Source organism: Anser brachyrhynchus (genome assembly GCF_964034855.1).
Source record: "Anser brachyrhynchus genome assembly, chromosome: 1".
Taxonomy (NCBI): domain Eukaryota; kingdom Metazoa; phylum Chordata; class Aves; order Anseriformes; family Anatidae; genus Anser; species Anser brachyrhynchus.
The window spans coordinates 120,081,074-120,225,252 of record NC_137694.1 but is presented as its reverse complement, the minus strand read 5'-3'; the positions used below and the strand labels follow the sequence as shown (position 1 = coordinate 120,225,252).

Below are 144,179 nucleotides of genomic sequence, written 5' to 3'. Positions count from 1 at the left end.
GCAAAAACAGCAATCTGTGCTTCCCCACCATTAAAGCGATCGGCGCGGCGCCCCAGATCAGCCCGTGTCAGTGCCTGTCGCCTGATTCATGTATGATGTGGAAGGATGCACTTCTAGGAAACCGCTTCTTTTCTTCAGGGCAGACAGGATGATGTGAGATAAAAGGAAGGTTTACTAGGCAGCATTGATTTAATGATGTTAATAAACCACAGCTATTAGTTCAATTACATAAGAGCAGGTTACCCTGCCAGCCCTAATACCAGAAGATGATAAATGCAGATTAATTTCAGCTTCTTTACCTTATTCAGTTCTCCAGATAGGGAATGAAATGCCTGAGTTTATCTTTTTGTAAATAGCTCATAGTTTAATTCTGACTTATAAATCCTTTTGGCTGGCAAAGGAAATTCTTTGCTCTCCTCTTAAGTAGGGCTGAAATTGCCCTCAGCTTGCTGTTATTTGTTGGTTAAGAAGTAAGACAGATTGAGAGGTGTTACATTCTGTTTTGTTCTGTTTTGGAGCAGCCAGCTGGGAAGGCAACCAGCTAACTGGGTACCACTCTATTGGTGCAGGGCAGGGTGTGGGGGATCCAGGTGACTTTGTGCCATCGTGGCATCAAGGCACCAAACAGGCAGGACAGTGTCACCAAAACTAATGTCATGAGTAGTAGCAGAGGCACCAAACAGGACCTGAGCCTCCAAGCCATGTGCTGCACAGAACCAAACATACATAGCCATGCAGAGCTGGCATGGTCCCCCAGGTGTCACCTCGTCATCACATAGTGGGAGCTGCCTGACCCCACAGCCCCACTTTCGAAGCCACATTTATGTGCTCCCAGCAATGAGCGAGGCGAGACAGCAGTGTGTTAGCTCCAGCACAAGGGGATACTCTGGGGCCATGCTCTGCCCCTGCCGTGCTGTCTCATGGCTGTGAAGACATGCCTCTAATTAGCTGCTTAGAGATAGCATCGAGCTGAGGGCAAGAGAGGAGAGGGCATCCCATTCTGCATTGGGTTTCGCTTAATTTCCTGCAGGTATACTTTGCCCCTTGATCCTGTACCTCAGTTGTTAAATAAAGGTCTAAACAACAGTAGCCACCCCAAATTATGGTGCTGGAAGTAACAGAAGCCCATGTATTGAAAGTGTAGTACTTCTAGGCTAGGAATAGACAGGCCATATAAAATGTATTTAAAATACTCTTTCAGAGTTATTATAATTATCCTATTATAAAGCATATTGCAAAAATAACACCCCTCGATAAGGGTCTTTCAGGCCAAGTTTCATCTCAGAATGAACTCTCACAGCACTTAATATCACTGTGAGTCTGTTAATTATATCTTGGCAGAAACGGGACCCGTATAATTAGGCTGATGTGTTTGACAAGCTATTTTTCACAAAAAAAAAAAAAAAGTTGACCACAAATACTTCTTGATCAACCTAACAACTTTCCTGTTTGAAAACCCATATGAAAATGTGAAAGATACAGTCCATCGTGCCTCTCTTGTGGTCTTGGTATGATTTGGCAGGACTTACTGAGTAGTTTGAAGCCAATTTGTTAGAATGAGCTGAGAGGTGGTGAAAGAGCATTAGGTCTTGAGCTGTGAGAAGGCAGTTGACCACGCAGTTTTCCTATACATTTTTCTCTTCTCACTCTTCCTCTTCCCCATGACAAGCTCTCCACTGTGGTGGCTGTGCTCTGGCATTTCAGAATCCCGGATGCCCCTCTAACAGCAGCAGTGGCCCCTGGCCGTTATATCACAATTAAAATTCCCAGCATTTCAACCACCTTTAGGTGATGAGAGCTTATATGAGAAGAAGGGTGGTTAGAGACCATCTCCACCCCTCCATGAATGCTCTGTCTCACATCCCAGTGCTCCTTTGCAACATCCTCACTCAAAGCAGATATAAGAAACATGGCTAAGTCCCACAGCAGCCATAGACCATGGAAGGTCTTGTATTTTGGAGAACTCAGGTATGGCCTCTGTAGGCAGACAGGAAGGACTGTTCGATCACAAGCAAAACAGTGTTTGTTTTAAGGGTATCCCATGGTGGCACCGAGTTATGTGACCTCTTCAGCCCATCAATAGCTATACTGGGTCTGGCTGGGATGATGTTAGCTTTCTTTATAGCAGCCCATGTAGTGCTCTTTTTTGGTAGTCACTAAAACAAACAACATTGATAACACACCAGTGTTTTGGCCATGACTGAACAGCACTTGCACAGCATCAAGGCTTTCCCACTCTGGCCCCAGCAAGTTCTCTGGAGGTAGACAGGAGATCAGGAAGGGGCAGAGGCAGGACAGCTGACCCTAACTGGCCAAAGCAATACTCCGTAACATATAGCTCCATGCTCAGCAATAAAAGCTTAGTAGAGGAAAATGAGGTTCAGTTCTTTGGCTTCCAGGATGGATGTTACTTGGAGCTTGGCTAGGCATTGATCTGCTTGTGAGAGGTGATGAACGATTGTCTTTGTTTTTCCTTTGTTGTTGTTGTTGTTTTCTTCACCTATTAAACTGTCATAATCTCAAACCATGAGTTTTCTTGCTTTTGCTCTTCCTATTCTCATCCCTTCCCACTGGGAGTGGGGGAGTGGGCAAGCAGTTGTGTAGGTGCTTGGTTGTTGGTTTGGGTCAACCCACATCAAGAGCAGAAGGTTAAAACACCGGTAGCTTGAGACTCAGCTGCTCCAAAACAAAACAGTTTCCTTTCTGCCCATCTGTCGTTGAACTCCCTCCACCAAGAAGGGCTGTTCATGGCCTGCAATAGTAGGTATTTGGGGGAAAATGAGCAGGAAAGTGGACCGTGCTTTTGTAAAGCTCAATTTAGAAAATCTTAAATAAAGGATGGAATTGGATAGAATGGTAAATATTCCCAAATGTATCAAGCACCCTTGCTCACCTTTACTTTCAAAGTGTGAGGACAGCCAAACACCCCTCAGATTCAGGGTTTCATTTCAAAATTCATTGCATTCAGCTTGCAAAAGTTACTTAAGAGAATATCACATATTTCATAAGTTTTTAAGGAAACAAGACAGTAAACATGGGGTGGCTGACCCACTTTACTCCCAGCAGCTGAGTAGCCGAGTGGAGCTTGATTTTTATGTGCCCAAATTACAGCAATATGCCTTGGCTTAAACTCTGCTTATTGAGGTTTAAGCTAAGGACTGATACTGCACAGCAGAGAGAAGATAAGGTCCTACATGGGGATATTTAGAGGGGTTGAGCTGAAGGAAGTTGACTCAATGAGCACAGTCACATGCTTGCATTTGGTCAAGAATATTCATCTCTCATGCCCTGTGCTCGGCAGAGTGCTCTGGTATGAAGCAAACCTTGTCTTCTCCCCAGTGTGGAGCCCAGGTACTCTCTTTTTGGCACAGAGGGTTATTTGCTGAATTGCTGAAAGGTTTCAGAGGTTTGGTGTTCTTAATGAAAGTTTTAGTTTAGATTATTATATTAAAATAGCATTGGTGGCAGAAAGTATTTCAATTGGAAAGATCCGGTAGACTTTGTTTTCTGCAGAATTACGTCCATTCTATACCTGACACTACAGGAGGTCATATTCTTTTAAGAAAACAACCTGAAATAAAAAGTTAAATTCTTGAAGTGCAGGAAATGCCCTAGAATCATGTTCCAAGGACAATACTTCTGTTTAGTGCAAAATCACTAATACTTTCAAAAGCGGTTACTAACCATCTGCCTCAACAACACTGTAGGTTGAAATGAAGCCTGAGATTCAAAGCCCCTTTCTCTCATTTCATTTGATTTGTCAAATAAATGTGGTAAATTGTTTGATAAATGGCTTCTGAAATTTAAACCTGTGGAGTAGATTGTGCCCTTTTGGCTAAGAGGAAAAAGAAAAGTTGGACTGTATAGAGACTGAGGAAGAAGGTCTGGGACATAGTATCCATGGAGAAGCACACAAGCAGACTTTTTCTCTTTTTCTGAAAACAAGGCTAGCAATGCTTTTTTTTGTTTGTTTGATTTTTGTTTTAAGATTTATATACCCATAACTACTGTCACTAATAAGCATGTATGTTGGTGCAATGCCCAATCATTTCAACTTGATGAGAATTGCTCCAAGGTTCCTCTACAAAATTATGATAGTCTGTGGTTCCTATTATCCTGCAATACTTGGCATATTTTTATTACACTGGAAACCTTGGCACAAGTGATTTTTCTGTGGCTGCATTTACAGCCAACCATTCTTGTTTTCAAGGAGTTGAACATTAAGATGTTTGTTAAGTAGGATGAATTTCCTTATACCTCAATGATATTCAAAATAATCCTTTGGATCATTCGTGCAGTTTCTCCTCCAATTGAAATGGATTCCCTAAGCCTTGTGAAACTGTGGGCTGATTTATTTCAGACTCATTTCTTCCAGAAACCTTTCTACTTCTCAAAAATATTTTTACTGTAATACCTACACTAGTATTCTTCACTTGAGCACTCAAAGAGAGTGAAGTGTCATTATCTTCGGCTTTCCAAGCAGACACAAACTAATACAGAAAAGGAATTCATCTCACTTAACTTCAGCCATGTAGAAGTTAAGCATCTGGTCTAAGCCTGCTTCATGTAGGCTCCTTATGTAGTTCTCCTAGAGAAACATCCCTTCAGAATTGATTAATCCCGCCTCCACAAGGCGGGATTGATTAATTGATTAATCCCTCTTAGAGGGGGACAGTTTACCCTCTGGAGATGCTTTGGCTGGGATGACATCAGAAGGACATGAAAGGGCAACAAATAGCATTTAGGTAGCCCGATTTCTTAGTGCAGCACCTCTAACTCCCTCTACAAGTACACAAACAAATGAGAACATAAATTGTTCATTCTAATACTGTGGGTTTTATGCAAAGAAGTTTTGTGATTTTATGCTGCTTATTTCATTTTATATATGTTTATTTACATATGGATGTATTTAATTTTATTGTATTAAGTTTTAAATAGTAGCAACAGCACTCAGCAGACTTCACTGCAGTGTTTTCAGGGAGTGACCAAGGTGGGCATGGGTTGAGAATCTAATATTTTTGCTAGAACTGTTGTGTGATCAGAGGCCACTCTACAGCTTACGGATCAATTCTTATTTCGTTCTCTGCATGTGCATATTATAATTTATACAAGTATCATGCCCTGGTAAAAGATAAGTGCCTGAGCTGTTTTAGCTCTTGTCTCAATATGCTGTGACTATGTGCACATTTACCTGCACAATAATGTATGCATGATGACTATGAGACCTCTTGATTACCGTCACTGTCTGGATGCTGGAAGCATTTCTTGTGCTCTTATGTTTGTAATTCTGTGTCTTCAAGGTATGTAGTAATTGCATGCTAACATCTGTTTCTCTATCTGTTGGTAGTTAAGGAAAGTTGAGTCTTAAAGCAGTCGTGTGCCCAAACTTCCTTCTTTTCTGAAGGAGAAAATTGTATAAGGAGAGATATTTTTAGATTCATGTCCTTGGTGGACTTACAGACATGGAAGACATCTAAGGTGTGGGAAAAGGCTTACAAAATAACATGTTACTGCTACTCATCCACTGTTTTATAAATGCCTGTCTTTCTGAAACCCATACTCAAGTGCAAACTTTTTCTCTTCATGTTAGTGAGTTAATAGAAATGAAATTAGAATTTGCCATGGACATCATTGTCCTGTTAGCATTGGCATTGGAACTTTCCATCCATATTTTCATATTTCTGTTTATATATCAGGAAAGCAGTGACCTGTGAAGGCCAGAGAATCAAACTTGTAAGCAGGAGGGAAAAAGGACTCTTCACAGATCCTGATCTGAGCAGGGGTATTTTCCAAAGATGGAACTGCCTTCAGAAACAATGTCACTGAAATGGCAGGATCAGCCAACTACACCAGCCAGTGAGTCCACCCTTCCTAGCTTCAAACCCTGAGCACCACAGAGACCAGGGTTGTGCACCTTTGGATTAGTAGAGGAGCTGAAATCATGAAGGACAAGCCCAGCTACGCAATGCAATTAATGGATAAACTCTTATCCTTCACTTGCACTGAGTGACCCCTTACTGAAAGCAGTGGGGCTGCTTGGGAAGAGAGGTAATTGGGCTAAGTGAGTGAAAGGAAAAGCAACTGCTGCAATTTCCAACCCTTTTTACAGTGCAAAAATAACCCTGACTGTACAGTTACGTAAATGGATTGCCAGGGGTAAAGGGATTCATCAGCAAGGATCTGGTGCTGCAGTAGGACGCTGGAGGACCGAAAGATATAGCCGCATACGCTCCTTAGCACCAGTTCCTGTTAAGTAAAACGAGTCCCATGTGTAAGGGCTGTGCTCTGACAAATGGCCTCAATTCCCTACCCCGGGTCCCACCCTGTGAATAATGGGAGAGTTATAGCAGATATTCCGAGAGCAGCCGAGCAAAGCATGTTTGCTTTCAAAACAGTGTTCCCTATGGATAAGCACTGAGCCTACTTGGCAGCTGTGTGAGGAAGTTTGCTCTGATTATGATCTGACTAAACAAAATAATTTGGGGCTCAATGTATGCAAGGCAGAGAGCCTTTTCCTAGTGCTTGTGCAAACTGAAAGGAGAACTGGGTGGTTTCAGGTAAGGTGTGACCACAGCAAGCCCTTAGTGGAACCAACACGTGATTGATTGCTGTCATTTTAAGGAGGCTGAGTGCTGGTTATCGAAAGTACAGCTTGCAGGGCTGAGAAGGCAACATATTTTCACTCTGCCATGTTCAGATAAATGAATGTTGCCAGAATTCAATGGGAGGTGGCTGATACTGGACCTGTAACCAGCTTGTCCAGGAGCAGAGAGAGCCATGAACGTAATAGTGCATACAGATCTGTACAGACAGGAGGTGGAAAGCAAATGGCACGTTGTGGACAGCCAGTGTAATGCCTTTCCTGACCAAGTGAAAAGCAAGAAAGGGAATACATAATTTTCTTCAGTATCTTTAAGTGAAACCCTACTATAAGGAAGACTTCCAAGTAAGAACTGAATTTGAAGACCAAGTCTAGCACACATTAATTTGCAAGTAATCGCTTTAACCACTAGAGCACTTGGTTTAAGAATAAGAGAATCACATGCAATAAGAGAATAAGACATGCAATAAGAGAATGCAATCACATGCAATAAGAGAATAAGAGAATCACATGCAATACATGTCTGCTAGTATCTGTATAGTGGTAATGTGGGCTGCCTTTGATTATTACAGCAAGATTTTTCTGCTCATCTGTGTAACTAACCCTTTAAAACTCCCAGATCTGAAGACAGTCAGAGAAACGCTTTCTAACAGCATTCACATAAACATTTTTCTGGAGGAGGACACTATTTTTAATAAGCAGCTGCTAAATGGATCAGTGCTCCTGCCAAAATTGAGGCTACACATGTGGGTGTCCTGCAGAAGCACAGGGAAAAAGTCAAAGTTGAATTCCACAAAATAAAATAAAATAAAATAAATAAAATATGCAGGGAAAAGCCTAGGTTCCAGGTTAAGATACAGGAGGTGGAGGTTAAGTCCTAGCTCTGCCAGATTTGAAGGACAGCTTTTCATTGCTGAGTGATCTGAATCATGCCGAGTAAAACTTGAGAACTTGGCCGAGACAAAGCATTATCTCACAGCTGGGCAGAGAGCCGCTCTCTTAGGAAGTGTAGCAATACAATTCTGAAAAATTTTCCTTTCCTTAAAGTGTTACAACTAGCTCTAGTTTACATTTAAAATGCAACTATGTGTGTCAAGCTACCCAGCTGACGTGCTGTGTCCCAATAGGCTTCTGTGTTAAACTGCTTCTAGCAATGTGTCTGAGGAGTCTGAATCCATAAAGTCACTGAAGCCACCCTAGCCCACAAAGAAAAAGAGGGGAAGTCCCCCATGACCTGTATCAGTATCACAAAGACAAGATATCTGTGGTTTAAGTTTGTAAAACTCATGATCCTTTAATAACCACAATATTTTTTATTTTTCTTTACAGCAGAAAAAGAAACTACAGAGGGACAAGATGCAGTGGAGTTCTTCTTCACTTATTAGAGAGGAGAGTGGAAGCAGAGGCCCAGGTGTCCAACAAAAAAAAAAAACACCATTAGAGAAGTTGTAGGCTTCAGAGCAACAAGGCTGTGTCACTGATTAAAGCATCAGAGCTGCCAAAGGAGACTCAACAGCTGTCAGCAAAAGAAGTCAGAAGCAGAGCAGCAGGTGACAATGAAATAGCTGGGGGTGCCCAAGGCCTTGGTTGAAGGCTTTGAAGGTTGAATCTTGGTTGATCTTGGTTGAAGATCCAGCACTGTTCATGAACTCCAAAAAAGCCAGAGAGGCATGAGATGAAGATGCAGAGATCATTGATGACAAAATCTAAAGAAGACGAGAAGAGGGATGGTCAGGCAGCAAGGCAGGAGGAATTAGGCTGAGCAGCTGGAGAAGGAGCGGATGGCAACCAAGAGAAACCAGAATGGAGGGCAGGTCAAATGAAATCTTGTTGGCAGATGAAAAGCAGGACACAATCAATACAGCACTGAGCTGGTTCACCAGAGTACTGCAAACCAAAAGGGTTGTTTCAAGACAGGACTCTTGATGGGTAGTGCTGTAATTCCAGTTAGTCAACCACCCCAGCTGCTGGCAAGTGGCTGCCAGGCACAACATCAGGGTGTACAGCAACGTGCTGAGTTTATGTTACTGAAATCAAATACAATTTGATTTTATTACAGGGGCTGAATCATTATAATACTTTTTTTCATGAAACAGCAAATATTCTATGTCAGTTCTTTGGCATTTATAATCATAAGAAGTGGAGCCTGAAGAAACATAAGAGGCAGGCAAGGAAAGCAAGGTTTTACTGGCTGGAAAAGTGGCTACAGCCAGGTGGATCATGCCAATTGTCCCATGTAAGCACTAGAAGTCTTTTATCACATCTCATTTTAAAAGTAGCTGTAGAGAGAAATTAAATGACATGTATACTGCCTTTCTATCTCAACACTTCTGTAGCCAGCCTTTCTTAGGAGTATGATCTTAGACAGAAAGAAAAATAAGAACTTCTTTTTAAAAAAAAAAAACAACAAACAAACCTATAACTGACATCAGTGTTGGTTGGTGTTTGTTTGATTGCTAGATTTTTAACAGAAATCCATTATTTTTGTAATGGTAGGAGACTCTGGATGGCTCTATAATTGCTGGACCTTAAACCCTACTTTGGAGAGCTTTAGCAATATCAGACTGTGTAATTTTAGTAGAATATATACACATGGATGGGAAATGAAGAGATTTGTTCTTAGGTAGTTGAAAAGTGAGGTATAATCCAACAGCAGAGTAGAACTGACATAATCAAAGGTATTTCAAATTATGAAATATATATGTAGTCTGCCACAGCTATTCTACAGTGTACTGTATATCAGTGCAATTTTCTTGGGAAACTTTTGAGACTTTCTACGGTTTAATTAAATAGTTTTGCTTTCTGTTAAATCCTGCTCCCCAGAACTCTAGCGGAATTTGAGTTAATTCCATGGTCTTTTGTTAGGGGACTGCAGACTCCACATCAATGTAACACATCGACTGTGTGTTAATGGTGGCAGCAGAGCTGATCTTTCATAAGAAATATCGCAAAAATGACATACAACATCAAGGACAAAAAAAAAAAAAAAAAAAGCAAGGAGCTATGCCAGAAGGCTTTGGTATTCACATTATGAGGACTTTCACTGTGTAACAGCTTTCCTTCACTGCTGGCTTTCATATTTTGATGAAGTAGCACTTCGTCCTTATTATCCGTGAGATTAGGTTTGTGAGACATTCATAGCTGAAGTCTGCAGACCAGATCATTCAAGATTTTCTGTAGGACTGATTCTGCACCAGGAAAATTGATGTGAATTTTATTGCTGGCTTCTCAGGACATCTGATGCTTTTATCTTAGAAAATGTTCATATAAAGCAAAGTTTAAAGTACTTTTGATATTACGCTTTATTGTCCTAATATACTAAAAGAAATGAAATGTGCCGGTGTTAGGATAGGCTTAGATGTATATTAGACTGTCTAAAATTGTAGCCTTTGAACAGTAGCCTGCAAGTTTGCAGGAAAGAGTAGCAACAAGTGGCATGAAAAACTAATCTTTAAAAACACATTTATATTTATTGAAAGAGAGGCTATTTGTGCTGGTAACATATCAGACACTTTTAGAATATGAGAAGAAAACTAGTGAAACATTCTCTGAATACTATTGAAATACAAAAGGCCTGGCCCAACTCCTTCCTTCCTCCTTCCCTGAGCAATAGCAATAAATAACAACGAAAGTTTCTTTACTCTCCTAGTCAGAATATAGCTTTCCGGAGGTATTTTGAAGTGGTATATACATTTGAAACAGAAAATATTCGTCTCTTAATATTGATTGAATAGTAACAGTACAAAAAGATATTTCCTCTAATTTTAGACACATTGTTCCCTGTTGTCAGCTGGTGCTATTCTGCTGATTTCTGGGGAGATGGGTTGAGAAACCATTCCCTGGGCTATGCAAAATGGGCCAGGGTATTGCTATGTTTTCAGAGATCGTTCTTTTATTCCTGTCACTGCTTGTATTGTATTGTATTATATTATCTTTATTACATTTATGATATTATCTTTATTATCTTTATTATATTTCTGGTGTTGCACCTATTAGAGTGTTACGGGCCAACTGAACAAGCACCTATAATACCAGTGTTTGTGACAATGATTCAATGATTAAAACCACAAATCTCTGTTTTGCTCTGAATTGCATTTAAAGGGCTCCTGCTGTGCATTAAAAAAAAAAAAAAAAAAAAGAGAGAGACTTGTCATGGTAACACAGAGCCACAGAACAGACCTTGCAATAGGTCCTTGCTGCAGCACTGAGTATGGGAAGGGCTGCAAGAGAGGAGCAAGCAGGGCATCTGGAGCAGCAGCCCAGGGCTCCAGGGTTCCCTCAGGCACTGTCTGCCTGACTGTGCCTTGGCAGAGTTTCCCTAGGCCCTGCTCAGCTCCAGCAGCCCTGACCTCCCTGGTCAGACACCATGGAAGAAAAGTGAAGTGTCAGCAGTCAGCTGGCTCTGGTCACTGTTAAGAAGTCCCTCTGTAGGCCATGGAGTTGGGTTTTATTTGCTGTGAGCGTCCACCGGTCATACACCAGAAACCCCCTTAAAAGCCTTGATAAATATAAAATTTTGAGCACCACTACAGAAATGCTGGCAAGTCATATTGAGACTGACTGTGTTTCAATGTGGAAAAATAAATGTTTGGAGATACTTATTCTTTACATGGAGAGCTTTGTTTTGAACCAGATGCCCCTGAGATTCATTTCACATCCCAGGGTTTCCCACAGCCAATGCTCAGTCTCCTGATGAAGGCAGTACATCATTAAGGGTCTCTTAAAATAAAAGAGGTTACAGGTATCACTCTTCATCTTTAGCATGCCCACATCTCTTGGGATACAGCTTCATGAAGATGATCTGAAGAGCAATCAGGTCCTTATAGAGCAAAAGGCTTTAAGCATGAAAAACTGAATCTGACTATTTTGACATTGTCCCTAGATACCTGCAATTTGCCAGAAACTCCCTAGATACAGTTATAATGGCCTCCAAAATGGATGCCATTATCAATCCCTGACAGGTTTCCAGTACTGAGCATGTTTAATTTTTCTCACATAAATTATGTATGTCATTAAAGGAGCTCATGCCATTTTGTGATTGACAACGATATAGGACAAACCAGCACGCTTCACAAGAGCTCTGCCATGCTGTTGAGGACCAGAGTTCCAGCAATAACAACCATTTATTTTTCAGACTAAAAAAAAAAATTAAAAAATAAAATAAAATAATCCAATTGCAATTAAAAAGAATGACATCAAGCAGTAAAATCCTTGTAAAACCAGCATTAGGGAATTGCAGTGACAATGACAGGGTATTTTAGTCTGGGAAGGTAGCGTGGGCAGTATTGATAATGCTCCTTGCTAATGTAAGCAAAGCCCAAGTGACAAAACCAGACTGAATTCACCCAAATTAGAAGCAGGTGCCACTCTGTGGACTTCATTCTCTAAACCAGACTACATCTGTCTCGGCTCATCTCTCACAATAAGGCTGGATATTGCTGACAGATCATTTTATTCCCCAATCTTTCTACGTGCAGAAGACCCCCCTCTTTCTGTATGCATAAACATCCTTATAAAAGTCAAGAGAATTATCCTGGCCAAGGTCTCTGGTAGGTTTGACTTTATTTCCCTGAATCACAGTACAGCATCAGAATTAACTCCTAGGTTTACTGAACCCAGAATTGCATGCTGGGCTCGACATCAACCCAAACCATCCCAGCAGCCACCAGTCAGAGTATCACCTCCTCCTGTGTTGCTCTATTATCTTCAGTTCTCTAAGGCAGGTGTTTCCGTCTAAGTGTTTGTGATCTGTGGAGAGGTTAAAGCAAGCTAATGCAATCTGGTTCCAGTTCAACAGAGCTTGTAAGCACATAGCTTAATTTGATTGGAGTCCCTGGAACTATTACACCATGTGTTATTAACCATGTGCTTACGTGCTTTGCTACGCTGAGAAAGGACTTCCCAATTTTGTATACTGCTAGTAGACAGTAGCACTGTCTAGACAATGCCCAAAGCAACCACTGCTTCTCAGTAGCTGTTTGGTGGGAGACTTGCTCCCTCCATATGTTTTGTGACGAGACTTTCCCTGAATGTTGCAGTGAGCCCAAGAGCCCAGAATGCACAGGATTTGCACAAATTGTATCACTGGATCCTGCAGTCCCAAGCCCTCTGCTTTGCCATTTCTGATGGAAGAAATTTCAGAGGAGGCTAATTATATAGCAATTTCAACCAGCCAGCTAAGCTGAATACCTTTTTCTGTTCTGTATTGCACAGCACAACTGAGCTGAGTTAGCACAAGTCTGTGTTGCCTAGATGTTCTTATCAGCTGGGTCAGTTTCTTACTTTTCTCTGCCTCACAATGCCAAAACTAAAGATGGTGAATCCTCTAGTCCACTGATCTGCCCAAGGACTGCTCTACCCTTTTATCTTGTTTTCAGTTTTCAATTATTCCATGCACAAAAGATGATTGGGAAATAGCAGCAGTGGAAGAGCTGTTCTTGTATCATTACAGGACATTCCTTCATGCTGAGCCCTGATGGGCCTTGTTACACACTTAGTAGGTGTTCTTCATCATGGGTGCCTTGACAGCATCATTAATGCCTCCTCATGAATGCCTACAATGAGGCAAGCAGGTGTTACTGTGACATATGCACCTCTGATGAACGTTCAGATTAACAAAGCATAAAAATTACAAAAGTTCCTTGAAACATGCCACAGGCTTTTACACTATTAAACCCTAATACTGGAGTCTTTCCATGGAAATCTGTTTTTTTTTTTTCCAAGAGAGTAGATATTAACGTTACAGATTAAAACATAACAAAGTCATACATCTCCATCAGAAAACTGATTGAGCTTTGATCATAGAGCTGTTGTGCTAGAACACTGTCCTGTAAACTGGAAGAGAGAGCGATATAGTTTTCAAAAGCAATAGTTATAGCATTTGGGAAAAGCAGTGTATTTTTTCTCTTCAATGTACCAGAAAGTGAACATTTCAGTGTGCATTTCTTGGTTGCTTGTGCCATTTCAAAAGAGCAATTAAAATTAAAGGAACATATGACTTTATTTTGTCCTCGAATGAAATTCCTGTAGTCCTCTGGTGTAATGCAGCAGGGCATAACAAACAAAATCTTGTAAGCCATTTATCTAAGAATGGTGTTATATGAAATCAAAGAAAGTTTATTCTAGCCATGTGTGCTGGTGCCGGACATAGGGTGCATATGAAAATGTCCAATACCCATAATTAAACTCACATGGTTCAGCACAAACATGGAAAGTGTAGAAAAACTCTGGATATTTTGCTACCCTTTGGATGTTGTTTCTGATTCAGATTTGTCCCTGACATTGACCCACCTAGATTCTTGATGAATGTGTCACTCATTTTCAGTAGAAACAAAAGCCTATAAAGCTTTACTCTTATGTCAGCACAACAGTTGCCTCCCAAAGCAGGTGAAATATAGCACATAAAAATGAACCAGGGTGTGTCAATGTGTGTGCACTTTTGCATGTGTGTGTACACAGAGGTGCACTACAGACTGCTAAGTGATTCTTTGCAGGAGGATCACACAGTTCACTTGGAAGGGCAAGCTCTTTTTTATGCCTGATTTGGGAGGATAAGGCTAGGAGAAAAATGAAGGAAACAATGCTGGAATATATGAATTTCAGAATTATAGAAAGTCAGGTAATCAAAATTAAATTACACACCTTTGAATTGATGCAGATAGGCTCCATTTCCAAGAGGCTTTTTGCAGATGCTGCAAACCTATGGGAGTAGAACTGGAGCAGACACAGGAAGAAAAAAAAAAAAAGGCAAATGGGCCTCTGTGTCAGGTGCACAACATTTAGATTCCGGCAACCCCTTTGCAAGAGATCTTGCACCAACAGAAAAGTGTAACATAGGAGAGTGGGAGGGTTTCTCCTATTTAAAAAGCGAATCCTGAAGTGGTTTGGTTCCAGTCTGAGTCAGCCAGATCAAGGTAACATAGTACACAGGGCAATCAGGAGTAATCAATGTATCATAGATTGTTTAGGTTGGAAAAGACCCCTATGATCACCTAGTCCAAACTTTACCCTAGCACTGCCAAGTCCACCATTAAACCATGTTACTAAGCTCCACATCGACACATTTTTTGAAAAACTCCAGGGATGGTGATTCAGCTGCTTATCTGGACAGCCTCTTCCAATACCTCACAATCCTTTCAGTGAAGATATTTTCCTAATATCCATCCTAAACCTCCCCTGTTGCAACTTAAGGCTGTTTCCTCTAGAAGAAAAAGGCCAATGGGATTTTGGCTATAGTTTGCTCTTTTAAAATTGGAGAAAAATGTGAACTGCCTTTTCTTCAGTGTGTTTTCTGCTGGAAGTAGCTGAGACTGGGAGGAGTCTCAGGAGGGGAGATGTCTTCAGGAAAAGCAAATGGTTCCCATTGTATGTCTTGAAGGAACAATGAAATGAGAATAGTTCCTTTCCAATTTCCTTGCCACAAGAGAAAGACGAAACAAAACCAAAACACAATAGAACCAACAACAAACCAACAAAAACAACGCTAGGGTCAGCGAAAAGGGTACAGAGGAAACATCGTTTGGCTTTCTCATGGCAAATTTTGCATCTTTGAATTTGCAATCGGCTCACGCTGCAGCTGGAGCGGCCCCGGGCGCGGGGCGGTGCGGGGCGGTGCGGGGCGGGATCCGGAGGCTTTCCCGAGCCGATGCCTCCCCCTAGCGGGCTGCGCCGCCCTGGGGCCCGCGGCCGGTGCTTCCCAAGGCGCAGCTGGAATACATTAAAAAATAATAATAATAATTAATTAATTTTAAAAATACATTAAATTTAAAAAGAGGGGGGGGGGGGGGAAGGGGGATGCTACGCCCTGATCTCCAGGCAAACTCTCAGAGGTTTACGCGTGCAGACTTAGCAGAAGCAGCACTTTTCTTTCTTTCTTTCTCTTTTCCTCTGCCTTGTGCATTCTTGCATGCATTTGTGGATCTATTCGATTGTGCCTGCCGCTGCTGGGATATGCCGGTGTCATAACAACTGCTGGCACAAGCAAAGAGCTCTTGTCAGAGGCAAGCAGTGTGGGATATCCAACTGTAGGGCAGCTGTAGTGTCTAATTAGAGGTCTCTCTAAACAAACACGCTCTCCCTTCAAACCTAACACCCACCAGGCACTGGCTGTCCCACGTAGCTTGCTGAAGAAAGATCCATGTGTAAGATGTAAGAGCTTTCCCATGAGATCATGTTGTCATTGGTTTCAGACACTAAAAAGCCCTGCAAAAGCTGTCCTGCAGACCCATCTTGGTGTTATCTTGAGTAGTTCTTACGATAAAGAAATTCTCCCTTTGGTAGAAAGGTGTAAGAAGGAAAGCAGCCTGGAGCTGGTCTGAGATCTCAAACACAGGTTTAAATCATGGGACCTCATTTGGTCAAAGCTACAAAAGCAGATCATATCCACACCCTGCCAAAGATATTTCTTGTGTGTGTGTTGATTTGGGCAATGTCCTCGTTGCTGGGACATTACCTGGGTGCCCAGACACCTCTGAGATGCTGAGCTGGGGTCTCGTGTCCTCACCTGGAGAACAGGTAGGATTGTACCTCCCTGCTCTGCTTGCGTGTATGGGAAGAGTGAGAGGACTCAGCTGGTGTGAGATTGGAGCTGTGAAAATTGCTGTGACAAAACCTTGAACATCACAGACTGAAGTATCTCCATAAGCAAATGCACTCCCTGCCCCAGCCCTGGCTGCCTCCTCCCTCTCCCAGAGACCACAATAGGTGAGTTTGCACTACTATGGAGGGTTTACGTTTTCCTAATTCACCTGAGCAAAGATGATCCATGCCCATTATCTGAGAACCTAGACTAAGCACAAACTCTGCTCAGCTACTATTTGTATATAAGTTGGATGTACCTATTCCAGCATCTGGCAGTGCTGCCCATTTCTGTGAAGACATCTGCTTTATCCCCTTGCTCAGCTGGTTCATCTCTCTTTCATCTGTCAGGGTAATGACAAAGCAGAGACTGCACAACAAGCACCAACAGAAGGATGTGCACCATGAAAAGCCTCCAGTGATGATGCTACGGTCCTTAACTCTTAATATCTTCTAGTGGTCAGTTCATTGTGCACAGTACCCAGCCTGAACCAGTGATCCAAAACCCATCTGTTTATAACAGAAATTTTCCTAGTGGTCCTACACACATCCTCCTTGCCTCTCAAAATCCAAGAAAAGAGAAACAACCTGTTCTTCACTCACTCACCCTGTGCTGCCTTAGGTTCATGGCCACCAAATTCAGTACAGGGGCACTGGTGCCACCTGGTCAAATGAGCATATGGTGAGATTTGGAACCTCTAAGGACTTCTCCTGCGTATCAGTCACATGTCAGAGTTTTGCTGACCCACTGCTAGTGTTGCAACAAGGGTATTTATAGTACACCTTCACAAAGGGCACTCTCTAGGGCCCCTCCTAACAGATCATGTGTGCGCTCTTAGAGTTTGACCCTAATGGGCTCTTGATGACCACTCACCCCTCAATTAAACTTTCCATGTAAAGGTAGTGCAGGAGCTCCTGAGGCTTCATCTCAAGAGCAAGACCTATCTGTAAGGTTCTTCACAATCTCCCTGGAGCAACAGCACCCAGCTTTCCGTTTCTAGCTCCTAGCAGGTTGCTGGCCTTGGACAGCACAATGTGGCAGGGTGATAGCAAACAAATGAGTGTTAGTACAAATAGTCTGGAGGATATAGCCATGGGCACTAGAAAGACCTGTTAGCATTTTACACTGTGTTATTTTTCCCCAGGAGTAAATTTAGCCCAAATGTAATATAAGAAGGGTAAGAAGGCAGCACAGAAATAACTCCAGAGCAAACAAACTCCTGCTTGCCAGTGCTGAAAATGCTCCAGGAGTGTGGAGGCTCTTCTCAGAGAGTTTATTGCTTAGCATAGGCAATAACGATTTATTTCAGTGTCTTCACGGTTAGGTATAATAGCCAAACAGAGGTATGGAAGACCCAAGCTGACACTCTGGTTGAAATCTATTGCTCTACCTAATCATTGTATAACCAGTCATGGCTAAACAAGAATTCACCAGTGTGGCTATAAATTATGTATTTGCATAAATAAATAAACAGGCAATCTTACACATTCAGCTTTCCCATTGCGTTATGTAGTTTCCGTGAGATGCTTTTTGGGGCTTCTGAATATTGTTTCTCAAGCTCCCAAATCTTCAGTGACATCAGGATTGTTAGCTTTCCAGCAGGTTAAAAAGCACCAACATTTTGTTTTTCTGAGTCCAGAGAATATTTGTGTGCAGTTGGGCTAGATCAGTTTTAGAGAAAGGGATCCAAACTACACGGAAGAGGAAAGATTTTGGATGAAAGACAGAAGAGATGCCCTGGACATCTGTGGTCATGAAATAACCAAGTATCCTCCTTTACAGATAGGAGGACTCACCACAGTGTTCTGGGCACTGCCCAGTACTGTCTCCCAAACCAAAAGCTTTCCTGTGGCTTTATTGCAGTGCATGGTTAAAAAGAACCTGCTTTCCAACCCACGGTGGACATAATTATTGCCATATATTCTCCTTTGTAACATGCTTTGATATCTTTGGAGAACAAAAGAAAAAATAAATGTATACAAAATATGATGTTTATCCATAGATTTCATATTTTCTGGATGAACGGAGGGAACAGCAGATAACATGAAGCTTTGCTATATGAACCTTTACATTTTGTTTCCTCCATCTCAGTCTCTTTGGTGTTTGTGGTGCTTTCCATTTCTTCTGTTGCTTCACAGAGTGGACAAAGCAGACTGACAATTTGTGATTCCTTTTACAGGTTCATTGCAGCAAAGTGCTTTCAGCTCAGGCATGCCTCTCTTGATTTCAGGGAAGGATAAGCAAAGGTAAGGGCATCTGCACTAGGGACTGACTCACTCCTTCCAATTTTGCTCTGAATACTTGTAAGAGTTCATTTACTTACATTGAATGTGGGCCTGTAACCATCTCCTCACCTTGGAAATGGCCCTTTGCCACAATTTATACCTACAGAGTGGAGCATATGGCTGTTTTTCCCATCTTCTTTCAAATTCGTTGTATGAGAGTGCCAGGACCTGCACTTTAAGTGGAAACACAAAACAGCAGGAGAGAAAGGGAGGCTGGAGAGATCAACATTAAAAAGATATAGCGAAAGAATGAAAGACTTGGCAAATCTGTCCAGTTCACAGATGCTTTTTCTGGCTTCAGGATCAGGAGCTTCAGGACCAAGCACAAATGTTTTAGTTTCTCTTCAGTGCAATCAGCTGCAAGTTTTCTAATGTCCTTATGCCAGACATTTTCCTTTTCCCCTCCTTCCCCCTAAGCACACTAACATAGCCTGTGATCAATGATAAATTCTGCAGAGGACAGGGCCCGGTTGCCCATCACACAAGTTCAATCTGAATGTCTAGCTCCTGCTGCCTCACATCCACCTCAGTCCAGGAGACAGCCAACACCTTCCACAAGTGTTGTATCACCACTTTCTGCCTATCCTCTTGAATTCTGTCATCTTATGCCAAAAGAGCATTCAATGGCCAATCAATGGCAAAAACTAAAAGAAGGCCTCAGGTCAGCTTTTCAGCTTCATCACATCATATCTTCCTGATGAACCTCCCCAGGGCCAGCCATTTACTTTACAGATTACTTTAGCTCTCACCTGTCTTAACTTCTTTCACAGCTCCTTCCAGTTGGGGCTGATCATCAGATGAGACTGATTAACCTTCAGCCGGTGGAGTAGACCATCTGCAATAAACATTACCATGTTCATATGGCCAACACAAAGCACCTCTACACTTACTGTGTCAGATGCCACTACTTGTCGGGGTTCTTGGTCACTACCTTGCACTCAACTGACTAAGCAAGGAACTTCAGTTGTTAGTACTTCTGCTGGTACCTTGAGCCCCAGCTTGGCTACAGTCTCTGACTGGAACCACTTACATGACATGACTTATATACCCCGCTGAAATAGAGAATTTGATATAAATGAAAAGCACAAAACCATAAAACAACAGAAAGCACATATCACATTTATCAGTCTGATAGAAACCAGTCTTAAGTGATAAACATTTCATTTAATACTGTCTCCCATAAGATCTTCCTAGAGAAGCTGATGAAGTGTGGGATGGATGAGCAGATAGTGAGGTGGTCTGGCTAAACTGATTGCTCTAGAGTGTGGTGATCAGTGAAACAAAGTCTAGTCAGAGCCAGTTAAATGTTGCACACCTCAGGTATTTATACCAGGTCCCATCTTATTCGACACCTTCATTAATATTCTGGATGAAATATGCCCTCAACAAGTTGGTTGATGATACAGAACTGGGGGTAGTGGTTGATACATCAGATTGGTCATGCTTCTATCCACGGGGACGTGGACAGGCTGGAGAAATGGTCGGGCAGGAACCTCCTGAAGTTCAGTAAGGGAAAGTGTAAAGTCCTGGAGGTGGAAAGGAACAACCCCAGGCACCAGCACCTGCTGGGGGCCACCCAGCTGGAAGGCAGATTGGCAGAATAGTCTCTGGCTGAACATGAGCCAGCAATGTGCCCTTGTGGCAAAGAAGGCTAATGGTATCCTGGGGTGCTTGAGCAGGGGTTGGAGCAGGTGACTTCCAGAGCTCCCTTCCAGCTCCAACCATCCTGTGATCCTATGAAACCTGGCTCCTCTTTGTAAGAGTGTAATCCTAAAATGACTTCTTCAAAGGAATAATTTATAACCCTGAGAGCAGACATAATGGAAGTTTCTCACACACCTGCCATGTTAAATTCTTGCAGGTTCAGGACCATAGTCTCAGCTAGTACCAGTCAGTATCACACCTCTATAGGCAAGCCTAGTCAATGTCACCTAGATCTGGTCCAGTGACTCTTCTCAGGTGGGTACTCTATTTTTTCCCACTAACTCCCCATTCCTTTGTGTTCATACAGTTTTCTTCTTAACAGCATTTGAGAAGGGACAGGGTGAATTCCTCACCTCTGGTTCCTCATACATTGGTTACTCCTTCCAGATTGTCCTGTCAGGTAGATTTAAATAAGATGCACCAAAGAGAAAGCTATATTTTATAGTTTCATTTTATATTTTATTGATCCACGTGTTCAGTGACTATGTAAACATTTGGGCAAAGTCAGTCAGAGATTTTTTTTTCTATTTTAGTTCCTTTTCTTAGTAATCCAAGTCATGCATGTGAAATAAGGGTTAGGAATGTAATTTCATTCCTAATGAAGCTTGAAATTATTGGTGGTGTCCATTGAAGAATTAATAGTGGACATCGATCCAATTCACGAAGTTTAGACATTTTTAGTTCAGCAATTCATTAGCAAAAATTAGCATACAACATGTGGGACATCAGGCATTCTTCATTAAAGCAACCAGTTAACTTTCTGTATAGCCTGCCTAACAAACCATCTTAGCGTGCAGTTCTGACAGCACATGTGGGGAATGGCCTGAGTCTAAATACAAACCAACAGAGCTGAGGAGGAGAGAGCATGCACAACAACCTGACCCTGCATTAATTAGAGCATTGCTACGTAACTGCCACATTACTCGTTGATGAGGACAACGTCTAATCCAGGTCATCCAGGGCATGTCCTTCCCTGTCCTGTTCTTCTTCATGTTTGACTCTCATGAGGCATTAAGTAACCCCAGAGACATCCTGAGACTTAATGAGTGGGGACTCCTGGCTGTGCCTTGACCTTCAGCAGGGACATTTCTCAAACTCTCAGGTCAGCACAGCCCAATTTTTATGCCCTATCCTGAAACTAAGAATACAACAGGACTCAGAACATCTTCAGTTCAACAGCTATTTGCAGAAGTCTTTCAACAGCGCTGAAGCATCTGAGATGGGTGCACAGGCTTATGTACCCATGCTTTTTCTAAATTCTTCCCCAGCAGGGTCTGTTTCTTCACCCAGGCCCTACACTTTGCTGTCCTCTTGCATGAACAACTTACAGCTGGAAGCATAGAAATGAATTTTGTTTCATAGCATATTTATTCTCAGGTACCTAGTATATTGATTTAGCATAGCCTAGCCTACTTAGCTGACCACCACTGTGCAGTGAAGTGACCATGAAATATATATTAGAAAAATGCCCATTTTTTATGCTTACTCCTCATAACCCCAAATAGAGCTCTTCACACAAAACAAACACTGCTGAAAACCTTAAAACGTGAGGTTAGACCGCACAGATAACACCACACACTAAACACAGAATTCTGTGGGAAAATTTTCCCTGTTCCCTCCCCAAGGGAGCCACTAACCTCTCACAGCAATGAAAGCTAAACAGGCAGAAGTGGCCAAGGAGCTTCCAGTGCATGACCACAGTTTTTTTCTCCAGACCTTTCTCCATCCCCTTGCCTCCCTCCACTCACATCTCACATCCCTCCCTGGGCTACCCAGCACTGCCACAGCTGGAGTTTGGCCGTGTCTGTCCCCCTGCCCAGACCCCTGGTGAGAACCTTCACTCCAGCTAGACATGGTTAACAGCTTTTTCTCTGCAGCATCTATGCTCCTGGGGGATCAACTAGTGGGAGTGTACATCATGACATCAGCCTAAACTATCCCTAGACATTCTCTATCAACATTAAACATGCTGTACAGGGTTTTTCTTGGAGCACACCAAAGTGGTAAAATAATATCCAAAGTGGAAGCGATCTGTCACCTGCTATTCAAGTTTTGTTGTTGTTGTTGTTGTTGTTGTTGTTTGTTTGTTTGTTTAAATCTGTGGGAATTAAATGTTCAATTACAATAGAGTGGGGCTGTGTCAATGATATCGGAGGTTGGTCACGCACAGTGTTTGAGAAAATATTCTGAGGCAGGGTCCCCCTGGCAATGGTCTACACGGTATGCAGGACTAAGAAATGCCATCTGAGTGGCTTTTGATGTCTCTAAAGAGCACTGTCCAGGACGATCCACAAGAACACAGGTTCCCATAGACTTCCCAAGGAAAAAAAAAATCATCAAATTTTTAAAGTTATAAAAACTGTGAAGTTTTTGTGGTATTACATGTTAAGATAAGTTTTGAAAGAGATTATGGCATTTTGTGTTTAACTATTGTTTATCTGATGTGGTTCTGTGCAAGAACTCACTTGGGAAAGGAGTTTGATTATGTTAACAGTATTATTTTTTTTTAGGAAAAAAGCAAACAAACAACAACAACAAACAACGTTTTATGTCCATTAATGTCTAAAATCTCAATTTGAGTTTAAATATCCTCAGTGTTGTTAAAGATATGGTACAGCTCTGGAGTTCTGCTTTTCAGGCAGGCAGCCATGTGTGACAAATTATGCCATTGCCTTTACAGAACTATTTCTGAAGCTTTCAAAGAATCACACTCTATCTCCTGAAAACTTGCAATAAAAGATGCGGGACAGCAAAGTATATTCCAGCAGCAGAAAGTTGCAGGATGTTTAAAAGCCTCATTATACAACCCCGTTCCTCATCCATCAGCCATGGGGCCGAGTGCTGGAGCATGCCTTTCACAGTTGAGAAGTGACCCATCAGGAAAGCAAATGCCTCACCTTTTCCAGCCAGTTGGTCAGGAGCAGCATGGGACCCTGCAGCAGCCCGCTCAGCATCTGGGTACCGCAGGATGCAGCTCCCCAAAACCCAGCTTGGCTGCTTTCCCACGTGGCATGGAGGCAGAGCACCCAGGGCATCCCACAAGCTGCCCTCCTATATGGGATGGTGCCATCCTTGCTCCCAGCTTACTCAGCTAATTGCATCCCTAAGGCCATTTAAAGGAGTCTGCTCAGCAGAAGTGGAGATGGCATAATCTGTCCCTGGTCCAGGTTGCAAACACAAACTATGACCACATCTGTGTTGTCCTGGGGAGCCCAGAACTGGACCCGGCACTCCAGGGGTGGTCTCACCAGGGCTGAGCAGAGGGGAAGGATCATTTCCCTCCACCCGCTGGCAACACTTTGCCCAATGCAGCCCAGGGTACCGTTAGCCTTCTTTGTCACAAGGGCACATTGCTGGCTCATGCTCAGCTTGGTGTCCACCAGGAACACCAGCTCCTTTTCTGCCAATCTGCTTTCCAAATGGATGGCCCCCAGCATATTCCCAGAGAGTGAGAATCAAAATCAAGTTGAGACCAAAATCTCGATCCTTTGCTTTCCTGGAGTGCATATTTTTTTTTTTTCAATTTACTGCTTTTAGAAAGAAGCAAGCTGACTCTGAAAAAGAAAAAAAAAAAAAGAATAAATAAATAAAAAGCACAGGAGTTACAGTTTACTTCTTTGGAGGCATCAGACTAAACAAAGGAGGCATTTGCTTTGCATGTCTGCCCCTAGACAAGTGGGGGAATCCCCCTTTGTGGAACATGACTGATCACCCACCAAACGCAAGTTACAGCACACAGACTGATAGGTCAAGGACCAAGACAAGGAGAGAACGAGGTGGTGAGTGACAGCCCATGACTGGATAACTCTTTATTTTCACTGCTTTGGCTTAGATAGCTTCCTTGCTCCTATTTAGTAGCAATGGTCTAACCACCAAGCAATGGTCTAACCACCAACGTCATACACTGGACATTGAACAGCTGATTCAGGATGACCACAGGAATGTTATTCTTAGCCTGTGAGGTATCTGTCATCTGCTATTTAAGGTTTGTTACAAGGAGCAGCTACAGCCCCTGATATTAGTTCTATAGGTTAAACTGAACCAGCTTATGGTTTTATCTTTGGTTAGCTACATATAAGTCACCAGTGTCTCAGCTGAGATGGTGGCTGTCACACAAGCACATATTCTATTGTATTTCTCTCTCCAGATACAACTGAGATTGAAAATTCCCTCAGAAAGGCCATGATGCTGGCTAAATCTTTATAAAGACAACTCCTTTCTGGTATGTTTAACAGTATGAAGTCTGTCACATTCCTGCTCACTCCTGTATTTTCAAAATGTCTCAGCTGCATGACACTGAAGCCAAGGAGATGAGCATCATTATTTCAATTAAAAACTTATGTGGAAGACCAGTAATGTCCTCTGCTGCTGCTGGTGAAATCTGCAACCTCAGAAAGCTTGTTCCATGCCTGTGAATCTTAGCACTCACTGGATTTAAATAGAAACAAACGTGAAGCTCCACCGCCTGCTCACTTCTCCCAGCAGCACTTCTGCTACACCTGTGTTACAGCCCACACCCTAAGCCCAGGAGCACCCCGAGGAAGGGCGCCTGGTGGCTGTGAGAGCTGCCCCCCAGGTTTACACAAGGCTTCTGAGGCTTTGGGACAGGAGTCCCCTGGTACCATGGGGTTCAAACCAGTGCAACAGCCCTTCCGTGAGCAGTGTCTGTGGGCTGGGGGTGTACAGCCTGGAGAAGAGAAGGCTTTGGGGAGACCTCATTGCAGCTTTTCAAAGCTTAAAGGGGGCTTATAAAAAAGATGGAGAGCAACTTTTTGCTCAGTCAGATAGTGATAGGACAAGGAGGAATGGTTTTGAACTAAAAGAGGGGAGATTTAGAACAGGTGTTAGGAGAAAATTCTTCACTGTGAGGGAGGTGAGGTGCTGGCACAGGTTGCCCAGAGAAGCTGTGGATGCCCCATCCCTGGAGGTGTTCAAGGCCAGGCTGGATGGGGCTTTGGGCAGCCTGGTTTGGGGGGATGTGTCCCTGCCCATGGCAGGGGTTTGGAAACAGGTGGTCTTTAAGGTCCCTTCCAACCCACACCAGTCTGTGATTCTGTGATTCTATTAATGTCAGCACTGGTTTGTCTACTACCCAGCCCCATGGCCTTATATTCCCACACACCCACACCACATCTTGGCCTCCACCGCCATGGCGGTGCCCAGGGGAAGAAGCATGGGACGTTGCAGGACTGGCTTTGGCAGGATCCGTCTATCCAGGATACACAAGAAGTAGATAAAGGACAAGGAGATAAGTGAACACAGTAAGGCAGCCAGTGTCCAGATGGCCTGGGGGCCTGTTCTTGCTGCAGTCCCTGGGAGATAACTTGCTGTTTGTTTTGCCAGCTGTGTCTGTCCCTGTCTGGAAAGCAACACCTGCTTTATAGTACCTGTCTTATAATGCCAACATAGTACATTAAGTGGATCTTGCAAAACATATTTGCAAATCTTTTATAAATATTCCATATGTCATTCAGCCTGTGACTTGGTCTGGAAAGAAAGAAGGAAAGCATTTATTATGACTGAGTATTAGAACAAGTGCTGTAGATTGATGTGGAAGGAGATCCATATTTTTACTTGTCATAAAACATCTTGTTTCCAGAAGCTTGATCCTGAGGGTGCCATAAGTTTCTGTATAAGTGATTACACTTGGGCAGAAATCATAATTGCATTACTGGAAATGCTGTATTTTTGTACCAGCTGCCTCAAGCTTGAATATAGAGAAACAGGAATAAAGAAAGCCACACTTGAAAGCTCAGGATTTCTCTTCTAAGAGGCATGCCAAATATCTGGGGTGTTACTACAACTGCTGCATTCTCCACAGGGGCATATAACTGAGACAGAAAGCAAGTACTGACAGTTCTTGTGACTCCACCAAAAATTTTGTGTTTTCTATACTTTGTCTTTAAAGCTTCAGATTCCAGGTTCTTATGATTGTATGAAAATCTCAGACTGTGCTATTTTTAAAGAAGACAACAATGCAGAAGAAACAATAGAAATGCCTCTTTTCTTTCTGGGGTTTTCCTTTTTTTTTTTTTTTTCCTCCTAATTCTCATCAGTTTTAAGCCCATTCCATGACTTTGTAGGCCCTATCGGATGGTGCTTGGACATATGCAGTCTAGAGTCCTGGAAACTTTGTGAGAATGAAGCCACATGTACCCAAAGATTCAGGGGCAACTGCTGCCCGAGTGGTTCCGTTGTGCCACCTGCCCACATCTCTGCTCATCAGGCTTCATCCATCAAATAATCTTTGTACTAGGAACAACAGAGATGCCTTTACAGCAAAACCCTTTCCTTGTTCTCAGCCTCGCCTTCATGGGTAACTAGCTGGAGGGTGACTGCAAAGCCACGAGAAGAACATTTCTCTCAGCTAACAAATTGTCAGAGGGGCTGGAGCGGCAGGGCAAGGAGAACATCACATTCACGGGTAGTTAGGCTTCAGAAACGCTTCCAACAATCCTTCCAGAGTACTGATGAAGAAGAGGCAGGAGCAGATGCAGAATCTCTGCATGAGAGGTGAGGTGACCCTCCTCGTCCCCAGCCTGCAGCCTGACCAAACCCGGTGCTGGGAGCTGCAAAGCCTCTGGAAGTAAACGTGGAGCCAGGCTCCTGTGAGAACAGCCACCTCTGTGTAATATCTCAGCATTTTATATCCCAGCTTATTCAGATGGAGCATGGCAAAAGATGCATGAAAATGGAAAATAATAGGGGAGAACTATTGCATTTACAAGCCTCAAAGGCTGGAATTACCATGAAATCCGACTTTGTGGAAGTTCAAACAGGTTCATCAGAAGTGTTTCACCCCCCCGCACTGGAGCTGCACATCTGCTTTTGCAACAGAAGCTGTGAGCATGGCAGTCACACCAGCAGCCACAGGTTGTCTCTGCATCAGGCCTGTTCTGACAGTAAATAAAAGACTATGCCATGAACTGTGTACACCAAATTATACAAGGAAAAGTGCCACCTTATGGCACTGCATCACTTAAATCACAGCTTTGTATCACCAGTATGATGATTAGATTTTAGCCTTGCCTGTGCAGTTCCCAAGACATTGGGCTTGCTTCAGAAATAAGGAAGGGTAAGAAAAATACATTTTTCTTGCTTGCCTACTTTTGCAGTAAGTGTTGCAGGCACCTAGTTGCTATTCATGATAATGAGAGAAAAGTTCAGCTAAATGCTGCATTAGTTGTTCTAAAAAAAGCTCCACAGCTGCTAACAAAAAATCAGAAATAATGTCTTTTAGGAAATGAAATTATCAGTTAATCAAATGTTTAACAGGTACTCCAAGATTTTGAAGTTTTCTATTTTCATGCCACCACAGCTGCAATCCTAGACAAGGGAAGAGCATCCTAGCTTTTTTTTTTTTTTTTTTTTTAATAGGTCTTTAAAAATACCTGCTGCCTTCTGGAACAGATTTCTGCTAGATAGCCAGAAAACACATTTGTTAACTCTTTAAGTGTTCTGTTAGTTAATGCATTGGCTTATATATAATGAGCTTTTCATTTTTTTTTTGAATTAGCGTTTTAATTTTTAAAGGCATTCTCAGCTTCTGATGTAATGAATTGTGGAAGTGATCTTAGTACATGGACATTGTTTACTCTATATTCCTTCAGTCTAATGTGTGTTTGAACCCAAGGCTTTTTTTGTGCTTGTGTGTGTACATATACATATACACAAAAAAAATTTATGTGCGTGCAGTTCCTCTGCTACAGGGATCTGGGAATGAGGATGAGATTTTGGCTGCAGTCATCACTGCCAAGTGTTTGCTAGACATAATCTTGTCTGACAGATTTTGACAGGCTGATGGTTTGCAACTATCAAAACACAGGTAAAACCAGAAGCATGGAAGTTGTACAGTTACCTGAGTCATCCGTATATCTCAAACTAAAAAACAATCCTACCTGATATATTTAGACAAACATGGTATGGGCTCAATAAGAAATTTCCCAGAGGAAGCACAATAAAGTCAGCAAATATCCCGTGGGGATAATAAATCGGGAAATTTTTCTCTTGGGATCTCAGCACTCCCCTTTCCACTCTCAGCCATGCTGAAGAAGCACGAAGTGCCCCAAAATGTAAGCAGCAGCCTTGAGCCTACCTCTTGAGCTCCTGCACCTCACTGTTCTGTATCCGTAAAGTTGGCGGTGAACCCAGAGGCAGCGTCCCTACAGGCTGTGCAGGAACTCCTGGGGTCACTGCTGTTTCCCTCCCCATTTTCAATGATGCTGGAAAGAAAGGTCTTATTTTCCTGGAGGATCTCTATTTTTTTTGCAAGAATGTATTTATAATGCCGACCAATGTCACACATTTACCTGTAAGTACAATTCAGGAGGGATAAATTGTGCTTACAAAATATACCCCTCTCTCTGAAATGTAGAGACAGCCTCATGTCTTCTTGGTAGACAGGTGAGGTCAGGTGAGATGGGTTGTGCTGGGTCACTCTCTCTTATTTGGCTGGACACTGAAAGAGGCTTTTGATTATGGGTGTCCTAGAAATAAAGCAGTAATGCCTTTTCACATACAGGGTGGTTGAAATTGTTTAGTGCCTCCAGGCACTTAAGCAAAGTCACGCAGGCTGGAGATGCAAGGCAAGGCCACAGCAAAGTGCCAGAGATGCAGTCCACTGGAGGACTGTCCCTACTCTGACCTGATGGCTGAATGGCCAGGTCAGCAGCAGGTTTCCTGAGAGCCAGAGGCTCAGCCAACGATGGGAGGGGGGAAGCAGGGAGGCAGCATGGGCAGGTGATGGAGGAGGGAGAAGCTGCAAGGAAACTGCATCCATCCTTGCACGTGGGAATGGCCCCTCTGCTTGAGCTGCCCAGTGCAGCCAGCCCTTATTCGTCTGGCCTGGGCAGACAGAGTGACACCCCAACAAGTCCATTCGTACCTGTTTCCTGGCATTGGATCACTGCAAGGCGCTTCTCAAATCATCGCCCCGTGCTGCTCCACCCAAGCAGCCGTTTGCTCTCAGACCGCTTTAATGTCAGCTCTGCATCTGCGCTGACCACTGGCTGCAGCAAGGGGGATAACCAAAGCTTGTGTAACAAGGATTTCCTACATCGTTGCTTAGTCCTGGACAATATATGCACACACACACACACATTAAAAAAGAAAAAAAGCATATGCACATAATCTGTGTGTTTAACTCCATAAGTATATAAATTATATGACAAAATAGGTGAACAGCCATTCTTTTTCTGTGGAAAATAAGATAAAAAAGACCAGAGGAGTCCTGATAGGAGAATATTTAATAGATGGGATTATTTGCAATCAGATTAGTCACCAGGGGATCTGAATGTGGTCAGCACACTTCAGACAAAACAAGGAGCTTGAAGAGATGGCAAGCATGGACTAGAAAAGCATACCTACTGCAATGCAAATAGCATGGCTCTTTCACAAAGTTGCTGTTCAAACAGGCACAGAAAAAAAATGTAATAAACTGTTCTGGGAGTGGCTCACACTAACACAAGTGTCATAGCCCACTAATACACAAAAATCATACACCCAAAGATGTATTGTAATTTTGTTCTGTGCCTTTCCTAACGGAATCTCCTGTCAACAGCTGTTCCATTATCATGTGAACATTTTCTCAGGAAAAGTTTGTACATGGGTATCCTCTCCTTAGGAAAACATTTGAAAGAGGAGGTAAAATTCTTCTTTGAAGAGATTCAGTGATTTACTATTGTGTAACTTTCAGTGCTTGCAAACAATGTTCTGCAGGTAAAAAGTTCAGGCAGATATAAAACTTCACGTATGTGATAATTCAGCAGTTCAAAGTATGCACTTTCACGCTAAGAGGAAACATGCCAAATTGTTTATTGTTATGGGCTCATTTTAATCTCTATAGTATTAAAGATAGAGAAAATAAAAACTGCCAGAAGGCAAAATCCAGAGGGCACCACCTAAGATATATGCTTATCAAGCATTGTACAAGTGATATGCAGAAATTGTCTTTACGATGAGGTGTTGCCTTACTTGAGGCAAGCTGCTCAGGGGTTTGGCACCCCAAATTGCTAGATGTTCATGAGGCTTCAGGAACCAGGCTCAGGGCCCCTGGCCTCTCCTCTGATGCACGCATGCTGGTGGACCAGGCACAACCTCCAGCCTGCAGCAGACCCCAAAGCAGCACCTGCCCTGAAAAAAAAAAAAAAAAAGTGCCTGTTGATTCAAGGCAAATGCACAAGAGAAGATGCTGTGAATCACTCCTCATGGCCAGATGCCTCTGTTTCCAAACCCTAGGATCAGGTGGACAGAGGTTTTCGCCATGAGAAGCGGCCCCAGCAGCCACTGCTGATGGAGCCATCCCCATGCCTGTCCAGACTGGGTGGCCTTTTGTCTCCTGCAGAACTGAGCAAAAAGTAGATGTACATTCCCATATCTGGTTTTCCTTCAGTCTTCTTTTCACATGTGTAAGATGAGTGTTGATCATCTTTTCTCTTCACAGGTGTAAGATGACGGTTGATCTCCTGATGATGCTTATATCTTATAAGATATGGCATACAAGAAAGAAAATCATTTTTACAGCTACTTAACAAACACCCAAAAATATTTAGAAGATTACACTAAGATTGCCCTTTTGCTTCAACAACTAAGGAAAGAGACAACAGGCGATGCATTTTCCTAGTGACCCAGGAGCAGAAGGTGCCTGTGAAGCTGCCCACTGATGCACCCCACATTTCCAGCCCTGCAGACAGATGTGCAGCTTCGTGTCCTGGTTGCACAGAGTGACAGCAAAGCCTTAGCTGCCCTGACCAGGCACCTGGTACCACAAGTACTGCACTGCACACCTGTGCTAAAGACAGAAGCAGCATATAAATAAAGTGGCCTCCTGCTGCTGCTGTTCATTAAGCTTGTATCTGTGCATGGCATTTTGGACCTAAGCAAATCAACACCCCAGAGTCAAGCAGCAAGCAGCCCCCTTTTGAGGAAAGTGCTCCTGTCCTCCCTTTCTGTTGCCCCAGTGCTACAAATTAAACTTTGATTCCTTTGCCCTCTGTACCCTAAAAAACCCTCTGAGGCCCTGCAGGCTCACACTGCTTGCTGTCTAGAGTTGCATGCAGCAGGGCACCAGCACAGCTGCATGCGCATTTATTAATCAAGATTTGTGCAGCCAGGCAATGCCATTTACCTTCTCGGATGATCTTTTTGGAAGCTGGCAGCTGAGAAACTATGTAAAGTGGCAATGTCAGTGGCTACCCATCATAGGACACAGTCAGGTTTTTGTTCTTTCACAGAAAACATGTTGCCAGGCTTGCCTTAAACAGAGATTCAATTCATTATTATTATTATTTATTTATTTTTCCTATTTTACAACCATATCTGAGACACTTCTTCCCTAAAGCAGTCAAAAAGTTTAATAGTTTACCAGATGGCATGAAGCAAAGCAATTAACAATATTCTAGATCAAGTTTTGATATCACCAGATAAGTGATAGTGACTATTGTAAGTACTGCTGAGGTCAAATGTTTTACAGCAGAGGACAATAAAAATTGCTATCAATTCTTTTTATTTTAACCTTAACCATTTTTTTTTTCACAATTGTCAGTAACAAAATCTGTTAATTTGTTGCTTTGGTCAACTACTAGTAGTTTATTTAAATTTGAGTAATTATTCAGAGCAAAAAGATGCACTTCTCTAAGTCAGTCTTATGCATGAGTACCTTGCAATTTCCAGGGCCTGCTTTAACACCCAAAATTATTGTTTGCAAGGTTAAAACGGTTTTAGGATCAGAGATTCTCTGTTTGGGTTTGCAAAAAGGAAAACATGTAATGGACATTATTTATTCAATATAGAAATGTGAATCCTCCGGTCACACTAGAAAGAGTGCTCAATCCATGGGGTAACTTCCAGTCAAGGACTTGTCAGAAAAGCTGAAATGAACCTTTCTGTCCTTCTTAGTTCAGCTGCCTGACAGAGATGGGAAAACGTGTCTGTGTGCTGGATTTCCACCTGATGGTACGTAAGGCTGGGTCCAACTGCAACGTGCCCAGGGTCACTGCACAGACAGAGGAGAAAGGGCTGAAATCTCCCAAACCCCTGCAGTGAGTTTGCTTCTTGAAAGGCAGTGAAGGTTTTGTGTATACAGTGAATTCCTCACTAATGTAAAAGGGAGACAAATCTCTCCACACCGGTTGCCTACATCCCATACAGGATTTGCAGAGAACAGTCTTTAACTATTTCTGGATGCTTTCAATATGTTTCCAACTCTGTTTTACCTGATAGGAAGTGAAAAGACATGACTAACTTCTCTGACCTACTTCTAGCAAAGGTTTTTTTTGTTGTTGTTGTTGTATCAAAAGCTGGAGTTCAATGGCTCTAACTGGATACTTTATTCTGGCTGGTTTTTCTACCAGGCTTTTCCTTACTCTCAGATCAGATTTTATTGTACTTATTTGCTTTTTAACTGTCTCCACTAATGGTCTTCTCTGATCTCCCAATATCTCTATAATGGCTGCTCTGCTTCTAAAATCCTGTTCAGACTGCAGTCAGGTTCTGTGATCTCTAACCAACTCTCATGCTTCAAATGTACTATCAGATTCAGATTGTAGTTATATCTTATGTGAGCTTTGATCTAATCTTGAATTACACCAGCAATCCACGAGCTGTGTACGAACTACTTTTCTATGGAGCTGGTAATCAGAGGAACATTTTCTTAGTATCACTGAAAGTGCGTTGTAAAACCTGATGCATAAAAATGATCTGATAGCGTGGTGGTGGTGAAGGGCACACAAAGAAACTTGATAACAGCTATGGCAGCGTACAGTATAGCCTGTTTCATGTGCTTTAACGAACGTGAGCAAAGTTCAGATCCTCACATAAAGCCGTATCTACTAGCTGGCGCATACATTGTGTAATACCAACACTCACCCCTCCAAAGGTCAGGAAGCACTTACAATGCATATGGTATCTGACGTGTGAGTCTAGGCAAATCAGCAGGGTCTGCAAAACTAAGTATGAAATTAAGTCAATTTACTATGCCCTCAGAAACAGAGCAGTATGAGTTTGGTACACCTAAAACGTACAGGTTAAATGTTAAATCCACGTCTGGTTTAACATCTCTCCTCATTTCCAGAGGCAAAGGCTGCACCACCACAGCTGCTCCTTGCCATCACCTACACACCTGATGGGGTCTTTGCATGCATTTTGGTCAAAACCCTTGCAGATATCACCTGCTGGCAGCTATTTGGGCAGCTCCTTTCAGATGCAATCGAATGTTCCAAGCCACTTGCAATGCCGCTTCGCCTCTATTTTGCTCCTTCTCTTGTGCAATAAAAGCACTACAGCTGCTACCTTGTCAGCTCCTCTCTTGCGGAGGTAAGCAGAAGTTGCTCCAGCAGCCTGAGCACAGTCTGGAGCCCTGAAAGCGTTAGTAGAACTAAATATCCTGATGCATTTATTTAATTTCAGCTTGTTGAAAGCATTTCAGAGCTCCTTTTGCTTGAAAGCAAACAAAGACATGCATATATATTTGAGATCCCTATTTCTACAACCAGTGAACATATTTTATCTTGTAGTTATTAAAATAAAATCCCTTTATAGGAAAATGAGTCATGAAGATAAATTAGAGAGAGGAAGAAAGACTTCATGTCTGTCTTAACACCAGCAGTTGAACTAACATCCATAATTAAAGACTAAGGTTAGAGAGCTAAAGAGATTAAAAATGAGCTTCCAGTGTAATGTTTTTACTTACACATACTAACTTTAACTGGAATCGCTTCTATTTGTGCAGTTAGCATGAGTCATATATCCGAAATTACGTTTCTCTCACATCTTATATTAAAAAAACATGTGGGAATTTTAAGTTTTTAAAGGCGTCAATAATACTTTGAGATCTGCTAGTACAGCCCCCACAAGATGTTTATCGAGAGGTTGTCTGAAATCTGTTGGTGCCACTATAATGGAACGTAGCTAGGTATTAAATAAAGATACCTAAAAATAGTCGTTTTCTTTCAGAAAAGCTGTAAATAGGAGGGGGCTGAGTCCTCACAAAGAAAAATGAGCTTATCACACTTCATCTACTTCTTCCCAAAGTACTGTGTACACGTCTTTTAATACTAGGAAGCAGATTATCCTTGCTCTGCCTGCAGCCACATCAAAGAACTATTTCTTTGTGTGAGAGCTGCTTGGGAATATCGGAGTTCTCCCAATATACAGAGATTTTAGCTTTGTTTCACCCACTGGTGCAGCCTGCCCAGTGCTCATAATATGTTTCTTAAATTTTCAAGATCTACATCACTTAAAAATATTTGAAAATTTTGAAACTTATACAAAGAGGAAAATTTGGTACTGTTAAAAGATCAATAACCACCTTAGTCAGACTGTATAACCATTCAGGAAGGTTACTTTTACATTTTTTTAATAAGGTAATTCATTTTACTTTCCAAACTATTTTTTGAATCTTGGTGCCTCATATGCCTAGGTATGTTGTATTATAAAACGAAACGTGGATTTGGAAATATTTTACAAAATGTAATTATTGATGGTATCCTCTCACAGAAAGAAAACATATATTTAACTCTTTGTTGGCTAAAAATACCTAAAAACTGTAACTTTAGATCACAGTTTTGTGAAGACAAATTATCTTTTGGTGGCCTGAAGCAGTGAAACTTTATCCAGTGAGTATGTAAGAGTTTTCTTTGGGGGAACAGCAAACTTCGTTGCGTGTGGCTGATGGCATTCCCTTGTAGGGCATATGTCTCAGTTTGTATTTTGTTATTCTGTTTCCTCTGTTGTAGAGCAGCACTTTGAAATTTGGATAAATGTTTTAAATCTAATCTAGTAGATTTACTTAGGGACATCAAAGTCAACCTTTCTTCATGGCTTTAAGAAAATTCCTGACATCCAGTCCCCTATTCTCCCCAACCCCACAAAAAGTTTCCAGGCCCTCAAATGCAGCACAGTCACATGAATGATTCATTCTGCATCCAGCACTGCAGCAGGGACCAAGATCCCTGGAACAGTGCAGGAGATGGAAAGCAAATAATTAGGTCTAGTATAGATCTGTCACCAAAGAGCAGAAGCCTTGCCAGGGGTGAGGGCTGGCTAGAAGCCTCCCTTTCCCCATAGCCCTGTGGGTTCCTCCATGTCCCACTGCCACCACCTTGCACCTGGGACAGGCAGTGCACCAGAAGGTCTGCTGGGTGCTCAGGAATTGAGGGAGTGGGAAACATGAGTCAAGGAGAGGGTGAGCACTGAATTTTTAATGCCTGCATTTATTCTTCAGAAGGTTATGACTATAAGGTAAAAAGAACTAATCAAATGTTAATAACCATGAGCGATGATAAATTGCTTCAAGATGCTTATTCATTGATTAAAGCATAGTGTGGTGCCTGAAATAGAGCTAGCCAGGAAGCATAACGCCCCCATAATTGCTGAAAACATGCCAATAAAAATGAATAATGATGAATAAACATCACAGTCATCTTTGTGTACAAAAGCATTTTTCATACCAGTTAAGACTATTTTACCATATGAGACTGGTGATTGTTTCCTGATAGCTTTGAATATATGCCTAAGTAAGAAAGTGGACTTGAAAAGCTAAAGATATATATCACAGTCAATAAAAATATTCATTAATACTCTACAACACCATTCACAGCTTGATTCTTACCAATTTTTACCAACCTCTAACACAATCTCTTTGCAAATTCCCTCTTGAGGTTACTCCAGTCGATCTACTTGGGAACATGTTTTCCCTCCTTCTGCTTTCATAAATCCCTTGGATAGACTTTGGTCTAGGGTTGTTTATTTGGATTTTTGTTTGTTTCAGAGGAAAGTGCTCAAAAGCTTGAAGCATTTTATAGAGCGTCATTTCCTTTACTTTCCTACTCACATTGTACAGCATTGTATATTTATATGTGCTATATTAACATTCATCATTTCTGTTACTGATAAAATCCTTGGAAAAAAAATAACAAATGACTCTGTAAACATCATTAGCATTGTAATCTAATTGAAGAACCCAAATCTAGTGTGATATTATCTAAGATACTGTTCCAAAATGGAAAACTGCCCTTACAAAATACAGTCTCGCCTACAGCTAAGGCTCGAAGTTACCACATATCCATGCATGTTGGTGCCCAGCTAATGGGCTCTCATCAGAACTACAAAGTCTGATGTGTGGAAGAGTTTGGGTTGTTTTTTGCAGTTTTTCATGTTCCAGCTTGATGTCATCCAGAGAACGAACCATATAAGTGTCAGAATGAAAATGTGTGTAAATGTAGATTTAGGTGAATTGAGTTTTGCAAAAGGCTCTCATACTCTCTTGAGTTCATCTTTGTGCCTGCAGAACAGACTGCTAATCAATACAGATCATGAGTTAATGGCAAAAATTTGAGCTGGTGGTAATACTTAAGATGACAAGTTCTAGGATATTTCAGCTAACTCTGTTGATGTTGATAAGACACAGGAATTACATGGCTTTAGAAGTAGCTTAGAGTTGGTAATTATGATCTTAATGATAACTAGTATTCTAGTGATAATGCATTTTTTGCCTTATTGCACTAAGGTTCTTTGTATTTACCTGTCAAATGACATTCATAAAAAAAATAAAGTAATTATTTGAAGAATATTTGAAGAAAGGCACAAATTACATGGTGCAAGTGAATGTAGAATAGAGAATGTTTTCTATTTAGACAAAATCAATTTATTTTAATGCCAGCATATTTTATTTTTTTTTTGTGAAAGTCTGTGTTCCTGTATTCAAATGCATTGGCAAAACAGAACAGCAGTGAAATCAGGAAGAAATACACACTATGTATGTCTTCTCCAATGTTTATGACTGATTTTACTCATCTCTTGAGGTATCAAGAAGATGAAAAAATAACACTTGCCTGTGACTACTGATGGCATGACCTGAGAAGTTTGACTTCTGCACATGAGTATTCAATAGGCAAGATACACTTAGTACAATACAGAACTCAATGACAACATTTATCTTTGGATATTTTTCTTCCTGATGTTTGACCAAGAAATTGATGCATCTTGGCTCATTCTTACATGAATGTTTTTTCGTTGTTGACATAGCTGTGATGTCAAGTGAAAGCCTTGCTTTGGTTGTTCCACTGTACTTCTCAGCACCTTACCTTTTTTTTTTTTTTTCCTGGTGAATGTGAAAAATCTGTGTCAGTCTTTTGACTTTATATACCTTCACATTAACAATCAAGCACATTCTGCAAACTCAGTAAATTATTACTACAACTCATTTACTGCAGCAGACAAAAGTAAACTAGACAGATTGCTGGGATACAATTTCAGCAACAGTAGTTTCCTATACTCACCCTCTGGAGTTGCCCCCTGTTTGTTGTTGTTGTTGTTGTTGTTTGGTTTGGTTTTGTGGTGCATAAGGAATAGGGCCCATTGGTGAGCATTTCTTTATTGTTAATCTCTCTGATCTGAACAGCAATTAACTTATTTCCTAATCAAATGTTATCAGGTTGGAATAAAATATCCTTTACTGTAAAGTTTTCAATTAATTTGTTTCCCATTGATTTCTGACCTCTTCCAGATTTATCTTTGAAAATGTGGTCATAAAATTTCTGAAAGGAGGATCACTCTCAGTATGACACGTCACCTGCTTCCTCTCCTGCTTCTTGCGTCTTCAGCAGGTCCTTAGCAAACCCTGATGTACCCTGCTGTCAGATTGGCAAGATACACTTGATCATCTCCCATTGGGGTCATCCTGGTCTCAGGCAAGGCTTCAGCATCTACTTGTTTTGTTTTGCTTTGCTTTGCTTGTTTGCTTGTTTTTTCTTTGCTTTGCTTCGTTTTGTTTTCAAATCCTAGATGTCTGCAGATCTACATATGTCGAGGTAGAAGTATTCCAAGGTTATCTATTACAGAGATGCTAAGTGCTTAGCAGATAGGCAGTTCTGACAGCAATTGCTATTCTTGGAGGCTGCTGATGCCTGAGGTAAATGCTGGTTGCCCCTTAGATAGGTTTTTCAGTCTTTACTCCAAGGGTTGAGGCTCCTGTCATGTGTATTTCATACTTTGATGTCAGCTCTCATCATTAGAGCTGCTCTAGGTAAATCCACTCAAAACTCTATTGCTCTTTAACAAGCCTGTTGCAGCTTCATTTAGCAACAGCGAATTTTTGCCAAGCTCATCTATCAGGTAATTATCTAGATGCACAGAAGTTTCCTATTGTAATTGAAGAGGATGTTTTTGTTACTTTCCACCAAACTTGGCTTCTGGATTATGAGGGAGGTGCCTCTTGGCAATGCTTATTGTTTGTTAGATTGCCTGCGACCTGCTCAGTGGGGCCAGCAGAGCTGCAAGAGGAGGTGTCCTTGCCAATCTCAAGAAGCAAAGGCATTTTTCCCAATAAGCACAACCAACTGTTGATGCATTGCATTTTCTGTTTCTGAATATACTTGTTGGGCTGTCCCCTTTTAGCTCGCCTTGGTAGGCAAGCAGCAGCAATGTCAGAGATGATGAACTCCTTTGTCACTAGAGGGTTTCCCAGAGAGCAGTAGGGGTTTTGCTGTTTGCTGGCTTTGCTACAGCATCTGCCACTTGCGTGTCTGTAGCAAGCGCACCAAACTCAACTAGCCCTGCACAACTACCTGACTTTCCCAAGTACTTGCTTTTATTTTGGAAGGAGATTTATTATTCTGCCTCACATATTCTTGATGCCCACGGGTCGGGGAGGGGCTGGCCCCGCCTTGAGGGCGGTGCGTTGGGGCGGTGCGGCCGTGCGCTCCCCGCGGAGCCGGAGCCGGAGCCGGAGCCGGAGCCGGCGGCGCGGGGCGGGATGGAGGCGGCGGGGCCGGGGGGCAGCGGAGTGGCCGGGAGCTACGACGTGGTGGTGGTCGGGGCCGGCATCTCAGGTGGGCACGGTGGGCGCTGAGCCCCGGCAGCGCTGCCCCGTGGGCGCCCGCCGGGGGCTCCGGGTGCAGGGAGGGGGATAAATGAAGGGGAAATATTCCGCGTGGGGGCGCGGGGGGCGTCCGCTCGTCGGGGAGAGACCCTAGGGAAAAGTGGCTTAGGGGTGCAGGGTGGCGGTTGTGCGTCCCGAGGTGGATAGTGGGGTTCTTTCGGGTGTTTTTGGGTAGCTCTCGGGGTGCTGGGGTTTGTGTCCCGCTGATAAATACGGCAGAAAGGCGTCGGGGAGTACCTGTAAAGGCAGGCTGGGCTCTGGTGCCTTGGGACGAGCTGCTCTCTAGACAGCCAAGTTCCCCCGGTGCGACGGGCTCTTCGCACTTTGCCAGGACGGTACATCCCAGAGTACTCCCCAGATCTACTTTAACCCTGGTCCTCCTGCTTAAAAGAGAAGTCATTTCTCTTAGGACACCCAATGGTACTGCAGGTGAGCCTGTTGCACAGTTGGGGAAAATCCGTGTTTGGTTCGTCCATCGGATAGATGCCGTGTTAGCAGCTTTGGGCAGGTTTCAGGGAGTCCTGACTTCACTAACGATTCAGAAAAAGTGAGTTATGTGACTGAGTGACTTCACTAATAATGCAAGCATTACTGCTATTGCTTTAGATGAAATTAGTTTTTGTTAGATTTGAGGAGTTGGAGGTTTCCTTTCCTTAACCTGCAATGAATTAATGCACAAAACAGGATGTTGCTTACTTAATTACATTTTTCAGTTTCACAAAACAATTATTTTTTTTTCCTAATAATTATTTAAAAATGCAGTAACATATAAAATAATCTGTAGTATCCTCAAACAGATGGAAAGGGTTTAGACCCGAGGTTGGCTTGCTTTTTGGTTTTACCAGATGCCTGGGTATTCTCCTGCTAGCACAAGTCATTTGGTCTTCATCCTTAAGGTTCCTGTAAAGCACACGGTTCCCTTAGGGAATTACTGCTCATGCTGTGTGCAGCTGATAGTGATGTGATATTATAATGGTTTCTAAGGCTCCAAGAAGCCCTTTGTCCTCAGAGGGCACCGTGCTCCTCTGACTTTCTGATCTGTTAGTAGTATTTTGGAAATTGTGTTGGGCATTTCATACTGGTATCTTGACTCACTAGTATGAGCATCAGTAAGTTACTTCAGAACATTTATTCCTTGGATTGAAGCCTACTGTCAAGTCTAAAATGGAGCCAAGCAGGAAATTTCAAGGCGTTGAAGTCCCTGAAAATTTGATGGTGGCATTAGGAGGACCAATCACAGCACTCTTGGGATACAGGAACGTTTTTCTTGCCAGTGGAAACCCTTAATGTCATGCCAGTGGCATAGAAATTGGTGTTTACCTCTTATGAATTAGAACAGACACCATTTTAAGTAAACAGCCTTAGAAAAATGAACAATAAATGCCTTATTTCATAATTAATCCATCTTTAATACACAGTACCATTCATAGCTGTGCACAGTAATTCCTGTTAGCTCTTGGTCTGTTTTGCCTTGCACACAGCTTCTCTGCCGCTACTGTTTCTATACCAAGATGCCTACACCTCAGCTACATAAGAAGTGCTGATTTCTAGTCCTAACTTTTTTTTTTTCTAGTATTTTTGTTCTAGTGAGATAAATAGTAAAGCATGCTCCAGTATGGGCAAGGTTTCTGCCTCTATGGCTCTGTGATCCCAGTCTTGACTTGCTGCTGCTTATTCCTCTGAAGATACATTTGCAGTTGCTTCATCTAATAGAATTACTGTCTCTTCTGCTTCTGTTATATCTTAAATGCACATTACCCAATGCTTACAAGAAAGGATAGAAAATGTCGGGATAAGCCAGTTCTTTAATAGAAATACATGAAATGTGTATGAGGGATAAGCAGGCTGCTTGTTATATTGAGTGAGCTTCCTAGCGGTGAGATTGTGGCTTTTAAAAATATTTGTACAATGCCGAGCAAAATGAAGCTCAGATCCTGACTGGCACCTCTGGAGGTATCTGTTCCTTGGAGCAAGGAACAGTCTTGAGACCCAGTTTTTGTACAGCTGAATGCATTATTCTTGCCCATCCTCCTGGACTCTGTACACACGTATCTGTATGTGGCCAGTGACAGAGGCACTGAATCGATTGCCTGTAGGAAAGCACAAGCTGTGGACCAGGGAAGCTTCTGCACAGAGTACTTCACTTCTTGCAAGAAGTTTGCTCTGGTGGCCTCCACCACAGATCTTTCTGCCATATTCTGTGGAGTCATGTTCAAACTGTCCAGACTGTCTGAGCAAGTATGTTTGGACCCCAACAGGGAGGGAGCTGCAGAGCTTGGGCTAAATTCCCCTTTTTACAGGGGCATGCACATTAAGTGTGGATGGTGGCCAGGAAAAGCCCCAGGAACACGTTTGTGTCATGCTTGATGGATAGTGTCTCCCTAATACAGTTAATGGTAATGACAACATTTTATACTCAAGCATCTTAAATAAACTGATACCTGAAATTAAAGACTTTCCTTGTACCCATGGGAATTTCCCATGTATATGCCTCAAACCTTGTTCCGATTTTGTGTTTATGGGATTTTCTAGTGAACTGAAGTTGCTGTTCAGTTTTGGATGAATTTCACAGTTTGCTCACACATTGTGGTTTAGGCTGTCATTCCTTCATTTGCCAGGAAGCAAGCTGACAGCACGTGGCACACCATGGACACATCTGATTAATTGGCAGGGTTGTAACCCTGACATCCCATCAGACAGTCCTCTGCCACTTTGGTTAAGGGGTCACATTAGCTGAGGACTAGTAGATGGTCATCCTCTGTGTGGACTAACTACTGTATTGACGGTTTCCAGAAGTTGTCCCTTTATGCAGCAAGTCACTGTCACACCTAACACATTGTCCCCATCCTAGCTCCCCTACTTGTTCTCCAAGCTAAAGCAAAAATTACAGGGAATTCAGATTTCGGCTCCATATCCCTGGGATGGAGCATACTCAGTTGCTTTGACGTATGAGGTACGTTGTAAGGAGCTCTAGCATGCTCACTCACTCCTTGGGGTCTGCATGTTAAGGGCTGGACAGCACTGAGTGCTCCAAGAGCTTTTAGTGAACACTCAGATATTTCAGCTTTTAAGATCTAGAAAATGACCACAGCGTACATGTGATTTGTAATTCCTCAAAGTTTTCTAACTAACTTTATTGGGGCATATTTTCCCGTGGATAACAAAATGTGCTGTGTTGACTCAAAGGCTACCTCCTTGCCAAATTTCAAGTTGCTGCTAGAACTTCCAAGTTCAAACAAACAAGATTTCAAAACCATACAAGAATGTTTGTTCCTAGAGATTTAGGAATAGCCAGCCAATTTTTACCAAGATTTTCCAGAAAGAAAAAAAATAAAAGAATCAGCATGAGAACCACACCCTGAAAATTCAAGCTTAAGTAGTTCAATATTTGGCAAAAAAAAAGAGTCTAAGCAAAATATTCCAACTTTTTCAGTGGGAAGTTTGAGGTATATTCATACGCCAGCCTCTCTTCACACATGAATTTTAGACACTGGAAGCCCAGTTTATCAAAAAAAACGCATGGAGGATGAAGATTGATTGTCTCCGTAACGCAAACCAGATATGTCAGATATGGACAAATATAGAAAGGAGCAGGCAAGTCCAAGGGAACTTGTATGCAGATATGTTTTGGAAGAATTTTCAGCACATTGTGTTATGAGAACAAGGCACAAGGGAAACACAGCTCTAATTGAAGCTTGTACTGAGGACGGTCACTCTTTGACATGGATAGTTCTTATCTCCGAACAAAAACACATTTGTTTGTAGCTAGAAACAAGAAGATCTCATGGCTAAAGAAAACAGATGCTTAGATTTGCCAGCCACATGCAGGAAACAGCAGTGTTTTCTGTTGAACTTAAGGAGAAGTCCAAGGGCCACAAACTGTAGGAGAAGCTGGGATGTAAAAATGATAGTAATTAGTCTTTATATTGAAGTAAAGCATACGATGGGCCATTAGTTTGGTTATTTTTTCCCCTCCATGGAAGAGCGCTTTGCCTTGGCATCTCCTGCTCCACACTTTGTGATTGACAACCTTACTGCCTGAGCTACCTACGCGTTGGCTGTGGTCTCTGAGTGAAATACCGAATAACAAGGAGATGCAGATTTTTCCTTGCTTGCTATAGTGGCAGCACAACTTGTCTTGTATACTGCTCTGTTTATTTTGACAGCATGCCAACCTGCTGGTGGGTGGCGGTGTCAGATAAACTGTCAAACGCACAGTTACTGGTAGAAGATATAATCAGCTACACCTGTGTAAATCTGGAGTAGTTTCCCATAGATTATTTTTTTCTAACACTACTTCTACGTTTACCCAGAGTTTGACCTGTAGGAATGCAGTAGCTGCTCCCTAAGACATGTCCTGTGTTTATCTCTTTATGTGCACCCTGTGCTGGGCTCTGGCTTGTTGGTCTGTTGCCACTTTCTATATCTAACAGGAAAGCCAGCAGTTGGTGATAATATTGTCACTTGGTGCTAGAAATCCCTATAAGCCAGGTTTTAGGATGCAGAGATAAACAGCAATGTTTCAAAAGGCTCTCAGTTCCCCATGTACTGCTAGCAAGCTGAATGTCATTACGTGAAGAATTTACTGCAGGAACAAATCAATCAGACCCCCACGTAAAGTGTTAAGGGCGTTATAGACAATACTTGCAAATAAGCAGAAATGCCAGTTTACACTCCCGCCTTGTTTATAACATGTTCCAATGTTTTGCTACCAAAGATACAAAATCTTCTGACCATGGGGCAATGGGGCCTGGCTTTTTGTTTGTTTTTTGTTAAGACACTCCTTTGTGTTATGCTCCATAATAGGTATTTAGTTTTGGCCCAAACATAGTTGGGATATGTTCCTTATATAGCCAAATATTATTTTCTTCATCTTCCTTCACATTCTTCATATGGTTTTCTATGGTAAATGCATCATTTATGAACATCATCTAACCCAGGTGGTAACCTGAGTCGTCACAGCTGGTTCTGTTACTGAATAAAGCATGTGCTGGTTTGGTTTCTGGTAAAAAAAATAATACATGCACCACTGTGATTCGTTGGTTAGCAAATTCAGAGTTCCTAGGAGAGCACTGTAAATCTATGGTTCCTCCTTGAGAAGCATATTTTGTACCATGCCTCCAGCTTAGCTGGAAGTTGTTGAAAGGTGGGGAAGAATATTCCTGTTAGCTAGGTAGCTCTGAAGTCTTAAGAGTATTGTTTACTCCAGTGAGCAAAAGAAATAGCCAAGTCGTTAGGGTGTATCTCAAAATATCATAGTACAATGAGGATAGGGGTGGGACAGGTGTTGTGTCCTTCCCAGGAACACCAATGCTGATGTTCTTGGTATTTGTAGTAATGACGTTGTTCATAGGGTCACAGCAATATTTTTTTTCACAAACATATTTATCTGGTGATCACCGTTTAACTGATAAGAATTTATTCTGCATGCTGATCAATACACTTAGCAATAGTTAAAAAATGTGCATAAATACCTTAGATGTTTCCATAAGCCAAGTAGTATTAAGGCATCAGCTTAATAACTGTTTAATTGGTGCTACTCATTTTCATATGTAAGGTGAAGGAGCATGCTCCTGTTTTAACTCCATGCTTGTACTACTTAAGTTTTTTCTGCTTTTATTTTGGGATTACAGAGGAAGTTATGCTGGGCCGAGGGGTTTACTGCAGCAGGCTTTGGACTTAAAAATCATAGTGGGTGTGTACGTAGGAGTGGAATTGTCCTCCAGATACAATTCCCTCTTCATGTCCACTGTGTTTTTGTTAACACTGTCTGTGAGAAACTGTCTTTGTACCCTCCAGGACAAGGTTTGCATCTGTTTAAAGCATTTATACAGTAGTGCCATTGAAACCAGTTAGAGTGGCTTGCTCTCATTCAGCAGTGTACTCTGTAACAGAAAATATTTGGTCTTTTTTTGGTTGAAATCTTAGATCAATCAACTGGACTATGTTTGATGGGGGGAAGAAAGATGTATACAAAAATATTTATCTGGAAATGACAAGCTAAATATATGCACCATGATCACCAGTGTCAACTGCACTATGACGGGGATTATGAAACAACGCATGGAAAGACAAAACAGTTTCTGACAGTCAGAAAGTTAGTGTTGTGGTATTAGGCAACACTGAAAGGAGAAATGAATATAGACATGTGATCAGTGCTGTGCATTCTTGCTGTTCTGTGCAAATTTAAGGTATGTAATTTAATTAGTAAGTTCTTTTGTTTGTTTTCAGTGGCAAATTTAGGCGTTTCAAACTTTTAGTCTGAATAGGAAACCAGTTCCTTTGCTGTCAGCCTTCTGTGTGGTGTTGTCCATTAGTGACTCCTCTGGAGCCAGTGTGATGTAACTAAGTACATTCTGACTATATTTTAAACTAACTTATTTTAAAACTTACTTGAGTCCCACAGTACGCTAAAAAATGAATGAATGCAAAATCTTGTAGGGGAGAAGTAGAAGAAAAGAAAGAAACGGAGATTTTACTCTACAGCCATGATAGAAATGTTTTGTATCTTTTATTGGCAGGTTCATGTTTACTTGGCAAAGAGACTTCTACTCTAATGAGAAATGATTCTGAGGTGACCGTTGCCAGATTTAATTACTCAATTGTACTTGGGAAAAGTTTCATTTTCCATCAGTGGAACGGTGAAAAACAATCACAGCGTTAGCATGTCATTACAGTGGAACTTTAGTGAGGATGTATTGACAATTGCCTTACTTTACTGATGTGTATTAGAATAATGAGTGAAAAAGTTTAAAAATCATTCTGCTGTTAAGATCAAAAAAATGTTGAGACATTCCATAAAGATTTTGTCCTTACATGATTCAATTAAAGATTGCTAGAACAGCACAATAATGGGCTTGTAGACTTTCATATAATGTAATTATCTCACTTTATGTATAGTAGGGTGGATTACCAAGAATTTTAAGGAGGAATGTCATATTAGGTTGGTTATGGTAACGTCGGATTTGTAACACCCCAACATTGGATGCATAAAAAGCAAATGCACTTTTTATAAGAAGCTAGCATCTAATACATCCAGAAAAACAGCAGACAGTTACCTCTTCTGTAGTAACTGTTAATTTTCTCTGTCATTATTTTGGTGTGCTCAATGGGACACATATGTAGTGGGCCTCAGTTTGAAGGTAAATGTCCCTGAAAAATGAAGCTTCTCTAATACGTTGAAACGCCTTGTGAACTCAGTAGTACTTTTCAGACTTTGTACCCATAGCATGATCTTCATCACCAGCTATACGAGTGTCCAGAGGTACTGTAACAGTTTTGCTGTGCTGTAATGCAACTAATCTCACTGTCACTCAGGCTGCAGCTAATCCAGATAGAGTTTGCAGTGAAAAGTCATGACTTTTCATTGAGAAGACAGTGCCTGGTGGGAGACAAACTGTGCTGTCCGGGATATCTGTGATGGAGCAGAGCACCCATGGCTCCTGTTCATACATAACACAGGTGGGCCAGTCTTCAGTTCAAATATTTAATTGTTGCTCAGGTGATGCAAGTAATCTGAAGAGAATGGGGGCAGAATCTAAAACTTCTGGGCCTGCTGTTGTGATAGTCAGAAACGTTCTCTGTCTGGTGTGGTGGTATTTTTGTGGTTTCCAATTGTCACTACTTCCTTCACCGCCCCTCGTTACCCTGCATGGGTACTGACCTTGCATGTTTTGGAGATGTTGAGCATTCATCATATAAAAAGTGCTGTCTCTTGGAATCTGTTTGATGTACTGGATTTAGAGGGCAGATTTTGAAAAATAGAATTACTATACTTTACCATAATATCATGTTTCCAATGAGGTAACTTTTTTTTTTTTTAACTCCCACCATTTATGCTACAGTATCTGTTTATATGTGCTGTATCAACCCTGGTATTAAGGCAACTTGGAATTGTTCTCATAAATGCTTCTCTTATAAATGCCTCCCTATTTCGTAGGGAAACAGTCCCCATACCATGTGGCTCAGCTGAGAGTCAAGCTCAAGTCTCTTAAGTCCCAGTTTTGTTCTCTACCTGTAGGGCTGAACTTTTCTCTCCTATAAGATACAGGCACGCTATGTTGTATTTTCCATCTGGCTACATACAAAACCCAGTATTCTTCAGTATTACTGAGTTTCGGCCGTCATGTATGCCTGGTACTCTACAGATTGGCATAAATTCATCTTAAATTATTCTTTTTAAAAAACAAAACAAAACAAAAACAAAAAAAACCCTGTGCATCCAATGTTTTTATGCACTTGAAACCACTTTGCTTGATAGGATTATGACAATTTTCTGAAATGAAAGCAGCAGCAGTATGATCTGCGACAGCAGCAGTTGCGGGCTCTTAACAGCACTGCAGAATAAATTGGAGAAGAGCTTTCTTGTACAGCGTCTTCAGACAGAGGGAGCTTGGTATGAGATTGCCATAGAAACCCTTGTGGAGGATGTATAAGTCATCTCGTTTTGTTTATTCTGATCTAATAACAAGTGAATTTCTCCAGCCAGATACTTCAAATGAGGCATGGTTTTGGCAGGCTCTTTTCATCTTACTTAGGCAGACAGTATTTCTAACTCACAGAATGAGAGTGATATGTGGAAGGAACATGGCCAGTGATCTGGGTGGCTTGCAGCTTTATCTCTAGGCCACACTCAAAGGAGGTGGAGGACACAGTGAGGCACAACACCAGGCTCAGATACTGGAAGCCACGGTGTGGATGGGAAGGTGAGAAGGACATCTCCAAGCGTGGTGTGATGAGAGGGGACAGGCTGTGAACCTGTGTGAGGCGGCAGTGATAGGCATGTCTGTGCTGCTGTCCTACAGGCATACACAAATGCATCATGAAATACCTCGCTTGAGTCCTGGCTGTGGCGTGAGATGTCATAGCCCACTGCTCGGCGTGGCCTGGTGTGCCATGGTTGTAGGACAAGGTGGATATCCACAGTGTGACAGGATATTGTGGCTGTTTTCAGAGTACATGTGTAGCAGGGGGGCACAGCAATCTATTTTGAGGCTAATTATGCCCATGTATCAAAAGCACACGGGCTTTGTGACCTGTAGGATGCTTAAGACATGCTTCTGGAAGCATCTCTACCCAGTGCACTTTGGTTCAAACCAGAATGGAGCTGAAAAGTTGGGTTCAACAGACAGCTTCATGTAGATGTGTGTTCTCTGTGTGTGTGTTCTTGCTAGTCTTCAAAGAAAATTGTGTCTAGGCTTTAAACAAATAATTGCATAGTAACAATTTTCAATCGACGTATTTTACTTGTCCCCTACTATTTCTGCCCAACACCCATCCCCTGCCTTTGTTGGTGGTTTTATTCTATTGGGAAAACAAAACTATTTTCATCTTATATTGCTCTCTTTTTTTTTTTTTGTATAAATATGCATAATTTTAAATTCGACCTTCCAGGTCTCATCTTTAACTTTAGGCTCTGTAATGTTAGGAATATTAAAACAATAACCACCTCTCTTTATGCTTTATCATTGACCTTTCAAGTTTTGTAAACCTGAATTTACAAATTGGCACTGCTTTTTCTCAGTCAGGCCCTCTGTCAGTTGACGTTACGTCATTGCTGTCCTGGTGTATGTCTTGCCCTTTCCTCTATAGCTCTGAAGCCTTTTTTTGGATCAGTCTACAGTGACACTTGGGTTCAACAATAATGAATCTAAAAATCTGTATGGCTGGAGTGCAAGAAGTACAGTTTAAGATGCAAACAGAATAGAGAACCTCAGTCATATTACCTCATGTTGTTCATTCCTTAGCTGCCCTTCTTTATTAGAACACATGATTTAATTAAGGTACAAACCAGCATTAAGGTTAACTTCCAATCCAGTCCAGTGAAACTATTATTCTTCCTAAACAAGCTGTGGCATGGATATTGCTATTGTATATAGCACAAAATGAGAGATAAGGTTATCAGTCTTTGACACTAATGGGTTTAGAGGATTATACAATCCTTTCTTCAAACCTAGGACAGATTTTTTTTCCACTTCGTGTTACTTACTACATGTATTTTCAGAAGACATAATATCTATTCAATATCTATCTATTTAAACTTTCTTATAAGAGAATTATCGTTCATGTTTGAGTGTCCAATGGTATTTACAAAGAACAGAGAAATTCCACCTTGTGTTTTGTATATGTAGGAAATCCACATTTTTGTGACTTTTTTTTCTCATATGAAAATATGTGTTCATAAGAAAATGCTGTAGTTTGTGCTTCCAGCATTATAGACTTGTGTTTTCTATGATTATGTTGAGGATGAGAACACTCACCAAAAGGATTAAAGAATTAACTATAATTAACTGTGTTGTCTGTAGTCTTTCATGCAGAAAAAAAGTCAAAAGCCATTGAAAGAAATTAGAACAAAGATGTTCATTCCTACTGAGAAATGGCTAGAATTTTTAAAATTTCCAACATTAAATAGATGTAAGAATTAAGTACGCTTTTGCTCCAGCAACAATCCAAAGAATATGATAAAAGGACATGAAGTCATTTTTTGGTGAGCACTGAAATCATATATATCATTTTTGTCAGTGTAAGACAGAACTTCCTCCATTCTGGTTTCCAGTGAGTGCTGTTCAACTTCCACATTAAAAGATCACGTGCACAGAAGTTTATGGGCTACTCTGTATTGTCCTCAGAATAAATGAGTACACTTAGCACTGCCCGGCACCTTAGAATGATTCTTCTCATTTGACCTTTTAAGACTTGCATTCTTTGTGGGTTCATGAACGGTTGCTTTTAATGACATTTTGAAGTAGTGTAATAAACATGAATATAATATTATTATTCCTTACTGCAGGGTATCTTGGAAGTTCTGATCAATAAGACTGGCTTTTGTATACTTAAGGAGGGGAAACAACTCCAGAGAAACAATGCTTCAGTGCCAAATTGGCCTGCAGGACAATGGGATAATCTGATTTCACAAACTCATGATTGCTTTTTACAATTTCATTTCGCATTTGTCAAAAGTAAAGAGGACTCCTGTCCTATTGAATTTTCAGTTTTCTGTAGTGTTTCCATCACAAAGTCCCATAATTAGATGATTTTTGCTGAGACGGTAATTCCTTTTATAAAGTATCTATATACAGGCTATTTGATTGCCATGGTCAAACTCCATTGCTTAAAATTAATCTTGACAGTGAGGCAGACTTTCTTTCTGCATATGAATGAAGACAATGGGTGGCAATAAAGTGGAGAGTTGAGGAGTGAGAGAAGAAATCGGAAGCCTACTTTGCTGTATTTAGTATATTATTATTTCTGTCACTTTAGCCATGCAAGCCCCTCAAGGTGGATTCTACCTTTTCTCTGCACTGCACAAATGAAGAATAAGATGCATGCTCTTAATAACCAAGATTTTGCTTTCTTTAAAATGCCAAAATGCAAGCCCAAAGGAGGAAACTTCAGTCTGTGGAATGCTATTTATGCAGATGCAACTAGGCAGCAGTCGCATGATTTCTGTGATAAGGAACCATGAAAAGTTTCAGAATTCTCTCAGGAGTTTTTGAAAACAGTATTAAAATCTCTGACCATGAAGCTTTGGTTCAGTTTTTGAGCATTGTAATTGATTGCTGCCACTTGCTTTAAAGCGCTCTTTCTCTTTTTCTGTTAGGTTTATCAGCTGCCAAGTTGCTGTCTGAGTCTGGGCTAAGTGTGGTGGTTCTTGAAGCCCGGAACAGAGTTGGAGGAAGGACATTCACTATCAGGGTAAGTGCTTCCTTAAAGATCATCTAGTCTACCCCCCTGACATGGGCGGGGACATCTTTCACTAGATCAGGTTGCCAAAAGCCCCATCCAACCTGAACTGGAACGCTTCCAGGGATGGGCATCCATGCCTTCTCTGGGCAACCTGTGCCAGGGCCTCACCACCCTCATAGTAAAGAATTTCTCTTTATATCTAATCTAAATCTTTACATGTCCTATCAGTACACATCCTGGTAAAGAGTCCCTCCCCATCTTCCTTAGAAGCCCCCCTTTAAGTATTGAAAGGCTGCATTAAGGTCTCCCTGGATCCTTCTCTTCATGCTGAACAACCCCAGCCCTCTCAGCATGTCTTCGTAGGAGAGGTGCTCCAACCCTCTGATGATCTTTCATTGCCCTCCCCTGGACCCACTCCAACCGGTCCATGTCTTTCATGTGCTGGGGTCCCCAGAGCTGAACGCAGCACTCCAGGTGGGGTCTCACAAGAGCAGAGTAGAAGGGCAGAATCACCTCCCTCAGTCTGCTGGCCACGCTGCTTTTGATGTGACCCAGGATACGGTTGGCTTTCTGGGCTGCAAGCATGCACTGCTGTCTCATGTCCAATTTCTTCATCTGTGAGTATCCCCAGGTCTTTCTCTGCAGGGCTGCTCTGAAGCTATTCATCCTCCAGTCTGTGTGGACAGCAGAGTTGCCCTGACCCAGGTGCAGGGCCTTGCACTTGGCCTTGTTCAAGTCCATGAAGTTCACATGGGCCCACCTCTCAAGCCTATCTAGGTCCCTCTGGATGGCATCCCTTACTTCTTACCATATCAACCGCACCACTCAGCTTGGTGTTGTCCACAAACTTGCTGAGGTTGCACCCAATCTATGCAAATCGATGTTTTTAATAAAGATATTAAACATTACCAGTCCCATTATGGAACACACTGGAGAAAATCCAACAAAGGGCCACCACTAAAATGATGCCATTAAAAAGAAAATGAAAGAAACAATGAGTCACCTGAGGCGCAGGGTAATGTAATACAGATATTCCCTGTGCTTCCTAGCCTAAAAATGGGAGAGATTTAAATTAAGTCAGATGCCATTGCTTGGTAACCAGAGATAAACAGGGGTGTTTTAGTAGAAATCATTGTACGTGAGATATAAACAGCATTCCTCTGTGATACTGCAAATGCCTAGCTTGAACTGCTCACTATAAACAGCGTTAAAAAGTTAGCTATCTGCACAAGTGTTACTGTCTTGGGCAATCAGCCTGCTTCTAATAGTATGTGTCTCAAACTTGCTTTCTTTCCACTTTCCAAGTGAGCGTGATGCTGGTCTGAGTGGTGTGTGGGGTTTCTTTGCTGGCAGGCGTGGCTGGATGCTGATAGCCCAAGTGCAGCGGGCTGGAGCCAGGGTGTGCCCTGCTGGAAAGGAGCTTACTCCCTTTGAATACTGCACTGCTGTGCTCAGCATCTACAGTATTAAATCTAAGCAGGTATCTGCAGAGACAGGGAAAACAAGCATTGGTGCTGGAGATGGTTTCAACTTGAGAAGGGTTTTGTGAAGACAAGAAAAGTATCGTGAGTTCTGAGAAAGTGGTGTTAGATTTTTAACCAAGGTATTTAGTTGGATATTTCTTCATATTTGCATGTCTTTTGTGTGACTACAAAGCCAAAACTGGTAAGTATAGTGAGATTTAAATAAGAGTTAAACCCACGTGCAGTGGAGTGAAGACACCGTGATCTCTTGTGTGTCTGTTGTTGCAGAGCTCAGCACTGCCTACATTTAAGCCAGTCAGAGTGCCTTGTCTCCCGTTCACTTAGATGCAGTGCCATTCACCATGGAATAATTCTTCCTAATTCTAGGTATTTACATTGAGGAGTCTCACACAGAGTTTTTGATTCTTGTGTTATTTCTTTTGACAGAATAAGCAAGTTAATTACGTAGATGTTGGTGGAGCATATGTGGGACCTACCCAAAATCGGATTCTCCGTCTAGCAAAGGAGCTGGGTATTGAGACCTATAAAGTGAATATAGATGGCTATGCCATCCATTACAAGGGGGTAAGTGTTACATCTTTCATGTTCAGACACCTAAACACTAAATTTTGGAAACTGCTGGCAGTCATTCAAGGGGTTTCATTTAGAGCTCACGTTTGCGAATTCAGGAAGCACCTGTTTGAAGTGTTGTTACTCTGTTATAATTTATTGGCAATTAGATCAATGATTCTTGTTTTCTTTTGAAAAGTCCTAAAAAATGAGAAAATTCTAGTTCTGAAATACAAGGCCAATTTAAATACAGAAAAAATATAATTCTGTTGGATAATATTAAATTACAATATTAGACAACAGTATTATGGGACCATCCTGGAGTATTACAAAGTACTTGGTCCACTTATGTAGCTAGCTTCACATGAGATCCTAGTCCCTTACAGTGGGATTCATCCTGCTAAAAATTGGATGTCTAGAAGTTGGAAATTGGATTTGAGACTTGTTGAGATTCTCTAGCTAATGGTAAGGAACAGGCACCTCCCAAGGCTCACCATAAACTTTGTGTCTGAGATGTGGGGCAGAGGGAGCTCAGACAGCTGCTTCTGAGTAGACAACTAGCATGCAAGTGGCTAAAGTGAACTGGCATGAAACCTATCTTCAGAGCAGATTTCAGGCCCTTATCTTAGTTCTTCAGCCCACCATTTTTTTGCTCAGGTCCTATTGAGGACCTACTGCCAAAATAAGTACAGAGTGAGAGCGGTAGGGAGAGGGACAAAGAGAGGCCTAAGATTCATAGGCATAAGGTGCATTGTCCATCTCCATAACTCACAAACTAATTTCCATCATTTATTTATTTTTTAATATTCTTTTGCTGGGGTACTTCCCAGACATTAGCAGAACAAGGCTTGAAGCCTACATGAGTAAGAGTTGACATGCGTGATAGAGGCAAGGCTATGTGGTGGATCCTTAACTGATTTAATTTTTATCATCTTTCTGCTTTTTTTTTACTATAAGTAGAACAATGTGCTCATGCTGGATGGTTTTATGATCTGGTTCTAAGTAATTTCTCTTTACTGTGAAGATTCATACCATGCTTGTAAAATAGTCACATGTTAAATAATTGCATAGCTTCTCCACAATACTCAAAAAATAAACTGCACCACCTGGTGTAAAATTGGTGTGGTTCTACAGCAAGGGAGCTGGGCTGATTTTACCAGCTGTATGTTTGGCCCACTGTATTTAATTTAAGCTCAAACATGGAACAGTTAGCTTCTTAAAAGGCACTTATCTTCTGTGTGTTAAATAAAAGGCTCTAATGGGTTACATGAATTTGAGCCCTTAATCCATTTTGACAGTGAAGCTACAGCTTTTTTTGTCCCTTATTACATTATGCATGTCCTTGCTAATGACCATGTAATTTCGTAAGTTTTCTTTGAAGTGGAAGCATGTTCCTAAGCAAGAGGCAGAATTACGAGCTGTTCAGCTGGATCACAGGCTGTGGATCAATTCTAGATTTGGCGTTGTGGTCTTGCCGAGCAAACCAGTATCCTCAAAGGAGGCATAGTTGTTGGAACAGGGGATCAGCAAAGGGACTCCCTTAAGCACTGAATAAATAATAGTTATGCTTTTACTGCAGTCGGTTTCATTCCTCCCACATTATTTTCCCATGGATTACAGGCCTTTTGTTTTCCTTTCTTTCCCTAAGGTTTTTCACTGCTTTTTCTCCTTACTCTTGAGAATTCATGTAGTCAGCATGTCCTTTGTTTTAAGGATCTGTTGCTAAGTCCTCTTTTAAATCCCACTTCTTCTTGGAACCTATTGAAAACAAACTGTGCAGCCCAGGCTGTTGGCTGGGTTGATGAGTGCTCAGTGATCTTAGGACTTGTACATTTTGCCTACCTGCTACATACTGTTGTCATGCTTTGACGGTGTCCAGGTGGAGATATGTGCTTTCCTGGCTATATGTATACCTCTCATATTCAGTAGAGGCTCTTTGGAACCAGAAGTAGTATTTTCTAGGTGATAAAAGATGTGTTAGAGAAGAAATTGTTTGATATTAAAGGACTGTCACTCCAGAAATTAAATATTAATCTAGAATAGGGACGTGTTCAGCTTCTTGGACACCGTTGGCTGTGGGCCAGCTGCTGCCTTTCAAGTTTGAAGAGTGTGACTGAAAACTTCTCCTCTCGTGTCTCATTCGCTGTTTCTGCCCCTTAGGGGCTGTCCGGCACTGTGGAGCCAGGGGCAGACAGGAAGGTCTCATCCCAAGGGCATATCTCTGAACTCTGTGACTCCGCAGCAGTTTTGCCGGATGTGAGAGGGAGAGTTGTGTTGAGGAATGGCTAAACATGGCTTTAGATGTTGTTGTGATAGTCGTTCATTCAATCGTATGCAATCCCCAGCATCTCCAGATTAAGAGATTTTTGGTCACTTGTTTACCACACTGGTCTGGCTCAGTTTGGCTCTTTCTGCAGGTTTTCAGGATACAGCTCGGGCTGGGTTAGAAGAAAGTGGGGAAGCCTTATCCTACAAGCGGAAGCAGCCAAGGGAAAGTGGAAATCCCCCGGGGGATTTCATGAGCTGCTCTGCTCTGAAAGGAATTTTTCCCATATGTATGTGGAAAAATCCCACATGCGGCATGCTTTAGAAATTGTATTGCTTCGTGTGGGCAGGTTTCTTCTGTAGTCACAGTTTATTTGAAGATTGAAATATGTAATTATTGTTTATCTTTTTTTTGTCTGTTTGTTCATTCTCTCCCATTGGTTAACATGGAAACACAGACTGCTTTGATATCAATCAGGAACTTGTTTGTATCCTGTCACGGTAAATCTGTAACTTCTAGCTGTAGATTTTCTTGCGAGCCCCAGACTTTCTTTCCAGCCTGATTGCTCCACGGCTGCTCTCCCATAGATCATAAACAGCATTTCTGGACTAAGAAAAGGCAAATGTGCAGCAGTTGTCCCTTTCCAGAGGGGCAGATAGCTTTTTATTTTTACAGAGGTCCTTGAAGCTCACGCCGTGCTCAGTTTTCACTTTCTCTTTAGCAGAAGACATTAGAAAGTAAAGGCATTCATGCCTTGGTGTAGTATTAAACTTCTCGAATAACTGCAGTCCTCTAGTGCTTGGCTGCAGCACTCAGCTCCAGTGTACATACCACTAGTAAATAAGAACTGGTTTTGCTTATTTGTTTGCTTATCATTTTCAGAGCAAGGCAACACAAGACAAAAGAATTTTCATACATAGTGCTTCACATTTGCCATCTAGCCTTCTATTTCCTTTCTTTAGCCTTAACATTAGGAGGTTAGCGTGCAGCAGATAAGTATGTGCAGATCGCTGTAAATCTGTAGTTCAGACACGGGAACTGCAGGCAGTCCCTGGCACTGCAAAGCTTGCAAGGTTAGGAAGCACTGAGCAGGGAGGGATGCGTGCCAGAGGGCTCACACCGTAAGGAGCTGTTGCTCCAGCTGGGCACGTTGTGCATGGCCCAAGGGCTAGAGCAGTCCTGCTCTTGGGGCACAAGAACTGCTCCTGTGCTCCTGACTCATAGTTTCAGCACAGGGGGCAGGAGCCACGTTTGCTTTTCTCCAGCTGGAAAAATTGTCTGTTCTTGGCGTGGTGTCACAGCTTGGGCTGTGTTCCTGTGGTGATGACTACAAGCTGCAACTTAGCCCTGGGCGGAGAGATGGACCTTGCAGAGCACGGCATCTTTCTGTGGCCTTCTTTCTAGCCATTGAACTATGATGCCTGGGCATATCATTTCCTTTGGATTGGTGTGGTGTACCTAATCCGGGCAGGCAGCAGGACGCAAATCTGAGGTCCACAGGAAAGCGTTCAACATGCCAGGAAATGGAAGAAAAATTAGATAAACTCTGTGGGTCAGCCAAGCAGCCTTGTGTTAGCTTGCAAAGAAAGCCAGGAGGTTATTTGCCTTTTAGTTAAGAAAACAGTAGTTGTTAAATAATCCACCCAGAACATTATAAACTTGTTTAAAAATGGACTATTGCAAGATCTTGCCTGCCTGCAGTGAGCTTCTCTGTGAAGCATGCAGCCAGAGCTCCTTTGCCTCGTAGGGAGCCGATATTAAAAACCAATGAATAATTTACCAGCCCCATGTCAGCTGGGCTGGATTTAGTCCCTTCTGTGGAAGTACTTGTGCAAGAGAGAGGGCTGAAAAACTGATATGACTAAGGCAGTCAGTCTGTCTGGTGGACAACGGGGACTTCTCTGCTGGAATTTCTTAGATTGGGATTTTTGTCTGATCCGCTCCAACCTGTTACAGATCCAGACCTCTGCACAAGGAGATACCGTGCCTATGAACTATTTCAGGCTACATAAATTCTGTCTTAGCCACTTCCAGGTCTGCTGGCATTGTATTTTTCAAGGTTTTCCTTCCCTTGGTCTTGAATCTTACTAAAGTTATGGTTTTTACGTGCAGAAAAGAGCAGTAAGTAATGCTGGTTTAGACTGTATTCATCACTATTAGGAAACTGGTAGTTCTGAGTGGTTAAAATACATTTTCCCATTGATCCTCCTGGGCTATGCCATTGACCAAAGAAGTGGGAGTATTTTTTATCATAAGTTTTCTTGATGAGTTCTCAACAGATTGTGGTCATGCTGATTTAAAGCTAGCACAGTGCTGGAAAATTTGGAGGAAGACATGAGGCAGCCAGGCAGTGGGCAGGTTCTCCCTGCCTCAGCAAGGAAAAATCTGCCGCAATCAGGATAGTCTGAGAGTTTCTGAACCTGGAGCTGTTTAACATGGTAGAGTAAACACTGGGAGCTGGAAAAATGTTTTGGCGCAAACCCCATCACAGAGTTACTGAGAGATATTTTCTTGGGCTGATGTTTTGTGCTGATGTAGGTTTGGCTGGGAAAAAGAAAAAAAAAAAAGAGGAGGAGAGGAGCCTTAGAAGAAATTACTTTGTTTGACTTTCTATTAAAATAAGTGCTGATTTTTTTTTTTTTTTGAGTTAAGTAACCCAAGGACAGGAGAGGTGTTTTCAAGTTACACCCCTCAGTTCCAGCACAGTCACCCTTTCAACAAGCTGCATGGACAGAGGTCTTACTGAAAAGAGAAAAGTGTTTTAAACTGAAGAAAACAGCCTTGAACTGAGGGCTTATCTTTTCCCTTACAATATCGCCGTCACAAGACCTCAGTAGTAACTCGTCTTCACCTGTTGTTAGGTGGCCTGGCAGTACTGCACCTCGTCTCTGCTTAAGGGCAGGATTATTAGTTTTAAAGCACATAAAGGAAGACACATTGTTGGCACCTGCATCCCTGACCAGAATAAGAAGGGTAGTAATAAATAAGCTCTGAAGGAGTGGTATGCGATGATCTTTTTGAAAAACAAAATGTTGTGCAATAAGAAGAAAAATATTAATGATATATTACAGCTTTGCGTGAAGATTACCATGCTTGATACAACATCAGTTTATGACAGTAAAAGCTGCAAGCAAACAGTTTATCACTCTGCATGCATTTTTTGGTCTGCTCTTCTAAGGCTGAACGCACAGTGAAGAAATGGCAGTGAGAAATGCTGCTCCAGGAAAAGGAAGAGGCAGTATCCTGCAGAGGATTCCCTTGCTTGTAGTTTGTAGGAGCATTTTCTCTGTTCTTGCCATGGCAGGACTGTGTTTTGCATGCACACGTGCACCTAGAGAAGGATGGAGCAACCTCCTCCTCCAATTTACATATACCCAGAAACCCAGAGGCAACCAACCACTTCCAGAGTCCTCCTGGTGACTTGAACAGAAAATTCGACATCTGTTGAAAATTAAAAACAAACCTTTAAGCTCTTGTCTCTGAATGTGGGATCACAGCCTTGTGCTTTGCTCAGCCCAGAGGTTGCTGTGCCTAGAGCACACTGGAGAGCGTGTTTGGTGCTGCCATCTGTGAGGATGGGGAGTTCAGTATTCTGTCTGAGTTTCACCTCGCATCTTTTATTTTCGTGCCATCTTTGCAGAAAAATGTTCTGAAGAATATCAGAAAGCTGTACACATACACATACATAGTTATCATTGTATCAATTATCAGGCTGTACACACATACACAATTATCAGTGGGGAAGACTGATAAATCATCTCACACCGAGTGTGAGGATGGCACTGTCGGCTCCAGCTTCATTTCCCCCTGCCCCTGGGTCTGCACCTCATGCACTTGCGGCACTGCAGCCTCTCGCTTGGCCTGTGAATCCTACCCGTGGGTGCAACATGGTGTATGCATTGCTCTAAAAAATGTGTTACGCGTGGCATAGCACCATAGCTCCTACCTGCCATGGTCCAGCTCGTTCACTGCATCCTGGCACATGGCCTCGTGCAAATTTTTGACACACCTGGAAAAGCAAACATGTAAGAGGTCTGATGAGAAATTTGCCATTGACTTACACGGGGGAAAGTTCAAAGCAATTTAATAAGAGAAAATGTTGCCCACTCATCCAGTCCTCTTTCAGATTAAAGTTATCAGAAAGAACCAGCTGCTGTTAGATTGTCTCACTTATCTTTATATCACAGGATTATCTGCAAACAGTCTCTATTCCTGTTGCATCTATGTGTCATACACACTGTGATTATTGGTACTATTTTTACAATTGTGCAGAATTTTCTTTCTGCAGCCAAAAACTTTCTTTTTGGCGAAACAATTTTTTGCAGGCTAATTTTCTCTCAAGGCACTTGGAACAATAAAGAGGTATATATTTTTTTAAAGGTGCTACATATCATAAGGGCACCTAGATAGTCTAAAAATCTAAAATGCATGCAATTTTAAACCCATGCAAATTTTAGGATGCACATTAGAGCAGGCAGGTGAACATTACATTCATTCATATATAATAAAGAATACTTAGGAACAAGGAATATCACCTTGGCCATTGCTTGAGTCTCCTTAGCCCAGAAGTTGACAGAATCTGCTCAGAACAAATGCACTCTCCCACCCCAAATGAAAAACCAACAGCGTTAATGTCAGACGAACTGTCATTTTTTTTCCTTCATACTTAGATTCCTGCATTCCATTGCTTATACGTGTATGCAGGGAAGAAAAAAAAAAAAAAAAAGGCTTGAATTTAGGTCATTTGGGCCAGAAGTTTGAACGTGTGATGACTTTGGGAATTCTCTGTTCTTGACTAATGCAGGTATGCTCTGTAGTTTCAGTTGCTTGTGTTGTTGTTTTAGGGAAAGTCACGCCACTTCGTGGGTATTCGCCCTTCAACATGGAATCCCTTCGTTTATCTGGATTACAATAACTTCTGGAGGACCATGGACAAATTTGGAAAAGAGGTAGGTTCTGTAAATTGCACCTATTTCCTATAGAGCTCATGTCACCATAAGTAAATCTGTGTTGGTTATATTTTTCTTCTCTGGCAGGCTGTAGAAGGATTTTTTCCCCTTCCCATGCTCGAGCCTTTTAGAGGATGGATGGGTCATCTTTGTAGCTTGCTAAGCTGAGCTCTGATTTGTCTTTGGAGTAATTTTATTTCTAAAATTCTTAAATAGCAAATGCCTCAAAAATTCAAGTAGTACAACTTCAGATCTCCCTGTGTACAAAAAGTAGCCCCTGGGGATTCATGCTGGGACCTGGCAACGATAAAGTGCTTTATAATTTATTGGATAATTTGCCTCTGTCTCTAGATTCCTCTTGAAGCACCATGGGATGCTCCACATGCTGAAGAGTGGGACAAAATGACCATGAAAGAACTAATAAATAAGACTTGCTGGACCAAGTACGTAACTCTTCATACATTCTGAAATCCAAATGCAGAATGACAGTGGGTCCCAAGCAAATTCTGGGGTACAGCTGCATGAAGCCTTCTTGTGGAGAGCTTTCTCGTGTTCCAATTGAGTTCAGAGGGGGCATACTCAGATCTCTGTTGAGCCAAGTACCCATGGCAAGGAGGGACAGCAAAAACCTTGCGGAGTCCAAACGAGCCCGAGAAGTTAGAAATGTCTCAAGTTGATGAAATGTGGTTCATATCAACAAAGGCAATGATGGTAACATGTGACAGATAGTGACAGAGTAGAAAAAATAAATGTACTGTGGACAGTACATTGAATGCATTTACAGTTCACACTGCTTTAACACACTGTATCCCAGGTAAAGCAAGGTAAGTAATTGTTCCTTTTTATTCAGTGCTATGGAGGAAATAAAAAGAATAGTTTTTCTTAGTGTGACAAAAAAAAAGGAACTGGAAAATTATGACAGACTCAAAGAGGAAATAAATTACTAGATATTTGGAGAAAGTCTTCATAGAGGGGTTGAGAAGCGTCACTGTGTGACATGAAGTCTTGTGGGAAAATTCCTGTGGTCTTCAGTGCAGTTAGTGTTTCAGCTGTGCGGGGGCTAGCAGAAAAGATTAGGGTATGAACATCTACTTTGAGCATACGTACAGATCACAGTGGCATAATCCAGTAGCTATTTCTTCCAGTAGCTAAGTCGTCTGAAGCATTTTTGAGTACTTAAGGGTGTGCCATCCACATAGCATGAAGAAGTAGTTATCAGTGACTTGAGCTGGCTAAGTTTTATTATCATCAGTTGTTTTAGTGCCTTTGGGCCCCCTTCACAGACCACATACCCACAGAGTAAGATGCTGTACAAGCACGAGAGAAATGTATGGCATCTCACCCAAAGTGCTTAGGTTTAGGGTGAGAGACAGCAGATATACAAAGGCAATGAGAGAGCAGGAGATGTTTGAGATGAGATTGATCTTTGTGAGGGACTGTTGTTAGGCGCTGGGTGAGGGCATGTGGATGACAGGGTAGGACACAGTGCTTGTGTGGGCTGGCAGATGTGATTAAAGATGCTGGAGAGACCTGAGCTTTGCCTCTGCAGGCCCACATACACAGGAGTGACAGCGTGTGCTCTTCTCACCATATTTCCACTTAATTCAGGTGAGAACATGCCTTTCCTCCTCTGCAGGAGGAAACAGCACAAAAAAAAATCAGCACAAATGATGTCCTCTGACTCTTGGCCATGTCATCTCCTACATAATTATAGTGTGTGTCTGCTTTAATCCTTGGAGAGAAAGAAGGCCTTCTTGTTGCCCTTCACCTCCCTTGCTGGTTTGTGCCTGGGTTTGGCTAGGAGCATTGTCTTCATCCCTGCTGGCCTTTTGCCAGGCTTGCTCATTGCAGAGCACCGTCCTTCTGCTCCCAGGAGGCCGTCCTTGAGTGCTAGCCAGCTCTGCTGGGCCCCTTTGCCCTACAGGGTAGTTTCCCATGGGATTCTGCCAAGCGGGTCCTTGAGGAAGCTAAAATCCACTCTTCCAAAGTTCAGGGATGTAACTCTGCTGTTTGTCTTACTCCTCTCAGGATCTTAGACTCCACAGTTTCATGCTCACTGCAGCCAAGGATGACCTTCACCTTCGCGTTATCCAACAGGTCTTCCTCATCTGTGAGCAGCAGGTCCAACAAAATGTCTCCCCTAGTTTTCAGCATCAGGGCCCAAGGTGATATATTGCTTAAAAAATGTGCAGTGTATTTTATATGTCTATGAAGGAGCCCACTATGTGAATAGAAAAAGGAACAATGTTCAGTATGGGGCAACAACAGCTGGAAATACTCTTTTCTTCATTTCCTTTTTCAATAAATTCTATTTATTAGGCAAAGAGAAGCATGCTCATGCTAACACCTGTATCCCTGCTTGCTGTGCTGGCCCCTGTGCTTCTTTGTACTTCTCTCCTCCCTTGCATTCAGCATCTTATTTGTTTGGCTGTGCTCTGTTTGCCTTTTCATGCTGACTGTGGTTTAGCACTGTGCTTGCAGCTTCCTAACCAAAACTTTCCATTTGAAAGGATTTTGCTAGGTTAAATCTTACTCCGACTCCATGTGATACAACATACAGCAGTTTGGACTTTCTCTTGCTCTCTGATGCACTGCAGTTTTCTTTACAATAAATTTCATGAGCCATTTCTCTGCAAACTCAGTCACTTTGAGCTACCCTTTCTGTTCCAAGTGCACTGGCTCTTCCTTTTCTAGTTTTTACTGTTCCTCTTAGTCAGGAAGTCAGTGAAGTATAAGCAAAACCAGGTTTATAGTGATCTCTGCGGGAACATGTTTATCTGCAAGACTGCTTCTACTGCTGGTGGCTTTGTGGCACTCCAATTTTAATGGACACACTCAGCCGAAACACGTTCAAAAAGCCATTTTAAATCTTCAAGCCAAACCAGATTTTTCTAAACATAGTTAAAAACGGTACCACCCTAAATGGAAAAGCTTTTTTACAACATTTTCTGTATGACTTGGGTCAAGATTGCAATGTAAGAGTAATTTGTCACATGCCACAGATCAGCCTCTACTAATCCTGGAGACTCTTCATATTTCTCAAGCTACAGCAGTTTGGCATCTCAGTGCTTTCAGGACTGTTACAGAGGTCTGTTGTGTGCATGATGTTTTCATATTCTTACTAATGAAATAGAGGTGACTGGACTTCATGCCTAGGGAAATTAGGTTATAAAAGTTTAAAAGTTATATATTTTAGCCTAGACAACTTGCAAAATTGCTTCCTTTAGGAGATGGTTATAAATCCATGTGCTTTTATGAAGCTTCATCTGAATCAAAGACCTTTTGCCGTCTTTGCAAAATAATCTCAATTCTTTTACTAATATGTAGCTACAGATGAAACAAATGTTCATAGATAGCAATGTCCTCATCTCCTGCTGGTGTAACTCTGTTTATGTTCAGAGGATTTACTTCAGAAGACAACTGGTCCTCTCCCTATATTTGTGGCATTAATTGACATTTTGGTTTTTCTGGGTTAGTTATGGTGTCTGATTTTTGGTCTTACAAAAGCACTGTTATACCAGAGATGGGAAATGTCTTAGCAGTGTGGCTAGCTGAGTCCCTGAGGACCAATCAGACCTTGGAAATTATGTGCCTGATGAGCTCCCCGTGGAGGGGAAATGCAGAAGAGGTTTGCTAACAGGTTACCAAATGCATTCTCCTGTTGAGAAAAATATTTGTTTTGATGAAAAGAATGGCAACTGGGAAAGTATTTAAAGAAATAACTAAGGTAAAATCAGTGGGATTTCGAACTGCATGGGTAAATGCTTTGGGAGGAAGGGAGGGAGGCGCTGATATAACCATTGAAACAATCAAGCTCCAGGCTAACAAATGAGGCAAATATAAATCATTTTGGCTTCTCTGACTGTGGGGTAGCAGCCCTTATCAAGAATAATAAAGAAAAAATAATGAAAGCAATCAGGAAGTCGCATTTATTCAGTACCTGTTTCTGCTCCTGTGTTTCATGCAGAGCCGGTAAAGAATTTGCTACCCTCTTTGTGAATGTCAACGTCACGTCTGAGCCGCATGAAGTCTCTGCTCTCTGGTTCCTGTGGTACGTGAGGCAGTGTGGGGGCACAGCCAGGATATTCTCTGTCACCAACGGGGGACAGGTACAAAATGTCTCCTATTTTTCCCCCTCTTGAAACCATAAAGAGCAAGTGCAGTGTTGTACCCGCCAAACTCCTGTAATTAATGAAAGGAGAACAAAACACCAAGTTTATGGGGCACCAAAGACAGTTATGTTCTCATGGGGTTGAACGGCCCTCTCAGCTAACTCTGTGTAATGAGGAATTTCATTAGCTAGGCTGTGGGATAAATTGGGACAATTTAATTAATTTTTCTGTCCTGTGTTCACTTCAGCACAGTTCTTTTGTTGCAGATTTGTTCCCCCCCCCCCCTCCTTTGTGTGCCAATTTGTTTTCTATGGGATACTTACCACATCTGAATGTTTTCAACAGTTCAAAGCAATTGTGCTTCAGACTGAAATACCGATTTATTCATTTTTTTGTGAAAGTCTCTAATGCCAAGGGTTGGAAGTAGGAAGCAAAAGGCCCTTCCTTCTTGAGACAGCTCACATGGCAGCACGTTTTTTGAGTTACTTGAGTCTGTTCCTCACCTTGGTCGTGGCAGACAGCTGGTTGCCTGCAGAGCCTCATTTTTCATCTTATTGTTCTGGAGGAAAATTCAGAACAGGGAAGAGGGGGGCTATCAATACTTGTATATTGGGGTAGGAATAGACAACCATGTGTCAGGAAGGCTGGAAGCAGAGCTAGTGCTGCCCTCAGGTAGGAGTAAAACCCAAGAGCCTTCCTCCTTAGGGGCCTCTCAGCCACAGTTGCTGTCCCATGTCAGCAGCTGCTAGACGTTGTGGTAAGGATTAAAAATAAAACGAATACCCTTAGCTAGACAAGACGTGGAGAGGAGAAAGCTAGGCTGAGAAGGGCACTTCCTTTTCTTTGTGCCTGGATGTGTCAGGCTGCCTTGGTTGCTGCCTTCCTTCCCTCTCCCAGATCAAAATCAGCTGAGCAAAAGTATTTCTGACTTAGCAGCCATGACGAGTCTTATAAAACTTCTTCAGGCAGTCATTTCAGTCTTTCAGCACAAGAATTTGTGGCTCCTTTCCTCCCTGCCAGTACCAGCATCTTCTATGTAAAGTGAGCTGCTTGATAGAGCAACGGCGGCTGGCGGATAAAAGAGGGCTAGTGCTTCCAATGGGCCTCTGCACAGACATCACAAAAAATATGTGTCACAAATTGTGCTTTTCCCAGACGACACTGTCTCTGTGTCATCCCAGGGACAGATAAAGCTCATTGCCTGCTGCACTCAAGGCCAGACTCAGTTAAAGACCTGTCTTACTTACGAGCTTGAGAAGGCTTTAGCTGTAGAGATGCAGGCTGGTATCTTTGTCACACATGAGGGTTTTGATAGCACAGCGATGGGTAAAATATTAAAAACTTCTTTTTAATGAGGTGATTTGTTTATTCTAGCTAAAATACCTGCATTATACTTCTTTATTCTGCAGGCTTCATGAGCTTTTAAGCCAGCTAATTGAGAAAGCCATTGTAAAAATGTCTCAGCTATCAATCTCCATTGAGGTTCAGGCTTCTGTCTTAGCTCTTCTGAAAGTCTGGGCTACTTTATGCATCCTTAGGACTTGCAGATTTGTCCTGGAGTTTCTTGATTATGAGCAGGAGTCATGTTCAATGTCATTGCGATTAATACTTGTGAATTTTTGTTTATTTTTTTTTCTGTTTGTTTTTTAGGAGAGGAAGTTTATTGGGGGTTCTGGTCAGATATCGGAGAAAATAAAGGATCGCCTTGAAGGCAAAGTTAAACTGGAGAGACCTGTGGTCTGTATTGATCAGACAGGTGATAATGTCATTGTGGAGACTCTAAACCATGAAATATATGAGGTAATTTGATTAAAATAAAAGTAGAGTATGCATTTAGTGGGTGAATACATCTGCTGTAGCTCTTAGCCAGATGTAATCAGGAAGTACCTATTTGTGTGTGTCTATTTCTCAGACTGTCCGGACAGTCTGTGAAACCTGCTTTGCAGATTTATTTATGGCTGGGTCACATCTTGGTGTTCTGCTAATTGGTCATTAGTCTGCTTTGTCTATCTGACCTTTTTCTGTGATTATGTAGTTTTACATTTTAGTTCCTCATTGAGACCATTTCAGATAAAGAAAAATAAGGTTCCTGTTTGTATCAAAGTTTGTGGTTTGCAGGGGAAAAAAAAAAGGGGGGGGGGGGGGAAACATTTCAAACCCAGTTAGTAAGATTTGTGAGGTCAGCTTGTCACAAGTTAGGAAAGGCCAGGGCTCAGCCCCATCCCATGCAGTGACAGCAGCTCCCTTCTGAACGCAGAGCTAAGCCTGCTGTGGGGGGGAGGAGGGTTTGCAGGGCTCAGTCACCGCCTGCAAGATCCTTGTCTCACCAGCTGCAGTGTTCAGAGGATATTTAAAGAAAGTTAGCAGAAAGGGAAGGGGCTGTTTGGCAGAGGAACCGGTCTGAGGATGTCCTGAGGAGGGGCTCTCTCCCTCCCCCAGGGATTATTAACCACGGAGTCAAACCACAGGCTTCTTCCTCTGTGCCGGCTGAGCCCAGTCGGAGCAGATGGGCTTCGTGCACTCAGTGGCCCTTCCAGCATCAGCACTCCTTGGAGCAGCAGTGAGTGCAGTGATTCAGTGTCAGCCTGAACCCTGAAGCAGAGCATCCTTCGTCACTCCAGTCAGAGACAGACCTGTGGGAGGAATGGAGCGTGTTCAGGAAAGCTGAAATCAGTGTTGCCTGTCTGGAAGTAGAATATTGGGAACATGCATTGAAGTGATATTTTTTTTTTAATAATAATAAAAAAAAAAGGTCATATTTTCTTGGGAATAGTAAAAGACACTTCTACCTGTGCTGTAAGATCTTTCTTGTCCCACTCCCTGACCTGTCTCCAGCCAAGTTTCATCTCTAGTCCTGTAGCGTCCAGAAAGCTATCAGGAATCACATAATCGCAAAATAATATATTTTCCCTTTCTTCTTTTTCTGAAATGGCAGAAGTTCTTCTGGCCAGCTGGAAATATCTGTGTGGGAAAGCCAAGTAGGAAAGTCAGGGGTGAGAAAGTTGTTAATGACGGATAAGAGCATCTTTCAAATGTGTCCTGCAGGGCAACCTAAGTGTGAGGCAGTGCCTTGTCTCTGCTGACTGTGGTTTACTTTTCAGGGCAAGTATGTGATCAGTGCTATCCCTCCTATCCTGACAACAAAGATCCATTACAACCCAGAACTGCCACCGAAGAGAAACCAGTTAATTCAGCGTTTGCCTATGGGGTCTGTCATAAAATGCATGGTGTACTACAAGGAAGCCTTCTGGGAGAAGAAAGGTATGTGGGGGAAGCGAAGGACTTGGGAACCCAGTGCTATGCTAATTTTGAAGCTCTGCTGTCTATCAGGAAATAAATCTGGGGGGGGAGGGGAGCATTAAATGTGCAAAACACCCAAAACTAAACAGAAATAGAAAAGCAAAAGGTAACTCTCCCTGAGAAGGAGAGCTCTTTGTCCAAGCTTAAGTATACACCTTTTCCCAAAGCAGAGTTCAAACCCCAGCAGGATCCCAAGTCTCAGAGCTGCCAGCTGATGACTGATAGAAGAAGCCAGGTTTCCCTGGGAAGTATTGCTGAAAGCTGTGAGGCCACCTGCAATGCACAGAAACAACAGCCATGCAGCAGCAAGTCCCTCCTTCTCCCTGCAGAGACAGAGTTAGGGCAGCCAGAGGGAATTTACAGCAGGCGACAGTGAGAGCTTTGGGTGTAAGTGAGACCTTACCCTGTTTTTAATCCTCTGTTCTACAGACTTGGTATCTCAGAGGAATGGGAAAAGTAGGTTAGCTTTTTGTTTAGCTCAAGATATTTTTTCAGGTACTGCAACATCACATTTTTTCTCAGCTTTAACTGTTAAAGAATGATCAAAAAATGATCAGTTACCATTTCTAGAGCTATTTGCATGAACAGGTTAGTTTCCACTTCCTATATAATGCCACCGAAAGTTGCACTGGATGAGAATATTTCTTAATCGAAAGAATATAATTTTGCATGTTTCAGGGCATAAGACAGCTACCAAATGGGATCAGAAAGAAATGTAGGTAGGTTTATACATTGCTATCTGTGCAGGATTTTTTGCGTGTTCATCTGAAACATGTAGGTGGTGCCAGGGATGTGATACTAGATTAGATTGCCCATGTTTCTGCTGCATTACTGTTACTGGACACCGTTCATGACAGTCGTATCATCAACAAAATCAATACAGAGTGTATATTTGAGCCCACAGTGACCAGATATAATTACATCAGGTTTTGTTGCTGCTCTTGTTGTTCTAACCAAAGTTACTTATGGAATGAACCATCGTAGTTCTTGCTAGATCGATTTATTTTTAATGCTTACTGAGTCCAATATAGAAAGCCACAGGGATTTGCAACAAGCCACAAAAATTCCTTACTAAGTAGTAATGGAATTTAAATACGACTTTTATAAGTCCATGTACAAAATTTCCCAGAGTCAGAGGGAAGAGAGGAAAGACTGTTACAGACTTGTAGTTATTATTGGTGACCGAGGAATTACTGTGCAATTCCTTTTATTGATAGTTTTCCCAGTTCACTGCTGTCAGTAGTAGTGATTATCAACAGGTCTCTCTGACAATTATTTTGCTTTTTTCCCCCTTAGGTTGCAGTGCTTCTCTCCTCATTGAGGATGAAGAATGCCCAATTGGAATAACCATAGATGACACAAAACCAGATGGATCTTTTCCTGCCATTATGGGGTTAGGAGCTTCTAGCCCATACTTACAGATATGCATTTCTTTTTGTATAAAGGAGTGAGAGGAGGAGGAGGAAGAGGGGGAAATGGACAGATCCTATCAGTGGTGCCCACTCCCACAGCCCTAGTAGAGGGTGGAGAGTACTTCTGACAGCTCCCTTGTGCCTCTCTAGTCCACATAAGCTTTTATGTGAAACTTATGCTACAAATAGCCTGATACAAAGGTGATCATTGGGAAGGGGTTGCTGGATTCACCTTTGCTCGTTTGAAGCATTCAGACAGTGTTTTGCTGCTGAGTAGACTTAGAAATAAATCCTTTACTTACCTAGTTTTATGAGAGTCTTATGAGCCTGTATTCTGCTTATGTCAGGACCTTGTATTTAGCAAAATGAAAATGCAATTGTCCAAGACATCATCGTTTGCATCCTCTCCCCATCTAGCTGAGGAGGGACAAAGAACATCAGCTTGTGGTTACGTTAGGCAGCAGCTGTTCAGTGAGGAAATCGGAATTCTGAAGAAATTACCAAATATTGGAGCTGGACTTTGGACAAACAGATGAGAAAATGTGTAGCGGCATTTATTGGCTTTTAAAAATGAAATTAAGCCAATATGAACAAACAATCTTTACAAATGTTTCCACTGTAATCTGAGGGGAACCTGCCAAAAAAGGCCAATATAAATGTCAAGCAACTATTTGTGAAGTATTTGGCAAGGAAAGCATGCTACTTCTACCAAACTGTACATGCTTATGGGCATATTCAAGGCTTAAAAACTTCCGTCCTGCAAGTGGTAAACCTCCTCCAAATGGGAAATCGTTTCTTGCTTTCTCCTTGTGGATTTCTCCTTGCAACTTCACTCTGAAAGAGTGCAGGAACCTAATTCATCCCTGGGGTATCTCTACTGAGGTCAGAGGAACTAATCACCAGATTTGCTTCTTTCATGCTGAGGAAAAATCAAGCACAGTTCTTACAGGACTGGTCCATGGTGTTGTGCAGTGTTTGTCAGAGCAGCAGGCTACCAGCACGTATTAACACCAAGTAGCATGGGCAGTGGTACGGCCAGCTGCCTGTGAGACGTCAAAAGCGCAAGAAAACTCAGGGTCTCAGCCTTTTTGGATAAGAACTAGGTGTAAGAAGGGAGTCGGTGCAGGCTAGTTTGTTGAATGCAGGGTATCCCACAGGGGCCTTACACCCGTCCGTCCTATAGTTATTTAGGGATTAGATATCATGAAAAACTGTCAGACCCATTACATGCCATTAAAATGCTTTGTCCATCTTTTTTAGCGTCATTTCAAGCAAGATGTTGCAAATCAGCTGGAGTGTTAACACTGTGTGATATTTATATGCCATATTTTTCTTTTCAGTTTCATCCTTACCAGAAAGGCCGTTAAACTGGCCAGTCTCACTAAGGAAGAGAGGTAAGAGGTCAGAAATTGTAAATATTTTGGATACAAATCGGTTGTCTGGAATGCTTCCCCACAGGCGTGTATGTGGGTTTGTGTGTGTGTGTGTATGTAAATACGCACATACTCAGTGCAACTACAAGTGCTGGAAATCGGGGTGAAAATTTAGCTTTTAGCATAAACAGGCCAAGACACTAACACCGATATCCATGCAGTTATGGTTATTTCTGAGTTTCAAAGTCCTGCCTGCTCTTCCGTTTTATGATTGATCAGCTCTGCATGTGCGTTGATAAGACTTTCCTCAAGATGTTGCCAGGCTGCACCCCACTGAATGATGCTTCATCCCAGGGAGAGATGGAGCACTGACACCCATAGTTTTGGGTTTCCTTCACATTCGGACTGGGCAACAAAATTGTTAAACCTCCATGCTTACAACAGTGTTGTTCCTCTGTTAGTCTGTGGCATGAACAAACAGTACTTTCTAAATGTGATTTTAGTATACATGCAAGTGAAAGAGGAGTTCTGCTTAGGAATGTGAGTAGCATTCTCCGGCTCATATTTTGTTCTCAGGTATAGTAAATCTGTAAGGATTTCATTGATTTATATTATTTCTCTTCTGGTCTTACATCAGTGAACAGGAGAATGAATTGGCTCCGCATCCTAAAATAACTGCACAGAGATTTATTTTTTTAGAGCTCATTGCCAAAATTGGCCTTCATTTCCCATTCCAGGGTCCATTCTGTATATCACAGTTATGCTTCAGCATTTGAATATGCACACTAAGATAAGAACTGGAAATCAGACTTAAAAGCAAAGCAAAAAAAACAACTTTCTTTCCTATGTGTTGCAATATGTTGTTTTTTTCCTGAATATTTTTGTTCTCATATAGGAAGAAGAAAATCTGCGAGGCGTATGCCAAGGCAATGGAGATGGAAGAGGCATTACATGTAAGACACGAATATTTGTTTTCACCTTTGTTGTATGGTAACATTGCTACTTTGTTCTGGAGGATGAAGCCAAATTGCCTGGGACCTAAAATTGTATGTTGTGCCGTAGAACCTGTACACCAGAGGTGAGGGCAGCAGCATCTAGTACAGGAAGAAAAGACCTGGGAGTCTCACTCTTTGCAAGAAAAGAAAAGGCAGTGCATGGTTTAATTTGTCCTGCATTTCTCTGTGGGAGGATAGAGCTTCTCTAGAAGTGCAAATGTTTGTTTGGTGTTAATGGATAGCATTAATCAGATGATATGACATTGTACCCTTAACCTGTTTTTTCCATCTTCAAAGGAAATTTGTTTTTTTCTTTCTTCTATTTCCAGTTTCTTTGCCACTGTTTCACTCTCTAATGTTTGCTAATACTTACAGCCAGTGCATTATGAAGAAAAGAACTGGACCATGGAACAATATTCAGGCGGTTGTTACACAGCCTACTTCCCACCTGGCATAATGTATTCGTACGGAAGGTAAAACAGAGAACGCTTTGCTTTCTGGTTTGCATTTCTTAGCTCATTTACAATGAGGCACTTTGTGCAACAAACTTAGGACATATGTAGGCCTCTGGGGGAACTCCAACCCTCTTTCCGCTCCCCTACACCCCAGCTAATAAGAGTCTTGCTTTTGACTTTAATGAGAGCAGTTTCTCTTGTGACATTCAAGAAAACAAAGCACAGTCACAAGGGGACCTGCTACAGCTACAAAACCTTTCCCCACAAGTCAGGCTACTTAGAGTATTTGCCACTATGCAGTATTTGCATGTTTTCATTATACCCTTTAATGCTTTCCGAGGTCTTGAAGACATGCATCTTGGACACAGGAGGAATCTCCACTGACTGTGTAGGTGGAGCATTGGGTTCTGGCAAAGCCCACTGAGTCACATAACCAGGGGAAGACACAAAACCCTTACGTGAAAACTCATTCTCTCCTCCTGCCCAGCAAAGCCTCCCATGCCCTCCCCACACAGAACTGCTGTATTCCTAAAGGAGCGTGTTCAATAATACCGATTAATATGTGGTGTATCACTGAAAAGCTTGTGGAAAGCACAGTTCAGCACCTATTGGGAACAACCAGACAGATCACGTATCGAAAACCAAAGAGCAAGCAAATCATGTAGCACATGACAGCGTGAGCTCTTTAGCATGTTCTCCTCAGACTGTCCATCGTGGAGCTACACCCTGCCTCTGTGCCAAGATGTGAGTTGGGAAGCAGTCATCCCATGCACAGACTTTTTTGTATCAATTAAACTGAAAGCTCGGGTAGTGATGGGTGAGGTCTCCGGCCTGCAGTTGGATGGGAACTGTTAGAGCAAGCATGTCCCTCCCTGGGAAAGGCAGCTCACTCCCTATGGCTGAGTTGACCAGGATCCTTGTGCAGCTTTGCCCAGCTGAGGGGCTGGTTTATACCACCCTACAGGGCCAGATGCAAATCCCTGAATGCAAACGCCTTCATCTGCCAGCCTCTATTGGCAAGCAGCCAGGCAAGTCCACCACCCTGAAGAGAAGCTGGTATTGGTGACCCCTCGCTGAGAAAAACATCATTCACATCCCATTGTAATGGCAGGATAACAACAAAGCTGCCATGCAGAACACATAAACCTATCAGCTGCACTGCATTTCTGGAGGCCGTTAAGATTATCCCTTATCCCAGCACTAAAATAAGGCTCGTATTATTTTGCACAGAAGCTGATTTACACTTTGGATTTTCTTTCTCAGATCTTGTGTCTGTGTACAGAGACAGGTGGGTGGTTTTGCAGGGACAACTTGTTGCGCTGTGCTCCCCAGCCCTGGTCCGCAGGGATTCTGGAGAAACCAAGTTGAGTGCTCCATCAAAGCCAATGAATTGCTTTAAGAAGAATCATCGCCTTCTTATTACTTGTCATCTGACATTCTCCATTTGTTTTGAAGGATCATTCGCCAGCCAGTTGACAGAATCTACTTTGCTGGCACGGAGACGGCTACCCAATGGAGCGGGTACATGGAGGGGGCCGTACAGGCAGGAGAGAGAGCAGCCAGAGAGGTACAGACTGTTGGCATGGATCATCTCTTTTAAAAGGCTAAAAAGAATTAAGTACAGCTTGGAGGGTCTCATTTGGTGTATCGCACACTGTAATTGGGCTGGGGCTCCTAGAAGTGGTGAGGAAAAATCCTGGAAAGGAAATTGAGCCAAAGGCTTTCTTTTTTTAACTTCAAAAACTGTTTAAACTTTACTTTGTTTGTTATTGAATAAAGTGCAGCCAAAATCTCACAAGAAACTGAACATCACACACTATGTTGCTGCACTAGAGACTTAAAACAAAGCTCAAGCTATATACCTCATGTCCCGATGGACAAACCCTCCAAACTGATGCAGCCCTTAGATATTCCACCACAATTTCTATCACATTAATCACATTAAAAAAAAAAAAAAATCAGTCATTACAAATGTGTGCGGTTATTTCCTGTGCAGCAATCTGGAAATCTGAGCATTATTCAGATTTTTGATCTGTCCCTTCTGCTTCTCCTTTCACCAGAGAGTATAGTGAGCTCGGCTTTATGAATCCATAACGGGTGGCTCTGATAATGTCTAAATCTCAGAATGACACACATTGGGCTGGGTTCCCAGTCACAGTAAAATCTCTTTACAACTGTCTGGATGGAGGGGAAAAAAACATCTTTAAAGGGTATACATTACAATTAAAACTGCTGTATGGCAGAGCCACAGAGTTGTTAAATAATGGAAAATCAGACGCTTGCTTCCCTTTGACAGAGTATCAAATTCACCTTATAATCTTCATTGCTTGCTCTGTTTCAAGTAACCTAATTTCTCATTTCTTTTCTCTGTGCCTGTGAGCAGCTGTTACAAAGTTAGCTGTCTCTTCTGGAGACATTAATTTGCCCCCAAGAACCTCCATGATTTTTACAACCAGTCTATTGTCAAAAAAAACTTGATGAACTTTGTATGTTCTGAGTGTAGCCAAGAGATAACTTCGTAATAGTATGCTTTGAAAGCCCAGGATTTGAATATCTCCTCTTTCTAGTTTGGAAGCGTTGTTCCCAACAGGCTTTGTGTCCCGAGCATGTGGCACTATGCTATTTCTCAAATGTCATGTGAAAAAGCATTTTTACTTGTACTCAGGAAGAAAAATAAACATCTGGAAAAGCTGTAGTTCCTTTGGATTTCTGTGTGTAGGCCTGCCTTTTACACACAGGGTGGAAGAGTCTGTGAAACTGTCCTTGTGTTCTTAAAACATTGGTTAGGCACACACATAGCCATTTGATCACCAGCTATCATATTTTTAGGCAAACTATCAAAACTCCCTCCTTCTCTCTTTGCTGATATAAGCAGACAAATCACTGTATGTTTTCTGGTTCAATGCACTTTCAGCTAGTCATAGTTATGCTTTTTCTCAGTGTCAGCTTGCTCTGACTTGCTGTCTTTTTCCAAAACAGAAAGTAGTTGGTGTGGTTTTTCACATGTGGTACCAACGTTTTTAATTCTAGATTTTACACCGTATGGGGAAGATCCCTGAAAATGAAATTTGGATGCCAGAACCAGAGTCAAAGGTGAGTGACTTTCTCGTTGTCACCAGAAGAGTGAACCCCCTGGTTGGGCTGCGGTCCCTGTGATGGTGGTTCCTGTGGGACCTGTCCCTCTACAAGATTTTAATTACCTCTTGTGCTGACAGTATTCATTTTTTCAACTTGTCCAAGGTATATTGTTACCTCTGGTTAAGGGGTGGATGACTAAGACCCATAGGTAGCTCCACATTGACTGTCCTGTGACGTTACGGGCCAACATAAAACACGTGTTTCACGACCATGACCCACCTTCCCCCACCTTATGGGGCCCTCAGGAAAATCTTGTGATCTCCCCAGCCTAGTGGGAGACATTTACTGCATCCCCTCACACAGTGAGGGAGAGTCTGTGGTCATACAAATTCCTCTCTCCTCCAGGATGTCCCATCCCGACCATTTACCACCACCTTCTGGGAGAGGAACCTGCCGTCTGCGCCGGGACTGCTCTGTCTGCTTGGGAATACTGTTTTTTTCACCTCTGTGGCTGCTGCAGGGCTGTTTGCCTATAAAAAGGGACTATTAATTCGAAATTAGTGTGGACTAAATGGCCAGTTGAAGCTGCGTACTCACTCTTCATCCCATTTACCAGATGAGGGTTATTTTTGGAGAGAAGCGGGCTGGAAAGGGCAAAAGGTATTCTCCTTGTGATTTTCTTTTTAGTGTCATAATTAATGCATTAAATCTACTGCAATTGCTACCAGCAAAACAAACTTAAATCAACTGTGGGGGTATTTTTTAAATTTGCCTTTTCCTTGTCCATTTGTTTTGATTGGACCCGTTAATATCAATGTTATATTCCTAACATAGGGAAGGCAAAATGCAGATTGGACCTTTTCCAAAAATCAAAGAGGTTTTGGATCATGCATTCATTTCCACTTGCTGCTCTATTTTTTGCCACACGAGTTAATAAGTACTCTTATGTATTCACCTCAGTTAGTGTCTCAGAATATTTGAGGTTACTTCTGTAGCATCCCTGCTGCATGCAAGAGATTAGCATGCCAATCAGACATAGAATTGCTAAATTAATTTCCAAAGGCATTTGATTAATTATTAATCATCACAATTGAAACTTAACTGTGAGCAGGATGAAAGGAGATAATTAGCATGAAGTAGATCGCTAAACAGTGAGAGGAGACGCACGGGTGGACTTTGTTCCACCTGCTGCTGAACGAATAACTATGCTTTATGGTCGCAGAAGGTGCGTAGGGCAGTGAGCCTCACGCTGCTGCAGTTCTTCCACAGAGCAGCTCTCAGTCGCTTCCTGGCCCAAGTGCATTCGACCCAGGCTGGCCACTGACTGTTAAAGCGGAGAGAAGTGAATTAGCAAAGTTGAAGCCCCTCTGACTTGCAGCAGATGCTGGCTGTTATTTTCAGAACATCAGCAGTTTCCTGGCTCCCTGTCAATTCGCTGTCCCTCATTTTGCTCATACTCCATACTGCCTTCCTACAATAAGGAGAAATATATTTGGGGCTTGAATTACTGCCTTGTAAATTACAGTAATTGGATGCATCTGCCTGTTCCGCTCTTATTATGTACATGACACACTTAAAATAATCAGTTTAGTGTTAACTGAAGTCTAGAATATATGTTTCACAACGTACCGTCATTATGCGGTCTTTTTGCCATGAAATGTGACCATTGTATGTGTCCATGGACTCAATTGTCATTCAACATCAGTGAAATGTGCCTTTCAATAGTCCTGAAACCTTGATAAGAGGATCTCTTCTATAAACTTTTCTTCATATTCTTTCTCTTGTGTCATTTTTTGTGAGTTCGTGCAAGGTGGTATTTCTCTGCACCTGTGTTAAATCATAGGGCGTATCACATACAGCAGCCAACAAACCCTTGCTCTGCTCAACGTGGTCTGTATGTGTACACAAAAGTTTACACAAAACAGACCTACCTACCCAGCAAGATGACTTCACTCCTGCTCACCTCTTCAACTACATTCATATATCCTCTCACTTTTTTTGTACAAAAGCTTTGCAGACCCCGTAATTCAGTGCAGACCAGTCGCAGCCTATGTGCTGGCGGGCTTAACAACAGAAGCTCTTCCCAGAGGGAAGGAGAACTTCAGGTGGCCCCTTGTCATCAGGCTCTTTTCAGATGTGAGCAGGTGCTCAGAGTGTCGGAGTCAAGCACAACACATAAAAGGTACAGCTGGTACGCATCTCCTGAGCTACTTTCTTCATTGTTCCCAGCCATGCTGTGTGAGGATCAGACAGCCCCTACCAGTTTCTCTGGGGAAAGAAAACCTGACAGATTATTTATGAGACTATCTATGTTTTCAGTTTCAGCTTTCCCATCTACCTTGAACTTACATATGTGCTTCGTGCTCCTTTCTGCACTGGAAAGAAGAGAGTAGTTTCAGCAGGAAGCAGCAATGTTGGATTTTGTGGTATTAAATGGTCATTTTTTCTCCCTCCACCCCAGCCTTTACCATGGAGGTGTTTCTGTGCACAAGGACTGCCTCTGTGCATGCAGCCTGGCATCGCTATAGTGCCAGGGGAGCACAGGTTGTCTTCTGAGACATCTTCAGCGTTGTAAGATAGTTCTGCACTGCTACATCCTCTCCCCCTGGGAATATTTCCACCACCAGGAAAATACTGCCCATACCTGTTCCAAAACATTCACCCATACGTGTATTTATGGCAGTTAGAGACGTTCATTTTGCTGCTGACTTGAATCTTCTGAATTTCACAGCCATAAACAGCTTCTGTGCAATATGCCTGTGGCCTGACACTGTCCAGCTTCGCTTTCCACATCATTCCTGCACGTTTCCATTGCAATTTGCTTGGGTTTTGACATGCAAGTGCAATCCAGCTGAACCACTGGCAAACAGGGCCAGGTACAATGTTCCTCTCTGCACAGGAAAGGAGCACGTCTCACTGCTGTGGGAGCGGTAAATGGTGAATGAAGTGAAAGAGGGTGATTAAAACTGGCATTTCTGAAACTCCTGCAGCTCCCAGGCCCCGTGCTGCTACAGGAAAGGGCAACGTTTGTGGCTGTCAGAGATCACAGACCTGCTTTCATGCCTCTTTTGACTATCAGAACAATTTCCCTGTTTAAACATTAAACATCAAGCTTAAATATTAAACAGCCAGGCATCTTTCTTAAACCAATTTTGAAGCAGAATGGGACTGAGTTAATCACTACTGACAGCTCTCAAAGAAGCGAGCTGTTGCCATCATTAAAAAGGCTGAAACACAGTGGAAACACCTCTTTTCACTGGGAATGGAGCAGAGACTTCACCAGGCCGAGGGATGGGAAAGCCTTCAACAACCCCTTCCAAGGCTGGGGGTGCTTTGGGCACCATTTGTTGGAGGAAGAGCCCTGCACCCCCCTGGCAGATGTGGGGGATGCTCTGTCTTCTCTGAGCGAGGGGTGAGATGGGAGAGACAGGCAAAGATGGGGCAGCCAAGGTGCACACCAAGTCTATCAGCAGCTGGGTGGGAACTAAATTGCGTTTACACATTTCTAAGGGCACAAGGACCCTCAGTTTGGGTGTCAGTCTCCAGCTCTCCCATGCAAGCCACCAATCACCTGCCCACCTACTTTCAGCCCTGCTCCTCTTGGCTGCAGCCCCTGCCTGTGCAGGGTGGCACTGCCATCCCCTCCGTGGCCGCCACCAACCAGCCCCATGAGGCTGGGGAGCTCCAAGCAGGATGGGCTGGCAACTCACACCCGTCTGGCTGGAAACCCACTGTGTGAGAGGTCTGGGAAGGTGCCCGCTTCACAAAGACGAAGCACTGGATTGCAGGGGCTGCGTGCTTCAGCTCGGGGGATGTGAACCTCCCACCAGTGTGGGCAGCATCCATCTAGTCATGCTCCTTGTACGGGGCAAGGAGGAGGTCTGCCCACCTTCACCCAGGATGCTAAACGCGGCACATCCAGGTCTAAAAACCATGCTGGGCAAGCAAGTGCTTGCAGCCTTCAGCCCGGTCTCTTTGATAGTCGTTCATCAGAGAGACTTTCCAGTTCGTGTTTGATCCGGCCTCCAGTTTCATGCTGTTTGATCTTTTTTCCCCAGATCAAACACACCTCCAACTGTAGACAGAAATTACCATTATATATTTGAACAAAAATACCGCCCAGAGGGGTGTGCCCAGCACTACCCACTCACAACATGCAGGTTTCTGGTCACTCTCTTCCCGTGCCCTATTGACCAGGTTTGCTGCTTAACACCAAGTGCTTTTCTCTGGCTACAAACCATGCCATGGGCAAGCTGGATGCTGGTTATATGTGCTTTATACAGAACACAGCTCCAATTTCCTAACAGCAGCACCAACAAGTAGGAAAATAAAGAAAAATCCAGAGGGTCCTTTTCTGCGGAAAAATAATTTTTGTTGGTTCTTCTCTCTTTCCTTTCTCTTTTGGCTGTTTGACACAACCAATTTTGCTTGTAAATGTTCCTTGCAAGAGTTGCTTTCCACATGCACACACAGAGAAAGCAAATTTCATCTTGGTGAAAATCCAGAAGGGGAAATTAAATATGCTCGCTGTTAGTGAACTGTAATTTTTTCCTTTTCCCACTCAGCCCCTGCACTTGGCAATCAATGTTTTCAGCTCCAGTTGCATTTGCTGTTCTGCTTTTTTTTTTTTTTTTTGGTAGCACTTGGCTTCTGAGTTTCTGTTCTCTCTCTGTCTGCCTCTTTATACTTTTTATAAATTTTATTTTGGCCTTACCTTACATAGCAGAGACAGATTAGCCTGGGACAAGTAGGAGGAACAGGGGAAAAAAAAGTTTCCCAAGGAAGAACACATTATTTAGGAAAGGAAAAAGCTCCACCACCATTTGCAGTGCAGCACGACAGGTAGCTCATCCCCCCTCTAGGACTGACAATAAAGCAAAGGCTGTAATTACAGTTTGTGCTGGGGTTTGGCCCTCCACGTCCAGACCATTCACGTGAAAACTCCTTCGATTATAGCCTGAACACCATCATTTTCATCCAAATATGAACTAAATCCGGTGAATGATAAGAGGCAGAGCCTGGCTTTTGAGGGGGACAGCTCCTGATGCGCACCAGCTGCAGACGGCTGGCTCAGGGCTGGCCGCCGCCGAGGCTGAAATCAAGGCTGCCATCTGGTGGCTCCGTAAGCCCGTCAGTTTGTCATCTCACGGGGAAAATCTGGGCGCTTTGCTTAGCAGAAAGGTCTCGGCGTTTCTGCACATGTTCTTACAAGTCCTGTTGGGCAACCAAAAACTGTGGAATCAAAACACTGAAGGAAAGGGATGCAAGTGGTCCCCAGCTTCAAGGCTTCCCCAAAAGGGACAGCTTACGTCTTTGCAGCTGCTTGTCAGCATGAAGGAGCTGGAATAAAAGCATGAGCACGGATCTAAATGCATCTGAACACTCCCCTCTGCTGAGAAGGGGTCACTTCGGGGCAGTGCACTTTATCGGGACAGACAGAGGCATCGGCTCAAATACACCACCTCTGGAAAGCACTCTGGCCAAGCTCCAGCTCATAAAGAAGTGATTGGGAAATAACATACTTTCTAATTTAGTTTAATATTCTCGTTCTGTTTGAGGGTGCCCAGGCTGGAGCAACGTCTCTCCTTGATTTTGATGAGGTACAAGCACGCATTTCAATTGTTTCAGATAATGACTGCGCAGCCCGATGGAGCTCGGATCTGGAATAGTATTTTCCACATCTGAAATTATAATGTAATTTCTGCTAAATGCAACACTGCTGTGCAAAGTGTTTTCTTACAACTTGGAGCATATGCAAATTGTTAGTGAACAGCCTGAGAGCTGACATGGATGCCTCAGTGCATTATTAATACCCTTCCTTTTCTCCCTTCATTCCCACCTAAGCATTAGAGCATATTCGAGTGCAGTGTAGAATGCCATTAGACAGCAGCCATTTGACAAACCCAATGAGCCAAAGGCTGCTGTTTCTGCTGGATACCACGTCCTTGAGTGCTTCTTCAAGTCTCTGCTGTGCTACAGAAATAGCACCAACGAGACCCTGAAAAGTTACCATTGACCCTCAACGACAATAGGGCCATGTGGAGATGAGGCTGGGCTGCATTTGCTCTGCCCCATTCTGCCAGAGGTCAGATAAACAGATCACTTGGATTCCGATGAGACTTTTTCCCCTGGAAAGACGGGGCTGGAGCCTGCAGAACCTGATGACACCAGATGAAACAGCGCTGGATGGGTAGTAATTATTTCACTGGGGCCGTTCCACTACAGAGTGACTGTAAAAGTTCCTAACAGAAAATTCCATGTGCACAGCAAAAACCAAACCTGAGTAAAAGCTAACAGCTCATCACTTCGAAAACAGAAAAGGTCTCTCTCACATTCTGTCAAAACACAGCAAGACTGATGTTAACCTACAGTGGATGCAAAAGCTCAAAACAATTGTTTACCTCTTTCAGCAGTGCCAGGAAGAACGGAAAGCTGGGATGAGCTAGCATGATGCCGAGTAAAGACCCAATGGACGAGATCTTTAATGTATGTTTTACAATTTATCAGAGCTATTTGAAATTCTTTTTTGAGCTTTTCCTAGTCCAGCTTCAGAATAGGTTATTGCTGCTCTCTGTAGAAAACATGCAAATGAAAATCAGTTACAAATCCTGTTACATGGTTGTATTTTTTTTACAGCTTATCTTAGCACGTAGCTACTGATGGCTTTTCTAGCAAACACCACAAATACCCTAACTTACTGGAATACCATGCCTTTATTTTTCTTTCCAATGACCAACAAAATCATTGTATAACCTTTCTGCATAGAGGGTAGCTATGTGTTAACACCCTGTACGTGCAGCTACCTCTTAACATTTGATTAATTAACTGGGATCACAGAAGCTTCACAGCACCTACATTACTCCTGTTTGCATTTCTCCTAAGCTAAATATCCCAACGAAGCATTTAAGTGCCTAATTGTCATCAACATTTGGTGGGACGTAGAAGGTGCCTCACTTTATATCCACAGCACATCTATGCCACCTGCACGGGGCTGGTTGATGGCACAAGGCCTCAGGAAGACCTGTAGCCTTTTGAGGCAGCAGCTGGAGGCCAGACAAGGTGCCCTCAGATGTCTGAAGGCTCCTGAATTGCTCTCTAGGTGAGTAGTTATCATATACTCCTTGAAAATATCTAATTCTGTTATTAACGTCTTTGCAGACAAGTGAAACACATGTATTGGGTATAAAATCTCCTATACTGAGTTAATTCCATGTTCCCATGTCTTTGAAGTGCAGAACCAAGATACCGAAGCTGGAAACCTGATCCACGTAGGTGTCCTTCTCCACCGAGAGCAAGAGCAGGATGTGTCCGTAGGCCTCTTCCAGCCTTGCATGGGCTGAGCCTCTGTGCAAGGAGTCCATCTCTCCCCTTCACACGCAGAGAATGACCAGCAAGACCAAACCTCAATTCTCATATTAGAAGTTTTGGATGATTTAGTCAAATGATTTTCATACATGTAGCTGTTCTATCCTCTCCTAAAAAATGAGTGAGATTTTAATTTGGTTTCTCAGGAAACCATATTAGTATCTGCTATAGATGTTGCACAAAATATATTTTTGTATTAATCTGGATACATCCGAGCAAAGAGTTAAAGAGAGGGTTTAAATTTGATCCAAGGCAGCGATGTTTAAGAGTCACAACCATTTGCTAACCATTTTGAGGGCCTGTGAAATGCAGTGTTGGTTCTGATGCATTTATTTGCAGACATATGCTTTATAAAGCATACAGTGCATTAGTGCAGGACATTTGCTTTCGTGGTATTTGTGTTACTATATAACTTGTCAGTAATACTGACAGTTCAGCCCATACACAGAGCACTGCACGCTTTCAATGTGTTTTTCACGTGGATGGTTAAGCTTTTTCCAGTATTCATAGACGACCTTTTGGTGAAGCACAGGTCCCTTCCCAAGGTCATCTTTGTTCCTCAGTTACAGCCGTGCACCTCCTACCCCTGACTCCTATCATCAGCTACAAAATGTGTCCCTCCTCATTTGTGTCCTGGTAAACGAAGAGCTGTGCTGCAGCTGGGTAGAGATTCTCTCTCTAGCGCTGATACTGAGCTGCTGGATGAAATTAAGGCAATGTTTTTGCCTCTCTTTTCTTCCAGGTTTTTTACATTTACACCACATAGTATTTGGTACAAGGTCTGTTTCTCCCCATGTTCAGATGGAGACACTCTAAACCCACCTACAGCAATAAAAAATACTTCTTGAGTGTAAGACTGTCGGCCACCTATATGTTAAGAAGAATTATTGCCAATGTTGTTCTCCTTCTTTACAGAATTAAAGATATCTCATCGTCTTCGATGTGAAATGTGTTACTAAATAATACTCACCATCACAACCAAATCAATAGGGAGGTTCTGGATCCACAAAATAAACGCCTCAAACAGTAAAGTGACATGACAATATTTATTGATTCTAATTAAGGTTAAAAAAAGGTTCACAGCTGTCAGATAAAAATATCTGCAGAGACAATTTAAAAGGGAACTTAAGAAGTAAACCAACAGAGACAGTCACCACAGAGGCACTTGAGAAAATGCTACAGTTATAAAAGGCACAAATTCATCACACACACAGCATATATATTCCTGCAAAGCAAAGTCACTTTTTTTTTTCTTTTTCCCAAAACACAGAGGCAGGCATCACTTAACACTGACCCGCACACGGTCACAAGAGACACACTATAAGAAGCAGTCTATAACAACGCCTAAACGATTTGACTGTAGAGTTACTTTGAAAACAAGACTGCTTTGGCCATCTCATTTTTATTTCTAAGAATGGACTGTGAGATCAAGGTGATCTTAAGGTGGAGATGTGAGAGAGAATGTTAGTCTATTTAAACACAGGTCAGGCTTATTCCTGAGCACTGGTAATCTGCAATTTAAGTGGGTCTGCTCCTTGCCTGAGAGCAGTAGTTCTGTTGTCATTTAATTCTGGCTCCCTTTTGCAACCAAGTACTTCTGTAGTACACACAATTCCTTCTTCCACAAAAATAGTTTTCTTTCATGTCTCAAAAGAAAAAAAAATTCTTACAATTTCTGCACTTCTGTAAATTCTACGTAAGTGAAAAACAGTCCCACGGAGGAAACAGGAAGATTATTTTAATAGAAGTCCCTAGCTGCTCCACAAGATCTTGGGTTCTAATACGGACAACGTTTAGGTATATACTTGTGTGATTAATGTCTTTGTCTTACTGACAGCAGATATGCTATCTGGAATCAAGATTTGCATGAGGTGAAAAATGTACTGGAAAAGGAAAGACAAGGGGCTACCTTACAGTGCTCATTTCCTTGCTAGTGTTGAGTAGTTTGTAAAATTAACTTTCAAGTATTTCAAGTATTTTTTCAAGTATTTTGTTTAACACAGATTTTCCTGCCATGACTTGTCATCCTTTGCAGTATACACTTACTACTGCAGCAGGGTATAAGCAAGTAAACCTCTTTTTGTAGCAAACTCTTAAGACCCTTAAAAATATACATGGTAACAGAAATTAGTTTGTAAGAGACAAATACATTTATTTCCATAGTTGTGCCTATTATACATTTCACTAATCTGGTAAACTCATTTCTCATCAAATGTTAAAATATAGCACTACTGGTTACCTGTTAAACCAGACTTCATCTTTCTCTTTAAAGGGCTGGCACGAAGGAATTTTAAAGTGTAAGCCAATGCTAGCACAGCTCCCTCTATCCATGGGAAAGCAGCCTCATTCTCTATCTACATTTGTCAACTTTCTCATCATACTGGCATACACATACTCAACATGCCACGTATTCATTTTGTGTAGAAGATGTGGAGGAAACAATAGCAAGCACTTTTTTTTTTGTTTTTTTTTTTTAATCATGCAGTGGTCACAAGCTCCACAGCACAACGTAAAGACATGGCTGTGGAGACAAAGAGACCAATCCTAACACTTAGGTACTCTGGAATGAAGAAGTCAAAGACTTCTGAGTGCTAATACAAATGTGGCAAATCAGACCTCCTAGCTCCGCAAGCATTGGCTAGGAAACCTCAGGGAATCCAAATTTAATTTGGGATTTCATGTCAACCCTACTTTTAGTAGTGGCAGAATAACATGAAAAATGCTTTGTGTTTTTTTTTTTCTGTTTTTTTCCCCATTTTTGTTTCATTTTGAAACTACGAACAAGAAAGGTTTATAGCTGTACACACATTAAAAAAGAAGAAGAACAACCTCATGAAAAGGTGTTGTTATGATTCAATCCAGTTCTACCTACATCTAAATTCTTCTTTTCCTTGCATTTTCTGTTCCTACAGCACGCAGCTTTTTATTGTTAGACTAGGAAAAAACTCTGTCAGATTCAGGAGCAAAAAAGAAGATACCTTTTGGACATGAATAAAACCAATTTATCCTCTTTAGTCTCATAGTTTTGCTCCCCTTTCCAGACCTGCAGAGTATTTCTGGGGCAGAAGTGGGACTTGAATTCCAAACACTGTTGGCAGGGAAATTATCTGCAAAGGCAGCAGTACTTTATATGTTAAGTATGCATTAGCTGTCTAACACTTAGAAATACTGGGGCAAGACTTCAAGAATCTCTTCCCAAATTTAGGCTCCTGCGCTCATTTTCAGCCTGAGAATTGTCTGAGTTGCAAAAGCTCCGAACTCACAGAGTTCCTATTCAGCTCTGGATTTCTAATTCATTTAGTAAATAAATCACGCAGGAAAAAAGCCCACGTAGAAGCACTCTGTGGTAGGCAAATGTCCTGGCCAATTAGTGCTCAATGTGATACAATGAGAAAGGCCATATGTACAGTGCTGCACTGTTCTTCTGACTTAAAGATCTTTATGTCTGAAAAGTTCCCCCATGCATTTTAAAAGGCTGTTATGAGAATATTCATTTGTGATAAAATCCAAGCTGCTGCTACGAGAAGATTTTTAACTGGCACATCAAGTTAAAAAGAATGAAACCTAAGGGCCAGAAACTGATGCACTGCTCACAAATATTACAGCTTTATAGGCAGTTTAGTGGATTTCCATAGGACTATTTGGAGAGTAAAGTACTACTCAGCACAAGCAAGGAGATCAGATGCTAGCCCAGAAAGTCTGCATGAGACTGGTGGTAAAGTTCCTCTGCCGTCTGCTCACCCCTTTGCTGAATATATTCTTATTATACTTTCCTCCACAGCTTTTTACTGAAATGCTATTTTTTACATATAAATCACAGCTGGTTGAAGACAGAAGTGTAGCAAATGGGGTCAGAAAAATTCCAGCCATGTAACTTTCCTCAAATCACATGCACTGGTCCTCATCCTGTTCCCAGTTATACCCGTGACTTGCTTTTTTTTGTGCTGCAAAGATGTTAAACAACAGAAATACCTAGTTGACAGCTGGACACCTATGGTATGGGTGGCTTGGTGGTGTTTGTTTTTTTTTTTCTTTTTGGCTGCTGTTTTTGTGTGTGTATGTGTTTCTGCCCTCCCCCTCCCTCCTTTGTTTTTTCTGGTTAATGTTGTTTGAAAGGTACCAAACTAGGGAGGGCAGAAGCACTAGTATGTGACTCTCCTATCCCCGGTTACCTTTGATCCCTTTTTTTTTTTTTTTTACCAAAAGTGCACGGTCAGTACAACACCACACAGCAGGCAGAAGTGGAAGTGCTAATCACATCAATATGGTTGTTAGGAGAGACTGGAGCTCTGAATCAGCTGAGCTGTGTTCAGCATGAAGTAAGCGTTGAGAGACAGATAAGGGTATTATTTACTATGCTAAAGGTACGTTTCCAAGCCTGTTGTGCCCTACTAGGCAACAGACACCCTCAAGGTGTTCAAAGTATAAATGTAAGCAGATGAAAGAAAGGAAGAAGATAAGAAAATGGGGTAAAACAGTTTGTATGGACAGCTCTACAGCTTCCGGGGGTAAGCAGAGGTTAATTTGTTCACTTGCTATCTTGCAGCTCCCTTTAGGGATCTAAAGGGGGACCCTGGAGGCAAAGAGATGTCAGACAAGGTGACAGAAGTTCAGAAGGCTTTGTCTGTATCATCACATTTACACAAAGTTCCCAGTTCACACTCAGGCCCAACAGCCTGACCAGCCATGCTGCTCTACACACTGGCTGTCCTCTGGAGCCTGCTGGCAGAGAAGACCTGATCCCTCACAGGGACAGACTCAGGCACATGAGCTCTGCCATTCCAGGCAGTGTGAACACAGCCAGGGAGCCTGAATTGCAACTCCTTTGTCAGAGGCAGTAAAAACATTGTCTTTTAACTCACTGACAAATGACAAATGCGACTTGCAATGACAAATATGCCATTGGAAATACTAACAACCTACGGCCGTTTCAAATGGTAGCCTGACTTGTTCTTTCAGTGCTGCCTGCGCTCTGAACATCCGGGAGAAAAAAAAAATCATTAAAAAGGTCCTTAGCAGCAATTTGCATGAACTAATCAATTACACTTTAAGTTAAGGATTTCTTTTCTCAGTCACACAGGAGGGCAGAAATGCTTTGTTTCCAGCTAGGGATGAAGTGCCAAGAAGACTTGGAGTTCAGGGCCTGGTTCAGAAGTGTAAAAAACACTGGAAAACTCATCAAAACAGGCTTTATCAAGGCATTTTGTCACCTGTGTTCTGAAATCTGGATAAAAATCTCAAAGTGATAATTCTTGGCAGGGTTTCCTAGAAATGCAACAACAAAAAAAGTTACTGCTAGAAGGAGGCCTGGATTCAAAGGGCTCTTTTTGAATATGGATCTCCACTTATCTCTCCACTCTAGTGTCTTCTTCTACTGTTTTCTCCTCTTCCCCAGTCCTGATCTGTTTTTGGAGATAGGGAAGTACATGCCAAAAAAAACTCTGAGAAAAACAAAACTGTGAGGCTTTGTGTTGGCACCTTTTTCAGTTTCGAACCAGAAGTCCTTTTTTGTAGGCAAGTAACCCTGCCACAGCCACAGAAGTGAATACAGTGGAAAATCCAATGAGCTTTAGCAGTCCTGGCACAGATGGCAAGTTCCTCTCCCAAAAGGTTGTAGTGATGGGCAAAGCTGGAACATCCTGTGGAGAGAGCATGCATTACAAACTCCACAGTGAGAGGCAGGATGTTAATCAAAAGATTCTTGAGCAGAAAAAGAACTGGGTTGAAGCAGTTCATGTTACCAAGAAGTTCAGGGCATCAAAGTTTTCTACTCAGTTAAAAGGAATAGGAAGAGACACATGAAAAGGATTCATAGCCTAGTTTAAAAGTGCAATTCTTTCTAATCCCATGTTACAAAGCTGTCACATGGGTACCCTCTCTTAGTTTCTGGTATGTTCCTGTTTAGGGATGGGCAGTTTTGCTAAGTAAGAAAAAGATTATTGTTGTTTAAAGAATTTTAAAAAACAACACAAAAACCCATAAATTTAACTCATCAACAACACCAAAGGAAAGATAGTAATCCACTTAACAGAAAAACTTACAACTGATTCAGGTTCTGGCTTCCAAATTTCACTTTCTGGGATTTTCCTCATAGCAAACAGTATCTGAAAATAAGCAAAATTTTCTAGTAAGCACCACTCATTTTTTTGAAAGGGAAAAGGCCTTGTTTTCAATTTTTGTTTTAAAATAGCATGATTAAGATAACAATTCATAAATCTTTGTGTATCCAAATTTTAAAGAAAATGCAATCTTTGTACAACACATTTCCAGGGAGACTTGATATTTAATAAGACACTGCTCCTAGTAGAAAATAGAGACAGTAACAGAAAAAGCTCTCTGTTTAGTTGTTCCATGTGATATCAGAATTTGACTAGTCTCATGTGAATAGGGTAATATGAATACAACTAAGAGTTAAGTATCCACTCATGGCAAAGCGAGGTGTGCATAAACCAGCTACAAGTGCAACCAATATAGCCAGGAGTGGTTTGTTTTGCAAATTTTAACATGATGTAGGAAGAGAAACAGAATCCTGTGCATAATGACAGATCACTGCTTTCAGCCAGAGAAAAGCAAGATTAGAGAGGAAACCTTCACAATGGAAAACTAACCATTCATAGTACCAGACATAACAGAGATGAGTAGGAAAGCAAATTGTCTGAAATGACAGTAATGAAAGACAGCAAGATGAACAACTTCTATAGTAAAATGAAACGGAGGTGGTGATATAAAAGTTTTTCCTATTTCATCTGAAGATTTAAAAAGATCTGCCATCTTTTGTGATGGGCTTTTATTCTAGACAAGATTCAGGAACACCATCAACTTTTCAATAAAGGAGAGTGAGAAACATCCCTGTACTGGATTTTACACATATTTTCCCTCCACTAGCAAATGAGGGAAAGAAAGATACCATATTTTTACCAGTCAAGCTCACTTGCCAAATTCCCTGCTGACATCCATGGAGATTGTGCTGCAATGCATATTCTTACATTAGAGAGGTCATAAAGCACTACCTCTGGAGATTTTCAAGAACAGTTTTTTCCAAGAACAGGTATAACCTTCACAAATGGGACAGTTTAGGGACAGGTGATCCCTGTCTTGACAGTAGTTTTTAGCCATGAGTTTCCCTTCACGTCATAAAACAAAGATGAAATTCCTTTTGCTGCTCTACAAACATAATATTCATTAAAACATTTGAGGAATTGGCTTTTTCTCAGAAATGAACTATTAAAATTCTTGTTCAAGGACTATATATAGGGCTATATCAATGGTATATCACTACATAAATGGTGATGTTGTAAACAGTTGAGGAAGGGACTGGCTTGGTCTGCAGACCTGCAGAACTGAGCTGTTCCCAGTGAGGCTAACAGCCGTGATCTCTCAGTATGATGACTAACATGAAGTGCCCATCTGAGGGAAAGATGACTAGATGAGAATCTTGGATTTCTGTTGAAGAAGAAAAAAGGATTTTGTTGCTGGAAATAGAATGGAGTTTGATCAAACAGAGTTCCTCCTAAGCATTCCAAGTCTAAGGGTTCTTCACCCTTCACCCTTTTTCAGAATGCCTGAGGATGTCAACACTCAAGTCCCATTTTGCGTCCAACCAGAAGATCTTCCATGTTAAATAGGATATTTGACAGTGTTGCCTGCTTTGGGTTTGTGCCTGTACCTCTCTGGCTGCTCTTTCTCCAGCCTGTATGGCCCCCTCCATGTATCCGCTCCACTCTGTGGCTGTCTCTGTGCCAGCAAAGTAGATCCTGCCAATGGGCTGCCGAAGAATCCTTACGGGGGAACAAGCAATACGTCATGTCAGCCATACCAGGAAAGATAATGAAATCCTTGGGTGAACATTGGAATGGTAGTTTTTAAAATGACAATGGGTACTTAAAGATATTAACTTTGGATGAGTTGAGATGGATGGGTAGGCCGTCTGCATTGCATTGCCTTTCTTACAGTAAGTGCAACAGTGTTAGTATTTTCTAAACGTTTACACTGCACTTCTTGCAGTGCTATTTCTGGATGTGATTTTAATGCTCATGTAGGTGTAAAAGACAATTAGTTTGAGATAAGACATTTTGTATCTCGTGATTTTAGCCAATGTCTTAAATATCGGTGCTAGGTATTGCTGGTTCTTCACACTTCACAATGAAACATTCTAAAATATGTCCCCATAATATCTAAGCAACAATCAAAATAAAATAATTTTTATGCTTTTTTTTCCAGCATTCACAATTACTGTCATTAAAATTACTTTAAAAACTAAGGCCTCCATACGTTCTTCAATACAACTGTTTTATTGATCTAAATTCTTTTTAAATTGTGAAAACTTACATTTCAAGTAGGCATTACAAAATATGTATCTGAAAGTCAACAACTGGTCTGAGCAGTAAGCCTTTTTCTTCTTGGTAAATCTTATTTCCATGCAAAAATTTATGCCTGAGAGGACTGTAAACAATGGCACACTGATTGCTGTATTAAGCCTTGTCTGCTAAAAGAACAGCCCAAAGAAATCACTTGACTGTCAATGTTGACAGGAATTAACTCTCCACCCATATTTACAAAACACCAGTTAAAGATGTGCTGGAAATGGTAACACTGATCTCAAATACCCAAAGGTTGTTTTGTAAACAGATTGTGAAAAATTCCCAGTTCCTTTCCAAAAGCCTACTAAGTTGTATTCACCAAATAACAAAAAGGAAAAAAAAAAAAAAAGAAAAAGAAAGACAGAACCCTAATGATACTGTACTCATCCATCATAAAGCCCAACTGAGACAAGTGGAAGGTTATAATATCTGTTTAAAATATTCTCTAGCAATCTCAAAGGTATAAAGCCAACAGAATGACAGAGGATTTATGACCCTTTCTGAGATTATTTATTAACTTGGTCTTATCTTGCTACTCTGAAGTCCACTATAAATAGACATCGTACCTTCCATACTGAGTCATTATGCCTGGTGGGAAGTAGGCTGTGTAGCATCCTCCAGAATACTGCTCTTCACACCAGTTCTTCTCTTCATAATGTACTGGCTGTAACACAGACATTAATTCACTCAAGGAAAAGACAAAGTCCTGAGGAAGCTAATAAAAGAACTGAGGAGACAGCGGTGAAGAATAGCTTATGATTTGTTGCATGACAATGCCTGACATAATGAGCACATTTAACAAGTCTCTTAATGCAGCATGGATCAGAAACAATAAAATAAACCTTAATTTTAGACACTGCTAGCTGATTTTTTTTATTTTATTTTTTTTTAAGCTAATCTGGGCACTGTAGAACATAATCCTCTTAATCTGTCAATGTAAATTTACACTTTGAGCACAAATTTATGTTTTGGGCCATGTAAAGAAAAATTAACCTCTGCTGTAAACAGGTGTAATATTTGTAATATATACACTGGATACAAACACATACTGTTAAAAAATGTGACGTGGTACTTGCATGGTTCTGCATACGATATCACTGTGTTTAAAATGATGCAATCTTGAGATTGGTGTCTACAACATTTAACTCACATAGAATTGCCCTTGAAGGATATAGGGCTTCAATCACACAAACTAAGTGTGAGTTCACACAAAGCCTATCAGTTATTTACCGTTACAGGGAAGAGAAGACAAGGGAAAGGCAAAAAGAAAAACAGATGCAGCAATGGATCTTAGCAACTACTAAGAGAGAAGAAACATTATGCTCAATATGGACTATGAGGGAATTTCGACAACTGAGATTTGTGGTGGTAACCACAATGAACGCTACCCTCATCAAGGCAGAGAATGAGGATAGATTTGCCTTTTTAACTGTTTCATAAACCCATTCTTATCTTCACTGTCAAATGCAATGCAAGACTTGCAGTAATGTTCTCTCCACTCCTCCACAGAGAGCAGCATGCACTCCTGTAGCAAAATGCTACACAGCTCTGTGCCAGAGCACTGATGCATTCCAGTTTCTTTCACCCCTTCCCCACTGTAACACAACCAATGAGAGACACCGTGGTTTAGATTGTGTGCTTACATGTAAAGCTTCCTCTGATCCCAGAACCTTTGCATAGAGCTCACACAGCCTCATCTTCCTGCAAGAGAAAAGCAACAGAAGACCTATGTGTAAGGAAAGAGAAAATAGACTGCTTCTAATGTTTCAGTTTCAAGAGAACAAGCATTAGTATCTGCTCAAACTTGAGGTTCCAGCTTTTGGGGATCTATTCTAGTTCTTCAGACTCCGGAGCAGATGACTTCAGAGATCTTTCACTCAAACTTCTGTGCTGCATAAGCGCCAGTTTCACCAGCAGTTATGCAAGCTGTTCCCTTGACACCTCTAGCAGACCAAGTTCATATACTACCCAAAGGTTCTCTAGGCTGTCAGGAAAAGAAGGAAGACATTGAACTTTTTTTTTTTTTTTTGTCTTGGCACATAGTCTAAGTTATAATTTGTTCCTACAAAGATGCAGGTATTGATAGCCTGAGGCTCTCCAAGAATCAGTACTTTATTTCTGTATCTATAAAATCTCCTCCTGTTTTAGTTTATGAGTCTATAAATCCATGAATATACTTCATGCTGTAGTAAGCCCCAAATGCAATTAAGTTCGTTCCTACAAGCTTTTGGGTCTTACTGTTAGCTGTACTGCACCAATTCCCAAACAGAAAATGATCAAGATGAAATAATGGTTAACGATTATGAAAAGCAAACAAATACGCAAACACAATGCTGGAAAGACATTTACTTGGTTTACTTCCAGAAGCAAATTCTGTCCTCCACAGAGGGCCATGTTGGACACAAGGGACAGCAATACAGCAGCCCCAGCTCCGCACAGGCTGCGCTTCGAGCTCTATAATACTATGAGGAAACCATATTGACACTGCCCTACAACGCAGCCCAGCTATACCACAAACAGCTGAACTCAAAGAATGCTATGGAAAGAGGATGAGAAAGAGAATAGGAAGGTCTGAAGGCCCTTGATGAAGGTGTCCTTCTGTGCAGGCTGGGGCCGGAGCAGCAAACACGGAGGCTGCTACTGCTTGGGAAGAGCTGCGGGCCTGGTGTGGTGTTGCTGCTGGCAGGTGACAGGCCCAGTGGCAGCGATGAAGGGAAGCAGCCCCTTCCTGAAGCCCCAGGACAGAAGCAGAAACGTGTGGTGACACAGAGATTGGCTAGGGGGCTCAGAGAGCTGCGGGATATAACTATGAACATCTCTCTGCAGTCAGGGGGTGGCAGGGATCCGGCAACAGCCATAATGGAAGGGCCCATTTCCTCCATCTCTGTCTCTCTCCTCAAGTGAAGTGACCACCTTGCCCTGCAGACCGCCAGCACCCCCACAGCATCTGAACCAAATGAAGCCATTTTAACAGCAAAGCCCCCTGCTACGGTCTGCCCACTGCCCCTCGCAAACACCCACCAGCTACTGCTTTCAAGGCAGCTCAGTAACACCACAGGGCTTCATGGCAAAGTGAGCATCACCTTGGGACCCATCTGCTTCTGCTCCTCCCAGCACCATGACAGGGGTGAGGAGCGTCCCTCCAGGTCTGCCTGTGCCCTGCCCCTTTTCCACATGTGGGTTGCAGAGCCTCCAGGGAGCCTGAAAATGGCACAGCAGAGGCTGGTAGGGATTCTCATGTATGGGCACAAGCAGGGCTCCAAGACACTGCAAGCCCTCTGCTGTTTGCCAACTACGTTGCAAACATGCATAAAGTTAGTTTAAGATAGTTGTGTAAAAGAAAATATTAAGGTTCAGGTCAAGGGCATCTTCAGACTACAAAGGAACTTCAACCCTGGGAGGAATTATTTTTCAATAACAAGGTATTACTTGAAAGAAAACAACAACAATGCACACAGAAAATCAGTTTCCAAAGGACTAATTGTACCAACAATAATCCTTCACTGAGGACATCCCCCCTAATAGAGGCAATCCTTGCAAATGCACTGGCCTCTCTGCACCATCTGCACCTTTTGTCTTGGAGCAGTTTAAATAAATTCTTATTCATAAATTTGTGGCTAGTGCCCGTATGGAACATATGGAATATGCAGCAAGTAAAATCCTTATTTCTGGGCCTTGAACTCAGCTGTGAAATTACCACCAGCACTAAATAGGAGGAGTGTTATGCCTGGAGCTACCAAGGTAGGATCCTGTTGAGACCGACACCATGCCCAGTGCTTCCTCCCTGCAGAGAGGATGAAGTACACATGCAGACACTCTGCTCTCCTCCGTGTTCTTTCATGCCAAGGCTGTGTGTGATGCCTTTGTTGCACAGTTGCGAAAGGTAGGGCACAATTTAAACACTGTAATTAGTCATTGGCACCTGGCCTGGGAACGCCAGCTGGAAGACAGTGGTGGGCTTCACTCCTTTGGATCTGGCTTAAGCTGTAAAGCAGCTCCCATCCCCTCCCAGCACTGCTGTTCAGCCACAAATTAAAATAGCTGCCATGGACTCTACATCCAATTCCTCATATGCAGTACTGAAAACCTAACCCTGTTGTCCATGCCATGATAAAGGGAGAACCCAGCTATTGCTGATAGGAGAGCACTGTCTCAGCAAGGCAGCTAGCCCACCCTGCTCCTGCAGTCCCTCCTTGCAAACACCATAGCCCCTGTCTAAATGACACAAACCATTTGCTTCCTGACCGTACAGTGGGAGGAGACTCAGCTTCGCACTCTGCCTTCTCCTGGAGCTTGGTTTCCAGTGAAGAAGCCTTGTACTGATGTTCAGGGGAGGAGCTGCAGTCCAGGAGGCTCCTGCCTTGTCTGACTGTGACCAGAGAGGTACCCCCAGCCCTGGCACCAGGGTGCATCTACCAACCCTCGCACATTTCATGACCATTCTTTACCAAAACAAAGTCCTTCCTACTCTAAGATTTATTGCACAAAAGACAAGAGTTCTAAATCCTTTTGTTTAAAGCTTGACCGTAGACAGCAGTGGTCAGATGGTCATGCTAACATTTTTAATGCCCAGGGAAGAGCAGCCTTTCTTCAATGGTGCCTCACAAATAGCTAGGACAGCCCTTCATTTCACAGAAATAGAAGCTGTTCTCAAGTACTGCAAATGCTCAGTAATATCTCGTATGTTGACACACACTGTAAGATACCATTTGGTTTTTATGATGGCTTAAAATGCTAGGCATGCTGGATTTCAGAATACCTACACAGCTTTTATCGTCTGTCACCTGCTGGGGGTCTATTTCAAAGCCTGAGTGCTGAAGAAAAGAGAGCCTTGTCCATTCCTGCCAAAATTAAGGGAGCTCTGTGATACCTGGCTGTCATTTCAAAAGCCTGGGATATTAACAGCCCCATCTAGACCCATTATCCACAGACAGCTAGACTACCTGCAAAGCTAATCTGAGATGACTACATCTTCTCTAGTTAGGCTGGCTATTACCGTAAAAATGTTTACTTGGACACAGTATTCCTTGTGGCATGCTTGAAATACTAATGCATTTTTTCCATGTCAAAATAAGGCTCTTCTCATATCCATACTCTATGTGTAGCTTTTAATTTGATCAGATACTGTGAAACCGTGTGATGGAGAAAAAAAAAACACTATTTACTTTTTAAATTCTAATTTAATAATAGACAAAAGAGGAGTACTGTACGCACATATTTGTTTTAACGAGACAGTAAAAAAAAAACACTTCACCTGTGCCTGATGGCATTTTTTTTCTGCAGATGAGGGTTGAGAGCTGGAGGCAGCTTTTTGAACTCTTCATGTGAGATCTTGTTCACAGCAGCTACAGCAGTGCAAGGGTTGCACTAAATTACAGATGCTGAAATGACCCACCAGGGTGACTAGCAAAATCAAGCACAGTGGACAAACCTAACCCTTCTGACAAGCTTTGAAATTGCTCAGTGCAGTTGCATGAAACAGAGGGGCAGCAGTGGGAATGAGGCTACCCTGGACCCTTCCCAGTGAGGGCAGAAGGATATCTACACTACGTCTACAGTCAGCAGCTTAGAGCAGTTCATCTGTTGGAGTCACATAAGTATAGCAGCCCAGCAGCAGATTGAGAACCAGGTCCAGAGGAGTTTCTACAGGACAAGGACTGGCTGCCACATCTGCTGCCAGTTTGGATGAAGACCTCACAGAGTTCTCAAAAAAACCCCACACCACAAATAAGAGGACTACTTCCTTAAAGTGGCACACCCACCTACTGTCACAAGGTTACAGCTTCCTTTAGATTAGGGCACTTTTTCCTGCTCTGGTTGTTTATAACAGAAGTTTGACTCTGAGTCTCTTAAAATCTCTATCATCTGTACTCACCTTTCTTCTTTTGTGAGATTTGTCAGTCTTCTACACTTCCGAGCAAGAATGAAACTATAAAAAAGGAAGACCACAAAACAATTTGTTTCCATCATGTTACTATGTTTCCTGCATTATTTAACATGCCAAAACCTTTTGATGAGATGATGTGATCATTAATATTAACTTTTGGGTCGCTATCCAAACTATCCATTTCATCTTACTGTGTAAAATTATATGCTATACTTACTATGGAAAAAACTCACTGTGGAAGAAACCACTCCAGAGTTCAGAGCTCATTTGTATGAGCTAAATTATTAGGTCCCAGTGACCTAAATTTTATACAGCAGTGTGTGCAGGCATATAAAAACAAGAGGTTAAACCTGGGATTGACCGCTGGGATTGACCTGGAAATTAATAACTTTCTAAGACTGATCAAGCAGTTTTTAAATAAAAATAATGTAATGCTAGAAAACAAATTTTCATTTAAAGAACTGGAAGTTTTGGGGAGGCAAAATATTTAGAGAAAGCTTTAAATTTGTGCATTAACCCCCTTTTTTCCTTCTCCTTTCTTTCTGCTTCTCCATTTTTATACTTTGCCACATGACAAGGCAAAATATGACAGGCAGAAAAAGAGAAGAAACAACAGAATTTCATCATTTAAAATTTCCTATTAAATCATAGTGAGGATTTTTTGGAAAGAAAAACTCATAAAAATATTCACTATACGCTGAGAAACAACCCTTTAACTATCAGAATATTCTGAGCTGTAAGCGATCCACATGGTCTGTGGAGTGTATTTTATTAAAGGATTTCCCTTCAAAAGTAGCAGGTTTTCTGCTTCAGTTGTTGCCTCTAAGACAAAATAAAGAGGCATTAACTACATATCTTTTTTCTTACCCTATTATGGCAGGAAAGCTACCATCAGGCTTAGTATCATCAAGTGTTAAGCCAATTGCAGCATCCTCATCTTCAATCATCATGGTACCACAATACCCTGTAAGCACAAGGAGGAAAACAATTTAGGATCCATGTATTCAGACACATGTGCGAGCTGTGAAATATTCAAAATTTGACCGGAAAATGCCCTAAACAACCTGATCTAAAGGTACCCTGCTCTGAGCAAGGCATTGGACTAGATGACATCCCTCCCAATCCATAGCGTTCTCTGACTCTGTGATTCTAATATAAGGAGATATGAAAATGAAACAAAGGAGAAAGAAACAAAACAAAACAAAACAAACATCAAATGACAAAAATTAACATGTATCCTTCACTGAGCTGCAAGGCAGCTCACATTGGCTCACAGAAGTGTTAGATCCTATCTTGAAGAGGAAGTTTGCATCTGAGATGTGCTGACAATTAGCAATCTTTTTGAAACAGAAAAGCTTCTGTCTTCTTCTTTAAAGCAGAAAGACAGCAAAGGAATCTATTGTTGAATTCACAATACAAAAATAAACTCCAACCCAGTTAGCAAGATTGCACAGAAATTGCACAGAAACAGATTGTTCTCAGATACTGAAGATGTTCAAGTGCCCCTAGCACAATTGTTTCCATATGTGACATTTATGTCAGACAAAGGAAGAGATGTTTGTAAATTGTTTTGAAAACGCAATTGTTCTTAAAAGAAGAATTTGAAGAAAATAAATTCTTCTTAAAAGAAGAAAAACTGTGCTATCAAAGCACAGTATGCAAACTATGGGTTGTACCAGGATGTGGGAGTTATCTTTTGCCAATCCATCCCAAAACTTAACGGCCAGTATATGCCAAAATCCAGAGCTCTTAAAATCATTCACAGAGATGAAGGGGGTGTGACACTTGTAGACAAACAGGTGTGGACTCATTATAACCACGGAAGAGAAATGGGTGCTGTTACATCACAGTTTGTCTGAGACTAAGCTATAAAAGAGATTTGAGGAATCATAATGGAAGTATTCAGCATATAAAGGGTGCAGGTGGAGATGTCCATGGGAAGACAACCTAAATGAATCCTGCCCAAAGCAGTTAGAAGGCAGAGGTTTTGCAGACTGACAGCTGATGGGATAAGACCTCTCTCCATCATACGTCTCTTGTACCTTTGGATTACTGTACGAGTGGGAGAAACTCATGACCAGGCACCTCCAAAGGAAAAGTAGAGGACAACAAAGAACAACCAAGGCAACAAGCAACAGGCATGACTGTACCTTGCCCTCTCCCTTCTGCCTACCCCCTTCTTTTTCTTCTCCCATCCACCCAGTCTTCCAAACGTCTCTCTAGTTTCTCAAACAAGGAAAGGCAAAAACGGCATGGAAGTATATGGAATCTCCTTCTAAGATCCACCATTCCATAAACTCAGAGTCCACTCTGTTACCATGTACCTTCTCCCTCTCTATTCCACTACTACTACTACTACTACTATTTCCTTTAATTAAAACATAATACCCTTCTTCCTCCAGAAGGTTTCCTTGTAGTACACGATGCATTTGATGACTGAGCCCATTGGGATTCGATTGATGAGCTGGTTTCTCATTGGGGGCAAAGGTGGGTTGAAATGAATCTTCAAACCAAGAGCTGGGGGAATGGCACTGATCACATATTTGCCCTGCAGAAGAAATTATACATAAGCCAGTGACATTCTCCACTACTTCAACCTAACTATATTGCTCTAATGATTTCAGCAGACATCTGGAGAGGTTGCAGGGTGTATCTTCTAAAGCAATTTTGGCATTTAGCACAAGAATTGCGAAACTGAACCCTCACAAAATCCTGGTTGTTAAAACGACAAACAAGCATTATGTAAACAGCCATCTGTTCCAATGATGGGCAGCTGCTCTTTTCCCAGCACTTGAAAAAATCCAGTGGAGAGATTTTCTGTGTTACAAGAGTCCGTTGGTGTCCTTTCCATCTGGACTCCTCTGTTACAACTTGGAAGCAAAGCCTGATTTATTTTTTTTTCCACAGGAAGTTTATTATTAAGCTACAGTATCATGTTCACCTTACCACTACCCTTTAATTCTGAAGGTAACTGAACACAAAGAAAAGATGGTAGTGAACAACAAGTTTCAACAGACACTTTGCTTTTCAGATATCATTTTACAGTTCTGTCAGTGCTATTACGCAGGAACAATCAGAAAACGTGACCTTCTGTCATAGCCACTTTGGTCTCTGCTACATTTTTTTACAGGATTTTGGACAAGACAAAAAGGAAAAACTGAAAGTTTTCTAGCTGTCCCAATACAAATGGTTGTTTAGACGTATGAGGTTTCATCACCTCATATAATTCATGATCTAAGGTTTCCACTACGACATTTTCACCCGACTGGTCAATGCGGACTACTGGCTTCCTCAGCTTCACTCGGCTTCCCAGGCGCTCCATTATTTTCTCACTGATCTGTCCAGAGCCTCCAACAAACTTTCTCTCCTGAAAGACAGAAAATGACGACTCAGCAGAGAAGGAATCAGCAAAGCAGTGCATGCAAAGTCCATATCATGACAAATATTTTGCTTGGGGTTCAAAATAAACTTCATTCTTCTGTTGTTAACAAACTTTCTTCAGAAAGTTTAGCAATCTTGGAAAAAGTCTCCACATTATTTTTTTTCTCTTTCAGTGAACTCCTGCACTTCCCATGTTTGACCACCAGCCAAAACTAGAAGTATCAGTAACCTCATGAGAAAAAAAACACTCTCATGCGATCTTCAAATGGATTGCACAGACCTGTGTGCATCAGCAACACTGATCACATATCCTGCAGTATGTAATCCAACCCAACTTAAACTCAAATAACCTCCAACATACTGGAGGATTCAAATAATATTTTATGCAATGTATTTACAATTAAATTATCTATAATTACTGATGTATCTATGCACGTTTATCTATGAATTTTTATGTGTTGTAATTTTTATCTTTGTATTTTTTAATCTTTGGGGCTTTTTAGCTTTGTATTTTTGTCTTTGGGTACTTATTTGTGATTAAATAACTTACACCGGTAAAAATACAATTATTTCTAACATATTAACTAAAATTTGCATTTCTAAAGTAGAAGACCATTAACAGAGTCTTTACTTCTTTGAAATGCAGAAGCAGCACCAAGGTACCAGTTTTACAGTCATTTTAGAGCAATGCTTCAGCATGGTTGTTCATTTTCTTCAGACTGATTTTTAAATCTTTACAGTTTTAATCCTTGGAAGTTTGTGTCTTTAGGAACCCAGCTCCAGGCTACAATTCCAGTATTGATTTGAAGTGCTCTGCACATTTATGCAGCTAGCATTACCATCCTCATGAAGTATTTCTGAAGCAGTAAGGCTGGCTTCAGCCTTATACCAGAAGGAAGCATGATACTTTCTTTTGTTTAAAAAATGAATAAACAAAGTATGTATTCCAACCAGAGGCCAAAAGGAAGACAGTCAGGAGCTGTTACAAATGTACTGATCCCTAGGCCAATGCCTTCAGCACAGGAACAGCCTTCAACATGAGTTTAGCAAGAGTTTGATTAATGTGTAAATGCATACAGCTAGTTACCAATGTGCTACTGGGTCAAAGTCACGGGTGTATCCATTCGCCCTCTGAACTTAAATAAACAAGCAGAATAATGAAGCTAAACAGGGGCTCATCGCAAGCTGCAGAAGGTGATGGCTGACAATACCTGCCCTCCATTGGTTGTTGAGAAGATCCTGGCTGTCCCCCCACACTGCTTCACATACCACAAAAACCAGAGGGCAGAGACCTCATGGGGTTCAGAAGTGACATCCACGTTCACAAACAGAGTTGCAAAACTCTTGGCAGCACTGCAGCAAAGACAAGAAAGTAAGTAAATTTAAAGCTTGGAAAAGGGTGACAATCTCATTCTTTAGTACGGCAGAGACTGTCTTTGGCAATCTCTTCTTCCACTGAAGTTGAGGGCAAATGATTCCTTTTTTTCAGTTGCAACAGAAAACAATATTAATTGCTTTTAAGGAACATTTTTCAAGGAACCCTGTAAAAACATGTTAATTAAGTATTGTTGTAGACCAGCCAAATTAGGGCTCCAGGAGACACAAAGGCCAATGAAAGCTTATAGCATTTTTATGCTACCAATACAAAGTTAGCTTGTCATTCCAGACTCAGGAATAAGGGAAGCAGGCTCTCATGTCTTCACTGGACTGCAAAACCAATGTGTCCTCCCATGGTTCCTGGGTCATATCCAAGATCTGCTGTTCTGTTTGCACTTCCTGAATACTTGTCCCTCAAGCACACAACATATGGATTATTCAACATTTGTCATTAAAAAAAAAAAGTTAGGCATCTTGTCTAAGCTAACTATCTAAGCTCTCTGGTTAGTCAGCACCCCTCACTGCTCTCTCCTCTGCTGTGTTCTGGGAGGGTGCTGCAGCAGGAACATACCAAGGAAAGAAGTGAAATAGAAAGACGTAAGTGAGGTTGTAGTTTATACAGATTAACACATAAGTTTGGCAAAAAAGAAAAAAGGGAAAGGATACTTTTGGTTACACAACTCAGTATTTTAAATGGTGGTCTGGTACCCAGTGGTGATGAACACAGAAGTGGAAAAGTGGCCTGTGTCTGAAGAAGAATCACTGCTTTATGTCTTCCAGTTGGTGCTTTCATTACAGGAATAAGCAAAATGGCAGCTGTACTGGAAATTATTGTATAAACCTGTACAACATTTTAAGGTGCACTAAGACAGTTAATTAAGGCTCAGGCAAATATTCTTCCTGTTAAAAGTAAACACTTCCTCTGTCCTCACTCTGAGAAATATTTTAGAGTGACATGGAGAACACGACCAGGAGATGCTCAGCTTAACTGCACTGTGAACCACAGGGACTGAGCACCTATAGGTATTTCATATGCCAAGCACCAGGTAATCAGTAAGTTCCAAAGCTAGTACAGAATTCACTTTCAGTTGTTTCTTCCTTTTTTTCAGTCTTTGATCTTCCAAAAAAAAAAAAAAAACAGAGAAAAGCATAACTCAAACATACTATTTCAAGCTCAGCTGTAGTTCTACATATAAAAAAGGGTCTGATGTCCTTGCTAAAAATGTACAAAGCCCTGCTGTAGTAAAATGCTGCCCCATTTTCTAAAATATGGGTGCATTCTGGCTTCATTCTTGACAGACAAAAATAATACAGAAAATATTTATCATTTTTTATCTATATAAACACATACTGAAAAATATGATCAGCTCTGAAAGATGGGAGAATGGGAGAATTAGTGTATGTACTTATTAATATTTCATAGACAGAAGGTACTAGGCAGTGGTGAAACCTTCATTGTTTCTGCTGCCTTCTCCCATTGCTTTTCAGCATTTCAGTTTCCCAGTTTCTTCTGATGTTTTACCTAGCAATGGCAGAATGATTTCAACAGGGCATTTCCAGCATGCAAGTCTAGCCAAAAGCAAATCTGTACAGTCTGTTAGATGAGAGGAAATAGTAGAAGATTACCCTTCTGGATGACTACCTTCCGTGGTGGGAAGTTTCTACAGAACGTTATCTAAATCTTGAGCAAACTGGGCAAATCAAGCTGAGATGCACATATGAAATCTGAAAAGCATCTTGGAATTAAGGGAGGCTGACAGTTATGCCAATACTGAGGTAAAATGTCAAGTCTTATTCCATCAGAGAGTCTGAAAAAATATGACTGTAGTTCTGTGACCTATTGGATATTGAATAGCTACCAGTGTGCGGTATTCTGCTAACGCGAGTAGTTCCTTACCAAATCAGAGGTTAAAAAGGCCAGCAGAGTGGACAGCATACATTTCTATTTCGTTTCACTGAATATGGATGGTGGCACAAATGAGAAATGTTTGTGTACAGTGATAACTCTTGTTGCAAATGAAAGCAAAATGACCAGAAGACTGAATGTTTTTGCACAAGAGCCTACTGTTCATTAGCAATGCCCACGTTCCTCTCTAAAGGCTGACTGAATCCATAAAAATGTCTCCCAGTACCGCTGGCTGTGTCATTCTGAGAGGGTACTATCAGGCTTTTGCACGAAGGTTGTGCCTGCTCCCTGCAGCAGGGTGTTGGATGCTTAGAAATTCTAACACTGTTGCTGTAGAAATCAATCTGCTTTACAGCAAGGCTGAATTCATGTTTTTTTGCTTCAGTGTGAAGAAAACCAATCAAACTGCTCTTGAATGGCAAGTAAAGAAAAATTGCTTTGAGGTATACATAAAAACAGGAAGCATTCTCAGTTTCCCTGGGTGGTATATAGTGCAGCAGTTAAACAATAGAACAATGGATGTTAGTGATTTATTGCCATTTCAAGACAAATGTTATAGTACTTTGGTAAAATCAGCTGGTCCATTACAGAATAAATGTATGCTCTTCCATCAAAAATATGATTCAAAAACCTTCTGTAGCCAGAGCATTTTTCCTTGAATACTTAAACACATAGTAATATGTAACAGATGAAGGTATTACCCAAGTATTCAGAAGTAACCTCTCCCACAAAATCCATTTTCCTTATATCTTTGTATTAGTCTAAAAAGTTATGGAAATGTAACAGAAACTACTGTGTGTGCTGATAGGTGCTGTGGTCTACTGTAAAAATATTTTCTCATCCCACGTCTTCAAAAAAGCTGTATCCTAGTGGTAATTATATCTGTTTGCCAAGCAATAATGTCTACTTGGAGTTCTAAGGCATATAAATATAAGCTTTTATATCTACTTCCATATTACAGAGTTTCTTACTTTGTCCAGCAAATTTTATCTATGAAATCTTGCATAGTCATTTTGTCCCATTCTTCTGCACGTGGAGCCTTCCACGGGGCTTCATTAGGAATCTAAGGTAACATAAAATAGGATTCATCAGCAAATGAATGAGTGGCATAAGAAAAAGTCAACAAAGTGAACAGGTTGATTTCAGGTTAAAATGAGGAAGTCCAGACTGCTGTTTAGGTCTATTGTCAAAATAACTTTGATATAGTGTTTTAATATTAATTTTTAATAATTCATTCTGAATGTGTTATTTTCATAAGAAACAGTTACCTCTTTGGGTTCGAATTAAAAGTTCAGGAAAAAAAAAAGGAGAGAACTAACATTCGAAGCTGAATGACTGCATGAAAGAGAAATACGTAACACAAGAGGCAGTGAACAGAACTTCTGCTTTATCCTCAGTATCTGCAACATTGCAGACATAATCTCATCTTTACATGATAACTCTGCCTGCAAATTCCTGACAGGTAGTACAGTGAACTTAACAGAAGATGCTTTTAAGGATCGTTCTTTTTCATATATGTATTTTTAGATATGAGAATAGAGAATAATTTTAGAGTTAAGAGCTAGAAAGATAAAGGACAGTGCTGAGGAATGGGTCTGGGTTGTTCAATAGCTCTCTTGTTCATCTGTGCCAATAACAGCCACCTCTTTTTAAAATCTTGTAGCTCAATGGAAAATATGCACTAATGGTAACAAACTAAAATGGTTGGGTTGAATTTGAGGGTGGAGAAGGACATATTTTACAGGCCTACAAGACTCTTAAAATGCTGCTTACTCAATTGCCAGGCATAATGCTAAAATCACAAGCATAAACCCTGATGTTCATTAAAAAAATAAAAATAATAATAATGATTAAAAAAAAAAAAAGAGGTAGGATGGTAGGATTGCAGACAGGCTTAGCAGCATGGCTTTCAGAATGAGAATGCCAGGATGCCATTTATGCATGTGCTCTGACCACCAGTGTGTACCAAAGTACACGTTGTAATGCTGTTTTTGTCAGGAGCTAGGCATGTTCAAGCTAGACCAGCTTTGCCTGTCTACATCCTAGTCCCATCTTCACTCTGCCCCACTGATCAGCTTCACACGGAGACAAAGCTGAGCGGAAACTGTCAGCTGCAATTCCTCCTGCCATACCTCCTTTCCCATTTCATCCATGGTCCTCCACAGGTTGTTGTAGTCCAGGTAGGCCAAAGGATTCCACAGAGGAGGGAATGCACCTTTGAAGGGGTAAGACTTACCCTACAAGATGAAAAAAAAACCAAAACACAACAAATTCATAAAAAATAAAATACAATCATACTGATAGTTTCTATGTGTGGGAAACCACACCAAATAGTTAAGTTCTGACTAGAAGAAAGCATAAATTTAATCAATACATGTAATGGCTTCTGACAGATGATGTCTGTGGGCCCCACACTGAGACACAGGAGGCTCCACCTGAACACCAGGCAGGAGTTCTGTGCCATGCAGGTCATGGAGCACTGTCACAGGTTATCCAGGGAGGTTGTGTAACCTTGGAGATCTCCAAAAGCTGCCTGGACATGGTCCTGGGCAGCCTTCTCTGGGTGGCCCAGCTTGAGCAGGGGATGGAGTAGGTGGCCTCCCTTCCCACCTCAGCCTTTCTGGGATTCTGTGCGTGCAACTTAAACTTGACACACAGTTAAGTCAATCATGTGCAAAACTGGTAGTGCCTTGTATCTTGAAAGTTTTAAATTGGGTACTTCTGGGCAATAATACTAATATCCTGCAGGAGAGTCACTAATATCAGACGAAAAAATGAGACAGAACACTATTGCTCAACTGAGATGAAAAAACAGCTATTTTTTTCCTGAAAACAAGAAAGATATGTTACATATTTTCCTAAATGTTCATGAAAAAACTTAATTGGTAATTTCATTTAGTGACTTTTTTTTTCTTTCAAAATCAGACCAAAGCAGCTGTGATGAGCTTTATTATACACTAAAATCATAGCTCAGAGACCTTCCTGGAACAAACTCTTCCCAGCTAACATACACATCCACAGCCCTATAGAAAATGTAGTATTTACTAATAATCACTATTTCTCCCATTCAACAACCACACCTCTGGCCATATATTTCTGATAGTGACAGTCTGGCCAATATGAATGGCATAATTTCATCATTATACATTTAATAGTTAGGTTTTATAAATGTAGCCAGTACTATCAGTCCAGAAAGTCCAGTTTAATTAAGGGCAAAAGACAACAGCTAATTTGTAAAGCTCTTTAATTTACAAGGGATTTCCTTGGCTTACTATATGTATGGCAACATAATAGTTATAAAAAGTCACAATGAAACGCACATTAGCATTATATGGCTACTCATTTCTTTACAACACATTCTGGACTCCATGAAATTGATGACCAATAAAGGCCATATCGTGTGGCACTGTTGATTTTTCAAAACTTATATTAAATTACATATTTAAGGGGGCACTGCATCCATATGAATGCCAATTGGTAAAAGTATTAAATTTTAATAGATATTGATACAGTGCCACACCAACTGATCACCCTGGCTTCAGAAGAAATGCTGCATCAGGATTAAATATTTAGAGCCAGGTTACAATGAACAAAAAAACACTGTGTCTCATTGAAGATAAGTGTACAAAGACCACTTACATGAAGTGTCAGGCTTGGTTTGATTTAGCCACTTAATTAATAATGTGAAAGAAGGGACAGAAAGTACATTATTCAAATCTGCAGCTGTTGCAAACACCAGGAGAGACAGTAAAATGGCACAAAAGGATCTTGAGAGACTAAAAACTTGGTATGGAATAACAAAAATACATACAACCTTGAAAAATGCTGACTTGTAACTTTGAGGACTTCTAATTCAAAGAGAGAGAAACTTAAAAAGCAGAAATTCCAGAAACAAAACCTCAGTATAAGAGTATGAGCAAATTAAAAATCAGTTTAAAAAACAAAACAAAACAAAACAAAACAAAAACAAAAAAACAGAGCAGGTTAGAGTAAGTGAAGAAGAAACTTTTTTTTTCACCTAGTCTTTGTAAGGCCGTGAGACTTTAATGGAATTCTTGTAAGAAACACCAAGGTAATGAAAGTTTGGAAGAAAGCAAAGTGCAGGAAGAAAGGAAGTAACTCTGCAGAACGTGAAAAAGTAGCTGCAAAACAACAATTCCATTTTGCAGTGCTTTTGAGGGGAATTATGGTTTGCAACATGCCAAAATGTCAATATTTAGAAAGTTTTCAATCAGCAGTTTTGTCATAGTTGGAGTTGATCCCCAGTCACTCCATGAGGCAGAGGTACCAAGGCTGAAAGCCTCGTGTTTCCAATCTTAGAATGCACATTACAGCACATGTTCAGAAATACTGCAGAAAATGTCAGGAAAGGTTTGCTTTCATTCAACATGGAACAAAGTGCATCTATACAGCTCTTGTGCTCAGCCGTATAAAAATATATTATATTGGAGTCAAGCCTATAGATGGAGATCATGAATTGCTGTAAGTTTATACTTCACTTGGTCCTGAAATGGGCATTTTTGGTACTACTATGGAATCTCTTAAAATGAAAATAATTTGAATTGAGACACACCTTCATGGTCTACTGTCAAGGAACTTTGAAAGAAGAGCAATAGGTCACAGACTAAGTAACCTCCTATCCCAACTAGTAAAATCTGAACCGTGCTGGTAATTACCAACACCAACTACCAATTCGCTTTTTGGGGCACATAAAGATTTTATAGCAGCCACGAGTCAGTTTTGCTGTGCCTTGCTCTGAGCACTGGAGCTACCCTTCGCACGCATACAAACCTGCATAGGTATTCCAAAGAAGGAGTATATTGGTTTGGTTTTTAATAGCTAGCATTTCCCAGATTTAAATTTATGAAACATGTATACTGCTGTGCCCACAAAAACCAGGACAGCATCAGAATGGGTTATTCCAATTATTGATTTTGTTCTGAGCTTCCTGCTCTGCCAGAGGCAATCCTACCTGAGTTATCCCCTCTGAGTTAACTCAAGTCTTATGAATTCCCTGTGGTGTTTTTTCATGAGTGCACGACTGAGAGACACATAAAACACATCTTTGTTTTAGTATTCTTCTATTTCACTGCATTTGAACTGCTGAAAGGGAAAAGTTGGGTATGTCTCTTGTGCAGAAATCTGGGGCAACCAGTCTCATAAAGCACAAGAACAAATCTCAACCTGGAAAAATAAAAATAATCACAGAAGTGAGGGAGTCTCCTGTGAAAGTTACATTTAAGAGCTCCTAAGACATTATGTAAGGCCTGATCCTTATTTCCTACGTAGACAAAACTCCAGGAGCTGCCAGGCAGAACTCAGTCTGAGAGTGCAAGACTACGATCTATACAGAAAAAAAAAAGAACACCACTAAAGAAAGACAACATATATTTCTGAGTAATTTCCAACAAAACAAAACATTTCAGCTTTACTGATGAATTTTTACTTTTGCAGGTACAACAAGCTTTTTGATCCTTAGGCAAGATTTGCCTATTTCTATCACATTGCTGGGAATAGCATTCTCCAAAACTACTGGTGCTGCATAATCTCTAAAGAAAAACAAGATATGTGGATGAAAAATATGCTCAGAAATGCACAAAACATTTACTTTTCAAATGTTTTTAATACCCAAATCAGAGCAGTATATAAGCTGTAATAATATCAATCCCATCTAATCATTTGATAAAATATTTTAACGCCAATACTTTAATAATGATCAGAAGTATTTCTTACCTTTTTTTTTTTTTTTTGGTGGGTGTGTGAGGGCGCACTCAGTGGTATTTAATAGAGGGCATAAATAGTTTTTAGAAACTGATTCATAATGCCACTTGCAATGCTTCCAAAAGCAAAACACCAGCACTGGCAGCTGGAGGTCTACCCGCTATTGCATGGGTCACTTGCTGCTTAAGGAGATTGTTGCCGCAGTATGGGCTAAAGCATACTGAAGGAGCTGAAACAATAGGGAGCAAATTCTAGTAACCCAGCTGTCTCTGGAATAAACAAACAGGAAAATGAGGAATCCAGTGTAAGATATCACAAATATTACAATTCCTGAAAGATCTTCTCATTTATGTGTTTTGAAGAATGTCACGTCAACCAGTGTTTGGCTTAGTTACACTAGACCCATGTAATATAAGTGGTATGGAAATAAATTCTCTACAGACATCAGCTCTGCCTCTGGGCAAACGGATAACATAACAAGAAATGGGTTACTACTACAGGGCTGGGGAAATACACAGCATGGTAACTGAATACCAGCAGCCCCTTGAGTATCAGCCCCAGCACCTGGGAGGTCATAAGGAAGGGTCCCACACACCTCCTCCTTGAAGTGGGATTGAGAGAATGGTTAGGGGAGAAAGGACATGCTCTGCCAGGAAGTGTCATCAGTATCTCACTGCAGATTGAGATCTCAGAAGAAAGTCTGGTTTTGCAGGCACAAGACCACTTCGTGCTCCCCTAAAATGTTGTGTACCCAGGCAGTACCCAAGCGGTATTCCACATCGTGACCTGCAGCCCCTCATGCCAACAATCTGTGCAGTTTTTAGAGGTGGTACAAACATAAACATAGCCAGCTTTCAGCGTAGGAAATGAGACTACATGATGCAATCTCTGCACCCGTGAATGAGCACAGATACCCCCTCAGCTAAGCTCTCTAAGCCTTGGAGAAGCAGCTTCTAACTTCACGGGGATGTCAGTCTGCATATTAATCTGCAGTTACACAGCTTCACAGGCATGTAGTGCCATCTGCTGATTCATAAGCACGGGTGCATCACACGCCTTGTTCTCTCAGCTTAAGATCCAATGTCATTCACGTAAAGCGCAGAAATAGTAAGATACAAAGTCATGAGAACGAAAAAGAGAAATAGCAAGGAGTCACATCAGGCTGGAATTCAGTACCTTCTCACGCTCAGTTTGTCATCTGCTGCACCATGGAAAACCGTCCCCCTTTTTGTTTTATCCATAACATCTAACAACATGTGTCCTTGGGACTCAACCTCTGATTAATCATAATTCTCAGTAAAACGTGGCAACTATCTGGACCAAATGACGTCCAACAGCTGAGACAGGTAAACTGACCTGCTGAGAAAACTGGAACCATGAAGTTCCCTTCTCTGAGAAACTGTTCCATTCGTAAACTTAGCTGATTACTATGCTGACAGGTATCACAAAAATAAAAAGATACAAAGATCGGAAAATATAAATGCAGTGCAAGAAAATCCAGATAACTAATGGTGCAAATCTGCAATATTAAGACGTGCCAGAATACCCTCTAAATATATTTCAGTATTTAATTCTGGATCACCAGCTCTGGATGCCAGTGTGTTTTGTGAAATTTGATCATCAAAAGTAATTTCATTTTAAGTGTAGCATAGCCAGAAACATTGGCCTGAAATATGCCTCTTGAAAAGGAAAGGAGCTAATTGGGAACAATGTATTTCCTCTGTATTATAAAGTCCATCTTCCCTCTGCCACCACATAAGTGAAAAACTCGAATACATGTCTTATCTGAAAAAAGGCAGAATGGGAAAAAAAAATAACACTGAGGTATTTTAGAAAGAAAACTTGAGGTTCTGCTCTGAATTTAAAAGAGAATATAACCCTTTGATCCAATCAGCTGAGAAAAAAGTTGACTAGAACCAGACTTTTTATTTACAGATTTAAGACACACCTTTACAAAAAGTGCTCAAGTGTCTTATGAAGTATATATTTCAAAGGACTGTGGTTCTAAATGCTCTTTCAAACTGGACCTGCACAAGGCTTTCAACACCTGAATTAAACCTCCCAACAAAGTGGATAAAATCAATAGAAACCTTTCCTGAGTATTTCTAGAGTTTGTCTCAAAAAACCAACAACTCTTTCCCCTCCCAAAAGCAGATAAGTGGACAAAAATAAATAAAAACAGGAGAAAAGAGGAGTTTTATTTTGGAGAAAACAATGAAGCAAGCTCCCTGACTGCCCACAGTTAACATAACTGAGCACTAGTTCTCAAAATGAGAATGCTGTACTTAACACAGGAGATAATATTAGGCTCACTGGTTGTGTTTCTGAGATATTGCAGGTTCTAAAATTTCTTACCTAAAAAATGAAACCTTCCATAAAATTTTACAGATGTGTGAAACCCAGCAGTGTCAGCCAGTTCTTTCAGTATGAAATACACATGTATTCTGTATTTCTGCAGACCTCAATCAGCTTCCCAAGGGAAACAAAAATCAGTTCTTGTAATCAAATGCAATTGAAGCTTTTCTCCTAGCAGCCTGAATTCAATAAGCTAGGTGGAAGCAGAGCTCCTTTTCCTTATCTCCTAGGAAACAGACCCTGTGGTCTGGGAGGGCTGAGACTGAGGAAGTTTCTTTGCATTCAGTTTTAATTAAGAAATGCATACTTTATTTCCAGTTCATTTTCCTTACTGCTTTCATCCTCATGCTGTCATGAGGTCACAGCTGTCAGCCTTCCAGCCAATTTTCCTGATCAATAAACATCTCTTGTGAGCCCCTTTTTTTTGGTCCCCTTTGGCAGAGATCACTTTGCAGATTCGGTGTACGTTATCTTGACCCTTTTAGACTGCTGTAATACAAATATTATCCATTTTTAATTAGAAAAAGGCCTAATTACAAACTAAGTTGTTGCAATTACTGCCAGGTGGCTGGCACAAAAAAAAGGGAAAAATGTCCCTTTATTTACAGGGCAGGTCCAACAAGACCAGCCGTTTCTATACTCCTACTGATGATCGCTTTCATTCACAGCATGGAGGACATCCCTTGTGAGCCTAGCACATACTCTCACCTACCCCAGCCTACTCAATGCTCAGATCCTATCCTGAGGCTATCAGTGAGTGAATAATGACATGGTGTTTTGTGACAGGAATGCCTGCATGCTTATATCTATGAAAGTTTAAGCAGTGCAGACCTGCATTCCAGCAAGGACGCATGAACGTGCCAAAGCCCAGTAGTAATTTCAGTGTCTTTGAATTTACTTGGCTTCCTTTTCAAGACACCAAATGCCCAGCTTCTTCATGATTCAGATGATTCCCCCCAGTTCCCTAAGTTCTTGCTTACAAATTGTCAGCGAAAAGGGGAAAAAAAAAAGATATGATGACACTTCACCTCGCTTAAACTTATGGTAACTCAGTCTCACATACTTTTCCTTCTCTGAATGCACTCTAATTAAGATACACAAAAGAAAAATGAAAGAGCTTTTATGCAGTTATTCAAAATCCATTTAAGCCGTTATGCTATGTATTATACACTGTACCAAGAAATACTTTGCAAAGAAGCAGGGTTGAAGCTTAAATACATCATGTTGTTTAGCTGTAGTACATGTATCAGTGATATCACACAAGAAACCTCAGTAAATTCTATAACTTTAGATACAGCAACCACTGATGCTGCTGCTAATTAAATCCCAATACAACAGGGCCATCACATTTTTATTCATGAACAAGACCACAGCAAACTGCATTTTAATAAACACAATAGTGCTGAAAATGAATGACACCCAAGAGGGCTGTAAATTTTTTCTTCTGCGTATCTATTGTAGATCAGTATGTAGCCTGCTAACATTAGAGTAGATTTGTGGTCCTAGTTAAAAGTATTGTGTGTATAAGACTAAATATTCATCTCCAGTGATATCCGGCAGACTGAGTTCACCTTAGCAATCTCCTCAGAGTTGCTAGGTTGCAATTACTTGCATGAAGGTTGTGCTAACCTTGGAGAGGGCATGACATGCATTCAGACACCTCTAGCCAGTGCTGCTGGCAGAGGAACACATGATGAAAGTCCATCCTCATATGAAAACTGAACTGTGGTAATGAAGTACCTGCAACTCTCTGCCAAGATCCTGTCTGCTGACTAGAGAGGGGATGTTTAATGTTTCATCCAGCATTTTGGCTTGAAAGATCTCCCTGGACGTACACAGTATTTACACGCCTGCCTTTTGGTGCTAAGGAAACAACTAGCAGGGCTTATAACAATTATCATCACATGAGGAATGTTCCACCTGCAATACTCTGTCCAAATAACTAGCCACCTAGCTAACCATTAGCACTACCTGCAGTGAGAAAACACAGAGATGAAGAGGAATAAATGTTACTACCACTTTCTAGCTATGATGCTGCTGTCCGGGGAAATCCCAGACAGGATCATGGTATTACCCCCTAGACAGTTCTGGTGGAAAAATAGATCTGGAAAAAAATGACAATGAGCATCAATGGCAGTGGGGGATCTACCACAGACTAATGATCAGATTTTGAGAAACAAGTTTTGTTGGTCTCACGTAGCCAGTAAGGGGAGTCATGGTGTTGGTCTATGCTGCCAGGTCTTCATGCAAGCTCTCCATCAGTGAAAATGGGAACAGAGTGTGCTCAGCTAGCATCACAGCAGGACAAAAAGTAGAGCAACCTTACTGTATATGAAGGAATCAAGTTCTAAAAAGATTAATTCAGCAAACCAGTCATACAAACAAATGTTCCTGTACACAGTTACGGTAGCAGAGCAAACCAGTTCCATAGTTACCTTACTTTGCAAAGGAACCTGTGTTACATTTGATAACACAAGATCTGTGCTTTAAAATGCAGTAAGTTTGCATGGTTATTCGGACTGCACAAAAGTGAAGTGCAATTTGGATTAACCAACCAAATCTGTTCTTAATTAAACCTACACAATGATTTGATATGCTTTCATATTTTAACACCTCTTTCCAGAGACTTACATAGCAAAAGTAAAAATTACCTGGACTGCATGTAGTTTGGTTTGTTTTTTGAAGACATTTTGGTGAGGGAAATAAAAGCCAGTGCTCAAAAGCTGCAGATCTACCTAAGGTAGGACCTTGAATCCTCAGTTAGGCAGATAAGGAAAAATTACCGGATTTAAGAAGCATTTCATATCTGCTTACCAGTTCAGTGAGAGCACTGTTAGGAGATGCTGACATCTCAGATACTTCTGCTTTTGCTTTTTAAATCTGGATTTACAAACCTACCTTCAGTTATGCTATTAAATAGCAATGGTGTTCAGACAGCTATTTGCCTACCAAATACAACTTGCAGAGCTATCCTAATTTTCTCGCCGAGTCTGATGAACCAGCACTTACACAAATGAAAAGAACATACTAATCTCCTTTCAAAGGCCATGAAAAAGGCCGTTTAACCAGTGGAGGGAATGAAAAAAAATAGGGCAAGAAATATAATTTTGAGTTTCTGTGAAGATATCAAACACAATATAAGCAAGGCCAAAAATATTCTAGCAATAGAATCTGGCATTAAAAAGGATTAAAGGGGAAGAAAATACACAACCTAATCAAGTTGGTAAAGCCTAATTAGCAGAGACCCTCCCAGAGATCAACAAAATGCACTCTTTTCATTTTGTAGTACAAAGAAGCTGCATATATTACTTGTATTAAAAAGCCTCTAAAATGAATTTAATTAACTATGAAAGGCTTGATTTTGCCTTGGGGTATATGTAAAAACAGCAGCTGATTTTACAAGATGCACTGTGTTGCCTGATAGTGTAGTTAGAGAAGAATGAATACCTTTAGGTTTCATTGCCTTTTTGGATTCAAAGAGAATTTTTTGGTCCAGAATTTAATTAAATTTGACCATAGTCATAAAGCTTGGGTCAGCAGGTGAATTCAAATTCATGCCAGAGTGACAGACCTTTGTATATTTTGGAATCTGTTTTATAAGGTATGACTTAAGAGTACTGCTTGGATTTCAGGGAGCACACAAGAGTACTGTCCATCTGCAGGGAAAGCAAGGGCAGGCCACATGGCTGAAAGTGAGAGACCTGCAAGGAATGGATTACAGTTACATGAAATGCAGAAGTTTGAAGGTTATTACACTCATTTGGCCACACAATGATGCATATATTTACTGTATAGTGTTCATCTTCTAATTCTTTAACTGTAATTCTTTATTATAATACTTTCCCCACAGTTGTGTAAACACAGTAGCAGAAAGGAAATAATTTAAAAATGAATGAAATTAGGAGATTCAAATGAGTAGCTACTGACTGTGTAGTATGTCCTCTTTCACTCCTTCTTGGCTACCAGGGAGTCCTGGCACACACTTCTCTTTCTGACCACTTTTCCCTTGCCTCCCTTCAGGAGCTCTCCCACAAGCAGCAACCACCAAGAGGTGAGATGTCTCTCCTTGGAGATTTTGAGTACTTGACTGGGCATGGTTTCAAGAAACCTGACCTAATTGCGAGGTAGACCTAGCTCCAAGCCCAAGCTGGACTGGGAACCTCAAAGGATCCACTCCAGGGCAGCTGTTTTCTTGGGTCTGTGTAAGCCATGGTGCCAATCTCACACATACCTGCCAGGCCTCTGCCAAGCTACTTGCCTGTACCAAATTATCACAGATGCCCCATCGCCCTGTTATACCTAAGGACATCACCCATGTCCTACCAGCATCTACCTGCAGGTCTCAGCACAGGCACTTGAGTGTCCGAGTGAGTCCAGGCCCTTCTCATACATCCTCCAGAAACTGCTTGCAGCTATAGCTCACAGATGAAGGCATCAGTCAAAGTGACAAGCATCCCACATCCCAGGCTTGGATGGCTTAAATGCCTCCTGGAGCAGCGTCTTCTCTCAACTCTGGATTTCCAGACAGAATTTGTACTGCTGCATAGGTTCCCTTGACTTGAGTCCTAAGGCCTGGAAGGACACTGCTGACTCAGTCCTCAGCTGGGGATAAGCCTTAGTGCCGCAGTGCAAAGCCCTTTTTCTGCCCAACACACAGAAAAAGCCAAGGCATATCCTTCTCTGCCAGCCTGGATATATCCCTCAATGCCAGCAAGTTCTGTCAGTGCTGGGTAGAGAGGAAGGCTGAGAGCCTTGACTCACACCAGAACTCCCAGCCCTAGGCTAAAAGATGTCCACAGGTGATGGCAAAAGGCTACACACAACCTGACCTACCTCTGGCAATTCATGTAATAAGACACTTGTGGTCAAGGGAAAGACAGATTATCCTTGGCAAGAGCCCAAACTTCTACTTTTGTGCCATTCTCTGTTTTCCTCACTCTAAAAGCCTGTTGGAAAACAAAAGATCATTTCAACCAGCATACTAATACCAGTATCCCTCCTAAAAACCTACTTCCTAGAGACCCAGAAAGGAAATGGGGTCTGGATTACAAAACTAGCAGCCACACTTGTGCTGGCTGCTGACAATAAATGAGGCCCAAAAGTCAGCTCCAGAGTTGGCAGTACCAAGTATGCTTCAGTGACTTAATGGCATGGAGCTACGACAGGGGAGGGTCAGGCTGTGTGCTAGGAAAAGGTTCTTCACCAAGAAGGTGGTCTGGCACTTGGACAGGCTTCCCAGGGAAGTGATCACAGCACCAAGCCTACCGTAATTCAAGAAGTGTTTGGACAATGCTCTCAGACAGGGTTTGATTTTTGTGTGGTCCTGTGTGGAGCCAATGATCCTCGGATTCAATGATCCTTGTGGGTCCTTTCCAGCTCAGGTGATTCTGTGATTCTCTGACTTCTGGTAGTATTTTGGAAAGCTCCCATGCTAGGACAGCAAGGCTGTCCTAAGAGATGGTCATCCAAACTGGTCACGTCAGTTGCCTTCTATCATAAATTTCCCCTTCATGGCACAAACTCCTGCTGCCACTGAGGAGACTCTGAAGGCTAAATAGTATGAACAAGCAGAAAAACTGTCTTTGAGGATGATACCAGAGGCACACTTAAAAAAAACAGTGAGGATACACCCATCAGTTCTACCACACCAGGAGTAATTTTTGGCAGTCATCATACCAAAGTGCTTTGAGAACATACTTTTTTTTTTTTTTTAATAAAAACTGAGAGGGAAAAGTTCTTGAAAACAGATGGTAAGACACCTTTTCTCTATCACTGTCAGTTTAAATATGTCAACATTTTCCTTAACCTTTGATCAAATACCAACTACCATCTGACAAATATTTTGCTGGTCATTGCACAACATCTTTTCATAAGGATATAATGAAACTCAACGTTAACTTCCTCAGAACTAACATAGAAAGTATCTTTTCTATGGAAGTGCAACACTGCTCTGTATCAGAAAAGGAGGAAGAATACTCTTTTGGATAAAACATAGGACGAAGACTGAAAAAATATAGGCTTTTTATCGGCTTTACTGTAGCTTCCTGTCCCAGACTGTTTGGATCTGCCCGCACAAGAATATTGGATTGCCAGAGACATTCACTATTCCAACTGCAATGCCTTTTGCTACTCTGCACTTTAGTTTCCCCATCCACAAAACAGATTTATCCTGCCATGTTTATTTCAGTCAGGATAATAGCTGCCCTTGATTTAGAAAGCCTACCCTCAGAAACTTTCAGCCTGATTCCAGATATGCTCATTTCCCAGACTTGTGAAAGGACCTTTCAGATACCTTGTGCAGGTTATATGAAAGCTGGCATGTACACAACAGTCACAGTTGTACTGTTCAGAAACACTGAAGATTTTTGATAGCTTTTAACTAATAGCTCAGACTTGAACCAAAGCATCAGTTACCAGGGTGCATGTACAGGTTATACATCCAGATATATATAGTAATTGTATGCATATAGTAATTTGTAGGATTTCTTCCTTACCAGCATACTTATTTTTCTCAAAGAAACTCAGAAGATGTATACTGAAACTGGTATACTCCATTGTAGCACAGCTGGTAAATGATGAGAAAGGAGATCACTACAACTTGCCTGTCTACAGCAGCAGGCTTGAGGGGATCTTACCTTGACATGGTGTATCAGGTGCTCAACTTCATTCACTTTATATGTCTCTATTCCCAACTCTTTAGACAACCGCAGAAGACGATTTTGTGTTGGCCCCACATAGGCTCCTCCAAGGTCCACATACTTAACTTGCTTATTCTAGTTTATCACACACAACACACAAAAGGAAAAAAAAAAAAGGATTAAAAAAATAAGCCTTTTGCAAATACCACACAAATTAAAAGAGCAATCCAGAGGATTTATTCAAGGGAAACATTCCTAGAGCAGTTTGGCAAAGATTCCTCTCCCCATGGAAAACTCCATTTTCTTGTTAAGAGTTCAGGAGTGGCAATTACCAAGAATCTCAGATATGGAGCTCATAACCAGCTGTTATAAGACTGTAATGTAAAATCGGGCTATGCAACAAAATTGAGAAGAAAGACCCTGGCAGACAGACAAAGAAAGAGTGAGAGGTTTGTGCAGTTCTTCCCTGGTCTCGCCAGCGACTAGTTCAAACAGACTATACTGGGAACAGCAAAGCTGAGACTTTCTGATGAGCAAAGTGGGAAGGGATCTCATGGGTCCAGGTAGTGCACACGGTAAAGGAGTGAAGGAGACAGGCTGGTTCTAATCACCAGCTACTTCTGCCATTCCTCTAACCAACATCACTCCTCACAGGGTTTGTTACAGTTCAGCTTGAGTTTCTTCATGGCACAGTTGGCTTTAAAGGTGTCTTTTCACAGGGATTTCGCCTGAATCTCTCCCTGGAAGATGATTCTGAAAATTAGCTAATCATGTTCTCCTTCCCAGAGGAAAGGACTGATAACTCCAGAGCCTGCAGATCACATGGAAACAGTCTGTCCCATCATTCTGCTGCTCTTTTTCTACTCCTGCTTGTACAGTATCAGGAAATTTCCCACCTGCTAGCGCTCTGGCAATTTTCCCTCAAGTAGGACCACTAGCAGGAAAGTTAAATAAATAAGTTAATAAAATTATGTGCACTATTCACATAGCATATTTATAATATACACATATATATATCATACGTGTGCATAATTTTACATTATACATGTGTATAGTATATGCTATGTATGTGTAAATAGAGTACAAATGGGTTTGGAGATAATTACCCTTACGGTGAAAGTTCTTCCTCCAACTCTGTCATTGGCTTCCAGCAGCACCACGTTCAAGCCCGACTCAGTCAGCAGTTTGGCTGCTGAGAGACCTGAAAGAAAAGAAGCAATTAAAAATTGGGCTAGGAACTAGTTTCATTCCTCATCCATTTTCTCCACACGCTTTTCTTTAATCTTGTTATTCTTGACGCTGAGACACCAAAAGAGGAAGCAAAGGAAATACAGGAGGGAACATCTCATTTTAGTTTTGATGGCATAAATCCTTGCAATTGCAGAGAAAATATCAGTCAGGCCCTCCAGAAACTGAGTCAAGACACTATGGGAATGATGGGAACTACAAAGGATGTATAACGTGGAGGGAATGCAACTCGCCATCTCTAAACTTATTAAGATCACCTCTGTCTTCCACTTTATCACAAATAAACTGAGATTTGTATCAACCAAGGTTCTCATTTTGGTCACATGTAGATGAATTTCTGGTGGGACAGCAAGAGATTCATTCTGAAGGGTAGTGTGGTCCTCTTGCACTGATAGGATACGTTGAATAAAGCTGAGCATAGACCAGGCTAGAAGCCACACTCACACAGCATAATTTATTTATCCCTTCTGGGTCTCTGCTTCGTCACCATCAGAGGGTGACCATTTTCCTCTTGATGTCCTAGTACACGTAGTTTTTGAGGAGGAGGAGGGAAAAGTGGAGTCAAAGGAGATTGTTCTAAGCAGAAGGCAGCCACGGAAGAAACAGCAAAAGCACTGGCAGGAAAAACAGATGGGCAAAGCTAGCATGGCAGGACTGAATGAAATGGCAATGATGAATATACAGCCTTTATATAGCAACCCTAGATAGACTGAGTATTAATGAGAGCTACTAAAGGTGCTACAGAACATCCTGGTGGTCAGACAGTGGCTTGGGACCAGGAGAACCAGGTCCTATTCCCAGCACTTGCAGTGAACCAACCAAGCTATGCTGGTTATATCACTTAAGCTCTTTGTTTCCCCACCTGCAAAGAGAGACAGTGTTGTACACCTATCTTTTCAAAGGACTTTGGCATTTTCTGGGGAAAAAAATAAATAAAGGCAGTAGATGTTTCCATTGAAAGATTATTTTATCCTGCTTTTATTTCCAGCTTCATGAACTTATTTATCTTAGGTTTTCACAAAAGTCCTAGTGAGTAGAGAAAACCAATAATGACACTGATATCAAGGTCTTTCCATACTTCCTTATCAAGGAAATTATATTATAAAAACATCTGGCTGGATCAGTAGCCTTGACTACCCTCACAAACATTTGAGGATGCCACGGAAGAACAGAATACAGTAAAAATAGTCATGGTGTGCAAACATGGGACAGATCTCCTATCAACTTTTGAGAAGAGATTGGTTCTAGAAGGAAAAATAGACAGCAAAACTCCTAAACAATATTGCTTACTATGCAAAGAAACAAGTAAAAATGTTGTTTTTAAGAAAAGACAAATATTTGATCAGCCAAGACAAGATCAATAGTATTTATTAATAATTTACAGAATTAATATATAATCTGAAGGCTGCTATCAGAAAAGGTTTCTGCTGGCTTATCACGCTAACCGATATTTACTAATCAATTAATAATACTCAGTAACCGACACTGATTAAGCAATATGAGATTTGAATTTCTTTTTGAAAATCTAATGAATAAACGTTTCAGTACAGCTGGGAACAGAGCAAGATTATTCCCAGGAGCTGAGCAGACAGAGAAGACTGTGAAGGAAGGACGCTACAGGAAGGACATGGACGTGCTCAAGAGAGTCCAGAGAAGGGCGACCAAGCTGGTGAGGGGTCTGGAGAACAAGTCTTACGAGGAGCGGCTGAGGGAGCTGGGCTTGTTCAGCCTGGAGAAGAGGAGGCTCAGGGGCGACCTTATCGCTCTCTACAGTTACCTTAAAGGAGGCTGTAAAGAGGTGGGGGTTGGTCTATTCTCCCACGTGCCTGGTGACAGGACGAGGGGGAATGGGCGAAAGTTGCGACAGGGGAGTTTTAGGTTGGATGTTAGGAAGTACTTCTTTACCGAAAGGGTTATTAAGCATTGGAACGGGCTGCCCAGGGAGGTGGTGGAGTCACCATCCCTGGAGGTCTTTAAAAGACGTTTAGATGTAGAGCTTAGCGATATGGTTTAGTGGAGTACTTAGTGTTAGGTCGGAGGTTGGACTCAATGATCTTGAGGTCTCTTCCAACCTAGAAATCTCTGATACTGTGATACTGTGAAAGGAGAGTTGGTTAGACTCAAGTGGAAGTTTGCACAGGTAACTGCAGACAAAGGCAGGGGACACAGCCACCCTCCAGCTCCTCTCCCACAGCACTAACAGAAATGCCAAACACGTAACACTGGGGATAAAGGGGGAAGAAGTGAAGGCGGGGGCTCCGGAGGTCCTGGTGGCACTGCAGAGAAACAGATCAGACCTCGTGGCACACGCAGGTCACGACAAGGCAAGACTGCTCTTGCTAATACCACATTTCAGCACAGTATCAATACCTAGGTATTTTGCTGTTTTTCACATCTCACACGTTTGTCATCCTGGTATTGCCAAGGTACAGCCACATCACCCCTTCCCTCTCTCTCTCCTGGAGCTAGACTGTAGACCCCCAAAGGGGCTGTTGGATGTTTCTGCAGTAACAGCGAGAGGGCTGGGTGCTGCAGAGGGAGAGCTCTCAGCCACAGTGATACAAGGACAGCAACAAAAACATATTAAAACGGAGATGAACACCGGTGGACAAGTATCAGGCATGAGGCTGGGGCTCACTTCTCAGAAATTAAGAATTGCTGCGGGAAAATCCTTACAAACTACAATCTCTTTTCTGACCAAGAACCAGAGGCTGGGCAAGAGGCTTCTCTGTGCTCGATACTCCAGTTGCCATAAAGCACGCACAGAGCCCGTCAGGAAGTCTGGAAAAATCTATCACACAACTGTCCTGTAGGTAAGGTCTCATCCTGAGAAGTTTAACCCTTCACAGATTTCAGATGTTTCAGCGCTGTCTTGGCTCACCTGTCACTCTCCATCACTAGCAAGAGGAAGATTAAATTTATTTATATACTTTATATTGTCCACTTTGCTAAAAAGGGATGTAACCAACCACACACAAATGTTAAGCCCATCCAAAAATGTGACTAGTGCTGTCGTTACTCCCATTTCTTATATGACGTTTTGCCACACAGTGACACCATGCTCTCCTCCCTGGGAACATTTCTACCAAACCTGATCTGAATCGCAACGTAAGGCTGGACCACTTCTACCACTTGGCCGAGGACAGGAATTTGGTCCAGCATCCATGGCAGGACAGCTCACAGAAGTGCAACAGAACTTCATACACAGAATATATATATAGCATAACCTCATATACAGAATATATATATCGTACATGGTTAAGCAGCCCCACCTGCAGCTCCACTCAGAGAAGCAACATGCAGGCAATTAATGCAAACAACGAAGAAGCAAAGATGCACAGTCTTATTTGAAGCCTCAGACAATGTTAAAGCAGGGAAGCCTTCGTCAGCTACCATGGCAACCTGGTATCTAAATGCTCCCACTGGAGATACTGGTAAGAGATTGCCTTCCAGAGGATGTTATAATGTAAGTTCAAGCCACGAAAATTGTTTCTCCATCACGCAGCACTTAGCATTCACGCAGATCTTACCCAGATGTAATAATCGCGAGGATTATTTCATCTCCACTTCCAACTTCTTTCTTTCCCCTCTGATATCTCTGTGCCTACTAAGCACCCTAACTGCACCGTTGGATTAGACGGCTTCATTACCACCTCACTTCCTAACCTTCACACCTTCCTTTACAGTAAGAGAACAATTAATTTGTATTTGTTCTTTTAAATGGTAATCTTGAATTTCTGTACTAGGTCAGAATCCATACTCACATTTGGACTGACAAGTGTGACAAGAGTCACATTCTTCCTCTGGACCTCAGGCATTATGGACTGCAATGAAGTCCTAGAGTCAAACAGATCTGACTATTTAAAAGCATTTCTAAGCACACATTTAAAAAATGGATCCAAATTTTGTAACACTGCTGTGATTCTGCTTGGAATCAGCAAATTTACTGAAATACCTTTTAAACCTTAGCATTTAAAAAAAAAAAAAAAAAAACAACAAACAAACAAACAAAAAAACACTGAAAAGGACAACGTCAGAAGTTGCATTTCTGATACTTCTCCAAATTATGTTTGCATCTTTCTCCACTTCGTTATTTTTTTCATAGGACGCCTCTGTCGTATTCTGGACAGCCAGACAAGCAATACATAACAGCAAGTCCATCTGCGGGATTTTATTTCTCCTTCAGGCTATACCAAATTCCATTGCAGTGCACATGGGATAGGGTGGGTACGCTGAAGGGGAATAGATTATAAAGCTTTAAAAAAAAAAAATTATTTTTGAAGGCATTTCCACAGTTCCTGTGGAAACATTCTGTTCTGTTGTTCTGTTGTACCCTCTCTGAATTGCTCACTATTTTACAATGTCCCCCAAAATTTATTATCTCTCTTCTAGGAACAAAGCATCTATCTTCTCTCATATATGTAATTGTAAAAATTATCCACAAATTCTTACTTTTTATTCGGGGTGGAGAGACATTAAAAAAAAAAGTCACTAAACCAATGGCACTCACTCAATAGTTTCCAAGGTGACTGACAGAAATTTGTTTACTTTTATAACCTTAAAAATTTCTCTCTCCAACTAAAATTATAGGTTGAGAATGAAGAACAGCTGCCATCATATTTGTACTGTACTTGCTTGGAAAATTTGAAACCCTGGTTTTGCATAGTCACCTACACAACTCACACCTGGATTTCCCTGGATTCAGAAAAATCGCTGATATTCCTTTCTCTTTATTTACTTATTTATTTTGGCACCAAAGGTATGTTTACACAGTACTGGCCAGGGGAGTTTTAAACAGGGGAGGTTTTTTTTTGTAACACATGCCAGACACTTGGCAATGCATATAAGCATTATCTGTACAGGTAAGCTAGAAATTTTCACCGCCTCCAGAAAAGGCAAGGAGCTGATTTTTACCTTTGTTGAGCCCCCACAACTTGAATGTACATAGCGAACAAGCTCTACACTAGCTCGGTTCATTGCTGACAGTGTACCCCTTGACAATGTGTGTTTTAGCACGGGCCAAATTCTAGTTTTTCCACTGTGTTTTTGCAGGTGCACCTGCACTGCGAGTCATCCTCCAGCTCAAAGCTTCAAGATATGTTTCTTGAGGTCTTCTTCCTTGCTCTCAGCCTGTCTGGCCACAGCTATATCACTGTCTGCGGAGACGCCGGATAGCAGGCTCCTTTGCACCCAGGTTGAGCCTGCAGAGCAGCCAGCAGCAACACAACAGAGAGCCCCTGCTTGAGAATGTTTTATGAGGTCCAGGGCAGCAAACGAACATCGTGTGAGGCTCAGTAAGTGGCTCTGTCACAAAATACACCTCAGAAATGGCATTAATAACAGCCTGCTGAACAAGCACAGACCTCTGCCCAGTGAATAATGGGGAAACTGGGAGATAACGGAATGTTTCACAAGACTGACAGCAAAAAAAAAAAGGGGAAATACCATAACTGATTATATGTAAACCAACAAAAGTTGAGTTCAGGGTTGCTAAGGTAAATGAACTCCAGTATTTCTTAACAGAGGTATTCAAAAATATTAATCAGACCACCTTGGTCCATGGACATATGACATATGCTACATCAGAAAAATCAAAATTTGTACTTGTCTTCTTGATTTTAAGTCTTATTTTGACCAGAGAGACAGAAATTTTATTTTCCCAATGAAACCAATGAGTTTCACATAATCGTGAAACCTGAAGTAGCAGTAACAGAACAGGAGGAAACAGCCTCAAGTTGCACGAGGGGTGGTTTATGTTGGATATTAGGAAGAATTTTCTTCACAAAAAGAGTGGTCAGGCATTGGAACGGGCTGCCCAGAAAAGTGGTGGAGTTGCCATCCTTAGAGGTATTTAAAAGGACATGGTGCTTAGGGACATGGTTTTGTGGTGGGCTTGGGAGTGTTAGGTTGATGGTCATACTTGATGATCTTAAGGGTCCTTTCCAATCTAAATGATTCTATGATTCTAGCTGAAATGTTAAGAAAAAAAAAACAGCAAATCTGTCAAAACCTCCACAAAGTTACAAAGGTGGCAACACTGCTGTGGGATGACAAGGGAAACAACTGTTCTGCTTCTAGATGTCTTCACATAGTAACCCTTATCTACCTGGTCTGATGTTATATTTCTCAGGAATACATACAAAATGCACATGGCAAATATATGAGTTTGGCCAAAACTGCTGCACTGTGCCCAGTAAAATAAAACACACCTGACTGTCAAAATTCACTGCAGAAGACATTTCAAGGAGAACCCCTTTGTTGGTGGTTAACACAATTGCCATGTTTGACCAAGGGCAATAGGAAGAAATAAAGAGGAATATGCCCTAAGCAGTTGGGGTAAATCCTGGGGAAAGCAGAAAAACACTCCTTCAAACAGAAAACCTCCTGCGTTAAGTTCCTAGCATCTAAAAATTAGATCGGTTAATGGAAAAATTCTGTTTCCTGCTGCTTAGACCTAGTTACTCTAAAATTCAAATAAAAAAGCCTCCTTGCTTATCCTTAGGGCTCTCTGACCTCCTTTTAAGTAAGAGTTGTCCCAAAAGTATCCTGTATGTTCAGTGCTATTAGCAGGACACAGTTTGCATATCACTGCGATACTGAAGTAAAAGAAGGGATGGAGACTACAAGCAGAGGAGAGCCATGTTCTTATCTGCATCTAAGCAGCCATTTTGCACCAGTGGCTTGTCCCCTTGAAATCTTCTATGGCTTCTTTATTGCATTAGTGTGTCAGAAACTGCAATTTAATAGCATTGTTTTTGTTTGTGTTGACCACTCTAATGAGCACAATCTGATTACTGCTCCGCTGCTGAGAGATTGAACCTGGCGCTGGTCACCTTTAACTCTGTCACTCATCATTAGTCAGCTAAAATATTTTAATTGAAATAATGGCTTCAGACAATAATGCCTGTAAGGCAGTATAGGTAAGGACTGTAAGCAAAAATGAATAAATAAATAAATAAATAAATAAATAAATAAATAAATAAAGACAAAAAGACATTGGTCCAGGGTCTGGGTGAGATAAGGTGATACAGGCATTTTTTTACAGCTTTCCTCGCCTCACAGAAAGGTCAAGGGATTTTTGCTGTTGTGAAGAATACTTTCCCTTTATAAATTCAAGGGACATGCTCAGAATCCTAATGGAAGCTTTACAGACACAGCTAAGAGCACAATGCCTGAAACTCAGTTCACATCAGACCAGCAGAGTACTTTCAAAAATAGTAAGAATGCACAAGAGTGAGTTTTCCTTCTTCATTGCATCCTTAGTCCTTAGTGCGGACAAGGTCTGCAGTATCCAGATTGCTCCAGGAGTTCTGGATGGCAATCCTTCTGAAAAGCAAAGGGCAACAAGGACAACGAGGTACTGCAACCCAACAGTACCTTTTATTAACTTAGCTTTTCTCTTTGATCCGTAGGCTTTCAGGGTGAAGGTACCCTTTTCACCTCTCCAATTTGGGCTATATCTACAAAGGTATTTTAGATATTTTACTCAATCTCATGGAAGAAAGAGACAAAATCGCAGTTCAGAACCTCAGCACAAGGTAGAGCTGGGTCTCTGTAAATGGTCAACTTGGTTATTCTCAATACCTTACCTCCATGCACTGAACAGCAGAGTGAAAGGTATCAAACCAACTCCTCTGCTGCAAGTAGCTGTCGTGTGGGGAGAGATACTCTGTCTTCCTAAGCTTTGTCGCTTTGCAGTAATGAATACCATTAAAATGAATATCACTCACCTACAACACTGGAGAACTTAAAAAAGCAACAGTTTCTGAAATCCCAAGGAGCAAAAAAAAAAAAAAGATATTATCAATCTGCCTATCTGTTTAAAATGTACATTTACTTAAAATATTTGTACATACGACACAACATTTCTGACTAGGATACAGAACTCTATGAATAAATATAATTTACTTTTGTTAGCATTTCATTGTTGAGCTGAGGCTATGAGTTTTTCCATCTGTGAGCTGGCTCTGTAACCTGTCACTGAGGTCAGGATGAACATCGCAGTGAGTTAATGCGACTTTACGTGAGCATCAATTCTAGTCCCAGCCCTCAGCTTTCCGTGATCTTTTCCCTCTGGCAGTGCTTCTAGATGATTCATATCCATAGTGCAGGGAGCTGTATTTATTAAGCAGAGCTCTTTAACATTGAAATCATTCAACCCAAACATGTCCTAAGCATTGCACCTTGGAAGTGAAACAGAGCCTGGCCAGTGATGAGTGAGATGAGCCAAGTGGTAGCCCCTTGAGCTCAAACCCTGCCACGTGAAGACAGTTCATTGCATTTGTGTGGCAACCCAGTGCCTTTGGTGCATTTCTGCCTCAGCTCAAGCACTGAAACCACACCTGTCCTGCCCTTGACCAGGGCTTCTCTTTAGCTCCTGTTGTATTTTTACACTTGAAGTTTTCAATGAAACTTTAGTTTGACAAAACTGGGCACTCCAGCATTTCAAAGGATGAATATTTCTAGTATTAATCATACACTCAGCACTTTGTTTATGTTATGGGCTATATATATGTAAATATATAAATATATATATTCTGTGTGTCCTTCGTTATGGCCCCAGGATATGCTGAAGAGTTCATGTTAATCGTATTATTATTATTATTATTATTGTTATTGTTATCCGTACCGCAGTATTATCTCACAGTTTCAACGCCAGGACCTCCTTCAGCTTAGATCATCCCTTTTCCTGCTACTTTACAACTTAGATTGCTTCTGAACACAACAGGCAGAGGAAAGAAGCAAAGCAGACACAGATAACTGAAAGACAAGGTAGTACTACATCAAACATATCATAGCATTAGAACAAACAAAGCTTAGCACAATGACTGGGGCATAACTCAGTCCCTTCCTGGCTGAGGCACTACAAGGACAGCTTACTTAAAAGCATCCTTTTAGGCATTACTGTTACAAAAAGATATAAAAGCAAATAAAATACCAGCCAAATTTACTCTGGAGAAGAGGTCTTCCTTCCAAACACAGAAAAATGGGGAAAAAAAAGACTAACGTAAATTTGGAAAATTTTGCAAAATTATGAGCAGCTGCCTCAAAAGAGAAATGCTTTTTTGTTAAATCTTGCATGTTCTCAAGCAAAGAATTCTTCTCTATTTTTTTTCAGTCTCCTAAGGAAAAAAGTAAATGCTCAAAACTCATGATCAAATGGATTTGAATTTAGATACTGAAAAAGAAAAAAAAAAGAAAACAGACTACCACTCTCATATCTTGATATTAAGGAGTAGCACACAATTTCTCACATCTCTCAGTAGCTGGTTAATCACAGGCATCCATTTAGAGAAGGTCACGTCACAGGGCAGCTAGCAAAGCCCCCAGATGAGCAACTACATCCTCATTCTGTGGCTGTTCATTTTATTTCATCTTTTGCTTGATCTTCAGTGAACTTTTGTCACTCAGTTGCACCTAATAATTATGGATTTATGTTTCCAGAGCATGTCTCGGTGTCAGTGTCGCTTTGAAATATTCACTGTGCTATGCCCTAGTAACTCTATCGAAACTCCTATCATCTACGTATACGTAGCACATGTACACAAGTAGGTACACACATATGCACACACAGACTAGATAATACTAGCTTGTAGAGCTTACAAGGATTACTGAACATTTTGTCTATTTAAACAACAGAATAATGAAGAAGAAACCCACTACTGCCCAGCATCCTGTATAAACACCATACATGCCCACCAGCTCTTTGCTGATATTCCAAGAGATCACTCCATTTCTTGAGGGCCAGCTCAGGATGAGCTATTCCCTAGCTGAAGTAAACAACTAATTTGGCTGAGATACCAAGGGCTGAGAACATAGATGTCATCCAGAGAAGCACAAAAGGGAACAACTGAATGGGATTTCCTAGTGACTGTCTTCCCTCCATCTCTAACTGCAGGCAAGAGAAAGCACGAGACCTAAGCAGCTTATCCTACATTTATGTTACGATATAAAAAAATGCTTCCATCAGATTTGCACCATTCTGTTACAACATGTGGGGAAAAAAAGGTGAAGGAAGTAGAGGTACAAAGAAGCATGCAGATTGTAAAATGAAAGACTTTACAACTCTTTCCTTTCCTCACCTGTGCTCATTATTTAGCATAACTTGCTCATTTAGCCTCTGGTCAATCTAGCCTCATAAATGTTAATTCATATTGGAACAAAAGAGGTGACTTGCTCCAATATTCAATGCGTTCAAACACAGATCTATCACTAGAGCAAACAAGGTGCAAGTTTACATGCAAGCTACCCAGGTCATCAGGATGCATAGTACGAACTGGCTGTTTGATCAGCTGTTGCTGTGTGCAGTCAACCAAGAAGACTCCATTTGATGTTCTAGCTTGATGGTATAATTTATATATAAAAACTAGCCGGCTGAGCAGCAGGAGGTTACAAACGATTTTTGGTTGGTTGGTTTTTTTTTGCTTCTCACTCCCAGCTGAGTTATATGGTAGAAAATGTGATGTAGTTGAACAGTACAGACATAAACTAATAGATGGGGAAGCTTCAAATGGATTAAAACTTCATGAAACTCTTTAACCACTTGAAGTATGAAATGTCAAACAATGGTCACCATCACAACCTAGTCATTGCAACTGCAAGATGCCAGAACCATGGCCAGACTCTTCCATTTGCTACTGAGCACAGAGTATGCAGAGCAAAGGTAAAGCAGTAAGGGTAAAACTACACACCCACTTTGCTCAGGATATAAGATTAATTTTAGCATCAAAATTATACATTGAAATAAAAGTTTTAAAAAGGCATATCTGAGGCAGACTCAGATGGAAATTAACCAAGCTACTAGGTTTCACCTAGAGATTTTTCAGTTCACCAAGACTGCTGCCTGTTCACCAGGCCAGTACAACTTCACAGATGATGTATATGCTCTGGCTTAGGTCTGTGTTTCACTGCCTATCTCATCCTTACATAGTAAGATTTCTGAAGCAGGGACCATTCTGTCTCACACTCAGACAAGGTGTTACACTGTGCATTCCTTATTCTTAGCTATGGCACCAATAAACAGTAAAAAATAAAAATAAAGAATTAATCAACCATCTCACTAATGCAATCTCTATAGAATAACATCATTATAAAAGCCTGTGTTAAAAATCTGCAGATCTAAGATGTATGTAGCCATATATAACATGACCAAAAGTAGCTTCGACTCTCTAGACTGGACTACCTTTTCTTCCAGGGATGGTCTGTACTCTGTTCCCTCATCCCATCCCCTGCCCTTCCTTCTTCTGTGCAAACAGACACAAATGCCCTGCAAAAACCCTGAGGCCCATCATTTCCTTAAGCAGCTCCCCTGCTCTCCACTCATAGCTGCAAGGCAACATCTCTGTGGCTTGTCAGGCACTTTCCAGCATCAACTTTTTTGCTAAGCCACCCAGAACTTAGGATCTCCACAACTGAGATACAGAGAACTGACAGGACAGAAGAAGCTGGGTAAAATACAAGTGCATGGATGGGTTATTTAAAATAATACAAGACATTAATGATTCATATAACAAGGTACTGCAGTGTGCTCCTATTGACCACCGAAATCAACAAAATGTATCTTTAAACAAGGATCATACATTACAAAGTTATAAACCTTAGACACATCAGTCTGTATATAAACCAGTCAATTGGATAAATGATCACATTTTGACAAACTATCTCACAAGGCTGCAAGAACCTTAATATCTGACATAAATTTCCAAGGATGAAATAGGTTATCGGCCCAGGAGGAAAATCACGTTAAGTTCGAAGATGGCTATATAAAAATTAAATGATTGGAACTATAATGAAATGAATGCAATTTCCTCATGAAATTAAAGCCCAATTGAATGATGACTGATTTCAGAAATCATATAACTGAGTGCTTTGTAAGTACATCAAGATACATTCTCTGTAAAGGAAAGCGAAAGAAAGGTTTTCAACCCACCATGGCTTCACTTAGCAAACTTCTATAACCAATGTAAAATTTACCACCATATCACTCTGTGAAGTAGCTGCTACGGAAGGGAGACAAAACACAAAGGCAAGCTCCTTCTGGAGAGGGGCAGTGAAACATTATTGCTTTTTATCTTTAATTAACACAACTATTTCACTACAGCTGTCAGTTGTGCTATAGAGAAGCAAAATGGACCGGTGGGAAGTGTGCCAGAATCACACAGATTGTTTACATACACAATAGTAACTTCTGAAGAAGAAAAGCCTTCCTGATTGACTAAATTATGCATAAGACCTAATTCATTGTCATTAGCTGCTGTGTGAGATATGCAAATATAGAGCAAACTCTCTGCTGGTTTATGATACTACAAGCAGTGCTAGAAGCTTACCTCTGGGACTACCAGGGCTGTGTAAGGCTGCATTGCTCAGGCTTTCTGTCTACTAAAGCAGTAAAACAAGCCTATTTGGCTTTTTGCCACAGTTCTCCACCTTTTGGTAAGACCACCGGCACCCACCAGCTATCCATAAATCCTTGCACACTCCTGAGCAGATGTCAGACATCCTGAGCACACCAAGGATGAAGCCAGAGCGGTGGGCTGCTCCTCGCAGCCTCTGGGGCTGTGGGCACCAGAGTCTGACCTGGACTTGTATCACAGCAGTGAGTAACATCTTCCATTTGCTGGAGACTGACACTGCAGTCACTCGCTGCTTGGGGTAAGCAGGCTGAACTATGTGTCTTTAAAATTACTCCTGTCCTTGATGAAGACAAGGAGTAAAACAGACAAATCAGAATTCATAAGTACGCAGAACTTGATCTTTTGGCAATCTCTTGATGTTACAAGAAGATGAAAGAGGGAAGGAGAGAAAAAAAGTAGTCAAGGAGAGGACACTGAGGATGGAGACGGGATGCAGGTGCACATCTGTAGTCAGGATGGCAAAGTAAATTATTTTTGACTGCACCTTCACGGAAGAAGAGCACTAAACTGAACAGTTTTCTCTCTCCTTGTTACTACTCTTGAACTGCAAAATTAAAAGTATTCCAAGAAAGCAAGTTTGCAGTGTTTATGCTAGTAAATAGTATGGGACAACGGGAGAAGATTTGGAGAGCAAAACAGTTGTATCCTGAATACCCAGTGTCATATCCATGAAAGGTGCTTTATTTCAGACTAGACTTTATATGGCCCTACAGGCTGAACATCCCATTAGGGCTTGGAGTTCAAATAGTGAGCTCCTAGAGCACGTCATCCCATGTGGTCTCATGCAAAAAGGAATCCAATGTGCATGCATTGAGATTTCTCTGTGACACACGCCATAGAGCAGTAAGTAGGGTCAATCAGGAGATCCGCTCAAGGCATACACCTCATCTGAACCTATACATTAATGCATATGAATATCTACTACCACCTCTCGTGTGATTAGGTGGTAATCTAATGCTAAAGTAGACTCAGACAAGTCTACTGAACTAAAAGCACCACTGCAGGTGTTTGCCTAAGTAAACAATGCACTGAACTTTCTTACAAAGGACTTTCAGCCTTTCCTCTGTCTAACCTTGTTTGTCAAAAACATCTAATTCAGCAGTACAGATAAGAAAACCCCGTGAACTTTGCAGTTTGTAACACTGACATTAACTGCTACGCACAAACTTGGGTTCTCCAGCAGTTCTTCACATACTAGTTACTCAGGAATCCCTTACACAAAGTTTTGTTAACCTGATTTACCTCTATTGCTCTTTCCAAGGTGGTTTTCACATTTTGTTGAACAAACACAACAAACTTTCCCTAATACCACCCTTTCATAATGGTTAAATAAGTTAATGGAAAAGCTTTTCTTAATGATGTACAGCTTTGAGCCTTGAGAGATGAGATTGCTCCTGCAGACAGAATGGAAAGCTTCCTATCAAATCAACTTTCAGACCAGTTAGGAGGTATCTATCAGTCAGTGACTTACAACTACTGTCCCTGCTTCCTAGGCTACCAGACTATCTCACAACATTACACAGCTGCTTTCTGTACTGTTTGCTGTGTATTGCCAAGGACTGTGTGAAAAATCTAAGTCAAGTGGTAAGCTCCAGCTAATTGGCTCACGTTCTTCTGCAGTAGCCAAGAACATAGTTGAAAACAAAAGGAGGAGCCCCTGGTGGCAGAGACAGGCAACTGAAAATATGAACAAAGACCTTCACAGTGTCAACTGATAGAGAAACATCCCAGATTCTCTTTGCCTGATGCATCCCAGAGACAGTAGTATCCCTCTGACAGGAACTTGGAGATGGTCACGGTCCTCCAAAATGCATCATCCCACCCAATTCATCATCCATGCTATTTCATCCATGCCTGCGTTTTTTGTTTTGTTTTATTTCAAATAGGTGTTTAGTATTGGACCGCTAGACTGGGTATGTTCTCCAAAAATGGTGCTTTGTTTGGCAAACTGTATCTTTCCAAAGGAGGACTACTATGACAGCATAAATTTCTTCCATGGAGCAAAAAGAAAACACCAATAATTAAGTAGTATAGGCTATGAATCTCATGGATACTTTTCATGCAACGTCTCCATTTTGTTTCAAATAAGAGTTTTGCCCTCTGCTTCAGTCTCTTTTAAAACAGACTGAATGTCTTCAGATAATAGCCCCCAAAACACTTGACCTCTTTTGTTTAAGTAAATTGAAATTGTCTCACAGATGGAGTGAGAGATACTGTAATTATACAGTGTATTAAGCCTTCATGCAAATGAAGAGCAAGACTTACAAAGAGTACAAAGCAAACTGTATCTCTATAATGCAATGATAGGTATGTAAATATTTTATAAACCTAACATTTAAATAGAAATATTTTATGTTACAGTAGGTTTTGGTTCTAAACTTACAAGAACACATCAGGCTGCTTGAGAACAGGAAAACACTACACATACTTCAAATGCCATTCACCATAATAACTCAAAGAAGGTTTCACTTTTCGGGAAAAATAAATCAACCTCACTTTAATTGCAAAATCTACACACTGCTAATTTACGAGAAGCATTTTCTTAAGTACGACTGGAGCAACACTAGGTTAAAATCTGTTAAATTCTTTTGAAACAAACAAAGGAAAGAGGTCTCCATGGCAAAAGCAGGGACAGGAAGGCAGTTTTGAAAACATGTGGAAGAAGTTTTTAAATGAAATATCTGAACAGATTCCAAAATTTGATTTAAGAAAATTTCTGTCACCAGTGTCTGATTAATTAAGAAGATGAGCAAGTTTGATGACACAACCCCATACTTTTCTCAATCGTTTCCATCCTTGTGCTTCAGGAGTCCTTCACAATAATAACAGCAATAATAAAATTAAAAATTAAAATTAAAAAAGAGATGCTTCTGAACAAACAGAAGATTTTTTCACCATGCATGTTCCAACTCTCTGAGGAACTAACTACCTTTTACATTTCCAATCTAAATATTCCTTAGTACCAAGCATATTACACACAGTTTCTGGGTTAAGTTTTTTTGTATATATATGCATTTTTAAGTTGGAAAGTTTTCTTATAAAATATTTCTTTTTAATCCAAGCCATTCACAAAAATGTCAAAGACTTCAGAAGACATTTTACCAATAATACAGGACCTAATTCTAATAAATCCCTCTATTCCTCAAATATCTTTGCTGTCTTACCAACTGTATTAAAAGATGATCTGAAATCTTCAGAGAATCCACAGACCATTTTTGTAGACTTCAAAGAAATTAATGAAGTCTAATTTTGAGTAGGTTTTTTACTATGTAACAATTAAATTAGCCAGTTCTTTATTTTTATTCTTTGGCTTTCAACAAACTTGAAATAAAGGACCCCGAAATGATTCAGCAAAGGCAGTGGTATAAAATACCTCCGCCTTCAAAGAACTGTAGCTGTCAAGGTTGTGAAGGCCTCTGTATTGCTATTACACTATCACAAAAATGTGGAATGGTTTGGGCTGAAAGCATCCCTACAGATCATAGACCACAGAATCATAGAATGCCTTGGGATGGAAGGGACTTTAAAGATCATGTAGTTCCAACACCCCTGCCATGGGCAGGGATGCCACCCACTAGGTCAGGTTGGCCAAGGCCCCATCCAACCTGAACACCTCCAGGGATGGGGCATCCACAGCTTCTCTGAGCAACCAGAGTGCCTCGCAACTCTCATTGTTAAGAATTTCTTCCTTATATTTAATATGAATCTACTTTCTTTTAGTTTAAAACCATTATGCCTTGTCCTATCACTCCACTCCCTGACAAAGAGTCCCTCCCCAGCTTTCCCACAGGCCACTTTTAGGTACTGGAAGGGCCACTGTAAGGTCTCCCCAGAGCCTTCTCTTCTCCAGGCTGAACACCACCAACTCCCTCAGCCTGTCTTCATAGGAGAGGTGCTCCAGCCCTCTGAGCATCTTTGTGGCTCTCCTCTGGACTCACTCTAATATGCTCATGTCCTTCTTGGGCTGGGGGCCCCAGAGCTGAATGCAGCGCTCCAGGTGGAGTCTCATGAGAGCAGAGTATAGGGGAAGAATCACCTCCCTCGGCCTGCTGGCCACACTTCATTTGATGCAGCCCAGGATATGGTTAGCTTTCTGGGCTGCAAGTGCACACTGTTAGCTCATGTCCAATTTTTCATGCACCAGTACTTGCAAGTGCTTCTGTGCAGAGCTGCTCTCCATCTGTTGATCACCCAGCCTGTATTCATGCTTGGGACTGCCCTGACCCAGGTGCAGGTCCTTGCACTTGGCCTCGCTGAAGTCCATGAGGTTCTCGTGGTCCGACCTCTCAAGCCTGTCCAGGTCCCTCTGGATGGCTTCCCTTAATTCAATTGTATCAACTGCACCACTCACCTTGGTGTTGCCTGCAAACTTCCTGAAGGTGCACTCAATCCCACCATCTCTGTTGTTAGGTTTTTTACTGTCATTTTTTTCCTCCCTATATTTTAGATGCTACTAATTAAATCTGAGTAAAAGATGGACAGAACTGCTGCCAAAGAGGGTGAGTGACTGCAAATGGAGTTTGCATTACCCTAAAAAAGTAAATAAATAGAAAACAGAAAAATGAATGGTGTGTCTGCAACATGTTTATTCACATCTTCGCATCAGCACAGCAACTTTTTGTTTCTTCTGTGGTTAACTTCTGTGCTCATGGCTGTAACAGCTAGCTCAAGAACACTTACTCTGAAGGTCAAGGGAGCAGTCCACTGTTTTACATCAGTGCACCTACTGATGCCTGCCTCACCTAAAGGCAGTAACAGCAAAGTCTCAGTTGGCTGCTCCCGAGTCAGCTTAGAAACAGCGAGTTTCTGAAGGAATGCACAAATCAAATCTGGAGCAATAACAAACCTGGTCTCCAAAGAGTGACCCATTTCAAAAATCATATGCTTCATTTTCCAGTCAACAGGAGAACAGATCTCAGCAGCAGCCTAGCATGCCAGCAGGAGTTTTCAATGAGAGCAAAGAGATAAAACCATATTTTTATCACCTGGCTGCCAGACCGATGATTTTTACAAAGAAGCATGTGGATAGAAGACAGAGGTGAATCAGGAGTGGTCTATAAAAGCTAAAAGAAAGAGACTGAAGGCAGTTATTAATTTTTATGTGTATCTATTTTTCCAGCCTCTGTGTGAGGGCAGGAGAAAAGTTGCTACACCATGAGAGCAGAGTGCTTTGGAGAAGATTTTGTTTAGAAGAAAGTAAATAGAAAATTAGTTCCTTACAACACCCTGCCACTTGTTTTTATCTGCAGGTAGAGAAGAGCAAAGCACACAACTGAACACAGCACAGCACTGCTGCTCTGTTCTGCTCCAAGAGCGTTTTCAGGAAAACATATGGAGGCAGTGCAGGCCTGCCATGAAAATATTCCCATGGCAACAATGAAAAACGATATATTAAAATCTGTTACACTAACTCTTTGACTCCAACTCATTAAAGAGAAGGAACCTGTAGCACTGCATCTGTACAAAAACATGCCACTGAAGGTGTTTTCATTTAGAAGACATGAATAGATAGTTCCCAGTGGTTAATTTTCTGTAATACTGTCATTGTCAAACAAGTTAAAAATTAGCCATAATCCTGTGCTTACGGTCATGTTTCACAAAACAGTGATGGTTAATTTTTGCTAACCACATAAACAAACTTTAAACATTCAATAATTATTCAGCAGTTTCTTATCTGAGAACCATCCTTAGAAAATGATGCTAATGAGTCTAAAGGCCCGAACTATCTATGGAAATAATCGACTCCAAGGCATCTTGGCAGCTTGTGGGTAAGGCCTGGGGAACTAACACACCATTATTCACTACATAATTCCACGCTGCACACCTTAATATAATGGTTGCATAGAAATTCCTTACAGGAATAAGTAGTGTAAATTAAAAGCCACAATTAAAGAAAAAAGATAAATTAAATCATATGTTGGGTGACACATTTTGAGTAATTTGTTTGCAGGTTGGCAAGAGATGCTGTTTGGATCCATGGACAGATGCATATTCGCAATGCACTAATGAGATTAACATTTCATTAGCACCAAAACTATCATATTGCACACCTTCCAACAGTCACAGGCCAAAAAGCAGCTGTTTGATATGGCAAAGGCACAGAAGAAAAAAACAATTGCACATAACGCGATCCATTTGGGCACGTGCATCTGCGAACAAAATGCACGAGAGTTTCTTTGTGAGCATGCACAGGTTTTCCAGCCAGGATTAGGCTAAAGGCAGTAGATTGCCACCCGTTGCAACAAGGCTTCCAGGCCTGCTGTCGCTTTCTGCAGGGCTGTTCACGGTCTTAAATCCACCATACCTGTGCTGAGGGAGGAACTAGAAACTTGCAAAATGATCCAGCTGTTTTTTGGCATTTTCCCTTTATGGGAAAATGCTCTAAACAGAAAATACCCCAAGATTTAAACTAGTGATTTGTGACCGAGGTGCTCTGCATAATGCTCCTGGACTCAATATAGAAGCACCTATCCCTTGTTTGCCCTGAACTTCCAGGGGCAGGAATTACAGGGGTTTGAGGGATGCTGGGGCTGGACAGTGGAAGAACCAGAAGAATAAAATAAAATAAGATAAGGTAAGATAAAATAAGATAAGATAAAATAGGATAAGATATGATAAAAATAAAATAAAATAAAATAAAATAAAATAAAATAAAATAAAATAAAATAAAATAAAATAAAATAAAATAAAATAAAATAAAACAAAGCCAGCACAACGTGACACTCAGCCTGGACTTTACAGGTAAGGACCCGTGAGCCGAGGCACCAGCGCAGCCCCTCTCCCCCACCAGCACCGGGCAGCGCCCAGCTCCCGGGGCGGCGGAGTCCCGGCGCCGCCATCCCCACCGCAGCCCGGCGAGCGGCCGCCGGGGCTCAGCTCATCCCCCCCGGGTCGCTGCCGGGACCCCGGTCCGCCGGACCCACCTGAGATGCCGCCCCCGACCACCACCACGTCGCATTTCTCTGCCATGGCGCTGCCCCCCGGCCCGGCCGCTCTCCTCCCGCCCTGTCGCCGCGGCGGTGTCTCCCGGCCGGCTGCGGTGGGCGGGCAGCACCGCCCCGCACCGCCCCGGGTGAGGGCGAGCCCGGGGAGGCGGCGGGGATCCGCCTGAGGGGTGGATACAGCTCTCCCTCGCCTATCTCTCGCAGGACGAGGGGAGAGAAGCCCCTGGCGTAGAGAAGCACAGCCCCAAGGCTGTAGGCAGCGTGGTCTTGCCGGTTCTCCTAAGGCCATGTTGGGGTCTGGTTCCTCGGCCTCTGCCCACCACACCAGGGCCACCAGTGGGAACCCGCGGCAGCCAAGGCTGGAGTTGTCGACTCTGGAATACCTGTAGGATCAAGTGACAGCTCTCCCCAGCCAGGGCTTTCCTTGAAAGCTCCTCAAAATAAACTGCACGTCATGCCAACTGCGGTTTGAACTGTGTGAGAGAGCCTTGCTGAGAGGTGGGGTCAGCCTATACGCTGAGCATTGTTTGCCCAGACCCTCAGGAGACTGACCCAGAGAGAAAAAGGCTGGCCCATCCAGAAACAACTCCGTCAACAAATTCACCTTGAGCCTTCAGCCTTGTTCCCTACAGACCCAACAGGGTTTTCCATCTGTTGGGTTTCTATTTGACAAGTGAGGCTCCAGGAGACTGGAGGTGGTGTGTGAAAACATTCTTCCTCAGCCATATCCATACATATTACATCTAGAAATTATGTCAGTCTTATTTGACCTTCCACACTCAGCTAGCTCAAGGCAGAAAGGATCCAGCCCTAAGACCCTTCTGAACCAAAAACACTTGGCAATCTATGGTATTCTCCCTTTCCTGGAGCCGTATGTTGGAAGTAGGCAATGGCAGTCTGGACAGGGTTCCCTCTCCCTCTTCTGTAATAACTCAAGTAATAGCTTGTGGTGTTCAGAGACAGGGACAGCTGTGATAGGAATCACAAATACTGGCTACAGCAGGTGCCGTCTTGCCTTTGTAAGGAGAATGGGAAGGAGAAAAATGTAGGAGTTTGGAGGAAGAATAAAGATGGGTCTAGATCAATTACCTACAAAGTTCATCACTTAGGGACTCATCTTCTCTTTTCCTATTGTCCCTGTGTTTATTGGTGAGGGCTTGATGTGGTGTTTTAGGGAGGCTGAGGAGGCACTGGGTCCTGGTGTATGTCAGAGGCAGTAGGAAGACAGGCTTGTGAATGATTCAGAGAGATGCTGTGAGATGTTGGCATCTGATTGCCAACCCAGCAGAGCTGCATCACCTTCACATAGCCTACGTGGGGTCCAGGAAGTTTTCTGTTCCATTCTTGTTGATCAGTTGTCTCTGAGAGTTTTACATCATTGTGAATGTAGATAGCAGTAAATGTGCCCATCTCCTGCAGTAAAAATAACTAAATAACTAAATAAATAGATAGATAAAAAAAAGAAGAAAAAAAAAAAGAAAGAAAAAAAAAAAAATCTCACAGCTCCTCAACCACTTTTTCTCTATTTTTTTATTTCCTTACCCCAGGTTCTCTAGATTTTGCCTAGCTGCTTGCTTACCTTCCTTGTGTCCTTGTGAAGTGAGCTCTTCCTTGTTAAGGCCATATACTTATCAACTTCTTACAAAAAGAAATAGTCTGATGAGACCACCTATATTTTTATTTTTATTATTGTATTTCTGCCTAGAAGCTATGTGAAGATAAGAATATTTGCCTCATTAAAAGTATCATAAATATCTCCTTCTGAAAACAGTTTTTCTGAGTGATACGTGCTATGTCTGAAACAGTGCTGCCTGACTTATCATTTACAGGGAGAAGTTCCTTATTTTTGAGAGATGTGACTAACAATGAAGAGAGAAATTCAAGCAACCTGAACAAAAAGTTCATGGGAAGCTGCTGAGGCTGAATTAACACAAGATGCCATTTTTGAGTTTCTTCTCAGAAATACATGTTCTGGTTAAAAAAGAATCTCTCTGATTCAAGGATAAATCAAATTTCATGATTGTTCATGCTGAGAGACATACAATTATCAAGTGGCTGTCAGAAATAATAGTTGTAGAGATTACTTCAAGCCCCATGTGAAATACTGATATGTGGGGCAGGCTATTCCAAAAGCAGAAGTGGGTCATTTTATTTGGGCACTAAGCGAGGATAGCTATGGTTACATCTAGGTGCCTAATGCCAAATGCCCCAGATTCCCAATGTCCACAATACATAGCACTTAGGCCTGGTGTTCTTCTGGTCTCTATCTTCCTTGTGGCGCACCAAGGAATAATTAATGCTTTTTAAATGTGAGTATGTGTAACAAGAGAGGGCTGTATTGCCTGCAGTTGGGTTATATGGTCCATGCCTTAGAGTCATATGCAGTTCCATGGGGGTGTTTGATGGCATAAAGCCTTCAATGGGCTGTTGCTGAGGTACAATGAAGTGAACATCTGGGTCATTAAGTCTGGTTTCCTAACATCAGGGACACATAATCCTTCTAGTGAATAAATCTATCTCTGTCTAGAGCAAGCCAGTCTCTCCTACAGCTAGGTCAGTTGTTTTTCCTCCTCTCTCCTGCAATAAATCCATTTCAAAGCTTCACTCTTTCATCTCCGACTCTTTTGCTTCAAAAATGTTTACACGATGATGCATTTAAACAGAGATCATATTCCCCCTTCTGCTTTCCTATTAACAAGGTTGTTGCTAGTCAAGTCCATTAGTATCCTCTCATGATGTAGACACTTCTGCTGATCCTAACAACTCTTTTCTACACCTTAGTCCAAGTGTATATATCTTCAACATGTATGACCAGAACAATAGATGTAATTCTAATGAAGCCTCCTTGATGGCAAAAAGATTTGCTTATGCACAGAAACAGCCCTTCTAATCACATTAGTATTCTGTTTCTGTTTTTTAATGGCCCTATTAATTCTCATATCCCATGTGGTTCTAACTAATTAAACAAACAAAGGAGTCCTCTACCTGGATTTTGGTGCATTATCCTTTGAATGCATGATATTATAAGCAAAGCAAAATTTTTGAGAAAACAGAGCAGCTGAAAGCCTCCACATTTTCTCAGCTTGGAAGGGAACTCGTCTGAGACGTGTACAAAGTGTATTGTTTCCATAAATTTTGTTAGGCGCTTAGACACTGTGGTAATGAGATAGCATAAATAGCTATACTGTCTAGCAGAAAATGTACTGACAGCCTTGGACTACATTTTGAAAAATTAGTGGAAAGATGATGGAGTAGGGGTCAAAGCCAAAGATCTCCAAATTTGCAAAGACTAAGAGGTAGAATTTAGGCTCATGATTCATGACCGTCTGGTCAGTGGCTGGTAAAAACACAGTGTGGCATTCTAAATTACACATTCTCTCAGCTTCTGCTCCTTATATAGCAGTGCTTTTAATAAGCCAGCCTTCTGTTATTTATGTTACTGTTGCCCTTCATCATCTTCAGCTGGAAAGTATCCACTTTAGGAAGAGACAGTTTTCACTGCTGAAATGTCCTGCTGGTAGGTAATACGAACTGACATTGCCTTTAATCAAAGTAGCAGAATGGATTCCTCCATTATCAGCAAACTGTATTAGCACCTGCATCACCAGGATGCTTCAGCACCAGCAATATGATCAGAGCCAAAAACTCTTCTAAGACTCTGGGTCTGGATGCCAATCCTCGCCCTACCAGGTCCATACCACTGAGCCTTGGGCACTTGTCCTGTCTCCCACCCTTCCCCACCATCCTCTACAGCACAGGGAGGCAGCTCGAGCATGCAGGCTAGATAGACACTATGGCACAGCTCCCAGACCTTCACAACTGCAGACAGGACACAAGGACCCAACAGGTTTTAAGCTGTTTGAAGGTCAGAGGATCAGGCTTAGGAGCACATGTAAGTCTAGACACAGTCTTAAGGAGTCACAGTCACGTACAAGAAAACTGTGTGAAGAGAAAGATAACAAAGAGATTGGTTGTGAAGAGTGAGACTGTGTCTTCCATCAGCCACGAGCATATACTGAGACTTGGCGCTTTCAGGCACCTGGTAAACTTGGTTCTTATGGTTCATTACTGGATTGTGGTGGAGAACCCTTTGAATGGGGAACATTGCCTGATAACTCTCGCTACTCTGCAACGAGGTCATGCAGCTCTTCCAGTTAGCACCTTTGTTTCTGTCAATATTGATGTTACAGAAGATAGGCATGTTTAAATACACTTTAAGCGTACATGTTACATAATTTAAAATTTCTCTAAAGTAATCAGTGTAGAAATTGTGAGAGCACATGTCAGTGCTTTTGAAATACTGTGCAATTAAATGAGCATAAGCTCCATGCCAGGCTTTCCAATAAATGAAAACTGCTGTAAGGAGTCTCAGGAGGTTGTCTAGTCTGCCACTTCGCCCTAAAGCAGCATCAGCCGAGACCAAAATGTATCTTGATTAACACAGAATGTTAACCCGAGAGCCTAAATGTTAATAGCCAAGATTTTTAATCCAACATACAACAGTCTGACATTCATCTAGAGCTAATAAGCAAAACCTGAATATTTTATCAGCCAGATTCCATTCAAAGTAGGACTAATCATTAAATATAAAACCTACAGGATTAAGCCCATTTGTAAATGTAATGAACAAATATAAACTTGTTTCTCTTGAGTACCCAGAGCCACAGCACAAGAGCAGGACGAAGGTCCGAGTAGCAAGGCACTGTAAGGCCAGCCACTCCCCGGGGCCAGGACCACTGGTGGTCCCCATGGGGTTGGTCAGGGCAAGGTCTGGCAGCCAGGGCCCATTTCACCACCCCACCAGGAGCCTGGCAGCTGGGGTCATTGGGGCAGCCCCAACACCAGCACCATGCACCTCCCTGAGGACTGGCCAAGGACAGGCCTGGACACGGGCCTGTGGGTATGCCCTGCTGGGCAGGGCCCATGGTGGGGCAGGGCCGTGGGGAGCTGGAGCCTGGCCCTGCTGCGTCCTCACTGGGGCAGGGGCTGGCAGCTCCAGGGCTGATGTGGGGGCCTGGGCCTGGGCAGTTGGGGTATAAATTAACAATTATACATGATATATGTATATGCATATTTACTCATATATCCAATAAATATAAAGCGAGGAAAAAACCTTAAACTCTAACATAAATTATTTTCATAACCTCAAGCTCATCCCTGCACTATGCTAATGTCTTTCTGACTGTTAGCTATAGTTCAGGGTGGTCCAATTTCCTATTTTTTTCGTCTTTTGCAAAATTTTACTCCAAAATAAATCCACTGGCAGGTTCGCGATGATGTTTGCTATTGGCATCAGCATGCATGTCCGGCAGAGGTGCCTTGACATCTGTGACATGGACTTCTAACAATTTCAAAACACTCTGCACTCATTCACAGGTAATGCCAGTTCCTGCCATGCAGAAGACCTAATAGACATGACCACAGGTGACCCACATGGAAAACAACAGTGATAAAAGGGAAAGTAATGCATTAAGTATACATTGAAAGAGATAGAAAAATTAAAGTATCTTAGAAGGTAGGAAAAATGGATTGAAAAATATCTCAACAGCAGCAGCTAAACTGAACACCATGTATGCACCATGGCAAGGTGAATTGCTGGTTCCCCCACTGGCCAGGTTGGAGAACTAGTCTGAGTGAGGTGCCCCCAAGCCATCCAGTTTACCTCTAGCCGAAATGACACCAAAGAGACCATCAGGCAGGGCATGACCTAGAATGGCAGAGAGCAGTCCAAATAAATAATCTTACTGCTTCAGACAGAGACAGATTTAATTTTGTAATCGAAGGATACTGCTCCAAAATAATCAGTTTTGAAAGCAGAAGACATTTTTTCTGACCTAAAAATCAACAATCTTAGCTATGTAGCATCTTTTTTTTTTTTTCTG

General features: G+C 41.6%; 2 protein-coding genes and 1 long non-coding RNA gene across 4 annotated transcripts; 1 reads left to right on the top strand and 2 right to left on the bottom strand.

The window, feature by feature from the left end:
* Nucleotides 1-10,748: 10,748 nt before the first annotated feature.
* Nucleotides 10,749-20,446, bottom strand: LOC308199794. Of its 2 annotated transcripts, none has more exons than XR_013954965.1 (4): nucleotides 16,785-20,446; nucleotides 14,870-15,307; nucleotides 14,243-14,314; nucleotides 10,749-13,155 (listed from the first exon to the last, which is right to left on the bottom strand). It is a non-coding gene; the product is annotated as an uncharacterized lncRNA (long non-coding RNA). The 2 variants fall into 2 exon arrangements; XR_013954966.1 differs by lacking the exon at nucleotides 16,785-20,446 and adding an exon at nucleotides 15,697-15,893.
* Nucleotides 20,447-38,831: 18,385 nt separating this feature from the next.
* LOC308191307 (amine oxidase [flavin-containing] A-like) lies at nucleotides 38,832-76,479 on the top strand. Its single transcript, XM_080583607.1, has 15 exons — nucleotides 38,832-38,994; nucleotides 50,644-50,738; nucleotides 52,640-52,777; nucleotides 59,873-59,977; nucleotides 60,329-60,420; nucleotides 63,945-64,086; nucleotides 65,740-65,889; nucleotides 67,191-67,350; nucleotides 68,686-68,782; nucleotides 70,142-70,195; nucleotides 71,070-71,127; nucleotides 71,545-71,642; nucleotides 73,080-73,191; nucleotides 74,655-74,717; nucleotides 75,108-76,479. The coding sequence occupies exons 1-15, from the start codon at nucleotides 38,919-38,921 to the stop codon at nucleotides 75,261-75,263; spliced, it is 1,596 nt and encodes a 531-aa protein (XP_080439733.1). The 5' UTR covers nucleotides 38,832-38,918; the 3' UTR covers nucleotides 75,264-76,479.
* A 6,618-nt stretch (nucleotides 76,480-83,097) lies between these two features.
* On the bottom strand, nucleotides 83,098-138,431 carry MAOB (monoamine oxidase B). Its single transcript, XM_080583597.1, has 15 exons — nucleotides 138,277-138,431; nucleotides 118,799-118,893; nucleotides 117,690-117,827; nucleotides 105,111-105,215; nucleotides 103,950-104,041; nucleotides 100,907-101,048; nucleotides 99,532-99,681; nucleotides 98,703-98,862; nucleotides 97,182-97,278; nucleotides 96,303-96,356; nucleotides 92,071-92,128; nucleotides 90,994-91,091; nucleotides 89,734-89,845; nucleotides 88,109-88,171; nucleotides 83,098-87,706 (listed from the first exon to the last, which is right to left on the bottom strand). Exons 1-15 carry the CDS (start codon nucleotides 138,320-138,322, stop codon nucleotides 87,551-87,553), a joined length of 1,566 nt encoding a protein of 521 aa, XP_080439723.1. The 5' UTR covers nucleotides 138,323-138,431; the 3' UTR covers nucleotides 83,098-87,550.
* Nucleotides 138,432-144,179: the final 5,748 nt, after the last annotated feature.

Bases quoted from the DNA above. Each gene is read 5' to 3' on its own strand.
- LOC308191307 (XM_080583607.1), top strand. From the start codon at position 38,919: ATGGAGGCGGCGGGGCCGGGGGGCAGCGGAGTGGCCGGGAGCTACGAC. The intron at 67,351-68,685 runs GTATGTGGGGGA...TTTCCCCCTTAG, and splicing joins AGCCTTCTGGGAGAAGAAAG to GTTGCAGTGCTTCTCTCCTC. The intron at 71,128-71,544 runs GTAAGACACGAA...TAATACTTACAG, and splicing joins AGATGGAAGAGGCATTACAT to CCAGTGCATTATGAAGAAAA.
- MAOB (XM_080583597.1), bottom strand. From the start codon at position 138,322: ATGGCAGAGAAATGCGACGTGGTGGTGGTCGGGGGCGGCATCTCAG. The intron at 98,863-99,531 runs GTGATGAAACCT...TTTCTTCTGCAG, and splicing joins TAGATCATGAATTATATGAG to GGCAAATATGTGATCAGTGC. The intron at 87,707-88,108 runs GTAAGTTTTTCT...CTCTCTCCACAG, and splicing joins AGCCAGAACCTGAATCAGTT to GATGTTCCAGCTTTGCCCAT.